General features: G+C 32.8%; 2 protein-coding genes and 2 long non-coding RNA genes across 5 annotated transcripts; 3 read left to right on the top strand and 1 right to left on the bottom strand.

Annotated features, from left to right (window-relative positions):
• The first annotated feature begins 5,774 nt into the window (after positions 1–5,774).
• LOC143083866 (cryptochrome-2-like) lies at positions 5,775–36,261 on the top strand. Of its 2 annotated transcripts, none has more exons than XM_076260243.1 (11): positions 5,775–5,902; positions 8,120–8,334; positions 15,649–15,843; positions 18,533–18,636; positions 20,707–20,861; positions 23,247–23,393; positions 24,175–24,339; positions 29,700–29,840; positions 30,265–30,416; positions 31,742–31,944; positions 35,729–36,261. In XM_076260243.1, the coding sequence occupies exons 2-11, from the start codon at positions 8,120–8,122 to the stop codon at positions 35,839–35,841; spliced, it is 1,590 nt and encodes a 529-aa protein (XP_076116358.1). In that variant the 5' UTR covers positions 5,775–5,902; the 3' UTR covers positions 35,842–36,261. The 2 variants fall into 2 exon arrangements, with proteins under 2 accessions (XP_076116358.1, XP_076116359.1); XM_076260244.1 differs by having other exon boundaries at positions 5,779–5,925.
• A 1,339-nt stretch (positions 36,262–37,600) lies between these two features.
• LOC143083864 (putative endochitinase) lies at positions 37,601–40,253 on the bottom strand. The gene is made up of 3 exons (XM_076260242.1): positions 40,140–40,253; positions 39,680–39,703; positions 37,601–37,815 (listed from the first exon to the last, which is right to left on the bottom strand). The coding sequence occupies exons 1-3, from the start codon at positions 40,195–40,197 to the stop codon at positions 37,637–37,639; spliced, it is 261 nt and encodes an 86-aa protein (XP_076116357.1). The 5' UTR covers positions 40,198–40,253; the 3' UTR covers positions 37,601–37,636.
• A 14,751-nt stretch (positions 40,254–55,004) lies between these two features.
• Positions 55,005–56,932, top strand: LOC143082015 (uncharacterized). Its single transcript, XR_012980221.1, has 2 exons — positions 55,005–55,281; positions 56,594–56,932. It is a non-coding gene; the product is annotated as an uncharacterized LOC143082015 (long non-coding RNA).
• A 1,705-nt stretch (positions 56,933–58,637) lies between these two features.
• LOC143083865 (uncharacterized) lies at positions 58,638–85,913 on the top strand. The gene is made up of 5 exons (XR_012980912.1): positions 58,638–58,809; positions 62,863–63,090; positions 69,083–69,303; positions 80,966–81,059; positions 82,771–85,913. It is a non-coding gene; the product is annotated as an uncharacterized LOC143083865 (long non-coding RNA).
• Positions 85,914–117,412: the final 31,499 nt, after the last annotated feature.

The following is a 117,412-nucleotide window of genomic DNA, read 5'->3' as shown; positions in this document are numbered from 1 at the left end:
GGCCAAAGAGTGAGCATTTCTCATCACTTGGTGTCTGTCGTCTATCGCCCTTTGTCATCTGTTAACTTTTACCAAAATCTACTCCTCTAAAAAATACTGGGCCTAAATTAAACAAAACTTGGCCTAGATCATCCTTACAGTATCTTGTCAAGTAGTTTTAAAAATGTATGCTATGACCCTGGTCATCAACCAAGAAGGCTACCATCACTAAAATAGAACATGTCAAATGCAGTTTTAGGCTTATATCTCTGAAACTAAAACATTAAGAGCAAAACTTGTTCATTATGTCAAGATCTATCTGCTCTGAAATTTTCAGATGCATTAAACAACCACAGCCACCTGTCTCAGATTTTTTTCCTTATATATACCTAATATAACACTATGTTACATTAAGGTATATAGGAAAATATTTTCTGAGACCAGTGCCTGTGTAAACAACCCCTTGCTTGGTTACTGCCACTGAATTTGTACATTTGAGGAAATTTTGCCGGTTTTGATTATCTTAAATATTGTAATTGATGGAGATAAAATGTAAACAGAAAAATTGTTCAGCAAAGTAAGCTCTATAAAGGAGTTGTACATGATCAACATGGTCAATTGACCCCTTTCGAGTTATTTCTCTTTAAAGTCAATATTTCATAATTTTATTATACGACCGCAAAAATTGAGAATACTTTTAGTTTTCGCACTCTAACTTTAGTAAAAGTGAATAGAAATCTATGAAATTTTAACACAAGGTTTATGACCACAAAAGGAAGGTTGGGATTGATTTTGGGAGTTTTGGTTCCAACAGTTTAGGAATTAGGGGCCAAAAAAGGGCCCAAATAAGCATTATTCTTGGTTTTCGCACAATAACTTTAGTTTAAGTTAATAGAAATCAATGAAATTTGAACACAAGGTTTATGACCACAAAAGGAAGGTTGGTATAGATTTTGGGAGTTTAGGTCCAAACAATTTAGGAATTAGGGGCCAAAAAGGGGCCCAAATAAGCATTTTTCTTGGTTTTCGCACCATAACTTTGGTATAAGGGTCCAAAATTAAACTTTGTTTGATTTCATCAAAAATTGAATAATAGGGGTTCTTTGATATGCCGAATCTAACTGTGTATGTAGATTCTTAATTTTTGGTCCTGTTTTCAAATTGGTCCACATTAAGGTCCAAAGGGTCCAAAATTAAAGTTTGATTTTAACAAAAATTGAATTCTTGGGCTTCTTTGATATTCTGAATCTAAACATGTACTTAGATTTTTGATTATGGGCCCAGTTTTCAAGTTGGTCCAAATCAGAATCCAAAATTATTATATTAAGTATTGTGCAATAGCAAAAAATTTTCAATTGCACAGTATTGCGTAATAGCAAGAAATCTTCAATTGCACAGTATTGTGCAATAGCAAGTATTTTCAATTGCACAGTATTGCGCAATAGCAAGAAATATCTAATTGCACAATATTGTGCAATAGCAAGAAATTTCAATTGGAGTTATCTTTCTTAGTCCAGAATAGTAGTTGAATCAACTTAAATCCTTGTTTTATACAATATACAATGTATATTCACTTTTACTACCAACTGAAAAATTAAAACAATCTTTACCATTCAGTGATAACAAGCACTTTTTTTACATTTTAATATTTTATGATGTATTTAAATGAGTAGTTATTGTTGCAAACTCCATTAGAAATTTGAATTGAGATTGGTTTTGGAATAAAGGAAAGGGGGATGTGAAAAAAAAATTGGGGGGGGGGGGGGGTTCAATTTTTCTCATTTCAGATTTCATAAATAAAAAGAAAATTTCTTCAAACATTTTTTTGAGAGGATTAATATTCAACAGCAAAGGCAAAACAAAAATTTTAAGTTCATTAGACTACATTCATTCTGTGTCAGAAACCTATACTGTGTCAACTATTTAATCACAATCCAAATTTAGAGCTGAATCCAGCTTGAATGTTGTGTCCATTCTTGCCCCAACCGTTCAGGGTTCAACCTCTGCGGTCGTATAAAGCTGTGCCCTGCGGAGCATCTGGTTAAAATTTTTGTAAATTTTACAAAAATATTTTCTTCTGAAACTTCTGGGCCAAGTTCATTAAAGATGGAGATAATTATGAACAGCAAGAATGTTCAGTTATGTAAGATCTACAAGCATGTCACCATCATCAAAACAGAATTTTGTCATAATTCTATTCATGTTTATATATAATAATAGTAATCTTTATTTGTCATATAAGTAACATTATACTTGTGACATAAACAAAAGTTATAACAACAATAAAATAACTGAGTTAAACACACACATATCTATATATACAAGTAAAACTAACTAAGAGTTTATAATGTGTGTACTTTGTTTAATATGCACATGGACCAAGGAGGGGCTCTAGTTAGAACTTGTTGGAGTTCTAAAAAGGACTATAGCCCATTAAAGAAAAGTTTTTTCACGTTTAAAATATGAAGTTTTACTGATATCAAATTAATTATAAGACAACTTTCCCCTTCAAATCGATTGATTGTTAGTTTGCTCAATGCACAGTGACAAATATTTTAGACATATATTCATGGCAAAAACAACAAAAAGTGCTTGTTGCATATGGCAACTTCAGTTAATCGTATTATTCAATTACATTTAAAGCAATGATGTACAATTTAGTTCAATTAAATATCAACAATAATGTGGTTAAGGGTACATCAGGCAAATGAGATGTTGCCTTGTTTAACCCCACAACTAAAAAGGAAACAAGAAAATGTCTTGAGATATCAACATATTCTTTAAAAATACTAAAACAAATCTACTTTACAAAAGATACAGAGATGTGGTAGGATTGCAAATGAACCAAATATCCACGAAAGTTCAAATGTTAGCTATTATATGCAACCATACGGTATTCAACAAAGAAAACTCATACTGTATAGTTTTCTGTAAAATGCCCCGATATGAAAGTTAAATTGAAAAAAAAAATAATGATTAGAGCTTAATTGATAACAAAGCAATTATAGCAGACGTAAACCAATGACAACCAACTACAAACTTATACGCCTGCTAATCAATATAGTTGCTTTTTTTTTGCCGCATTTGATGTAAAATATGCTTGTTAGGTGTACATGACTGTCTCGCTGGGTTTATATGGCATTGACTTCAATAGTGTTCATGGTTTATATAATGTTAAGTTTATGTGATATTCATAGCAAAACATTCATATTCAACCATGATGTGTACTGCAGGCACGACATTTCTGTGTGTGCACTATTGCTTCTTCTTTATCATTGAAATGTTTCCCGCGGTTGATGCTTAAAACTTCGGGGATATCAAGTCTTCATAAAATAAATGTTAATGAGAGTTTTTTGTAACTTTTCAAGGAACGGTGGTTCACAGAAATACACATATTATACTTAGTTTAGAAGTTCGCACAATCATTTTGTTACCGTGAAGGATTTTTATATTGTATAAAATCTGTATTGTGTCTTCTTCTGCAAATCTCCAGCATGTATTGCACACCTATGAATATGATGATCTAAAGTCATTGCACCCGAGACCTCCAACTCTAAGATTCCTTGGAACAGCAGACGCAAAAAAGTGTGGACTGGTTTTATATAACGTCTCCTGCACGCCTTCTAATCCTGTTGGTCATTCAAAATACAGCAAATATCATGTCACAATTTGTGACAATCAAGTCTTATTGTTGAATCCATCGAATCATTGCTCAACAATGTCATATGGTTTGATAGAAAATTACAGTTTAGTGTGTGGATGGGAAATGTGCCAGTTCGGCTCTTACAGTGACACCGAGAACTGCTTTGTTCAGGAAACGTTTTTATAGATGCAGCAATAGGTGTAATGCAATGAAGAAAATAACTTAAGTGATATCTTGTTCTCAGGCCTATTTATACATCTGAGGTGACCGTGTAATCAGAATCAAAATAAATGTACGTGTCTACAGTAATGGGCCGGGATATGTCCCAGATCTAGACCATGAATAGGAATAAATTTACAAAAATGTATAAACTATAGAAAAAAAAAAAAAAAAAAAAAAACTTGAGGTTATTTTAAACAGTTATACAAGCGAAACAATGAAATACTATATTTTGCCGTCAGTTTGGTTAATTTTGCCAGTCAAATTTAGATTTAAAAACATCACAAATGTATTATTGAATTTAACCTCAGTTGGTGATGATCGTCAAAAAGGGGGATCATGGATCTACCACGACCTTTTATCCTAGAATCATGAGCTCAAAAAAGGATTGTAGTTACGATATGAAGAACATATCTGCTATCATCTAGGAGACGATATTTCATATGGGATGGCGTTCGACTCGTAAACTATCATCGGATTTACGAAGGGATGATTTCAACAGTTACTTCACCATTTGGTTTGAAAGCTTTCTTTTGTTCAGTATCCCTCTAGATCATGACAAGGGGCAAAAGTCTGGGATTATCGTACCAATTGGATGATGCATACTCCATATACAAGGGCTGCTTGTATGTTGCTACAAAGAAATGCACAGTTCACATCATAGTGATCATCTCTTTTGTTCAATCGATCCTCATTGTCAATTTCTAGAAGCATAAGTCAAGATATGAGGTAGACTTTTTGTTGTATCCTGATCTTGATCAATCTTTAGTTCGATGGAAAATATGCGTTCACCATATATACTGCATAGTCATCAAATTTTGAATTATTTAGTGAGATGATCATCTCATAGCGAATTGTTGATAGAAGTGAAATGACCAGTACCAAAGTTGTAGTTTATAGTTTCAGGCTATACTAGTACAAGGTAGCAGTTCCAATACTCCACTGATTCACTAAGGATACTAGTTTTGACGACTTCAGCCTGCACAGATAACATTGTTTTTTTATTATTTTTTTTTAACTAAAAATGATGTTTGTGAGAAAGAAAATTATGTGTAGTCCCTAGCCTTAAGTGTATTGTATCGTGTATATATGTTCATGATAAGCCATTGATCAATATATGAGCAATGTCGGCAGGAGTGCTTTTTCAATCATGACTGAAGTACAAATCCTTGCATAAACTGTTATAAAGTTAAATGTTTCTTTTGAACCTTTTTGTAATTTGGACTTTTTGCACGTTTTAGTATGCTATGAATCAAATATGAAAATTAGACAGCTATACTGCCATTTTCAGTTTTCATACTGTACGTTGCTACCTTAACCAGGGGCGGATCCGGCCATTTTAAAAAGGGGATCCGCCACTGTTAACATTGACGGGAAAAAAGCAAAATCACAAAAATACTGAACTCAGAGGAAAATCTAATCGGAAAGTCCATAATCACATGCACAGGCACTCGTCTCAGAATTTGTTTCCCCTATATACCGTTGTTATATTAAGGTATATGGGATTTTTTTCTGAGACAAGTGCCAGCTAGTGTGATCACATGGCAAAATAAAATGACAAAACACATAAAAAACGAATGGACAAGAACTGTCATATTCCTGACTTGGTACAGGCATTTTCAAATGTAGAACAGTGGATTAAACCTGGTTTTATAGCGCTAAACCTCTCACTTTGACTGATGACAGTCTCATCAAATTTCGTTAGATAACCATCATGTAAAATGATGAGTGAACTAAACAGACATAATAAATAAAATAGCCTTCAAAATATGGGTACAGCAGTCATCATCGTGTAACAATTTAAAAGGGAAAAACAATTTAACAGAACACAAAAACATCTATCTACAAACACATTCATTGATTCGCGTGTCAGACGTCAGAAAATTTTATACGTGACGGAATTGGTACCTAGTCATTCCGATTTCGCTCTATATATATAATTTTTGCGCGCCATATTTTGTGTTACGCAACGTATTTCGTTTGTGGCTGAGTTTGCCTTTTGGTGTGTTTACAAGAAGATACATCAAGTCGTAGACTATTACATGTAGAAGAAACAAAAAGGTTTTAGTCAAAGCAAACTTATTGTACGGCAATCTCTAATGTATGATATCCAGAGCGATTTTCATATTTTAGACGCCCTCGAAATCACTGATGATTATCAAGCCCTGTTTGGTCTATATATAGGATTTTTTTGCAACTTACTTTGCCTCGAACCGTAGCCTTTTACTCCTTCAGCACGGGTCCACACTATCAAAGCAAGTAGACATATACCATATGCATGCAGCCTCTCAGTATCTGATAGAATTTTGTAAATACATCAAGTTATAAATAAATCTGTTTTAGGTAATAGGGTAAGGGGAAGCACTGTTACACCTTCCCCACCTCAGGAGTCATTGAACTATGATATTTTGATCACTTTACCTGGGAAGGTATTTCTGCTGTTATGTCAAACAGATGTTTTGACAAAAAAAGCTGGCAGTACAACATCGTCATCTGGTCAAATCAGCACCTTTTTAAGGTTCATCATAACAAGGATTTGTATAGTTATAACTATACAAATCCTTGATCATAACAAATGGACAAATATGGCCGTATTTTCACCTCAAAAACTGCTCTGTGTACAGACTTACCTGTGCTGTTTGGAAAGTTTTAATGCCTAGCATCCACTAGATATATAAAAGTTAAATGCATTTTGTGTTTAAAAAATATATAATCTTTCTTTGTTTTTGATGGGCATTTTTTTTCCTTTTTGCAAAAGGTGTAAAAATAAACAAACACCTGTATTACTTTGATACTGTCCACTCACTGACTCAGATAAACTCTTTAACTCACCTATAGTTGTGAAGATACCTCTTGTCCATGTCAATTAATGACAATCAAAACAATACAAACCGGTTTTTTTCCTGAGGGAGCATCTCATAGTTATACCACAACTTAGTTGATTTTCACACCTTTTGCATGAAGGAAAAAAATGCCAATCAAAATCCAAAAGAGATTTGATCTTTCTGAAACACAGAATGTATTTAACTTTTTTATATCTATATAGTGGATGCCAGGCATTAAAACTTTTCCAACTTCACAGGTAAGTCTGTACTCAGAGTAATTTTTGGCATGTAAATACAGCCATATTTGTTCGTTTGTTATGATGAACCTTAAGTCAATTTGGGATTAGATAATAAATGATATGATAAATGTATTTATTATGAATTGATGGGTCACTGTTAAAACTCCATTATATGGGGTCTTATATGACTAAATAAATTAAAGGGTTACGCCAGTGAGGATCCAGAAATTTTCATAAGTGGGGGCTACCTGGCTGCAAAGAGGGGCCTGTCATGCTACAGTGTTCCCTACATAACCAACCATAATTTTTTTCCAATTTCCGCAAAAGGGAGGTCCCTCCCGCCCCTAAATCTGATTCTAGAAGCAGGTAGAAGAAAATTACATAAATGAAGAAATAAATTAACAATTTAAGCCCACTTTGTATGGGTTCCTCAGTGGCCACCAGAAGCAATAATGCAGATCATCTATTTTGGCTAATATATGGGCGTAACTCAGGGATTTCTTATGATTATAGGGATTTTTGGTTCAGGGCACAAATTTTGTACTTGGAGAACATCATTTGCCATTCAAAATTAATAACTGTAGGTACCAGTGTTATATAATAGTATGGTCGGATTATGTTTCTGTGTGAAAGAGAGAGTTGTCCCCCTTTTGCCTGTAATTTGTATTTTTGTTTGTGACGTGATCTTTGTCTGATTAAAATGTAGAAAATGGAAGCAGATGTGTTTTTATCTGTCCGAATATAATCGCTTCCATCCATGCTACCAGAGCTATTCCCCTAGTCTGTAATACCAGCTTGTATTCAATGATGGTGATATTGTCATTTATTTAGTGACCAACCGCTTCAAGTACACATATAAAGGCAGAAAACATTTTCAACATTGTGATACATTTGTACATATACATGTGCAGGCTTTGCTCATTGTTGAAGGCCATACAGTGACCTTTAGTTGTTAATTTATGTGTTTTACTACTTGTTGCTATTGTCACTATATAATAAAAATGGTTAAATACATGTAGCAGTCAAATTGGCTAGTCAGGTTCAATTTTTGTAAAAATAAGCTCATCAACAACGCTAATGGTTTGAAAGCAAATTCACCTAATCCCATTTGAAGCCATATATACAATGATATATGCAATCCATAGTTTAACCTTCATCTTGAGAACATCCATATGTGTATAATTATGATAGGTATCCATTTTTTTCTATTACAGATGACAAAAAGATCTATTCACTGGTTTCGCAAAGGTCTCCGTCTCCATGACAACCCAGCTTTACTGGCTGCTTGCGAGAATGCTGTTGATGTTAAACCAATTTTCATCCTGGATCCATGGTTTGCCAGTAATGCAAGAGTTGGTGTAAACAGATGGCGATTCCTGTTACAGACTCTACAAAACTTGGACCAAAGTTTGAAAAAATATAATTCCAGGTACATGTGAAATTTGAATTATTAAAAAATATATGCTGTAAAATATACACCAAGAAATTTTAACAACACCTGCATAAAAAAGATTTTTAGCATTTTTTTTTTTGTACTTGATCCATTCTGTCATCTGTCTAGAATGAATCTTTGGGTTATATTACTTATTTCTGGCTATGTTAACTTATATATATATATATATTTATGCAACATCAAATTTATTATAAATTTTACTGTTACCATGGTTACTGAGACATATTTCTTTAGATCAAATTGTATACAGCTGAAGGCCGCCTCATTCTCAATCACCAAGATGAAACTATAAAATATGACACACCTTCATTTTGATTCTTAACTGAATGAGCTTTTTTGGGATACGATTGTTTTCAAGCAATCTGTAGACTTATACCAGTGGCTCAGAGCATTGTCCTCACGTCAATCGTTTTATTCTAAACGTAAAGGAACATCTCAGATTCTTATGATTGTCTTGCTTTAAAAGGTAAAAACAAACAGAGGGATTGACCGTAAACAACTTTCCTATAATGTTCTTTTCATAATCTTCATGTTTGATAATTCCCTTGACTTATATGCATGTTTTAAACAACACGGAAAATCAGAATTAAGCAGTATTTATATTTAGTATTTTTATAAATTTAGAAACATGTCAGAGGGAATTCCCAGTTTTGATAAAATGCGAGAGTTCTCTGAATTCCGATAAATCTATTTCTGTCATTTAAGAACTGAAGTGGAGTTTTTGGAAAATGACGCAGTCATTGTTCCATTACTGGCGACCTGAACTTCATATGATTTCTCTGCCTACCGCGCTTGGTTTCGTATTTACTATTTTCCATACAAACTGGAATCTGCTTGTGTTATCATTATGCATGATCATTGTGTAGTAATCAGCCAGGAACCAGTTTAAAATTTGTAAACTACAAAACGTAATCGGTTACTGTTCATTCCGTTTTGATGTTTCATACCGACTTATATGGTTTGAGTAAGCTTAAGACCCTTCAAACATTAATGTGATAGGTATATTAAAGACTGTTTTACAAAAGGATGGAACTGTTTTGCTTTCAAAGTCGTACTATAGTAATATCTGTCATGTACGGATTTCCTCTCTCACCGGTTAATTTCTTCTTTTACACGTGCTTTTGAAACTTCCTGTTTAAACATCGCAAGTTTTAAAATTGTGTTTTGAGTGAATTAAACCTATTTTAACAATCATGAAGCGTTCCAGAATCATTTTCAAGCAGTTTCATCTTCTCTTTGATGATGGAAAATAGGTTTTCTCAAGAAAATACCGCAAACGATCGCAGAGGAATTGAAACTTACAAGTCAAGTCGGCACCTGGTTAAATTGGCATCTAGTCAAATCGGCACCTATTTGACGTCAATTCGGCATCCAATAATATTTGTTATAATATTTTCTATTCAATTAATTACTGACTGTTACCAAGTACATGGTGAATATGTTGTTGTGTATTTAGGTAAACAACGAAACCAAAGTGAATATGTTGTTGTGTATAAAGGTAAACAACGAAGCCCTTACCAAAGCTGTTGTTTTAACAATTAGACAATTATTAAAATAAAATGGAAAACTATGAGTCCCTTTCAATAAATCAAACTTTCATGCCATCAGTGATTTTCCAACCCTCATTTTGGGGCCGAATTTCGGCCCCATTCCCAAAGAGAAATATGCTCTTTTTTTCCCAATTTTCAGCTCTAAAATTCCCAATCGTATATGGACATCGTCGCGAGATTTTGTTATTGTCGTATCTCCGTATCGTGTATTATTTTGTTGACAAATCTCTGAGCGTTCGGGGTATTTCGGGAGTTATCATTATCGTTCACTTAAGACGATGATTGGTTTGCAATCTTTTTTGGATTGCATTGCAATCTACGATATTCTGGTCACGTTTGCGCTTGAAACATCCGAATGAATAATTCAATGACAAAGCAAAAAAATGAGACATAATGTAAACAAAATGAACGTAGATCATGTCTCATAATTCCAAATATTACACAAAGAAGCTAAAGGCGGCGGACGGTAGTAAATGCCGGAAGCTGGAAGCTTTTGGATTCAAAAAGTCGTTTCTACTTCCTTCTGATGAAACAAGTGAAAGAAGGAAAAGACCGACTCTCAGATACAGAACTGGAACAACTAGTTGACATGTTTAAAAATAAACATGAAGGAAAACTTGGAATTTTAAATAAAACTAAAAAATAAATGCTTCAGATTTCAAATGTGTCTTTTTAGAATTTCTATAGATTCTCATCATTATAAATAGAATCAGAAGGGATAGGTTGAATTTTACCTTTCAAGAGTAAAGTTACAAAGCTTGAGTGCATGCAAATGTGTCCTCAGACACATTCAACTTTTATTTTTTAATCCTTTTCCTTAAAAAGATAGCTTATTTTGTAGGCAATTCATGCAGTTAATCCTTCTCAGAATGCAGGATTTTGCACCTAATTTTCAAAATTTTCTTGGGGGGCATGCCCCCTAGCACGGCGCACACGGCTTATGCCGTGTGCCCACCGTCGTAAAGACCAATCATATTTTTCCCAAACCATAATTTTTTCCCAATTGCATGGGCCCCAGGACCCTTCCCCTAAACACCAGGAAAATCACTGCATGCCAAATAATTAGCAAATTTAAGGTGTTTTTTCTTCAGTAAAGTTTAAACAGCATTAAACCAACAATCCTGTAAAATGCTCAACTGGTTAAAATAATGCATAAAAATATCCAATATCTCATGTATTAGTCCAAATAATTATGACGTCTGGCAAGGCTATTTTATTGTTTTTCTGGGACGCCTTCCTACGACGTTCGTAGGAAGGCGTCCCAGAAAAAAATTAACATAGCCTTGCGGTCATAGGAAGGTGTCCCAGAATAAGATTTAAAAAGCCTTGCCAGACGTAATAATTATTTGGACTACTCATATCTATATCATTAAAAATATACCAAAAAAGTCATTTAGTTGAGAAAAATAAATTTATACAAAATGTACATGAACACCCAAAAATGTGAAAGTTAGTATTTAACTCTTTTTGCTTAAATACTGAAAAAAATTTTGGCAACCCCTTTCTTATTTTTACTCTTTTTGCTTAAAATACTGTTAAAAATATATATTTAACATGGGTGACGAATTGACTATATCAGGTGTCGATTTAACCAGGTGCTGATTTGTCCAGGTGCCGGTTTGACTAGAATTCTTTGACAAATGTTTGATATTTTGTGGAAGAAGGGGGTTCAGTCTATGTGGTATCAGGTCTGTTCGCGTCCAATACACTTTCGCACCCTACACATTCGCACCTCGCACATTCACACCCAAGGTCTGTTCGCACTCTACTCATTCGCGCCCAATTTTAATTCAAATTCAAGTTGAATAATTGGAAAATCATGATTGTTTTGAATTGCTTTGGTGTAAATACTGAATGTATTTATAGCTTGGTTATGAGTAACCCGAATAATTCAGTCGTTATATTCCGCTGATCTACGAAGGCTACATTAACGCCTGAACGTCTTCCTCGATCAAGACCGTCAACCGGAAAATTCACACCGCTTTGCAATATGGGAATTTTGATTTAAATTGGCAGCTAAAGAAGGAGGAGTTCCGGATGTTAATTGACGATAAATGATGTAAACTGATGTTAATTGATGTTTATTAATTAATATCGGATTTGTGTTAATTGAACACACGTGTTTGGTAAGACAATTTCAAGAGAGTTGCGCAGACTCATATCCTGATCGCCGCTGATTGGCTCTCTCTCACAGAGAGCAGGCGACGCGGCCAATGATCACAAGGAGTTCAAGCCCTCGTGTGGGAGAAAATCGGACACGGAAAGGGCTTGAATTATTCGAGTTAGGTTATGAGTAAAACATTGAAGATTTTAAAGGAAAAACACAAAAGATAATTGTTTTTAACAGCTTGGGCCCTTTGATCTGAAACAACGAAACAATAAAATATAGGAACCAAAATATAGCAATCCACTATTATAACCAAAACATGATAAAATTTATTCAACACACAGAAAAAAAACATAGTCAGAATCTCACTTCATTTTGAAACAAGTCAATGAAACAAAGTTATAACAATCATAGCAATACACTAACCAAAACATGATTAAGAGTTATTCAACACAAAATAAAACGTTGACAAAATACCACTTTATTTAGAGAGGATTATTATTATTTTTAACAATACGCTATCCAAAACATGATTAAGATTTATTCAACACACAAAAAAAATGCTGTCTCACTTTATTTTGAGATAATGACAACACTGAACAATTATACTTATAAGAAAACACTTGCTTACAGAGTTATTAAACACAAAACCAATTAAGATTGGTTGCGAACATGTAGGGTGTGAAAGTGAGAGGGGGCGAACATGAGTGGGCGCAAACATGAATGGGTGCGAACGGACCAGGATTCAGACTATGTACCAGTGAGAAATATACAAGCCTTTCTACGGTATTTATTTGTACAATTCAGGTAGTCTTGGCCTATTCATTTGCCTTAGAAAAAACAGCCAGTTGTCACCTTCACTTCACACACACACATATACGAATATCAATTATATGCTTACAAGACATGTTGCATTGTTAAACTAATTACGGTATGTGAAAATCAAGACTTGCATAAAAACTATCCCAATATTAGAGACAGTGGCGTCATTTTTCTTCAGAGCTTTCAGCTCTTTGATTCTTATATGTTACCGTTATGTAACTGATATTTGAGATTGTACTTCCATAAAGAAATAGAGAACCATCTAGGTCGTTTAATGAACATTTAATATACGTTCTTGCTCCAGGGTTTGTTTTGGAAATTATGACCATGCGTATAGTTTTCTTGACTTCAAGGGGTTTTAGATTGAATGGTTGCTCTGGATTCTCCACTCAATTAATTAATTTATAACTCATTGGATCTTTTCTATGTATGTCTGCTATTGAAGGTTATATGTTGTTGCATAATTTTAAATCATATGCATCATTTAAATTAAAATAAATGTAGTCCTCATCGTAGAACACCCCTTCAGGCGAAATGGAGTCTTCCATATTATCCTTTCGAGTTGTCTCCCTTCCGGAAGTAACTTCCGTGAATTCTGAATGAAAACAATACGTTGAGTATTAGCTCGTTCTGTCAATAAACGTCGTATTATATTAAAAACGATCACATTTTAAACCGATAAATGTGTACGGAAAGGAGTCATGATCACTGACCCAAAGGATATTAAATATTTAAAGAGTTAGGAATGGGGTTCCTCCTAGAATTAACGTAGGAAAATAGGTGATAAGATACGAAGTGAAATGCCTTCTCTCAGTCTGAGTCTCAGTGACTGCTGTGGAAAGTAAACTTGGAATTGATAGTACAAAAATAAAACATAGGCCTGATTACATGGTTCACACACTTTTATCCGTGATTGGCTATTTTGTGACTATTTTAAATGTGCAGTTGAATTAGTTTTGAAAATAATATTATCCAGCTACATGTATACATGTGTCAATGAAACAACGGCAATCGTATCCCTCAGAGAAATCTGCTCTTTGATTACTGTAAATATGATGGTAATATTTGATAATCTCCCCTATTATATGCTCACATTTACATTAGTAAGTAGATAGACCTTGACAAAAATTCACTTTTAATATATGGTTTAAATCATAAATCAGTCGCATTTAATATTTAGGTAAAATATCCAATTGATCTTTCACAAAGAAAAAGAAAAAAGTAAATTATGTTGTTGTTTCTTATAAAATAAAATTATATAAATAAAGATTTGTCTGTTGAAAATGTTATTTATTGTTATGTTTAAATATATACAAATAAAAGGGGATAATGTTTTATGCACATTGTCCATTTGACTTCTTAGTTCTATATATTTGCAGAAATAATTCTTAAAAATTCATTTTTATAAATTATATTTTTTTCCTTCATGTATGTTAATATATGATATATACAAACTCTGACTATTAATTTCATAATTTTTGATCAATAATTAAAAAAAATTCCCATTAGGTTTCTATGTTAATTTTATTTTTTGAAGTGTTGATTTCCTGATGGAGTAAGTATAAGTAGTGAAACAGCCTTCCAACCAAAACAAAAACAAAATACATGTGGTTTTAATGTTTGTTTAATTGTACCATGTGACTGTACCAATTTGAATATTAAAGGACACCAATAAAAATGATCATCACTTTATAGTTTTGATTATTGATTTTATATCATTATACAAGTTAACTTACTATACATAAGCTTTTCATGTTTTTAGCATAGGGAGATGTACGTATAACAATACGAAGAGGCTCTGAAAAGTTCTTTAAAATAAAAAAACCAGACTAAAGTTAATATACATTCAGTTATTTATTAATGTGCATTTCTTGGAAGCAAACAATTTAGGAAAATAAAAAAAAGTTTTTATAGTTGGTAAATTCTGTTATAACTCATGTCCACTAACATAACAATATGAAAGTAACGTTTACATATAAAATAATATTCATTTTCATATCCGTTGCCTATAAAGTACTATTTTATAATAGTTCATACTATATCTCATATATTTTTTTAAACAGAAAATGTAAATTGCAGTTTCCTATCAATAACAATTATTACAATAACATGACATGAAATCTAAGTTTGTTTGATGGTTAGTAGAGGTCATCTTAATATGAAAATATACATAATCACATGGTACAAATAAACAAACATTAAAACCTCATGTATTTTGTTTTTGTTTTGGTTGGAAGGCTGTTTCACTCCATCAGGAAATCAACACTTCAAAAAATAAAATTAACATAGAGACCTAATGGGAAACTTTTTTAATTATTGACCAAAAATTATGAAATTGATAGTCAGAGTTCGTATATATCATATATTAACACACATCAAGGAAAAAATATTAATTTATAAAAATGAATTTTTAAGAATTATTTTCTGCAAATATATAGAAGTCAAATGGACAATACCTGTAATTGTTTGAAAAAAAATCATGCATTGCAGAGTTCTTGAAAAGAATTGGTGAAAAGGTCATGACCACCAAAACATGAAAAGAACCTGCACAATTTTGGTATTTTGAGAGAGAAATAAATCTGAGAACCTGTAGATTTTCTTCAAGGACCATGAGGGAAGAAAATATTTTGAGAACTCTGGCATTGTATTAATGTTACCTGAGAAATATTTTGATACATGTATTTTTAACGTGTCAGTTATACAAATGTACATGTATGTAACCAGAAGCAAAGGTTATGTGTGATTTTGCCTTTGAACAACATACTTAAGAAAATTTCACTGAAGTCCTTTAAGTTATGTATTTAATTACAGGTTACATGTTGTTAGAGGAACCCCAGGAGAGGTTTTCCCAGAGCTGTTCAAACAATGGGAGACCACTCACTTGACCTTTGAACTTGACATTGAACCTTATGCCAAGGTCAGAGATGCTTCAGTTAAGGCACTTGCAGAAAAGTCTGGTGTTGAAGTGATGACATTTGTATCCAATACTCTGTATGACACGGAGAAGTAAGATTTATATATATATATATATATATATAGCATTTATATGGAGTTTATACTCTAGTTATCAGATAGTCTGTTTATAGTGTTTTATCTTGTGTTTAATTTCATCATTTCTTACAAATGTCACTTAATAAAGTCAGAAATCTTGCAATGCTTGGATCAATACAACATTATCTGCATTTAAACATCACCTTATTGGCAATGCTTGAGGTTTTCAACAGACTAAGGTTGTCGAAAAGGAAAAGAGGGGCCTTAGTTGCCAAGTGGTTTAAGTAGTTCTTATTCTATTATCAGTAGACTGTCAACACTGAGGTTGTGAATTTTTACCTTGCGGGTGCACTAACCCTAATCTTAATTGACTAGGATTGTCAGTTTTCCTATCTGAGGTCAGTGGTTTTCTCCTGGCACTCCTGCTTCTTCCACCCATAAAAACTGGCTGCAACGAAATAGTCCCAACAGTCAATCAATCAATCAATCAAAAAGGAAAAGCGATCTTGATTCTCCTTTGTGTGAGGAACTAGGGATATATGCAAAGACAGCAGTGTCACATGATACTATTTCAACTGCCCAATTGCAAACATGCTTTTCTTGGAACTTTTGATTTATATTATTGCATATGGTTTTTCAATAGCATACATTTTGTACACTATAAAACTTCACAAGTGTCTGATTAGAAAGTTGATGAACCAGGGGTATGTCAAAGAATGTCTTGTCCTTTTCTAAAAATATTCATCAGAAGGTACCAAGACCTTGTGGATAAATATTTGGTTTCAACTTCCCAAATAATACACAATGGTTTTCAAATGTATATTCTGTGTACTGATGTTGTTTATCATCTTAATACATGTTTCTTTCATATTAACTTTGTCCTTGTGACTTTTATGTTTCTTTGCTACATATGACGTGGCTTTTGGGATGGTGTATAGGTGAGGAATCAACAAATGTAAAATATATGTTGATTTCTTTAGTGAAATTGAAAAGTACTTTGAATATGATATATGTTTGCTTTGCTGTGTTAATTCTAGGTATGTGTAATTTGTTTCAGTTATCTCCCTTTTGCTATATAGATCTACAGTCAGATAATTAGGTGCTTTTTATAAACTTTCTGAAAATATCTTTTCAGTTATTATATAGACAACTATCATGATTATTATCATTAATAATTTTCAGAATTTTTCAATAACAGTTATCATGATTAAAAGTTAGAAGAAACAAAATGTTGATAATAATGATAAAATTGCCCAAATTACAGTACATGTAATATGAAAGGATTCAATTTCATACATGCATAAATTTTTATGTCCTTTTTACAGAAATACATTATAAAAAAATCTTTATTGATTTACAATGAAATAAAATGCTACATATAGATACGTATATTATAACATATAAAACATCTGTCACCTGTCATGCAAACATTTTAAAGTAAATTCAGTATAACAAACATTTGTATTGATCATTTAAATATTGATCATCATTTTATTTCTTATTTTTGTAAATTAAAAATTTAAAACTATACAAGATATAATATATATTTTGTTAAATTTCCAGTTTACAAACTATGACCTAAAACAAATTTTGAAAAACTAAAAAGGCAAAACATTATTATTCATCACAGGCTTATATTTACCCTTATTTAAATATAATTTTTTTGTTGTCACTGTTGCCACCTCCTTTTTTCCAACCATATCCACACATAGAGTACATCCATGTCACACTTCCCAATTAAGGTTGATGCTATTTTACTACCTGATATTTTAATTTTTGATCTGAGTGATTTTTGGGGTTGCCCATATCACAGACTTGTCCATGTCAGATTATGTCAGTTTGTTTATCTATAACCCATTGCTAATATAATTTCGGATCCTTTGAAGACATTCTTTATTCACCTTCCAGTTTTAGTCTTGTGAGCAATCAACCAATTTTGATGGTTGGAATTTCAACCATACACACAAAGGGGGGGGGGGGGAATATAAAAATCTTCATTTGTCCAATGTCAAGTTTAATTTAAAAAAATCTACGTTCTCAGATTGTTTTTAACCTTTTAATATCCTACTTGTTGTGCTATTACAGATTGTGCTTGTCCCCTCCAAGTAGTTGGAACATTTTTGTATGGGAAATTTAAGGACAAGTCAGGTATAAGCTTTGCCCATCCCATCCCTGACATATACATTTTTGACAGCTGCACATCATGCACATATATTTATGAATATTTTTATGCTCATTAAAGTGCATATACATAATGATCTTGGAATAACATTATTTAGCTATAGGTATTCTTGAATTTAAAGTTTTTAGACCCAACAGAAAATGATGTTTTAAGAGCATCAAATTTGTTATGGTTCACTAGAAACTAGACAAGCTAATCAAAAGTCAACCTTGTGTTTTTGAAGGGTATTGCAGCTGAACTTTTACTACATTAACATTAGCATGATGAGGGCTGTACCATAAATTACAAAAAAAATAAAATAATTCCTGCAAAAGTTTTATTTTTATATCATGTATATTATTGTTAGGGAAAGCATTCACTTCTTCAAGTTTTCTTGAAAAATCACACTGTGTTGTATACATATACATGATATATTAATATTCAGAAAAGTTGCTTTCCTACAATTATTTTTTGCGTTGATACTGTGTTTGATAAATATTTCAATTTACATATTTTTGCCTAAAATATTAAAATTTATTGCAGAGTTATCAAAGCTAATGGTGGAAATCCTCCATTGACCTACCAGCGTCTTCAAACTGTTCTCTCCAAAATGGGTGCCCCTCCTAAGCCTGTTGAGGGACCTAAAGGTATTTTAATCTTTCCTGTTAGTTTAAACATATTTATTTATAGTGGATTGGGAAACAAGTTTTGCAACTTAAATTAATCCCTTTCCACTTTGCGGGTACGAGTATTGCCTTGTAGTGGCATTAGCCTACTCTTTTTTGAAATCTAACAGGGTGTCTTTAACGTGCAAGAGATATGGCTCTCTCTTAACACAGGTCAGCCATTTATAGTCCCCTTTCCACAGACTATCATCGTTACCTCAAGACCATACTCGTTAATGCTGTCAAGGGAGAGCTTAAAATTCCGTTCTTTCTTGTTTATTCCTTGTTGACAGTTTCCAAATAAGTTAGCGTTATTTCTGACTATAACCCTGTCATGACATTAAACATATCAGTCAAAGAAATAAATTCTTGGTTCCTTCATGTCCATATATAAGTGAATTCTTTTTTTGAAATTTTTAAAAGTATATTGTGAAAAATGTTCAACAATTGAAACTGCATATACGTTCTAGAGCACCACCCCCCTTTTTGGGAAATATTTTTCCTCCTTAAATTGTTGAATTTTCAAATTTAAATTTATTGATGTTTCCATAGCATTATAAATTTTAACTATCATAAGTGGATAAATTTTGTTATTTACTAGGTGAAGTGCTAGAATCCGTTTCTCTTATCATACAGAGGAAATAGATGAGTGCTTTGTACCGATGAGATATGACAGGAAATTTCATGTGATATGTTTTATATATTAGGGTCTGGATTTGGTTTACAGAATAGAGAAAAAATTTGAAAAAGTGCTGAATAAATTATTAATATTTTTATTTAAAAAACAGATAAAAATATGTGTAAAATTTTACTAAAAGAGAAAAAATAGGTAAACAATATCAAAAATAGAGAATGATGAGAAAATAAAGAAAATATAAAGAAAAATGTACCTAAAAATCCCTATCCAGACCCTCATCAATGTTGACTATTTAGAATTGATGAAACTCAACATCATCTTCAATGATTTTTATATTTCCAGGAAGAACTAGAAAACATTTATAACTTATAGTCATCATAAAATCATGGATTTTTAAACCAAACAATTTTGAGACTTCCCTTACATTAATTATAAAGAGGTTTCCTTCTATTTGCAAAATTCGTTCTTATGTCTTTGACTTGCTGGTCCAAAAAAAAAAGAAGTTGAAGGTTTCTATCCAGTTTGGATGTTACTTTCAATATATGTAACACATTATTGATATATAGTCAGTTATAAAGGATGGATATAGTATAAATTCATCCTAAATATGGCTCCCTACACACTCAAATCAATGAAAATATGTTTCTTTGCTTCTCCTAAGCAAGGAACCCTGTTAAGGGATATCCATTTTTGCCTTTTATTGAATTTGATGATGACTGAAGATCATTGGCTATGTTGACAGTCTGTTAAAATAGTTCAACTTGTAAATACATACTACCTGTGGAAATTTATTTTCCTTGATTGCAGAAAACTGTATTTTGTTGGAAATGTGATTATTACATAGTATTTGGTTTCTTGCATTGTTCGTTTGCTGTCTGATTGAAATTTACACAACACGACTGTACTTTTTATTCACACAACAGATATATGAAAAAGAATTCTTAAAACTTAACATAGAAAATGACAGGGGGGTCTTTGATGATATAGGAATTTTTGTTTTGATTTTTCATGTATTTAGCAGGACTTCTAGAAGTCTGCATTATTCATGACATTACAAGCAGACCTTAAAGTAAATGGAGTAGATCTTCCACTTCCTAAGGCTTTATGTCCCTCCAATAGAGTAAGAACAAAGCATCTTTGTCATGATTCTAAATCTTCAATTATTTATTTTCAATTCATTTAATGACCATAAAAGAGAGGCAAAGGATACCAAAAACAAACTGACAACACCATGGCTAAAAATAACACAATCAAACAGATAAACAACAGTACACAAAACACAACATAGAAAACCTAAGACTGAGCAACACGAACCTCGCCAAAAAACCAGGGGTGATATTAGGTGCTCAGGAAGGGAAAGCAGATCCTGCTCCACATGTTCATCAAAACTGTACAATTTTAATTTAATTATTTAGAGATAAAGACCAAAATATCAGCCAATCATGATACAGAGTATGGTGTACCAACCATGGCTGACCTTGGGAAGGATGATTCTGAATGTGGACCACTGCTGTTTCCTGGGGGTGAAACTGAGGGTCTGAAAAGACTGGATACTATGATGAAGAAAACAGTACTTCTACTTCTATTCATTATATTATTTATTTGTATCTTGCTATGAAACAATTTTTATACGACCCCACAAAAATTTTGGGTTCGTATAATGGTATGATGTCGTGGTCTGCGTCGTCGTCGTCCGAAGACACTTTGGTTTCCAGATAAAAACTTTAGTTTAAGTGAATAGATCTTAATGAAATTTTTTCAGAAGGTTCAATACCATAAAAGGAAGGTTGGGATTTATTTTTGGGATGATGGTTCAAACCGTTTAGGAATTAGGGGCCCAAAAGGGGCCAAAACAAGCAATTTTCTAGTTTCAGGATAATAACTTGTTTACCAGTATGTCAATTGCTCTGAAAGTATACTGCAATGTTTAAAATCACAAGTAGAAGGTTTGGATTCATTTAAGGGGTTAGGCTTAAATTAAAATATTGTTTGTTTGCCCTTTACCGACCGACCCTATCAATTCGTTCCTACCAAAAATCTTATATTTGTATTCACGCTCAAAACTTGTTTACCGGAATCCTCGGGTTTTATCTTTACGTATATGGTCCAGTCCGTTTGGTATCACCTGAGCGTTTGACATCAACACTTGCATTTGAAGTTTCAAAGCATTTGTTTTAAATCTATGTTGAACGCTGCCTGAAATCATGATATGAAGTACGTTACGCTGTACCTTTAAACTTAAAGAGCAGGTTTCATTTACAAAAAAGTTCGTTTGATACAAAAGTATTAACGTGTGTACAAACTAATTTGTAAACGGACGTTGTATTCTATGTAGGGATGGCCTTTTGTGATCCGCATATCAGAATGATTTATATGTTAACGATGCCGCTAAATTATTTATATCTGACATGAACCAAAAGTGACAAAACCCTGTAAAGTGGAGAATATCTGGCAGTAATATCGCCAAGTTTTCCATACAGATCATTTATAAATGTGATGCAAAATACGTGACAATTGAGTTTTAAGTCTTGTAGCATTTTTATTGGAAAAAAAGGCAAACACGAAATTTGTAACACTCTAGGGACTTTTTCTACTAGTAATATATGTCTGCCCGGACATTATCTTACCAGTGCAAAGTTATCTCTTATATTTTTTTTTCCAAAACTAATAGTCCCAGCGGAAAACTTATTTGCAAAAACAAAACGGACAAAAAAATGACATTATGCAGATTTTGTATCTATAAAATAAAATATTTTACCTACCTGCCTACCCATGACAAATAATACACCGAGCCAAGTTATTTTTTTGGGGAAAAAAATAAAATATTTTACCTACCTACCTACCCTGTTTCAATGCATAGGGTCGGAAAAGGGCAAACAAACAATATTTTAATTTAGGCCTTATGGGGCCAAAGTTTAGGAATTAAGGGCCAAAAAAGGGCCAAAACAAGCAGTTTCCAGACAATATCTTGTGTGTAATTGCAAGGATCTCTCTCAAATTGTACCACAATGTACCATATAACAAAGGGGAGGCTGGGATTAAGTTTTGGGTTAATTGCCCAAAATATGTAGGAATTAAGGGCCAAAAAGAAGCATGTTTCTAGTTTCCAAACAATCATGACTATAACTTGTGTTTAAGTGTATGGATCTCTCTGAAATCGTACTACAAGGTTCAATATTACAAAGGAAAGCATGGGATTGAGTTTAAGGGTTATTGCTCCAAGGAGGGGTTTCAATAAATTGGGGGGGGGGGGGTGATCTAAGTTTACCATTTTTTTAAGGGATTTTTTTTTTTTTTTTCAATATTTTTCAAATTTCAAATTTTGAAAAGTTTCAATAAGAAATATTCAATTGCACAGTATTGTGCAATAGATGTGTTAGATCTTGAACCACATTAATTTTGTGGCAAAAACCTACATTATGTCAAAAATTTGATCACAATCAAAATTCAGACAGTATCAAGCTTGAATATTGTGACCAAATTTCCCCCAACTGTTCAGGTTTCGACCATTGGGGTCGTATAAAGCTACGCCCTGCGGAGCACCTGTTTTTTTTTTTAATATACATGACATATTTACCGCTGAATAAGCTAAGCTAACAAAAACCACACAAACCTGTTGTGAAAGTGGGTTTTTTTTTTGGCAATTTTTATATTTAGTGTTATTTTTTTTAACTTTGGGGGTTTGAAATGAGTTGAAAAATCATTTTCCCACTTTATAGTATTATGACATCATAGCATATAAAAGATCTTGTCCAATTAAGTGGTAAATTTTGGTTGTATGCATTTGCCTACAGTTTATGCAAATTTGATGTAGTGATCAAAGTTTCATTTTCTTAGGCCAAAAATTGGCCATCAAACACTATCACTTTTAATATTCAAATATTAAAATGCAATTGGTATTTGTCTCATGAAAACAAAATGTAATCAAAATGTTAGTATTCTTACAATTTTTCAGAATTGGGTGTGCAAGTTTGAAAAGCCCAAAACAGAACCTAACACCTTGGCACCATCCACAACAGTGTTAAGTCCATACTTAAAATTTGGTTGTGTTTCTGCAAGAACCTTCTACCATGATGTACAGAATGTTTACCGTCAAAACAAGGTGAGCATGTGAAATTAAGGCTTGGTATCAATGGAAACTGATCAATAATGAACTTGATTTTGACTAGGTAAATTTGAAGATGAACAACAGGAAATGAAGTTTGGACCAGTTAATTGATTATACTTACTGGATTGAGACAAGGAGACAAGTACTAAATAACTGTTGGAATAAGATTGAGACACATACTAAATAAGCTTTGGAATAAAGAGACTAGGAAATGTCCAGGTATCTGTTAAACAATGAGCAGAGTTGAAATAAATGATCAGTCGAGTATCTTTTTTAATGATGTACCTAGTTTAGAATATTTATAAACAGTAAACTAGTTTGAACCTGATAACTGCTGACAGTGGACCAAGCTTCTTCCTCAAGTTTTGTTTCTTAACATTTATCAGAAACCAATGATTACATAATACCAATATTTCACAAATAATATCTTCTGTATGATTAGATAAACAATGTAAGGACTGATTCTGTTGTTTTATTGAGAATATTCTGAATTCAATTTATGGAGGTTCTGAATGATTTCATCAATTTTAATATACTGAAATCAAACTATGGAGGTGCTGAAATATTTTAGGTGGTCCTTAATGATTTATTGATATCCTGAAACCTAATTATGGAGGACCTGAACCTAAAAATACACTTATTTCGACTAAATTTATGCCTCAAATGATATTGGTCAATGTGAACGAATATCATCTTGAAACATCATGTTTTGAATTGTAGGATAGAGAATAAAAGAATTAAGAATTAAAGGATCATAAAAATATATTTCTTTCAGAATCACACTCAGCCACCAACATCATTACTAGGACAATTATTCTGGAGGGAATTTTATTATGTCATTGCCTCTGTGTCACCAAACTTTGACAAGATGGAAGGGAATCCAATTTGTACACAGGTCGACTGGGATGATAATAAAGAATACTTAAATGCTTGGAGAGAGGTGAGTATAACACATTTCATTAAGATAATGATAAGCAGACATTTGGTTTCCTGACAGTAACTTTAGTTTAAGTGTATGGATCCCTATGAAATTTAAACAAAATGTTGGTTGGGATTGTTTTTGGGGGTGAGGGTCCCAACCATTTTCCTTTTAAGATTTAAGAAATTATCATTTTTCCTTAAAAAAAATGGGGGGGTCTAATTTTTTGCTGGCCTAAAGGGCCAAGTGAGCTTTTCTCATCACTTTGCCTCTGTCGTCGTCGTCGTCCGTCGTCGTTAACTTTTACAAAAATCTTCTCCTCTGAAACTACTGGACCAAATTTTACCAAACTTGGCCACAATCATCATTGGGGTATCTAGTTTAAAAAATGTGTGGCGTGACCCTGCCAACCAACCAAGATGGCCGCCATGGCTAAAAATAGAAAATGTAGATTTTGGCTTATAACTCTGATACCAAAGCATTTAGAGCAAATCTGACAACGGGTAAAATTGTCTATTAGGTCAAGATCTATCTGCCCAGACATTTTCAGACAAATCAGACGACCTGTTGTTGGGTTGCTGCCACCAAATTAGTAATTTGTAATGTAAAATTCTCTCTTATTATTAGTAATAAGATAACTATACAGTAAAACCTGTATAAACCGGCCGGCGACGGGACTATGAAAAAGGGCCGGTTTGGACAGGGAGCCGGTTTATTCAGGTTTCCGTTTTGACCGGAAGTTAATGACTTGTGAAGTCCGATATTTTGCATGTAAAAGTTCTCTCTGTCAGATTGTAATTATATATGATAAATTAAAATACTTTCACTTCGTTTTTCATTGTTTGCATTTGCATCATAATACTCGCGTTGTTTGGATTGTGAGACGAGAATTTTGATTTTCTTCCATGATCGTTAATTTGAAACGTTGGAATGCCATAGCCGATTAAAAAGCCAGAATATTATCAAACGTTATTTCATCACTATCGAAACGTGTCGTACAATGTACAATATCCATTGATTGTTGCCATCCGGGTGTTTTTCATTATCAAGGTCATGTGTTTAGGGGTTCACAACAGGGAACCCAGGATTTCGAAATCACGATGTTAATTTCTTACTCCGCGATTTTAAAAATTTGTTCATCCAAGTTGCAACGTAAGTTCAATCCGAGATATATTCGATGTATCTTTTCGTTTAATTGACACGTTTATAATGTTTTAATAAATAATACAGCTCACTCCTGTACGATTGTCAGTTCACAGTTTAACACCTGACTGATTGATTATCCTGAAAAGCCATATTGTATAAATAAATATGTTTTGATTGCATATCGATTTTGAAATTAATTAGACAAACCGGTTTTGACAGGTCATAATTAATGTAATTAAGAGTATTGGGACTGCATAATTAGACCGGAATTCGGAATACACAGGGTCCGGTTTACAAAGAGTAATTTAACAAAGACTTTGAAGGGAAAAAAATGGGACTTTCATTTTCGGCCGGAATGGACAGGAAACCGGTTTATTCAGGGTCCGGTTTATTCAGGTTTGACTGTATTTGGTAGGTGCGTACCTTGCAAGGTCCTCATGCCTGTCAGACAGTTTTCACTTGACCTCAACCTCATTTTATGGATCAGTGAACAAGGTTAAGTTTTGGTGGTCAAGTCAATATCTCAGGTACTACAAGCAATAGGTCTAGTATATTGGGTGTATGGGAGGACTGTAAGGTGAACATGTCCAACTGGCAGGTGTCATCTGACCTTGACATCATTTTCATGGTTCAGTGGTTATAGTTAAGTTTTTGTGTTTTGGTCTGTTTTTCTAATACTGTATGCAATAGGTCTACAATATATTTGGTGTATGGAATGATTGTAAGGTGTATATGTCTAGCTGACAGGTGTCATCTGACCTTGACCTCATCTTCATGGTTCAGTGGTCAAAGTTGAGTTTTTGAGTTTTGGTCTTTTTTTCTAATACTATATGCAATAGGGCAACTATATTTTGGTATGGTTCATCTGACCTTGACCTCATTTTCATGATTCATTGGTCAATGTTTAGTTTTCTTGGTTAATGTTAAGTTTATGTGACAGTTTAATAAAGCTTTATAACTATAGGACTATCAACATAATATTAATGATTAGTAAAGAAGGCAAGACATTTCAGCATGTGCACTCTTGTTTTTCAAGTACATATATTTACATTGCATGTATGTTTCATTATAATCCTTTATTTTGATTGGCTAACAGTAATCTTGCATCCTTCTGAAATTAACATTCAAAGTGCACAGGTAAATTTAATAAAAACTTGATAGAAATCGTGTTGTCATGATCCTAGCTTAAAATGTAATAATACATGTAAGTATTGAATGCTATTTTTGTAATTTCAAAGGGTTGTAAAAGCTTCATACAAAAATGTACTTCGGTCAACCCTTTTACACCTCAATGAATTTACAAAATGAACAAATCAATTCTTAAGTATTAAACAAGATTAACTTATAAATGATCACCAGTTGGACTTGTGGTAGTAGTTATTAGTTATCACAATAAATTCAACACCACTCTTCCACTGCTATATTTCTTATGACAATTAATATGAACGCCTTTCAAGGATGTAATACAATGCTCCCAAAACTACAGGGTTTGTCTGCTATCTATTAACATTGAACAAACCACATTAGACATTGATGTCATAAAGTTAAATGGACTATTTGTTAAGTCTTAAAAATTATCAATTTATAAGGCAACGAACCACTAGTTACCTTTTGACAACAGAAGTGGCTATATAACATTAATTCATGTGTAAATTCGTAAGTCCTTATTTACAGAAAAATGAAACAAAGAACAAAAATGTGTCCTGGTAAGAAATATTTTGATCAATATCATTATTGTACTCGTGAATAGAATTTCAATGAGAAAAAAAACTTCCTGTTTAAGAAGAAGTTCTTTTAAAGATATCTCTTTCTCTCCTTTTGTTCATAATAAAACAAAAAGATAAAACGACAAGATAAAACAAACAGAACAAAGTCCTACATGAATTGCATCATTTACAACAGAATATTTAATCACACATGTTGTAAAACATCCACCTAAATCTGCATTTTTGAAGTATTTTAAATGTATTTAAATAATTGCAATGATAAAAACATTTACACATGTTTGTGTTAATTTATATCAGACAAGTATTGCATTAGGTAGATTTTGATGTCAAGGAAATAATAAAATAAAACAGAAATCAGTTTCAACACATATTTAAGATGTATTTTAATTACAAAACAAAATAAACCTAATATAGATTTGGCTTTACCTTAGTTCACACATTGTTGTCAATTTAATGGAATTCTATGCACATGTCATTTAAGTGAGAGGTTTAGCTAGCTATTTTCTACATAAACAAATACCTGTAACAAGTCAGGAATATATATGACCGTTGTGTTTCCTTCATTCAATGTGTTTTAACTTTTGATTTTGCCATTTGATAAAGGACTTGCCATTTTGTATTTCCCCTGGAGTTTGGTATTTTTGTTATTTTACTTTTCTCAATGTTACCCTCTTTTTCAGACATCAAATTTTTTAATTTCCAGCCACATCATCAACCCTTCCGCTAAAAGCTTTTCTATAAAGTGACTGTGAAACCTGAAGTCATACCTTTTAACAAAACTTCACAACTATATTGATTTGTCAAAGTGATTAAACATCAGGAAGATCTAAGGATGTTCGCTCCTCTTGTTTTTGTCTCGCTTGACGGAATCAAATATTGAGACAGGTATGCTGTTTCACACTAGGGCGGCAGCATCAACAATGTATTAGTTTGTGATTAGGTCTTGTTTATGGTGAACCACTAGTGGTAGGTCAAAGATATTTGGTATGCAGTTTTATTAGCATAGGCACATCTCATTTCAATGCAGATTATTCGGCCCCGCCCCCTCAGTTATGGTCTTGAAAACTGTGAAACTTTTGCTTAGTTTTCATATACAGTATTAGTTTGTGATAGGTCAGTTTATGGGGAACCACTAGTGGTAAGTTAAAGCTAATTATAATGCAGTTGTATAAGCATTTGTAATCGCATTTCCATGAAAATTATTTGGCCCCACCTCCTCGGTCATTTTCCATTGACTTGGAAATTTTTGCTTAGTTTTCATGTCATAGTTTGTGATTAGGTCGGTTTAAAGAGAACCACCAGTGGTAAGTTAATGATAATTGGTATGCAGTTGTATAAGCATTGGCATTTCTCATTTCCATGGAGATTATTTGGCCCTTCCCCCTCAATCATGGTTTTCTGACATTGAAACTTTTGCTTAGTTTTCATGTCATAGTATGTGATGATGTCAGTTTATGGCGAACCACTAGTGGTAGGTCAATGATATTTTGATTTGCAATTGTATTAGAATTTGAATATATCATAACCATGGAGATTATTTGACTCTGCCCCCTCAGTTATGGTTTATTGACTTTGAAATTTGCTACAAAGTATACATGTATTAGTTTGTGTTTAGGTTTGTTTAAAGGGAACTACTTATGATAAGTCAATGTTATTTGGTATGCATTTGTATTAGCATTGGCACATCTCATTTTCATGGAGATTGTTTAGCCATGTACCTTCAGTCATGGTTCATTGACTTTGAATATTTTCAAAACTTACATGTTAAAGTGTTGCTATTTTAATTTCAACATTTGCATTATCTAAATCAAATAAAAGTGAGACATATCTCTATGGTAACAGTTTATTGAATTTTTATCAAATATTTGGAATCCTGGTTTTATCATTGTAGTGCCAATAAAAAAAATTGCCCACTAACATCTACTTTTCTTTCCATAATTTGATTACATATAGTTTAAAAATGTCATCTTTGAAAATCTTATAAAATCCTTGTTAATTTTATATCGTTTTTGAAAGAAAAAAGGCACCAATGTTAAGTGGATGAAAAAAATCCAGAGGGAAATATTCCCGGCTCTTTTTAATGGCTTAATATACATTTGTATATATTATATACATGTATCTGGAAAACAAGCACACAGACCCTTCATTTTTTTCTGCCTTTTTAGTTTCTTTATTTATATAATATCAGTTTATAACAGTCTTTGAAGATTAGCTTGTTATTTTGAAACAGAGTAGCAAACATTCTTAGTTAAAGTGTAATCACTTATATATTTTTTTTTTTTAACTTTTTCTCTTACTGTGAGTTTATGGTTGTTGATTTCATTTGTCCCTAGAGTGTTAAAATGACAATTGACCTGTTGATGCAGGTGCATGTTTTGGTTAAATTAATGGAAAGTTTACAATTGCATTATATATAGGATATATTTCATTAGATCATTATGATAAAGTCTGATATACAACATCACTGATTCTTGTCACTAAAATAAAAATTCCCTTTATGACATACAGGGAAAAACTGGTTACCCATTTATTGATGCTATCATGATCCAGTTAAAGACAGAAGGTTGGATCCATCACTTAGCCAGACATGCTGTGGCTTGTTTCCTGACCAGAGGAGATCTGTGGTGTCACTGGGAGGAAGGAATGAATGTAAGTAACACTTATATCAGTTAAAGAAAAAGTATTGATTTTTGATTCATTTCTGCATATTGATATTGAATATTAGTGAGTCTCATTATGAATCAAGAGAGCATGGTAAAAGAATTCTAAAAAACTATATTATCTTGAGCAATTGATTTATAGTATATGAAAAATTCTTGAAAACTCGTTTCATGTTTCACTAAATGGACAATCCCGTCAAACCATAAGTGGGAGAAAGACTAACACACCATAGCCTAAAGAAAATAAACCATAGACGAGCAACAATCTACAATCTACAAACTGTACACAGAAAACTGACAATTAAGCGATATTAACCCTACAAAAATCAAGTGAAACAACAGCCCAGAAGAGTAAACAGTTCCTGCTCAACTAGTTGCACCCATAGATGATGTTATTTGGAATTTTTTTGAAGGTATTTGAGGAATGGTTGCTAGATGCTGATTGGTGTCTGAATGCTGGTAATTGGATGTGGTTGTCTGCCTCAGCATTCTTCCACCAGTACTTCAGAGTGTATAGTCCTATAGTTTTTGGCAAGAAAACTGACAAGGATGGAAATTATATCAGGTATTGCTAATTATAAAGTTGAAAATTGGTTGCTGTGATTTTGAGATAAATAACAGCAAAAATAGCATTAACTTTTGTCTTAGCCTTCGGCCCCATGTGAGCTTATGCCATCACTTGTCGTCCGTCGTCTGTCGTCATAAACTATTTGAAAAATCTTCTCTGAAACTACAGGGCCAAATACCTTCAAATTTTTACTAAATGTTCCTTAGGGTATCTAGTTTATAAATTGTATCCGAAATTTTGATCCATTGACAAACATGGCCGCTATGGCTTAAAATAGAACAAAGGGGTCAAATGCAGTTTTTGTTGAGCCTGCGACTTTTGTCGCAGAAAGCTTGACATAGGGATATTGATCTGTCGGCGGCGTTAGCTAACTTCTTAAAAGCTTTATATTTTAGAATGTGGAAGACCTGGATGCTTCATACTTTGTATATAGATGCCTCATGTTACGAAGTTTCCGTCAGTCACATGTCCAATGTCCTTGACCTCATTTTCATGGTTCAGTGACTACTTGAAAAAAAAGTTAAAATTTTTTGTAATGTTAATTTCTCTCTTATTATAAGTAATAGGATAACTATATTTGGTATGTGCGTACCTTGCAAGGTCCTCATGCCCGTCACAGTTTTCACTTGACCTCAACCTCATTTCATGGATCAGTGAACAAGGTTAAGTTTTGGTGGTCAAGTCCATATCTCAGATACTATAGGCAATAGGGCTAGTATATTCATTGTATGGAAGGACTGTAAGGTGTACATGTCCAACTGGCAGGTGTCATCTGACCTTGACTTCATTTTCATGGTTCAGTGGTTATATATTTGTAGTTAAGTTTTTGTGTTTTGGTCTGTTTTTCTTATACTGTATGCAATAGGTCTACTAGGTGTGCACTCTTGTTGGCTTATAAAGCTTTTAGAGCAAATCTGACATGTGGTAAAATTGTTCAATTGGTCAAGATCTATCAGCCCTGACATTTTTAGACGAATCTAACAACCCATTGTTGGGTTGCTGCCACTAAATTGGCAATTCTTTTTTCAGATCATTGAAAAGATAATAAAGTATGCTTACAGATTGTCTTAAAATCATTAAAAAAAACAGATTCCACCATTGAATCTCTTGTTGTATGATATTTCCCCATACTTGACAGGTATTTTTGAAATATGTAATACACTTAGCAAGCAAGAAAATTTAACAGTCTCAAGTGGAGAAATATCATATAACACTTGATGCAGTGGTAGACCGTATATTTATAAAATCTAAATACATAGCAAGAAGACCATTTAGACCAAAACTGAATGCGTGGACAAATCAGTTTCTCTTGTATTTTACAGAAAGTATTTACCACAATTGAAGAATTTTCCCACACAGTACATTTATGAGCCGTGGACAGCACCATTGAAAGTCCAAGAGAAGGCAGGGTGTATAATTGGGAAAGACTATCCTAAACGTGTAGTTGAACATGATAAAGTGAGGGAGAAAAATATAAAACGAATGGCTGAGGCGTACAAAAAGAGGAAAGAGAGCAGTAGTAAGGGTAATTAAGTTAAAACAAACATATCTTTTGTTTTCACACCTTTTGTTTGTATTGGGGGCTTTAATGATAGAGCTTTTCCAGAATATATTGAAAGGGGGGGGGGGGGAGTTGGAAGGCACTTTTGTTAAAATTTGATGGGTGGTTGTTATTTTAGACACATAGCCTTAACAATTATATGAATTAATCAATTAAAATTTATGCATGGCAGGGTTAAATAAAAAGTGTCTTCTGACCCCCAATCTTAATTAGGGCCCCGCCGACGGCGGGTCGTCCTATAGTGATCAGTCTGTCCGTCCGTCCGTCTGTCCGTCCGTCTGTCCGTCCGTAACACTTTCGTGTCCGCTCCATATCTAGAGAACCGTTATGATTTCATACTTAATACTTAACATGATTATTAACCAACACCAGAGGGTGTGTCATGTTGTATGTACAACTTCCTAGGTCAAAGGTCAAGGTCAAAAACTTTGGTTTCAGTTGACAACCCCGTGTTCTGTGGTGAAGATCGTGTCTGCTCCATATCTAGATAACCATTATGATTTCAAAGTTTATACTTGACATCCATTTTAACAACCACCAGAGGGTGTGTCATGATGTATGTACAACTTCCTAGGTCAAAGGTCAAGGTCAAAAACTTTGGTTTCGAGTTGACAATCCTGTGTCCTGTGGTGAAGATCGTGTCCGCTCCATATCTAGATAATCGTTATGATTTCAAAGTATATACTTGTCATACATTTTAACCACCACCAGAGGGCGTGTCATGATGTATGTACAACTTCCTAGGTCAAAGGTCAACGTCAAAAAAACTTTGGTTTCAGTTGACAACCCTGTGTCCTGTGGTGAAGATTGTGTCCGCTCTATATCTTGAAAACCGTTATGATTTCAAATATTATACTTGACATCTATTTTAACCAACACCAGAGGGTGTGTCATGATATATGTACCACTTCCTAGGTCAAAGGTCTGTCTGTCTGTTGGTCTGTCCATCGCTAACAAATTTGATCCACATTATATTTTGAGAGGACAGCTGTTATTATTTCATACTTTATACCTGACAAACATTTTCAACTTAACATATATATTAACCAACACAAGAGAATGTGTCATAATGTATGCATCCTAGGTCTAAGATCAGTCTGTCGGTCTGTCCATCTGTTCGTTGTTCTTAACAAATTGTGTCCGCTCTACCTCTCGAGAACCATTAATATTTCATACTTTATACTTGGTGGGTCATAATATGTTGAAGGCATAATTCTAAAAATATGTTACAAATATCAATTGGGCAGCACCTTTAAACATATTGTTCAAACATCAATCCATATATCCAGAAGTCACCTTAGAGTAGTAATCAATGAGTTCACATCATGCAGTCATATCACTATTATACTATGAAAGTAAGATGAGAATATTTATCAGTTTTAACTTAAAATCTTAGATCAAAATCACACATGAGACTATGTAATAACTTCAAATAATGCTTCATATCAGATTATCCATACAACTTATTTACCCCACGTTATTGACAGCGGGGCCCACAGAGATGGCTCCCATCTCAATGATATCTAGTTGACAAGGATTGTCAGTTTTCCTGAAGATGGTTGGTGGCAATCTGGCTTCCTCCACCAATAAAAACTGACTGCCACGAAACTGCCAATAGTGCTGAAAGTGGTGTTTAACATCAACCAATCAATTAATCAAAAGATGTGTACAAAATCAGGTCACTGTATGGCCTTCAACAATGAGCAAAACCAATACCATAACATGTACACTGAACTGAGTATACTGAAGAAGCAGGACTATATTAAATATTACTTGATTTATTTCACTTGACTGGGCAGGGTTTAACTAGTTTGCTTAGCATAGACCAGTCCATCTATAATCAGGTGTTTTGGGATAAACCCATCAATGAAGTGTTCAGTTTTAGTCATTGATCTGGGTAAAATATGTTGACACTATATGTGTTTTCGCAAAGTAGATAGGGAGACACAGCCTTTGATTTTCTTGTAAAATTGAGTTTAAAAACATGTAAAAGTTGTCAAATTTGATTAAAAGCTTTATATTTTAGAAGCTGGAAGACCTGGATGCTTCATACTTTGTATATAGATGCCTCATGTTACGAAGTTTCCAATGTCCTTGACCTCATTTTCATGGTTCAGTGACCACTTGAAAATTAAAGTTCAGATTTTTTGTAATGTTGAATTCTCTCTTATTATAAGTAATAGGATAACTATATTTGGTATGTGCATACTTTGCAAGGTCCTCATGCCCGTCAGACAGTTTTCACTTGACCTCGACCTCATTTCATGGATCAGTGAACAAGGTTAAGTTTTCAGATACTATAAGCAATAGGGCTAGTATATTCTGTAAGGTGTACATGTCCAACTGGCAGGTGTCATCTGACCTTGACCTCATTTTCATGGTTCAGTGGTTATAGTTAAGTTTTTGTTTTTTAGTCTGTTTTTCTTATACTTTATGCAATAGGTCTACTATATTTGTTGTATGGCATGATTGTAAGGTGTATATTTCTAGCGGGCAGATGTCATTTGACCTTGACCCCATTTTCATGGTTCAGTGGTTATAGTTAAGTTTTTGAGTTTTAGTCTGTTTTTCTTATACTTTATGCAATAGGTCTATTATATTTGTTGTATTGAGTGATTGTAATGTGTACATGTCTAGTGGGCAGATGTCATTTGACCTTGACCTCATTTTCATGGTTCAGTGGTTATAATTAAGTTTTTCAGTTTTGGTACTTTTTATCTAATATTATATGCCAAAGGTCAGCTATATTTGGTGTATGGAAATATTTTATGATCTATATGTCAGTCACGCACGTTTTATTTGACCATGACCTTAATTTCACGGTTCATTGCACAGTGTTAATTTTTATTTGTTTTGGTCTTTTTTTCTTAAACTATAAGTAATAGGTCAACTATATTTAATGTATGGAAGCATTGTTAGCTGTACATGTCTCCCTGGCATGGTTCATCTGACCTTGACCTCATTTTCATGGTTCATTGGTCTTTGTTTAGCTATCTTGGTTAATGTTAAGTTTATGTGACAGTTGTAATAAAGCTTTATACTGAGGACTATCAACATAATATCAATGATTAGTAAAGAAGGCGAGACATTTCAGTGTGTGCACTCTTGTTTTGCAGGGGGATTCTCCGTATAGTAGCCTCGCTAACCAGGGTAACTTCTGCAATTCTCTTTGTAATGTCAAATATTTAAAATCACAATCTAAATTCAGATTTGAGGGGGGGTCGGAGGGGTCCTGATCCCGAATTCACTTAAAACATGAAATCCCGAGGTCCCGAATTTAAAAAAATTGAAATCCCGACGTCCCGTAATTTGAAAAAAGAATTCTGGGATCCCGAAAGGATCAATCCCGAAATCCCAAGCTTAAAAACACCTGATGCCGATGTCCCGAAAAAGGTCCTGCCCCCCCTCAGAGTTGTATTTATTGCAGAAATTGTAATTAGAGTCATAGTTGGAAATAGATACAGCATCAAATCTAATTTTAGAGAAGAAATTAGTTTGAAATTTACTGACCATAATTGATAAAAAGTCCAATTTCAATTTTTCAGTTCTTTGACTACTCATTCTGTGTTGGAAACCTATGCTGTTTCAAATATTTAATCACAATCCTAATTCAGAGGTGTATCAACCTTGAATGTAGTGTTCATACTTGCCCCCAACTGTTCAGGGTTTGACTTCTTTGGCTGTATCAAGCAGCAAAGCTGTGCCCTGCAGAGCATTTTGTTTTTAAAAATTTTTATTCTCTTTCTAGGTATTACTGAAAAGAGAAAGACTGAAGGCAGTGAGGATGGGACTCCAAAGAAAAAAAGAAAAACGGGAGGAAATAACTCTAAAATAACAGACTTTGTCAAAAAGTCAAAGTAATGTTAAAAAGATGGAAGACTAATTAAGGCCATAATGACCTCGTTGTACTTTGAAAAGAACTTTATGAATGATATGGCAACAATAAATTGTGCAGTTCAGCCTAAAGCATTTGTTTGTAAGCTTACCTTGCCAAAAGGGCTGTACAAGAATTTGGTGTATCTAAGTTGTAGTCCACTGCATTTTCGGATTTGATGGAAAGAAATGTAACAACAGAATGTGTTTATTAATCAAGAAACAACAAGAAGTCCTTGGGGTAGTGGACTGGTCTTATACTCTTTTAAGGAAGCATTGTTTTGTTTGGTCCTTGATTTATTGTAAGATGCCACCTTGTCATCATAGGAACTTTAATAATGTATGGTTGATTAATGTGTCTATTAAAAGACTTATGTAAATGCAAATGATTTTAAAGATATTTTCTTATTAATATTTTCATTTATTAGCACGCATATGCCTTATTCTTAGTCCTCCATTATCTTATCAAAAAATTAAGGACTTCCATTGATGACCTTGTCTGCCCTTATAAAGCTTAATTAGCATTTGGAACTCATGAATATGATAAACCCTCTCATTAATAAAATTAGTTGCCATCAAAAGTTTCCATGCACACCAATTTATTTTTTATCTCTGGTAGATAGTCGTCTTATTGACTATCAGACCATGTCTTCTTATTTTAACCTTATATATCTATAGCTTTTTCTAGACACGAAAGCATGATTTCTTGATTATTTATCTCATTTGACTTTACAGAACATATTATCTTTCCTCTTGACTGTATTGTTGTATTTAATTCAATTTTCAAAAATCATCTCAGAAACCAATGCACTAAAGGTGATGCTATATCTCTAGGTTTTCATTTAAAGTTCTGAAATTTTGTTCTAGATGACAACTAAAATGGCCTCTTAAGCATTAATTGATCCGAACAAATAGTTTATTTTTATATTTATCCCATCACATTTGGTGCCAACAAACATGTATTCGAAAATTTTTGTTCCAATGGGAGTAAGGCTATAGAGATTTCCTAATACAAATAACTATCTTATGGTTCATGGACAAAGGTCAGAGTGACTTGATATATTTTTTTGTAGTTGCCACTCACTGATCCCATGATTTTTCTATGAGCCAGACACACTACAGACAATGTTTTGCTATCATTTAAGAGGGTCTAAGAGGCCTGACTTTGACAAGTTGCACACACCCAACTGATAATATAACTACATACCAAGTTTTGTTAACATAAGTTATGGACATGAATTAGACAAGGATTTACTTCAAAACACCATATCGCTATTTTAACATTGCTAGACATAACAAAAGTTCCTGTAAAATATTGACGCCGTAATAGAAAATATCGGACGCCACAATGGAAAAGTGATTGTTGTATGACGTCAAAAGTGCAAGGGGGACAGATTCTCAGGTCAAGAGGGACAGTTTTCGAAATAGTGATAAGGTGTATAGGAGTCAAATGTCAAAGTGAAGGTCAGAGTGATATGGGTATAATATGTGACACACTTTCAGTTCATGATGCATTTGCATAGTATCACCGGTACCAAGTTTGACCAACTTAAGTTCAATGATCTTCACTGTCTGATGGGAGTTTAATAAAAAAAAATTGGCAATTGTATCTTAGTTGGCCAAATACCACAAGGGATGTTTAACAACCTTGGTCTTTTATCCATCGTTATGCCAAATATCTGAGAAAATGCATGGCTCTACAAGTAAATATAAATTTATAGTCCAGTCTAATAAGTAACAAGAGACATTTTGAAATGCTTAGTAACTTTATCAAGTAGTCACTTTAAACAGTTTCACAGGTGGGTGTTTTTCTGTCACATCCTTTAGTATCATCGTTCCACTTGAGACCATCAGGACACTTCCGGTCATACTTCAGTCCCCATACACACGTGATGTACTCTTCACACGAGTCACATGACTGGTAGTAACCAACCCACTTTCTCTCACACTTTTGTATACAACCTACAATGAACACAAAAAAAATTGATTTTGCACAATTAATCTCAAAGATATATAAACTTATTTATGTGACTAGAGTGCCTTCAAAACAAGTTATCAATAGATAATGAAAAACTATCAGTCGAATTGTTTTAGAAAGACCGTATCTAGTGCAAGGTCATACATGGGAACAGTAATAAATTTATCTTAAGTATGTATTTGTATTAACTATGATGAAATTGGCTACAATTATGTAGTGTCAAGTCCCGCCGATAAATATATATATATGTTCCTTGTAATATGGAACAAATATGTCGTTTATAAGTTTAAGATTACAAATACGTACACTTAACATGCGAATTAACAGAACGAATATATGGTGGAGAAAAAAAATTAAACATGCTGGTACATATCTGGGACTATTATACTAATTATTATTAGTATAATAGTCTCAGTACATATTTTGTAAAGTCAAGAAAGGATGAATACATTATTGATCTTCATTAAATATATATATTTGGTATTTGTCTTTATGATATTCCCTGCTAAGATAGGCTATACCGAAAATTGCGAAAACAATAGTTATTCATCACGACCTAATTCTTTTCAGATATTACATGAATAGGACAACTATATTTGGTTAATAAACCTTGCAAATTTTTTTGTCGGTCAGACTGGGTTTATCTGATCTTGGTATTTATAACTATATTGTATTGTAAGGTGTACATATCTATCTACCAGGACATATCTAATCATGACTTTATGGCTTTATTAGTCAAGGATAAGTTTTAGTTAAAAAGGATACTATACGCCAAAAAATATATGAACTGTTTGGATTAATGAAAGATTTTAAACTGTACATTTCTATCTGACAAGGTTAACTGACATTGGTATCATTTCATTGATCAGGGATGAACGTTTGTGTTTTTGTGACCAGATGAACAGTAAGTTAAATTTATTCGTGTAGCTAACAAAGATGTGGTCTTGCAAGGGTAATCACATTGTCTCATTTTTATGAGCCATTTTTGTCGAGCCTGCGACTTCTGTTGCAGAAAGCTCGACATAGGGATAGTAATCAGGCGGCGGTGGCGTAAACCAACTTCTTAATAGACAGTAGTTTAATATTTCAGAAGGTAGAAGACCTGGGGTGGTGATCTCGAAGCTATCTTAGGATTAGGACGTGTCCTAACACCATCTTATGACAAGTGTTTGTCCTAAGTCGTGTTCTCGAAGCTCTCAACTTATGATCTATCACATTTTCGTCCTTACTTTAGGACACCTCAATAGGTGTCTTAAGTTCATCATACCTTTATCCCAACTTTGTGCATGCTTTTTTCTCATTTTTTCACGTGAAGACGAACGTGAAAAGAGACGCACCATCGGTTATTAACTCGTATAAAGAAATTGTGCTTGATATTAAACTTTGAACTTCGTGTTTTTACGATACCGATGACACTACGAATTCAATATTCTCATTTCAAAACAATTTGTTTTACGGTTTATATCAAAATCCTATTTTGATATTATTTTATAATTACATTTGAAATCATGCATTTAATTAAATACTTGTTATTACAACAAGTTTCGTCTCAAATAAGTGTTTACTTTAACTATTTAGGATTTCTCACGTAGGATATGTTTAGGACGTCCTTACAGAAGATACGTCTGAGATAGCTTCGAGACGCAACTTAAAAAGTGTCCTAAGTCGATCCTAAAATCGGTCTTATCTATGACTTACGACGAATCTTATGATACCACCCCTGGTATTATTCATACTTTGTATATGGGTGCCTTATCTTTTGAAGTTAACGTCTGTCATATAATCATTGTCTTTGACATCATTCGAGTTATATAAACTATTGAATTGATAAATTAACGTCTTACTTACCTTTTGTCTTCACTTTTGTTTTTGCTGAAAAATATAATATGAATACCTACAGATAGTCATTATGTTAAACCATTGAAAATAGTCAAAATGGTGTTTACAATCTTTATATTCAATATTTACGTGTCGAATTATTCCCAGACTGGAGAAATATTCAATTTGACTCTGGACTAAAAAGAGGGGCTGCAAATTTCTAAAAGACATTCAAACAACTAAGAAGCTGCGGAAGGGTTAGCAGATCCAGCTCCACATATGGCACCTGTCCTGTTGCTACTTTATGATAATATTGGGCCGAGATTTGACTAGATTTTCCATCTTATTGGACTCAAAAATGCTAATATTATATAATTATTGGTTCTCATTACACATGAAAGCAACATCTTTGAAATCATTCACTTTGTTACGATCAAAGTTCAATTTAATCGCAGAAAATCCAGTATCACACAATTACAGCTATACGTACCGTCATTCAAGGTCAAGATGGCAAAAATCACAGCAATAAGAAGAACTGTTTTCATCATTGCGTACGTTCAGTAACAGAAACAGAATAAAGATAATTGCGTGACACATCTGTCAAAGTTAGTTTTGAATGAAGATATTTGATATATGAATGTATTAGTTTTTTTTCAATATTTAAAATGTATCATGGAAAATTCTATTTACCGTTATAGCAGTTTGGATAACTTACGGCCATGTGAATATACGAAACGTTCACCATAAACGTGTTAGTCTTGTATATTAATACAACATATATAAATATTATATATATATATATAACATTACCAAGTAATGTCCGCTTTTTTTTTTTTTATCTTATAGCCTTCTGATCTGTGCTATATTCTGATTTAAAACTGGTAGCTTTTAACATATTAATGTTATGTTTTGAACATAATGTAAACAGATAAAATTTCAACTCTTTTACTTAAAAGTAATGAAAAGTGAAATAACAAAAACTTACTCAACTCACAGGAAAATTCAAAACGAAAAGTATCGAATCAAATACTAGTAGTAGCAATATCAAAATCTTAAACACATCAAACGAATGAATAACAACTTTCATATTCCTGACTTGGTACAAACATTTTCTTATGTAGAAAATGGTGGATTTAACATAGTTTTATAGCTAGTTAAATCCTTCACTTGACATGCATAAAATTATTTGACAATTCGATCAAACAGACATCATAGGTAAAATTGTCAATTATAGAAAGACAAAAATTCTTCTAAAGGTGCACAGAATTTTTAGTGATTCAAATGCTTTAATTGTAACTTGATATATTTAACATGTTGTTATGATGCTATGATAAGCACAAAAAGCACAATACGTCATTGAAATGCGTTTAATTTTGGACATCGCCACAAAATCGATATTTCGATCTGAAATTTCTTCAAAAACATTACAATTGCAGTATCAATAAATTTAAATGACATTCCTATTTATTCGATCTACATATGGCTCAGACTTAAAAAAAAAACCAACTAGGGTTAAAAACAGTAAATCAGACTTATTGGTCTAATAATTTGGTTCTCATATAAGTAACTTTCTAAAAAACAGCTGTCTAATTAGATGAAGAATGGAAATGAGGAATGTTTTAATGATAGATATGTCCTATTTTCGGTGCAAAATATAGTTAGCATGCATTTTGTGTCCAGGGGTACATGGACACGTATATATGGCTACATTAAAAATAGTGCAAAGTGTTCTAACTATATAAACAGATTAACAATCAAAGTCTATTATATTTGATACAGTAGCCCAGTGTTATATAAAACTTGCGATTTAGGCGGACACAGCTGGACACAACGTTACTTCTAAACTACTGACTACATAAGGACACAAGGGGACACAACGTATCTGTTATTTCTATATAAAACTTCTATAAATGGGAGGATACAGGCGGACACAAGAGGACACAACGTTATTTCTATATAAACTTCTATAATTGGGGGGATACAGGCGGACACAAGAGGACACAGCGTTATTTCTATATAAAACTTTATGAAATAGGGGGCTACAGGCGGACACAAGTGGACACAACGTCATTTCTATATAAAACTTTATGAAATAGCGGGCTACAGGCGGACACAAGTGGACACAACGTTATTTCTATATAAAACTTTATGAAATATAAAACTTTATGAAATAGGGGGCTACAGGCGGACACAAGTGGACACAACGTTAATTCTATATAAAACTTTATGAAATAGGGGGCTACAGGCGGACACAAATGGACACAACGTTATTTCTATATAAAACTTTATGAAATAGGGGGCTACAGGCGGACACAAATGGACACAACGCAATTTTTATATAAAACTTATAAAATCTGCTGGCTACAGGCGGACCGCTGGACACAGTGCTATTTCTATATAAAACTTCTAGAAATGAGGGGCTACAGGTGGACACAAGTGGACACAACGTAATTTCTATATAAAACTTATAAAATCTGCTGGCTACAGGCGGACCGCTGGACACAGTGCTATTTCTATATAAAACATCTAGAAATGAGGGGATACAGGCGGACACAAGTGGACACAACGTTATTTCTATGTAAAACTTTATGAAATAGGGGGCTACAGGCGGACACATGTGGACACAACGTAATTTTTATATAAAACTTATAAAATCTGCTGGCTACTGGCGGACACAGAACGTAATTTTTATATAAAACTTATAAAATCTGCTGGCTACTGGCGGACACAGCTGGACACAGTGCTATTACTATATAAAACTTCTAGAAATGAGGGGCTACAGGTGGACACAAGTGGACACAACGTAATTTCTATATAAAACTTATAAAATCTGCTGGCTAGAGGTGGACACAGCTGGACACAGTACTATTCCTATATAAAACTTCTAGAAATGGGGGGCTACAAGTGGACACAAGTGGACACAACGTAATTTCTATATAAAACCAATAAAATCTGCTGGCTACAGGTGGAAACAGCTGGACACAGTACTATTAATATATAAAACTTCTAGAAATGGGGGCTATAGGCGGACACAAGTGGACACAACGTTATTTCTATATAAAACTTATAAAATCTGCTGGCTACAGGCGGACACAGCTGGACACAGTGCTATTTCTATATAAATCTTCTAGAAATGAGGGGATACAGGCGGACACAAGTGGACACAACGTAATTTCTATATAAAACTTATAAAATCTGCTGGCTACAGGCGGACACAGCTAGACACAGTGCTATTTCTATATAAAACTTCTAGAAATGAGGGGATGCAGGCGGACACAAGTGGACACAACGTAATTTCTATATAAAACTTATAAAATCTGCTGGCTACAGGCGGACACAGCTGGACACAGTGCTATTTCTATATAAAACTTCTAGAAATGAGGGGCTACAGGTGGACACAAGTGGACACAACGTAATTTCTATATAAAACTTATAAAATCTGCTGGCTACAGGCGGACACAGCTGGACACAGTACTATTCCTATATAAAATTCTAGAAATGAGGGGATACAGACGGACATAAGTGGACACAACGTAATTTCTATATAAAACTTATAAAATCTGCTGGCTACAGGCGGACACAGCTGGGCACAGTGCTATTTCTATATAAAACTTCTAGGAATGAAGGGATACAGGCGGACACAAGTGGACACAACGTTATTTCTATATAAAACTTTATGAAATAGGGGGCTACAGGCGGACACAAGTGGACACAACGTAATTTTTATATAAAACTTATAAAATCTGCTGGCTACTGGCGGACACAGCTTGACACAGTGCTATTTCTATATACAACTTCTAGAAATGAGGGGCTACAGGTGGACACAAGTGGACACAACGTAATTTCTATATAAAACTTATAAAATCTGCTGGCTACAGGCGGACACAGCTGGACACAGTGCTATTTCTATAAAACTTCTAGAAATGAGGGGATACAGACGGACACAAGTGGATACAACGTTATTTCTATATAAAACTTATAAAATCTGCTGGCTACAGGCGGACACAGCTGGACAGAGTGCTATTTCTATATAAAACTTCTAGAAATAAGGGGATACAGGCGGACACAAGTGGACACAACGTAATTTCTAAATAAAACTTATAAAATCTGCTGGCTACAGGTGGACACAGCTGGACAAAATACTATTTCTATATAAAACTTCTAGAAATGGGGGGATACAGGCGGACACAAGTTGACACAACGTAATTTTTATATAAAACTTATAAAATATGCTGGCTACAGGTGGACACAGTACTATTCCTATATAAAACTTCTAGAAATGGGGGCTACAGCCGGACACAAGTGGACACAACGTAATTTCTATATAAAACTTATAAAATCTACAGGCTACAGATGGACACAGTACTATTCCTATATAAAACTTCTAGAAATGGGGATGAAAATCCTTCAATTTAGTGTTAAACAAACAACTCATCAATAATAGTTTAGTATTTACAACCGTTATTGAAAGGACTGTTGAAATTTATTAGTGGCTTTGTGGCACATTTCTCTTTTTGTAGACCTTTCACTTCCTCTTTTGTTAGGAAAGGCATGACAATGAAATACAACTTGGACTCATTAATAAATAAAAGGCAACAAAAAGCTTTCCCAGTTTGTTAAAACGGAAAATGAATTTACCACTGAAGATAATTGATAATATTCAAGTATATCAAGATTTTTTTCTATGCATACAAAAACTCCAGTTGAATATTATCCAAACAAATTATATTGTGACTTTTTCCTCACGGTGACTGTTTTTTCTTGTGACTTTTTTCCGTTTACCATCAGGACACACCAGCACAATGACACTAGGACCAACCTGCACAGAATCAGGACATTTCTAAATTGAGAAAATGCACAATTTTAATATATTGTGCGGGTTTTTTCACCAAACAATTTTGTCGTGTGGATTTGGGTATAGAAAGCGGTCTCCAGGGGCATTTTTATTTTATTTCTTAAGTTCAAGATTTTCTAAATATGAACACTTTTGTGTTACGCTTACTAAAACAGTTTACAAGGTCACATTTTTAATTTGGTGGCCTATAAACCCATAATAAACAAAATTAAAAAAATCTCAACTGTTTCCTTCCATTTCTTGTGCGAGAAAACGTCAAAAGTCCTCATTAATTTTTTTTTACATATTCACCAGAACCAGTCAGGACCTATGATCACCAGTACAGAAAGTTTTCTTGCAGGACAACCTTGCCCATCGTGATGTAGACATTTTTCGTACCGTACTGCACGCACGGAGTGTGTTACGAAAATGATAACAAAAACTTAATTTTGATAATTAGATAAATCAGTATACGATGAATGATAGAAACTGACTGGAAAACGAAGATAAATTCATTGAAGGCCTAGCTGTTATACTAGGTCCGAATGCATCCAGCTTCTGAAGTAAAAAAATGTCCCGAAAACGAACTGATTTTAATGTAAGTCGTCGTCCTACGATAAATTACGATACAAAACAAAATTTGCTGAGAAATTCTTTCTTCATTTTTTTTAATAGGGGAATAGATCTTACTTCGTAAAATTTGAAATTATATTGTATTTTTTTTTTCTCAAAATAGGCTTTCGCAATAAAGATAAGAGCTAAGTAATATTTCAGAATTTCAATATTTCAAGAAATGTATTTATTACTGGACAAGAATTTACAGTTTAATGGATTTTTAAAAAAATAATTAAATAAAATTTACAGGGTCAGTAGAAATACCGCAAAGGACCTCCTTAGTGCACTAAGAACAAAAATGTGCACTAAGGACCTGATGGAATGATACAACTGTCACAAAGGACATTACATATAGAAGTAGGCTTTGTAAAATTACATAATTTCAAATTTTATAATCATATCTTTTGAAATTAGAAAGTTATTTAATGTTTTATCGACACGCGCCTCAATCAGTTGATTGTCAACTGTGTAATTGATAGAAATTCACGTTCGCTCAACCTTAACCCGGTTATAATTGAATCCTTATAATTCACTTGTATGTTATACTGATTATGTACAGGTACATGTATATGGTATTTCAAAATGTTCTGTGTTTGTTGTTACTACCGTGTTTATTTTGTATTTCTGTCTGTTATATTCTTTACTTCTATGTAAAAGCGTATTATCTGCTCTTAATTCTTGATTTTTTTTATCCTTTTAATTTCGTTTGCTTGTTTGTTAAGTTAATTTTTTGCTAATCTCTGGTAAATTATGGAATCAGGGTCGTGCTCGGAATGAAGTTTCATGTCTTCCATCTGCATATGACTGAGGGGGAGGACAGGGGGTACCCTTCTCCCACCCCTCTTCTCCTTTCTCCTACCCCTCTTCTCCTTATTTTATTTTTTTTAATTTACCGGAAAAAAAGAGAGATATTTTATTTTTTCATATTTTATTTTTTTCTCCAACTTTTTCTCCTTTCTCCCATCCTTCCTCTCCTTTCTCTTACCCCCTTTCTCCTTTCTCCTACCCCCTTTCTCCCTTTCTCCCTGTCTCCCTTACCCCTGTCCTCCCCCTCATGACTGTTAGGTCCGAGACCACAATTATTTCCTAGTGCATTTCTTTTAGAAAATAAATGAAAATTAAAACAATCCCACCTGCGCTTTCTCAATGAAATTTGTACAGTGTGTTGTACTCCTTTTGGGACAAATTATATCAAAATTATAGAGAACTTCATCGCCTCTAACTCAAATTATGGACAATTTTATGTTTAGGGCGTCTTGAAATTTTTTGACAGCTTCCGAAGTGCTAATTTTAAACCTTTTTCAGATGGACCAAATCACTACTTTCCTTAAAATTTCGGGACCCAATTTTTTACAGTGTAATTTCACCCCCCTTCTTGCAATTTGAGGCATTAAACATGGAGAAATAAATTTGGAAGAGGTATAAAAATTAATGGCAAGTAACCCACTGTCAACACTAGGGACTATATTCGTATTTATAACATTAAATTTTATAATTATACAAAAAACACATAAGAATAACAATAAATTCATATGATAGGTTAGAAATACAACTTCAATATAACGGATTTTTCTATCTTGAACAAGAAGTTATCTTAACTATTAACTTCTATACCACATTTTGAATATATTGGTTTCTTAAATCACTAAAGTATATGCCTATTACATTATAAAAGAAAATGTTATTCATCGTCAATTGTTGAAGTTGAAATAAAGATGAATTGTGAAAAAAAAAAAAGCATTTACATCAGTTATAAAGGTATCTCTCATAGAAGACAGTTATGATTAGAACTTTGAACACAAAAAAAACAAAAAAAAAAAACTTTAGAAATTGGTAGATGGCAGATTAATCAGAGAGAAAATTTCATTTGTATTAAATGTAATTTCTATTGAGGACGAAATTCATTATGTTTTTGCACATTCGGCAATACTAGACACACGCTGTCAAAACATTAATTGATCCCTAAGGGGATGCCACGTTTTGTAAAGGATTCGATCAATAATTTAACGTTTGCAAATGAAATGAAATGAATAGAAATTTTTCCGACTTGTATGTGTTTATTTACTACCTTCACAGTGACACCTAATTATTAGAGATCAAGATTTCAAGAGATCAGACGACCTAATCAACACGGTTATCGGTATTGAATATGATCATCGGTCGTGCATGACTAATCCCAAATAACGGCTCGTGCCGATAAAATTGATTTAAAACAAAAAACTATAAGCATTCCTTAACGCTCACTCTGTCCTGAGTGGACTTTTTTATGTCATGACGTACCGCAAAATTGTTGCTTCATTTTGTTGATTTAGAAAAATGAACACAAAAATCCATATCGAAATTGGTAGATGGGGAAATATTCAGAGAAAAAAGTGTTGGTTAATTCTGTTATATTGGCGACGAGTTCCATTTTAGAATGTTCGGCAATAGACAAAAGTAGACGAATGCTACAAAAGCATCTTTTGTAAACAGACCACATATTAAATAAGAAAATATCAGTATCTAATGAATAGATAAGATAAGATATACAATACATAGAACAATCAATACCCGGCCATATAATTTGGCTTATGAGACACATTGCACAAAATATAAACATCTTCTTAAAAATCCAACAATAGTTTGAAATACTTTATATTTAAAACTAATAAATATGATTTAAGAGTATTTTCAACATGATGAATAAAACTAAAGTAAAAAAAAAATATATATAGAAATGTTTCGAAAAAAATAAAATAAAATATATCTAAAACTTCACCTTAACTAATGTGTGGAAATATTTACGTTAAGATGTCACGAAAAAATAATCTTATATGCATAATTCAAATGAACATAATTAATTAGATTAATTATTATATATCGTATATATCATTTTATTCTGGTATCACCTTAGTTGGACAAAGGTATACAGAAAAACACATTAGTTTACTTACATTGCATATATGTACATTTGTTGAGGAAGCATTAAATATGAGTTTTTTACAACGGTATGATCAGTAAAGCCGACAGGTGTCATCAGAGAGAATCCAGTTTGTCATTTAAAATTCTAATAAATATGCACAAATTTCGAAGTTTAGTTTTTTTGTTTGTTCATAATAGCATTAAATTTTAAAACATTACAGTTCGTTAGGTATTTTTTGTCAATAAGTAGTGTTCTATCTGTCAAGAGGCTGCTGCACTCCTTTGACATAGTGGTATTCGTCACCTATAGCAACTCTGCACAACGGACACTTTCTCTGTTATCGGGGAATGTTTTGCCATCTACCATTTTCAATCGGCAGTTTATGGTTCATTGTCCTAAACCGCGACATTGTTATTACATCGTTATCATCAAGTACGTTAAAAAATTCACGGAAAAAATAAGTTAACAATTTATGTCGCGTGAAAAAAACAGTTGAAAATTATGTTAACAATTCACGTCGCATAAAAAACTTTTACATAAAAATGGCTGAATCTCTGAGCAATTCATGATTTGTATAAATTTTAAATCATCATTCAAATTATCGAAACCATTTTATATGTTGTGAACATTATGAGTAAAGGTCAAATCTCAAGTCATTATATAGACAACTGTTCAATAAAAAAATGTCAGAGCAATGAGTACATAAACGATCTTCAACAGGCTTGGTGTATCTTCCAGTCTCGATAGCTAACGGGAGCAAGCCTGCACGAAAAAGGACTATATAGCACGCCGGTTCGACCGTGGAATAATTTTTGAAATTAACGGTTCAACGGAACAGTTGCGTTTGTATTGCCTGTATGTTATACGTGTCCATTGTCTTTTCCGCGATCGTTCAAGAGTTCTCTCTGCCATTCTGTGTTATTTATGATGTTAACTTGTTCAATGACTTTTTTCATTGCTACTTTTGTACTCATTGTCAAATCACTAGCAATGTTCCTAATTTCCAATAAGTTGACCGTCTTGTTCACCTTTTCCGTCGACGTGATAATCAGCTCCAATTACCAGTCAACAAAATAAATGATACACGACTTTTTTTTTAAAGTTAAAGATGAAGTTTTCCGTTTATAGGACTAATATTGAAGGTAGAAATATAAATCCGTTTAAAAAAAATGGTTTTTAGCTCTCATGGCGTCATTTGGCGAAATTTAAACCTTATTTAGGAGATACCATCGGATAAAACAAAACATCCAAAAAACAGTCCCAATGGTTTGGCTGGCTGATTTTGCTAGTTCCTTGGTATTTTTTCTAAATGTAAAGTGTTCGTCAAGCCAAATATAAGGATATTTATAAGAATACGTTATTGTTAAATCATTATTACTACTTGTAAAATTAAAGTCTCAAATATCAAACGATTGTGTTCTAAAGTGAACTACTTTCATCCTGAGCACAAGTCTGTCAGGACATTAAGCATGCGTTGTAAACTCTGTTCGTCCGGCGCGATTAGGGCAATATCATCAGCATAAAGCAAAATACCTAATGTTTTTTTCACTTAAAAACACTCCACACTAAAGAACATTTATACGGTCGGCTAAGTCATTAAAATATACAGAGAATAAAGTAGGCGAGAGAATTATATATTTATTTGCATCCCTGTTTCACTTCAGATGACATACCAAACCACGGTGTTAGCATATCATTTACTATAACTGTGCACTGAACATCTTCATATAATGATTTTATTGCATTAAAACATTGGCCAGGAATTCCCATAACTTGAAGCTTGTAAATCCCGTCTTACTGTATTAAAATGCTTATATGTTCTAATAATATAATAGTAATTAAAATTGTCAATTGAATTTATCCTTTAAAAAAAGTATTTAAACTTTGGATATCAAATAAAGAATATCACAGTAACCTTTATGTAAAATACAAATATGCACACACAAAAAGAAAAAAGAAAACTGAAAGTGAATACATATGGTTTGCAAATCATAATTTTATATATAAAAAAAAATCTTCCCACGCGACATATCAGAAAACGGGAGCGATGAGAGATTGTTTTTTAATTAGATTGCACTACAATATAATAGTTATTAAGGTGCGGTTGAATTTCCTGTCATTTATTCATCATTCAGGCACGAACTTGTCTCAGAAAAAAAATATATCTCTGTACATTAACCTCAGTTTCAGTTATAGAGATGTGAGCTTTTTCTGTGATATGTGCTTTTGACCATCCACAAGAACTTGCGGTCATCCGATGTTCAGTACTTCAGTACTTTGTCTATTAAGTTTTATAGATAAAAATGAATATTGTATTGAATTTTTATAGAAAAAAACATTGTTCATTTTTTTTTAAATAACTCAGATAACCTCCACATTGCACCATACAAAGGTGGGAAAATTGTTAAAGCAAATAATCGATTATTTACATAGGCCAAAGTGTAAAAACAATTTAAAGGAGATATTATTGGTAATCTGAATAGAAGAATTTGTCTTGAAGGTTATTTACGCGCTCGACCAAGTCGTTTCCACCTCCTTGTTGGTGAGCAGGAGACTTAGACTAACGGAAGGGTTGCTTTAACTTGTAAAAAATTGAACAAATTAATAAAAAGAGAAGTATTATTACCTGTATTTTACATGAGTTTACCTGTAAAAAATAATGCGCGCAAATGTAATCAAAAGCTGCGCGCAAACGTAATGCACCGGTTAAAAACTTCCATTTGTTGTTTTTAATTACTTCTGTCGGTATCTCATCAAATCCAGAAGCTTTTCGTAGTTTCGCACATTCGACTGCACTATAGTGATCTCGTCACGTTGGTTGTAATCGATGTCACTATTATTTAAGCTGGCATTTGGTTAAATTCCATGATTGGACTTCATTTCTCAGTAAATTATACAGGAAAACATCGTCAAAAGTTGTATGTTATCCTTAAACTTGCATATGAAGAACTTGGGAGAGGTGTTTGAGAAAACAGGCCACTGGAAACGTCTACTATTGCTTGCAGGAAACATATTATGGTTCGGTTCCTTCTGTGCAATATATTATTTGGTACTAAACAACTCTCAAAAAAGAAAAAGAAGATCGTTTTTCTCCGCTCGAAACCGCCACCCCGTGTCAAGCATAGCCGACATCCAGCATGTGGCGTTCTACACGGTGTAATTGTACTAAGGTAGAAAAAATAATGAAAAGTAATATTGTAATATGTATTTGAAATTCAATTTGTTTTAGATTCGTTTAGTCTATTTTACAAATTATATAAACGTAAATTCAAGGAGTAATTTTTGAAAGGTGACAAAAAAGGGGAAGTAACTCAAATTGTTGTAAACAACTTTCGTACATAAACTAGGCCGTTATATTATTTTTCTCGTTTGTATTGATTTGAATTGTCATTTCGGGGCCTTTTATAGCTGACCATGCAGTATGGGCTTTACTCATTGTTATAGACTGTACGGTAACCTAATTTATGTGTCATTTGGTCTCTTGCGGAGAATTGTCTCATTGGCAATCCGCATACCACATATTCTTTTTATATTTGAAATACACAAATTATCAACGACCTAAAGCTAAGGTAATTAGTGTCTTTGACACCAAAGCTGTCAAGTGAAGCCATACAATTAATGGGTCAGTTAATTTGACAGTACACACAGCTAGTTGAACTTCCCTTCTTGTTCATGGAAGCTAGAATTACAAATTTGCCGCCGTATTTCAAAGGAAAATCACTTATGAAATCAGTCTGATGGATTAGGTATCATAATGAAACGGATTATTTTCGGAATTCCTGGGTTATTTAACGACCTAGCGGGTATCCCGGGTGACCCCTCAGAATTGTGAAACTCTCGGATCACTCCCACAGGATACAGGTCAGTTGACAGATATGCAACAGCCGCCTGACAATTTCATAACTATAGGAAAAAAAGGGGAAAATAAAATATTTTTAGTAGTTTTAAATTGTATTATACTAAAATATTTTATATCATATAGTGTTATACTACATATACTGCTATAGATATTTTATTTTCCCCATTTTTTCGCTATAATTATGAACATTATATTATTCGCCAGGCGAGTGTGAAACATCTAATACGCCTAGATATCTGATAAGTATCTAGGAATATAATATATATTCTAACTTTGATATAGTTGCATTGCCATTCGATTTTATTATCAATAGTCATGAGGACAAATTTAAAAGTCGGCTCTACACCTTCAAGTAGTTTCCCTGTACCCATGATTAATAGATTGTACGTGCGCCTGCGCATTGCGTATTTTAAGTTCATTACAGTAAAAGTTGCAAGAATTTGGTAAACGCAAGTTTGTCCTTTTACATACTTCATATAAGGGTGTAATATTGTATTATATTGACGATTTATTCACTCTATATCTTGAATATTGCACACCTTTATCCAGGAATGATTTGAATATTAAATATTAGTATAGCCATTGGTGTTCTATATTCTTCCATATGGATGTGTCCGGAAATGTCCGGTGCCTATATATGGGTCGTTTTCAAAAAATGTCGAATTTTCAGTACACCCATGCTAACTTTTTTTATTTCTAATGGAAATTTCAGTTGTAATGGTTTAAATGAAAGCTTGTCGGATTTGTGATTCAGAACATTAATAATAAACACACCTTACATCTATTTTGATAAGATTAAACTGCATTTAAGACCCATTTTGGGGGTATTTGTCTGCGTACAGTGTCAGAAAAACACATTTCAAATGATTTTTTTGCGATTTTCCGATCGCCTTGATATCTGCAAAAGGGACTTTTTAAGAACGTTTAATATTACTCTAACGAAAAATCGTAGCTTCTATATCATTGTATGTAACATATTATCTACAAACTAAATTGAATCTGCGTACAGGAGGTTCATGTCTTTCCTGTTACCGCTACTTAAATCAGCCGTGAAATTATTCTCCCTATGAATATTGAATCAGTCAGTGTTGATCTCAAAAGTGCAAAGTAATCTTTACATTTAAAACGCCTCGTTTCTTGAACGACAGTGTAGAGAAAACAAATTTCAAGACATATAGTGAAAAAAAATATAGCGTACTTTTTTTCATGTCTATGCTGTTACCACCAATTTTGATTAAATACACCAACAGTATACGTGTAAAAAGTGCAATAACGTGTTGGAAACCAAATTCACAATAGAAAAACGTAATCACTCCACCAAAGGGAGTAGTTATTTCACAACAGCAATCAAAAACGAAGAAATTTGTCTATCCTGTTATGTCTATCCTGTTACTATTGTTGCTATGGTTACAGTAACAGGATAGACAATTGTAGACAAAAACGTCGTTATTTTTTTTATCTTAACATATAGGTGCAAAACGAATGAAATATTTCGTTGTTTGAAGTCACCTTAAGGTTATAACGTATTAATCTTCCCAATTAAGCATTCGCAGGTGCAATACTGATATCGGTAACAGGATAGACAAAAAGGTAACAGGATAGACTTTTATATAGTAATATATCAGAAACGTACGTTCCTGTTACCAATGAAATATAGAGAAAAGTAAACTAACTTATGAGGGATTTACTTGATGTTGGGTTTAATTGAAAGGGTGAAAAAATGCCGACAATATAAATTGCTATCTTAGACTTGCATTACTGGTGGTAATTTTTACAACCTTTGAAAACCAATTTTTAGAGGCATTTTTCAGTACAACCTGTTAAATTGGCAAATAATCTATTATATTACAGAATGAATATATATAGAAGTTTATTCTCTTTAAAACCATCTAATTGTCTACGTAAAACAAGCTTAACATTTTATCTAAACCTTTTCTTAATAACCCAAAATTTCTTTTGAAAATGGTAACAGGATAGACAAAATAATGTACCACCGATCAAAAAATGTTTCAACATATTTTTGTATGACATCATTAAGATTGCATCTTTTAATATGTTGTTCTTAAAGTACTGTTTGTTTTGATTATCTTATGTAGAGGGTTGTTTGAATAAGTAACTTTTAATATTTTTTTCAATTTCAAAATTCGACATTTTTTGAAAATGACCCATATATAAACACAATGCAAAAAGAAATTTGCAGTGTAATTTATATTTAAGAAAATTGAATGATTGAATTTTCATTTGTGTCATTTGTCAATTGGTCATTTATATTAAATCAAGCATTTAAACTGAATTACTGCATTCAATATTTGTAATTTATCGTTGTGTCCATGTGTCCGGACACAAAATGCATATCAACTATATTTTGCACCGAAACCTTGCCACTAATGTATCTAACTGTCGGGGTGCTTTGCCGAACTATTCGGACCCTTCCCGACCAGTAGGAATCTGTAACGAACTAAAACGACTGCGTTCAGACAATAAAAGGACATTCCAGATAATTGAGGATACTAATCCGACTTTTCACTTGTCTAATATATGTTTATTAATATATGAAATAATAAGATGTGGTATGATCGTTAATTTTTGTTCAAAACAATAATCGAAAAACAAATTACAGGTGAAAGAAACTACAGGTACATTTGCGCAAACGTTATACCATTTCTCCGCCCAAATGTATTGCAAGTCATTTCAAAATCCGCGCAATCCTTAACTAAACTAGATGAAAACATGACTGTAATACAATCCAAGAGGAATGAGTCAAAAGAGGTAATAGGTTTACAATTCACAGCGGTCGCTTATATTAAATATATACTGCTGTGGATAGTAAACTCAATTAGAATTCATACTAAATAACAAATTGTTTTTTTTAGATTTTATCTCGTAAATTCGTATATAAATTAAAGTTGTTAAAAATATGAAAAAAAAAAACAATAAAAAGGTAAAAAAAAAACCAACAATATTAACATGATTAACTCAACAGAAAGCAAATATACGAACAAAGGCCGATTTTATTAATGTTATTTCTATATAGTTAATTGTGGGTCGAGTTTATTAAAGGCCGAGTTTGTTTTATACCTTACTATTCAACAGTGACACTAGTCTCGATCATCCAGCCGCTTTATTTTTCAAAGTCGAGCGTCTGGATGACAAGTGATATAAAAATGGTAATTTATGACATTCGGAATAGTATCGGCTTTTTTAGCTTGTTTTTAAAGATAATGTCCAAGACGAATAACCAAGAAGTTGGTTATTGACTTCGGAAGAAATTATATTACGATAATACTATTGAAAAGCCCGAGTGTACCGATTGTTGTTTAAAGCTATTTATATTTTGTTTGTGACGACATACAAGTCGTGGAAAACACCAGACAGCATGGCTTCCATGACCGCGAAGGAAAATAACAGCACATCAAACCTTGGTAAGATGATATAACACCACAAACTGTTACATAAATTTTAATGCAAACTGAAACAACGAGTAGTTATATATTCTTTCATGCATGTCCGTGCTACGTAAGCAAGTTAATAATCATACAATAAATGGCAATTTTTGTATTGACTGGGACCACTCGAACAGTCGTGTGTACGCTATAAATACATTTTGGGGTTGTTAACTTTAAAAATACTTGACGGAAAAGTAATATGACGCCGAAATATGAACTTCATCCAAGATAAGTTTGTTGTATTTATATGTAGTGTATAAAGGAGTTTGCATTTTGATATGTGTAAAAAAAAAGGGGGGAGGAGAGATGCGCAATGTTGTACACATTTGAAGAAGGGAACGCAATTCAAAAACATAAGCAGACGAAAAACAAACAAAGTATATCTAGAAGATGCCACTGATTTTGTACATACACCAAACGGTCAAAATGATTTATGCTCGATTTTTTTTTTAAACAAATGCATTTAGCTTATACAAACATTTAAGAAGTGCGACACGTTGTTATGAAAAGTAATTTAAATATACTGTTAGTAAACAAAGTCTGGACTGGTCAACTTAAAAACGAAAAATACTTTTTTGCACTTTTAAGAGGCATTTTTTTCACACTAAAAAAAGTCCTTAAAAGAATACAAATGTTGTCAGTGAATATATACCAATTGGCTATCTAAACCTTGAAACAAAACCATGGCATGAGGAATACACTGTAAATTTGTTTTTGATGTAAAACAAGACAGTAAAACAATAGATGCAGCATCAATGAAAGGAGGTGTCAATGAGGCAGCAACCGGTGAACCCAATGACATACATTACCAAAAGTAGACATCAACATGATTAAGAGGACATCTTGTTGACTTAAACAAAAATTGAGAAAAAAGTACCAAAAGGTCAACATTATACAAGCAAGAACATGCGGTATGAATACCAATGAGACAACTATCCACCCCAAGTTCAAAGGAGGTGGATGAGAGCAAGTATAGGCAACTGCTTGTATGGCCTTTAACAATGATAAAAATTCATGCATAATTTTGATAGAGAATACAGACAGGGAATGTGTCAAAGAGACATTAACCCGACAAGAGAGCAGGAAACAACCCAATGCCACCAATGGGTCGTGTCATCACCACAGCGAGATAATCTCGCATCCCGTAGCGGAATTCAGCTTGCACCAAGACATTTCTAAATGTATATTTCTATATGATTTATGTTTTTTTCCAAACATTTTGTTTTTCATATATGCTATGCTGGTGACCAAAAATTAATATGATTTTAACATTTACTTTATTTTGTAGACAAACCAATGATGATTTCGGGACACAGTTGTTATGTGTAAAATGTGAAGAATTAAAACAACTATATAAATATTCGAATTTTCATTGTATCATAAACAGCTTCAATTTTATAAGAAAAAAGATTCAAAGATTTTTTTTTTAATTACTGCAGCAGCAATCATTATAAATAAATCACAGTATCAAAAATGTTGGGTTAACATTATTTTGACAGCAACCACAAATCGAAAAAAGGTACACAGACATATATTAAGTAAATGAAACAAACATCAAGAAACACATTGTTGTCAGATATGTCGGAGAATTTTAAAGATTTGTATTAACAAATTAAAAATCATATAAACAATTTAACAGTTTTCATGTTTGCGTTGTATCTCATTTACATGTCTGGCCCTTCTCAGTTAACTATATGGTATGGAGTTTTCTTAATATTGGAGGCCGAGCAGTGATTCTATTTGCGAATATCCATGTCATTTGAACTCTGCTGGGTTGTTGCCTCATTAGCAATCTCCTTAGTTTATATAAAGGTTCACATGTACAGGAGAATTCGAAGTTGTTGTTTTTGTGAAGCTGCCCTTTTATACAAAAGTCATGATGGATATTATAATAGTTTGTAGTAGGAGAATACACTTTTCAGTTATTTTTTGTATAAGTTATCATGCAGTATGGGATAAATCCCATTCCACCTTTTCAATGTGATTGATTCAAACATGCATTCAAAGAGTATTGGGTTTCATGAATGACTGGTTAACTTCTGTATTTCTTCATAGACACGGAGACTGGCAAAGTGGTATTGTGTGAAGGTTGGTCCCCAAATGTTTTCTTCCCAAAAGAATTAGGCGATATAGATTATTGGTGAAACATTCAGACTATTCTGTCGTTAGCAATTTTAAGATCAGTTAATTTTGTAAATAAAAATTGAGTTTACTCATTGTGTGATCTCACTGATCTGCCAGTGATAAGTTGTTAAACAGGGTTTTTAAATTTTACATTGTAATCTTAGAGTTGTTTTACTTTCTATAAACGTAACTTGATGTGTGCTTTTCGAGTAAGGTAAGTGCGTCAGATATTTGAAAGATTATTATAAAAAGGAAAGCATAAATTATAACAATAATTTACAGAAATAAGAATGAGACAAAACTAAGAAAAATGGATAAAAATTAAAATTAAGGAATACAGACTAACGTGGTTACAATATACCGACTGTTGGTTGCTTAACGTCAAGTGGCAAATATTTCATGCATGTTCAGGACGATGTGATACAATATAAAGAATAGAGAATATATATAGTGGTGTGCTATAATATGAAAATAGAGAAAAATGGTAGTTTATAGTATGAAGATAAGAGAATATTAAACGTGGTGTGTTAAAATATAAAAATAGATCTTCAAGTTGGGTTGCTTGGTTATCGTCTTGTGGTAAATAATGGTAATGTTCAGGACGAAAAAAAAATAACAATAATTATAAAGATGAGGTCCTAAATTATAGCCCGTTGGGGATACATGTTCGAGAAATTATAACTCGCCAGAAAATTAAGGTATATTGGATTATGTACAACGGTCCACCTACGGATCCCTCTCTTAGCGCACAGAGAGCGTGGTATCCTCTATACACGACCAGTGGCGGATCCAGAACTTGTTATAAGGAGGGCAGTATACAGTCATGCTACAGTGTTTCCTTATATGATATAATCAACCAAATTTTTCCCACGAAAAAAAATCATGTCTTTAATTTTTTTTTACATGTGACAAAAATTCAGAAAAAAAGATCGCCGCTAATTACAGTATTTTTTATCGTTCTTTTAAGATTGCCCATCTGCAAGTTGGGCAACAGGATCAGCTACAAGAATGTCAGTTTTAATAGATATACATGTAACGTTACACTGTTAACTGATCTTTACTGTTGTTATTATTGTTTTTTTTTTTAAATATAATGGGGATAACGGAAGTGCTATTTATAGATATGTTCTATATTTAATTATTTGTTACGCCCCCTATAAATATCTGACCAGTCCGGTTAATCACCCCAGACGCTATATTTAAATATGCGTTTGGGTTATCGAGACTACAGTGACACATTTCCGATCAAACAAGTCAAAATGGCTAACTTTTATCTGATAATAGTTAAAACAGAGTGTATTCCTAAAGACTTTAAGAACAGATCAAGTAAATGAAAAGATCGCAAAACTTATGACTTTCAATCACGAAATTATATAACCGGTAAGTAAATGTACTATAGGTAATTGAAAGATAACTGATTTTAGCGAAGGAAACCAGGAAGATGTTTACTAGGTTGACCCAACCCGATTCTTTCGTTCATATTTCGCCGTTTCACAATCTAATGCATTCTGGGTAATATTTCAAAAGCAAACACGAAAACGTTGTGATTGGTTTAAAACGTTCTAAACAATAGAAAATCAACCAATATAACGTTATGTTATTTTCATTTTGGTGTACGGAAAATGAGATTACCCAAAGTCCTTAATAATATTAGATTCAGAAAAACCGAAATTCGAACCAGTTATCAGAACAAGGGTCTGGGTACATCATTTGGGTTTTGTATTTTTTTTTTATTGAATATATTCAATTCACTTTTTTTCTACTACTTATTTTTTCAAATACTTCACATCGCTTTTCTTACCTATTTAGTATACCAAATTTGAAACCCTCACCCAGTTTGCTCTCCATACTAAAAATATACGTGAATTCCTCGTTTTCACTTTTATATCATATATTGATGGTATTGTTTTTTGGGTAACCTGTGGTTATAATTATTTGCATGTGGATACAAGTGTTTGTTGTGTTTAATCTATATTGTTTATAATTGTCATACAAACACAGAGAAAATTGATTGACAGTGAAAAAATTACTATGTCATTAGTTGTAAATCTTTATGCATTTTTCAATTAGGATAAATGACTAAATGAATATAACATTTCAACAGTTGCCGGAATTTATGTGTAATAATAAAAAAATCAGTCAAACTGACATTGAAACAAGTTAAAGATCTAGCAAAGAAAAGAATACAAGTCTCTACAACATTTACAACGTCAAGGAAAGCAGCATATGTTGCTGCCTACGTTTTATCATTACTAACAACCTAAAGTATGGTATATTGGGCAATACAAACAACTGTCACAGGAAGTCAAAAACAATCACTAGAAAAAAAAGTAAAAAAAAACTTGGAGCAGTCTTTGCATTACCAAACAGCAGTAAGAAGACTATACTATATAGTGCTAGAAAGATGAAATGAAAAAGGGCAATAGATTATGATCTTAGCAGACATTCACCATTCATCATTTTCTTTCGGTTCGCTCAAGAAAAGACAGCTGAATATAATGAAAACAAATCGTGTCACTTGGTTCACATTCCCAGACTCCAAATTTGCCTCAATTGGTCTAGAAGTGTTGTACGACCGTGGTTATGTTCTCATTTAGTTTGACGAGTGAATAAAAGTAATGTGCTATGCTGTCATAATAGTTAGTCAATAAATGTGTTGTCATACAGAAATAACAGGCCAATGTTTCCTCCCATTCCTAGAAAATGCCTTGTGAAAATATAAATAAATACTAAAAACTAAATACTTTTTAAGGTAATTTTCTAAATTAATTATTTGTTGGTCTATCTGAGTGTACTTATAGTAATTAAGATTGGAAGGAACCATATAAACCTTGATCCTGTTCCTTATACCAACCAGGTAACCATTTATAGGTAAATCTTACACCAGGAACTAACATCCATACATAATTAGGAACCAAATAGTTTTATAAAGCGTCGGGAGCGTCATGTCGTATGTATGAATAAATGCAACAGTAGTATACTGCTGTTCAAAAGTCATAAATCGATTAAGTGAGAGAAAAAAATGGGTTACAAACTAAAACTGAGGGAAACATAACGGAACAACAATAACACTCAACTGAAACAGAAACAAATGGACACAGATATAGAAACGGAGTAATTGATAACAACTGACATATTCCTGACTTTGTACAGGACAAAAATTGTGGGTTGAATCTGGTTGAATGGCTAGCCAAAAACTTCCGCTTAAATGGGAACAATGAAAAATATATCGATAAAATGACAACACTACATGACAGGAATACAATACAAACAAACACAAAACCACACAAGAAAGAAAATTGCATAAACATTTTAACCACAGAACAACGACCGACATCTACCATGATGAATCACACCTTAATTTTGGAACACAATATTCTTTTTTTCGGAGCAATATACTTTCATCCGTAATACTCAGGAGTCTCTCCGACACATTCAAACCCTTTATTTGTTTTTACGACTTGCTACTAGCTACACCCACTAATAGGTTGTTTAAGACTTTTCCTCTTTTATTTCTATTATTTTTCTTTTTTTATTAATCATAGATGTATTTTGCTTACTAAAACATCCAATCGAATTTGCTATAGTTTTTATTTAATTTATCTGCATAAACAAATCGTTTAAAATGACCTCCACCTTGAATCCGGTTACCTTAAATTGAAGTATATACAGTCCTAACGTATCTTGAATCTGAAGCATTGGATTGAATTTGCATCCTGAAAAAAGTATCAAAAGCCCATTGGAATGAGACCATTGCTGATAAATTTTCAGTGGATGTCATTGGGAGTCAAAAACCTCTGTCGGACTCGGTGCAGGAAAATAGAAGGCGACCCAGGTACTGGCATTTTTATCACAGTTATCTGTATTGACCACGAATACCGCAATACAGAAAAGCTTTATGACCTTTCCTGTAATCAAGTATACCATGACCCTCTTTTGATTGTATATTACGTACATAACTAATGAATACCATACCCTACAAAGTCACTCCCGTTTACCTCTTTAATATAAATAGCATCAACTATTTTACCCTCAGTAACTTTCATTTAATTGGTGTTCTAATTTGTTTCAAAAGAATCATTTAAAAAAGAGTTGATGCTATAGATATTATTTCAAAACGGGTAGTTATACTAATATTTCTCCCTTAATGGCACTTGATTGAACAACCAAACACTGTATTATTAACAATAATAATCAAATACAAAACATTAACTGTGTCAATATTTTGTAGAAATACATATAACTATCGTAAGCGTGTTGTCTGAAGCATAAACCAATGCCTGCGCACACAATTTCAAGCCTTGTATTTTGATGTGTTTTATCACTAGGTGAAACAAACGTTCGGTTTAAATAATATCTATTGATATATTACAGTCTATTGACATATCAACCAATTGAATGTACAAAATGATCCCTTACCATGCTTATAATGATATGTAAGTCCTCTCACATAAATGTGGCACTTTTCATCGATGATGTGTATAAATAACAAAATTAACAGGAGCTGCATTTCACAGATATATAAAATAAAGTAATGAATCCCTATTGTTTTTGAATAATATTTGCTAATAACTCTGAGTACTTAGTTTAATCTGTATTTCAGATATCAGGGGCTTCATAACGGTTGAGCCATTTCACATATTCTCATTTCCCCCGTTTTATTTTGAAAAGAATGGTCTTGAAATATAAATTTTTACGTGCGAGCCATAACCCTGTCACCAAACAAATGAGCTGTCTTGAAAACCTATTGGTAACCTTCTGCTGCTTATATGCCTTCTATGTCGGGCTGTTGTCCCTTTGACATATACCCCATTCCCCATGTTTCCATTCTCAATTTTGCATTTGAAACTGCAAGTATTGTCAGTTTTCCACATCTGTTATGTAACACCATTGCTTACAGACACAGAGAAATGAAAATAAAATTACAAATACCAAAAATCCAAATATATATGTCATTGTTTTACGCTTTTTTTTTTTACTTTTGTCATCGAGAATTATCTTTTCTGATCCGATATAAGACAAAATTTATATACATGTATATATGAGCACTGTGACATGAATATCAGTTATATGTTATTTTTTTTTATAAATTTACTATTTACAAACGTATGAATTTTTCAAAATACTAAGGATTTTCTTATCCAAGGCTTAGATTACCTTAGCCGTATTTGGCACGCATTTTTGAATTTTGGGCCCTTATTGCTCTTCAACTTTATACTTGTTTGGCTTTCTTACTATTCTGATCTGAGCGTCACTGATGAGTCTTTTATTGACGAAACGCGCGTCTGACGTATTAAATTATAAGCCTGGTACCTATGATAACTATTTCAACATTAACTTTTGCATGTCCTGAGAGTTCATGCACGATTTGGCAAGAAAAAATAATCAATAATATTCTTTTAACTGATAAAGTTCTATCAATTTATGTTTTAGGTAAGATGGCGACATATTCAAATGAACCACGTCCAACATGTTTAAAGGAAAATCAGAATTATGTCACATTGGACAGACTTTTGAAGGACGTGGCTGAAACAGTTGTTAGGAATAGATTTGACAAAGAGTTTGAACCTGCAGTGTTACAGAAAACTCTAAACAGAGAATCATTGATATTAAAGAAACTTGCTAATAGAAAACAATGGAATATATTATTCCCACCACGAGGTTAAGTTTTTTTACTATAATAAATATTATTGATTATTAGTACTGTTAACATTGTTTCATGGGTGTTTTGATTTTAAAAGCATTTAAAGGAAAACCTACAATGGGTTTCTTTAAAGAGTAGACTTACTGGTGGAGTTCGGCGGTTTATGCTCTTAAGTTGGGTTGTTTTCTCTTTGACACATCCCCAATTTTCATTCCCAATCTTTAATCTTTTACGGTGCAGGAAATGCTTACCCTGCCTGATTTCACTCCCGGTTTTTAGTAGAGTTCGTGTTGTTTCTTATTTATTATTTATATCTGTTGATGTAAATGTCCTTTGGTTTTGTGAGTCTTTGTTTACTCCTTGGTTTTGATTGTTGTTGTCTTTAAAAGAAAGGGTTTTAGAAATATTAATCTATGATGTCTTCAAAGTAATCACTTAAAGGGGATTTTGTTTTAGATTATATTCAAATTTCAAGGAACATTTTGGCTTAATGAACCATAGTAACATTACAAATGACTTTAGATCCCATTTATTACATGTATTAGATAAACACAAACAAATTTTGCTGTTATAAAACCTTTTTTGTCCACGGTTAGGCTCATTGAGTAGATAGTATTTAGAAGCATGTGAAATATAAATTATGTGTCATTTGGCAATTTTAAAATGACCTGATTCAACGCATGACCATGATGACAGGAGTGCATTTTATTAAAAAAAAAGTTTTGTTTAATTGCATATTTTCAACATTTCATCTGCGAAAACACATCAAATATATTTGAGAAGCGTTTGTATTTCATTGGTTTCTGTCCCAAAATTAAAATTGAGAATGGAAATGGGGAATGTGTCAAAGAGACAACAACCCGACCAAAAAAAAAAAAAAAAAAACAACAGCAGAAGGTCACCAACAGGTCTTCAATGTAGCGAGAAATTCCCGCACCCGGAGGCGTCCTTCAGCTGGCCCCTAAACACATATATACTAGTTCAGTGACAATGAACGCCATACTAATTTCCAAATTGTACACAAGAAACTAAAATTAAAATAATACAAGACTAACAAAGGCCAGAGGCTCCTGACTTGGGACAGGCGCAAAAATGCGGCGGGGTTAAACATGTTTTTGAGATCTCACCCCCCCCCTATACCTCTAACCAATGTAGAAAATTAAACGCATAACAATACGCACATTAAAATTCAGTTCAAGAGAAGTCCGAGTCTGATGTCAGAAGATGTAACCAAAGAAAATAAACAAAATAACAATAATACATAAATAACAACAGACTACTAGCAGTTAACTGACATGCCAGCTCCAGACTTCAATTAAACGGACTGAAAGATTATGATTTCATCATATGAACATCAGGCACAATCCTTCCCGTTAGGGGTTTAGTATCATACCATCATAACATATATGAGAAGAACATAACCCGTGTCATGCCAACAACTGTTTTTAGAATAAATGTGTTTAGTTCCGACGCAAAGACCTTATCAGTGACTCAATATTAACGCCAACATATGCAATCTTTAATGACTTGACAACAGTATCGTAATTATATCCCTTCTTAATAAGTCTATTTAAAGGTTTTGTTAGTTTCTGAGGTGAATACTGACACCTTTGTGCTTTATAAAGAATATTTCCATAAAAAATTGGATGTGAAATACCTGAACGTATAAGAAGTCTGCATGTTGAGCTATATTTACGAATGATGTCTTTATACCGATGATAAAATTTAGTAAATGTTTTGACTAGTTTGTGATATCGAAAACCCTGGTGTAATAATTTTTCAGTAATACATAAATTTCTCTCGTTAAAATCTAAAACATTGTTACATACACGAGCGAATCGTACAAGTTGAGATATATAAACACCGTAAGATGGTGACAAGGGAACGTCACCATCTAAAAACGGATAATTAACGATAGGAAATGAAAAATCATCCTTTTTATCATAAATTTTAGTATTCAGCTTTCCGTTAGTGATATAGATATCAAGATCGAGGAAAGGGCAGTGGTCATTGTTAGTATTAGCTTTATTTAAAGTAATTTCAGCAGGATAAATTTCATTAATATACATACTGAAGTCGTCATTATTGAGAGCCAAAATATCATCCAAATATCTAAAAGTATTATTAAATTTGTTTATCAGATGTTGTTTTGATGGGTCTTTGCTTATTTTTGTCATAAATTGTAACTCATAACAATACAAAAAACAGGTCCGCAATAAGTGGTGCACAGTTAGTCCCCATTGGAATTCCGATAATCTGACGATATACGGAATCCCCAAAGCGAACAAAAATGTTATCTAGTAAAAATTCAAGGGCATATATAGTATCAAAGTATGTCCAATTAACATAGTTTTTTTGTTTATTGCTACTAAAAAATGACCTAAAAGAGTTTGAACATATATATTCACATTCTGATTTTTTGAATGCCCATTTGATTAGGTGTGTGAATTTTTTCTTAATGAGAATGTGAGGCAATGTGCTATACAGGGTAGAAAAATCAAAACTTTGAACAGATTCAAAATCACCAATATAAGCATGCAATTTATCAAGTACTTCCAACGAGTTCTTGACACTTCAAAAGTAATTTATTCCACTATTTTCGAAGGCCTTATTTGAACAATTTATTATGAGGTTTTTAATTGTACCAAGTGTGCTGATAAGAAGAATAGACAATTTAGTATTTGAACAATGGCTTGACGACGAAATAAATCTATATTTGTAAGGGGTTTTGTGTAGCTTCGGAAGCCAATACATAGTTGGGACTTTCATTGTATTTGGCTCTGCTTGTAAAGCGGTGGCTAAAAGTTTATGTTTGTTACAGATTTCGTTTTCTGAAAATGGAGTCAGTTGGAATGTTGGTGAACTGGTGATTTCCTTTTTCAGAACCTCAATGTAAAATTTACGTCAAACAATAATAATATTATTAGCAGCTTTATCGGCCGGGACAAAAAACAAATTCCTTGGCTAGTTCTTTTAGTTTATGTTTGATACGAGAAATAGGTTTATTGTGGTTATTGTTAATAGTAAAATGTTCTTTAAAATGTTGAATACGTATATCAACTATCTTCATTACTGAATTAAAAAAAGAGTCAAAAGATTTTTTGTCAGCTTTTTCCCGTTTTATCCATTTCATACAGTAAGTATGGAGTGAGTCGTGGATGATATTACGACACTCATTTCAATTAATAATTGACGGGGGACGATATTTAGGTCCTTTACTGAGGAATGATTTTAACTCTAGGTCTTGAACGATGTTAAGTTTTCTGTTATAACATGGGAAATGGGTCCATAAATATATTCGGAATTACTGCAATTACATGAAGTAGGTGTATTTTCACTGATATTAACATCTTTACACAATTGACTATAATTAAACACAAATTTCCGGGTAGATTTCTTGTAAATATAACAAATAAGAGGTAGCTCAGTATTGTCAAAATATCCAGGAATTTGTTCTTTAACAGAATGGTCGTTAAATATACAGGCAATATTTACAAAATCAAAGCCTGTATTGACATACTTAATTTTAATAAAATGTTTTTTATGATCTTCAGGGCGATCAATTTTGGGAAATAATTTAGAATAACAATATGCCATAATAATTTGAACAATTTCATACTTAGGACTGCTATATGAAATTGTGTTGCAATCCTCCAAAATTTTATTTAACTTATTAACCGGTAACGAACAGAGTTTTGTTAACAGATAATGTCTGCCGTTGTTTTTTGAAATAGAAATTAGGTCCGAAATATTGGTATGATTGGCCCGAAATTTTCTTTGATTGTGATTTGTTCTACGACCGTGAGAACGGTTTTTACGAACAGTTTTAGAAACTATATCCAAAATGTTAACGGAATTAGTTCTAGATATATTACCAATTCCCATGTTATTATCATTTAGACCGAGAGGGTAAACTGTCTGTATTTTTTTAATCCAATTTAATTCAATTATTTTCCGTGATCGTACAAACTTTGAATGCGATTCACCAGGCTGCTTATTTACCACTTCTAAAGGTTGAACTGCTAAATATTTAAAAGGATGGTTGTGCTTCTTAAGGTGTTGGTTAATGATACTTTTGAATTTATTTGGTCTTTTAAAACGATACAGATGTTCTTGAGTGCGTTTAGATAAATATCGTCCAGTTTCTCCTACGTACTGAATACCACACCCCGGTTTGTTTAATGTGAGTAAATAAATAATACTGTTTGTTTTTCAAGTTATATCAGTTTCAAAATTTAAAGAAAACGTGCGACCATTAAACGTGGACCTTACCGTATTGTTGGTGGAAAGACAGGGACATGTAATTCATTTTTTGGCATGACACTTATCGATAGAAGGGTAACCACGATTTTTATTGTTAAAAATGTTAGTGATGGTAGTATTGTTAGATAACCGATTTTGAAGATTGAGACGTGTGGTAGTATTTTTAGATAACCGATTTTGAAGATTGAGACGTGTAGATACCCTTTGAACAAGTTTAGTATTTAGTATTTTTCCATTTCTAAGCTTCATAATTGTTTTGTTAGTGAATTACATAATAAAGGAGCAAAGATTGGCGTCCAGAATATGAACCAGCATACAATAATTTAAGTTATGTAAAATTGATAAATTTGTTCGGCTGAAAATGTCAATCGCTATCAGTATAAATTACCCGGAAAAGATAGTGTATATCAGGGTAGGACTGATGGCTGACTTAATAGTAGAATGGGGCTGAATATTGAAATACTACTTTTTGATAAATATTCCTAAAGTAATGAACTAGAGCAGTTCTCGCTCGGACCTCGCACTCTACTGTCTCCACACGGCACTAAAGACAAACTCTTTTAAAAAATAAAATTGAGAATGGAAATGGGGAATGTGTCAAAGAGACAACAACCCGACCAAATAAAAAAAAACAACAGCAGAAGGTCACCAACAGGTCTTCAATGTAGCGAGAAGTTCCCAGAGGCGTCCTTCAGCTGGCCCCTAAACAAATATATACTAGTTCAGTGATAATGAACGCCATACTAATTTCCAAATTGTACACAAGAAACTAAAATTAAAATAATACAAGACTAACAAAGGCCAGAGGCTCCTGACTTGGGACAGGCGCAAACATGCGGCGGGGTTAAACATGTTTGTGAGATCTCAACCCTCCCCCTATACCTCTAACCAATGTAGAAAAGTAAACGCATAACAATACGCACATTAGAATATTCTCCCTTTACCATGTTCACATGATTTAACAAAATTTAAAGTCATATGAAACGAGTTGCTTGATATCGAACCAATACAAACAAATATGTTGAATGAAATCTTGCATGCACTTTTTTATTATATTAAATTTAGGACACATCTATAACGTATTATCAAACATAATATTTCGTTCAGTGGTTGTTGATAGCAAGCTAATTAACTTTTGAGTTTGTTACCGAAGTTTACCAGATCGTGACATTAACAAACAATAAAAATTGAGCATGTGGAAAATGTGGCATATAATTGGACTAAAAGAGCAAAGCTATTTGTTTTCATGTGTTCCAATTGGTTAGTTAAACTATTCCTTTAAGAATCTGTTATTTATATCTGACTCCAGAGCATGTGTTTTTACATTGACTTTCTTATGTTACGGGTTTCCCCTCGCACTTGTGCTGTGTGGGGCCAAAATTATAACGAACGAGAGGTCTTGAGTTAAGGTAACTGCATCTGGCAAAATATCGTCTAATTAGTGCCTGGGAAGTTAATTATTCAATAGCGATACAATTATGAAGATTTTGATAATATAAAGGATTTTCTTTTAAACAAAGGTTCTCCTTCACTTCGTTTAGAGTAAAACTTAACCATCCAACCAAATGTACATAATGAATATAAAAATGTTAACTTTTTTTTAAATTTGAAGTTTTATATGACTTTTAAAACGATTTATTTCGAAAAAAGGAAGGGGAGGCAAAACACAGTTCTTCACTTTTCAAAGGGTTCCATGGGGATATATATGCCGCTCCTTTCCGTTCAACTGCTGTTTTGTAATTATAGATCGAAAACCAGTTTGTTCCAGTGACTTTGATTTGACATTGATGATACTGCTGATTAGAAATCTAACTTCGGTTCAGATATCAGACATACTTCCTGTTCCCAATGATACAAGTCAAGGGGCAGATCTCTCTAGGATAAAATACTACAGAAATGAGTTGGCACATGGTAATGGGATCATATCTGACATTGAATTCGAGCAGCAATGGGTGGAAATTTGTCAGGTATAATATTGAAAGGACTGTAATGTTTTTCAAACAAACAAACTGTCGCAAAATGAATATACAATTTGTCAATGTCTCTCAAGTATTTTTATGCACACTTTTGATTTATAAACCTAGTCCTATGTTAATATTGAAATACCGGTCCAAAATCAGATACTGTCTCCTTGGCCTCATTGTAGGCTGATTCCCTAGAGTGCATGAGATCGTGGGTTTGAATGCCAAATGACTGATGATGATTTATTTGATTCTTTTATATTGCCCTTAAATTTATTTATAACAGTTAGCAGTACTGTGTTAGAAGTTCATCTTGAAAACTAAATGGATAGATGGAAAGTGGTTATAAACCAATTCTTATATGACGTTCTTCTTTCGCTTTGTGAACAGAGCCATGTTCTAATTTAAATAAAACATGGGCTGCGTTTGATTGACGTCACAATTGAAATTGCAACGTCAGCTGTGTTTTGAACAACACCGAAAATCAAAATGAGCATTTGTTTTGGTGTTGCTTGCTAGGAAATTAAATAAAATCGTTTTAAAACATTCTAAAAGTAAGTTGACAGGAATTTGTTCATTTGTTTATCGTGAAACAGTTTATTTTCTATAATGTTTTGGCTTCATTAAATCAAAATGGATGCCCTTTGAACGCGTATTACAGGTCCTCTTTGAAGTACAAAAGTTATAAATTTTCCTATTACAGTTTAAATAATTCTATCATGCCATGCTCTATCCTAATTTTAACATGGGTAGGCATTATATTTGTCAACATTTTACACCTAGCTATCGCTCGGTATAAAGATATTCACAAATATAATGCCTACCCATGTTAAAAAGAGCATAGAGCATGGCATAAAAGAATTATTTCTTAAATATATCAGCCATACTAAATTGGTAAAAAGATCATTGTAAATGTAAATCAAATGACTTTTAATCAGAGTTATTGTATTAAAAATAGGATTTCGATAAATGAACTCATTACATATATAGATACCAGGATTAAAATTTTATATTTGCGACAGATGTGCGTTTCGTTTACATAAGATTCATCAGTGACGCTCGAATGAAAAAGTTTAAAAAAAAGCCAAATAAAGTACGAAGTTGAAGAGCATTGAGGACCAAAAACCCCTGAAAGTTTTGCCAAATACAGCTAAGGTAATCTATTCCTGAGGTAGAAAAGCCTTAGTATTTCAAAAATTCAAAGTTTTGTAAACAGTTAATTTATAATTATGACCATATCAATGATAGTTCATGTCAACATTATTATTAATATACTTCATATTATGCGTTTTTGACTATTATCTTAACAGTAGGCCATATAAAATTGAATGTTGGTTACATTTTAAAGGGGCGACATATTGAAAAAAAAAACGGTTTTATTTTATTTCATACATACAATAAATACAGCGATAAAAAATGTACAAAATAATAATAGAACTCAAAACAATCTGTGGACTCCCAACAACAAATAATTGCCCTTAAATGTAACATGTGTAAGTTATCATTTTTGTCTCGCTTGACGGAGTCAAAAAGCGAGACATAGGAATGCTGTTTCTGGTGGCGACGGCGGCGTCAACAATGTATTAGTTTGTGATTAGGTCTAGTTTGTGGTGAACAGTTTGAAGGTCAATCATATTTGGTATACATTTGTATTAGCATTGGCACATCTCATTTCCACGGAGATTATTTGGCCCTGCCCTTTCAGTCATGATCTATTGACTTTGAAACTTTTGCTTATTTTACATGTTTTACATGTATTAGTTTGTGATTAGGTCAGTTTATGGGGAACCATGAGTGGTAGGTCAATGATATTTGGTCAACCGTTGTATTATCATTGGCAAATCTCATTTCCAATGAGATTACTTGGCCCCTGCCCCCTCAGTCATGATCTATTGACTTTGAAACTTTTGCTTAGTTTACATGTATCAGTTTGTGATAATATCAGTTTAAGATGAAATGCTAATGTTAAGTCAATGATATTTGGTATGCAAATTTATTGGCATTTGTAAGTATCGTTTCCATGGAGATTAATGTTGGAAATCACGCACAGAAGAGAACGTTAACGTAACGCGGCATTATTGTATACCCAACGTTGTGTTCTTATGACGTTATCTTGTACTTTAGTCATCAATACAAATTCATACAGTTTAGACGTCTTTATTATTACATATTCAGTTTTAATAAAACCACTTTACGATATTGGTACCGTGACCAGAAGAAGATGACTTCAAAGCTGAAATCTATACGAGCGGGACACAGAAGCGCAGTTTCTAGGATTTTAAGAAGATTTGAGGAGAGAAGTGAAACAGAAGAAAAACCGGAAGAGGACGAGTTGGAAACAATTTTGGATACATTAAAGGAAAAGCAAGATATTCTGAAGGATTTAGATAAGACCATTTTAAATAGTGTACAAGAGGAGGATATAGAGCACGAGATACTTGACACAGATGAGTATAAATTTAATTTAGAGACGAAAATATGCAAAATTCGTAAATTTATTCAAGCTGAAACATCAAATTTAAATGCAGCCGCTAGAAGTTTTTTGCCGCACAATGAGACACTGCAACCCATTCAAAATGTTGGCCCGTATATAACATAAGAGATGACTCACACAATACTGGCCTCAATTTCACGTCTTTACGTTCAAATTCAAGCGTCAATAGCAGCAATTTTCATACACTACCGAAATTGAATTTACCTACATTTGATGGAAACGTACTCGAATGGCAATCCTTTTGGGATTCTTTTGATTCCGCAATTCACAACAACAACACACTAACCGAAGTCCAAAAGTTCAACTACCTAAAATCTTTACTAGAAGGAGAAGCGTCATATACCATTGCCGGATTTGCTCTTACGCACACAAACTACAACAAAGCTATTGAACTCATACATGAAAGATTCGGACAAAAGCATAAGATAATTCAATCGTACATGCAAGCATTACTAGACATACCCGCACTAAAGAATACGCTTTCACAACTTAGAAGTTACTATGACAGAACAGATACATACATAAGAGGACTAGAATCTCTTGGACAAGCGCAAGATTCGTATGGCTCGTTATTAGTACCAGTCATACTCAACAAAATGCCCAGTGAAATACGCAAACACTTAACACGTGAGCACGGTTCAACAGATTGGTATGTTGGTGATCTTAGGAGATCTATTTTTAAGTAACTTGCAGTTTTAGAGTCTGGTAGAAGTAGAGAAACATTTAAAAGTCCTAGTACTACAGCGACCTTCTACACAAACACAAAATCTCGCGAAAACTGGCCAAAAACCAATTCACCACAGAAATCTTATCAAATTAGCTGCGCATACTGCAAGGAACCCCACTTTTCGTCAGAATGTACTAAATATACAGACCAGAATGACCGCACGAAAATTGTCAAAGAAGATAGATTGTGCTTTAATTGCTTAGTGCGACACCGCGTAGTAGATTGCAAATCAAAATTAAACTGCAAGAAATGTGATAGACGTCACCACACAAGCCTATGCAACAACGACTATGATAAAGAAACTACAAGTACAAGTAGTACAAGTACAGTACAAAACACAACGCGGAGGAATCTGAGACTTCTGTTTTATATTCATCTTTAAACTGTGATCGCCCAAATGTCTTGTTAAAGACCGCAATTGCACCACTAAGCTACAGAGAACAAACGATTGATGCAAAGATCCTTTTTGACGAAGGCGCCACAAGGTCATTTATTACAAGACATTTAGCAGAGAAATTGGAGTCAAAACCCATAGGAAGTGAAGCAATTACGCTATCTAGATTTGGCGACACCGCGTAGTAGATTGCAAATCAAAATCAAACTGCAAGAAATGTGATAGACGTCACCACACAAGCCTATGCAACAACGACCATGATAAAGAAACTACAAGTACAAGTAGTACAAGTACAGTACAAAACACAACGCGGAGGAATCTGAGACTTCTGTTTTATATTCATCTTTAAACTGTGATCGCCCAAATGTCTTGTTAAAGACCGCAATTGCACCGCTAAGCTACAGAGAACAAACGATTGATGCAAAGATCCTTTTTGACGAAGGCGCCACAAGGTCATTTATTACAAGACATTTAGCAGAGAAATTGGAGTTAAAACCCATAGGAAGTGAAGCAATTACGCTCTCTAGATTTGGAGACGATAATGAGAACAACTCTATTGAACAGCTAAACACAGCAACAGTAAAGTTACAAACTATTTATGGCGACCATATTTCAGTAGATGTTTTAATTGTACCTAAAATCGCCGCACCATTTAAGGCTAACATTGAAACTGCAAGAAAGTTACCGTATTTGCAAAACTTAACATTAGCACACGCCGTAACTGAGGATACATCATTTGAAATTGGACTGCTTGTTGGTGCTGACCCAATACTGGGATATTGTCGAGGATGATATCATTAGGGGCGAGGGACCAATAGCAGTAAAGTCCAAACTAGGATACCTACTCTCAGGACCACTCAAAAGAACCAGTTCAATCAACGAAACAGAAGAGATGCACACTACCGAGGATAAAACAGAGAGAAATACTATTAACATTGAACTTATTTCTACAATTGTGGACACTTCAAGGACAAAACAAAGAACCAATGGTCCGTTGACAGAAAATGAAACAGACAAATCAGCTTTAATATGGACAAGAGACACAAACCAACACAAACACTTTTACGATGATTTACAAGGAATGGAAAAAAAATCTAAATCTCAGTTCAAAAAGCTTAAATTATACCAGGAATTGGATTACAGGGAGAAACTTACCAGAAAAAAAGAACGTGAAATAAATGTGACACCGTACTATAACGAACTGTGGTAAAAGTTTTAATTTTAATGATGGACTTTAAAGTTAATTTCATATTATTATTTTAACAAAGAGACTTTAATTATTTTACAAGTTTTATATTTCACTTTTCGTGGGCCGGAGAATGTTGGAAATCACGCACAGAAGAGAACGTTAACGTAACGCGGCATTATTGTATATCCAACGTTGTGTTCTTATGACGTTATCTTGTACTTTAGTCATCAATACAAATTCGTACAGTTTAGACGTCTTTATTATTACATATTGAGTTTTAGTAAAACCACTTTACGATATTGATAATTATATAGCGCCACCCCCTCTTCATGGTTCATTGACTTTGAAACTTTTACATAGTTTACAAGTTAATATTTGTGTTTAGGTTTGTTTTGAGGGAACAACTTATAATAAGTCAATGATATTTGGTATGCAGTTGTATTAGCGTTGGCGCATCTCATTTACATTGAGATGGTTTAGCCATGTTCCTCAGTCATGGTTCATTGACTTTGAATATTAGCCAAACTTATTAAGAATTGCCATTTTAATTTCAACATTTGCATAATCAAAATTACAAAACAGTTTATTATCTGTCTTGCCACAATCAGATGTACATTTTTTGTTTCACATGAAGTCAAAAATAAAGATCACATCGGGAAAATCGCCCCTTTTGATATTTTGGTACAGAAATGGTTTAAATTATGAAAAATAGCAGTCATAAGGCTAACACGAAAAGCATTTATATAATTACATGCAGTTTTTGGAAGAAATATTTAATATTTTTATTAAATAAATGGTGTTTAAAAACTGTCTAATGTTCTTAAATGGTTGCCTTCAAGACATGGTTATCAGTTTCAGAATTTTGGCCAATGACAAAGACAACAAAATATGTTTAGAATTATTGAATATCAAACACTTTTAATCGAAAAAATTTAACAAGAACATGTTTAACTCACAATTATTTCAAACAACAGTAGCTTTCTTTGATCACAACTCTGATCTGAACAAACTATATCTAAACTAATCTATAAATAACAAAACTTAAAAAAGACCCTTTCTTTTGGTGTATAGAACATTAAAATAACTTGATGCATATTCTTTCAATAAACAATCAAACTTAGCAATACAATTTATATGTTTTGTCTACGGACAAGACATTTTATGGATATTTATATTAAATGCATTATTAAAACTTAATTTTGATATAGTTGGATGTGTTCTCTTGAAAAAATAACATACATTTATCAGGTTTATCTATCAAATGATGCCGAACCTCGAGGAAATTGGAAACAAATACATTGTGAAAATGTCTACGGACAAGACATTTTATTGATATGTAATTAAATGCATTAACAAATAATTGATAAAGTTAAGATTAAAAGTTACCCATTACATTTTAGGCTATGTTTTTTAATTTTTGGAAAATATGAAAATGTACCCATGATTCTTTTACTTATCTCAAAATTTTATTGATTAAGCAAAAATGAAGACACATTCTTTCAACTGAAAACCATAAAAAGTAAAATAAGGTATGCTTTTTATGACTGACAATTTGCCACTTTTAAAAATCCTCTCCACTAAAGTAATTTTATAAAAAAAAATAGAACAGTTAAATTACCATTAATTAAAAATAATATATTTCTAAGTTTAAACAACATATATATAGGAACACTTTGGATCAATAAATCCAAGCAATATTGATATGAAGCCATGTCTACGAACAAGACATGTGTCTACGGACAAGACATTCTGACATTTTTTTCAATTTCTTCCTGTATTAATAGATGGTAGAAAAAATATTTGTAGTGTTTTCATATCTACAAAAAAGCAGGAACTTAGCAATGCAACATTAATGTTATTACACTTCCAGTTTACCAGGAAATGCATGTCTACGGACAAGACATTTTTTTTACTTTTTTTTGTATATCCACCTTTGATGGCATATATCTCCAGCTAGGAAACTGCAATATTGATATATGAGGTAGTTGTTGATAATTTATATACAAGAAGAAAAAACAAAACACATAATAGCATAAATTTCATTTATTTTTCTCCTTTATCACTACACTGTACAAGGTAAAAACAAAAATACAAAATACCATAACGAACGCATAGTATTCCACTTTTTATCATAACTTTGTAACCACTGAAGATTTTTCGTTGCAACAACCAGCAAAAGAAAGATGAATAAATTGTCTATAACAGTGAACCAATAGTGTAGTTCCAATCATGTTCACTTGTTAACCATCAATTGTTAAAACAGTATAATTTTAAATGAAACAACATTACGTGATAGAATATGACAGACAAAATTTTAAATCCATCGGAAAATCACACGTGTTGTAGAGTTTATAAATAAATCACTGTAAACAACAAACCGTAAACGGAGAAAACAGATATCCGCAAAATAAATGTAAAAAGCAAATGTAAATTATTCTAACAATGAAGAATATACAATTTCGTCAAGTCAATCCCTGGTTCATTTGACTATTAACACACAGGGATATACCTATATATAAAAGTTGTACTATATATATGTCTTTATAAATAGTGCTTTTGGTGTCATTGTTTACATAAACTAACCAACAAATTTGTAGAAATGTAACTTTTGGTGAAAGAGAAATATATTTAGACCATTTTGAGCCAAAATTCACTTGTCTTTGAGTTTGCATTAAAAATTCAGGATTAATGCGCTCCATAGTATACTAATTTAAGATTTCCAGAAAACCAGGGGTTATTTTTGAAGTACCTCTGTTTCGAAGGTCAGATTTTTCTTATAAGTCTTTTAAGGTAGGTTGAAAATTGGCATGTAGAAAGGTGATACATGTACGAATCAGGATAAACTTAGTTTCTATAAAGTTAAACTTCAGGTAAAATATTTAGAAAGCTGTGAAAATTGCAAAATTTGGTTAAACAGATAGGGATTTTTAATTGGTGGTCTGACACCTTTAAAGCGAAAAGCGGTGATCCTCAAAAATCAGAAAACAATTGATTTGGTTGTCTTAACTGATCGTTTGATATTATAGTAGCCACATTTCAACCCTTTTTTGGGGTAAAAAGTCACATATTGCAAATTTAGAACCTTAAACCTGAGTTTGTGCTATTTTAAGCTGTTCCCACCCTCACAATATGCTTTTATATAAAAGAAAATGTCCTAAATTGTTATAAATGCGCAGTAAGTTGTTTCTGTGGTATTAAACATTAAAACATAGGTTGTTTACTACCCCAAAAAAATTGTCGTCATGAAGATTAAATGAAATTATTTGATTTTTACCCCTTATATCATTGCGTCATTCCATGTATTTATCATATAGGCAGCTAACATAGCCTAATGTAAACACTGCATTTAACTCACCACAATCCCATGTATTGTCTCAAATGAAAGTTTTCTACTTTAAATTTTATTGACTGATAGTAAATAAGAATAGTTTAATGACCATAACTGCACTATTGATCAATTAATAGTCCCATTACTGACACCTGGTGAAAAAAAGGGGGGGTGGTCAATATTTCCTTGCTCTTCAATACCTTTGATTTTTTACTAAACTCATTGTACAAATTATGGAAAGTCTTCAAAGGAGTAGGACAAACAAGGAAAAATCAACCAAAACTGATCTTCATATTAAAAGTTTGTGTTCCTGTAGTGCAAAATGAAATTTTCAAGTATTTTCTATTAAAGTCATACATTACAGTCAGTTTAAATTGAGCTGTGAATTTTGTAATATAAGTCACATTATCCTCAGATAGGATTGTTTTTATTACAAATTGACCAAGTATTAAGAATAAAGCGAAACAAAAGACTTCTGATCAAGTTTTTTTGCTCTTTAGGTGTCAGACCACCAACTACTCCCTCAAATTTAGAACGTATGTAAAAGTAGCCCTACTCTGACACAAAATAGTGCTTTTGATGTCATTGTTTACTTAAACTTACCAACAAATTTGCAGAAATGAAAATTTTGGTGAAAGAAAAATATATTTAGACCATTTTGAGCCAAAATTCACTTTTCTATGAGTTTGCATTAAAAATTCAGGATTAATGCGCTCCATAGTATACTAATTTAAGATTTCCAGAAAACCAGGGGTTATTTTTGGAGTACCTCTGTTTTGAAGGTCAGATTTTTCTTATAAGTCTTTTAACGTAGGTTGAAAATTGGCATGTACTGGAAAGGTGATACATGTACAAATCAGGATATACCTGGTTTCTTTGAAGTTAAACTTCAGGTAAAATATTTAGAAAGCTGTGAAAATTGCAAAATTTGGTTGAACAGATAGGGATTTTTAATTGGTGGTCTGACACCTAAAGGGCAGTTGTTAACAACTAGATACAATTGCAATAAAGAATTTGTTAATGTTAGATAAAAAGAAAATAAAAAAGTCCCTCCTGACGAAGTCGAAGGAGACATTAGGTTTGCACTCCGTCTGTGTGTCCATCTGTCAGCCCGGCAAATCAGTTTTTCTCACTATTTTACTTCGTGCTTGAAGACATCTATTAGATATTTAGTGTATTGTTTAATCATGACAAGTTACAGTACAGATCAAGTTCGAATTTTGTTCCACTCTGATGATTTTGTGTAGAGTTATGGTCCTTGAACTTAGAAAATTCACTCAAATCATCAATTTTCCACATTTTCTCACGTCATGCTTAAAGATATTGACTTTTTATTTGTTATATAGTTTACACCATAACAAGTTATAGATCAAGTTAACATTTTGTTCCAGTACAGTGATTTTTTAACCGCTAGGTGACTATGTATTGCTAGGCAATACTCAGGGAATGCTTGTTACCTCTGTATCTTGCAAATTATTTTGCATATACATGTATTTACTACAAACTTCTCAGAGTCTGGCATTCTGTAAGATCAATATAAAATTGAGATAGCTGTAGAGTTATATGAAAATCCAAGTTGAATTGAAAAAGTTATAGAAATTTTTACAGGTGACTATCTGAATTAAGTCCGAAATGATAATTCAAGCTTTTAACCGGATTTACGAAGTAAAAAATCGGTTATTGATTTAGGGATGTTCGGCATGCACGCGGGCGGCTGCCAAACAGTGTCCATGCATTTACTCATGAACCATTCAACCACAGCTTTTCAAATTTTGATATGTTGTTACTGATGACAGAATGGAGATAAAAATCTAATATTGACTGTTTTCACTTTCACGGTTCAGGAGTTGTGGTTCTTGAGAGATTGAAAAATGGTGTTTACATTCGTGTCCGCGTGGTAACTCATGTACTCATTTCCATGGAGATTATTAAGTTTTTTACCTCATTCATTGTCCATGTTTTGTAGATAGTTTAATTGATTACTTTCAACATAGCAGTTCAATAGCAAAATAAAATACAGGCAAGAAATATCTCTTTACTCAATAGTATTTACAGTTTAAGTGTGTTCTTCATTTTAGGCTCAAGGCCTTTTTGTACCAGTCCAGTACTTTTAAATTTTTACACTTAACAAAGTTAAATTTCCTAACAAATTATAGTATAAAAGAAGTACTAATTGTTATTGTACCTTCATAGTACTAAACTGGATCCTCAGATGTGTAGTACAAATCAAATATTGTAAAATTATACAATAGTTTGGCAGTATATTACTAATGTAATATTAAGTTTAAAAATAAGAAATATGATATGATTGCTATTGAGACAACTATCTACCAGAAACAATATTGTGCATATGTAAATAGCTATTAGTCACCGTAAAGTCTTCAACAATGAGCAAAATCCATAATGTATTTAAAGCAATAAGAGGGCTCGACATGACAAAATGGAAAATAATTTAAACAGAAAAACCTACAATGTGATTTATATGTAAAACAATAAATGAATAACTTGTATGATAGACAGCAATCAACAACAACCATAGAATTTTATGTTCTTGACTTGGGACATGCACATACAGATTTGGCATGTTTACAAGTGCCCAACCCCCCGCTAACCTGGGATAGTGGTGTAATAGAATGGCAAAATAACTGGAAAAATCATTTGAAAGGCCTTGAATCTCAAGCTTTACACAAGGCAAAAACAAACAAAAAGTTGAAATACACAAAGTACGGATTTAAGATTATTGCAGTTACCTTAACATGCTAACAGCTAGTTACAGCCAATGAAAACTTTGATATATAAAATCATGTTAACTTCAATATCAATTAGTGCACTGCCAATGGATTTAGTATTAGGATGTCATAAACAGTCTGAAAAAAACATGATCCTGTACATTGAATGTCAAATTTTAGTATCGAAAGGATGTAGGACTTTAAGTTTGAATAACTATATAGCAACACACATTTTGTTATGTTTTAATATATTAATAAGAAAATCAATGTTATCACCAATAAAAACAATATTCAAAGATCTTATAATTATAGTGTTGAAATAATAACCTTATAGAATAACTTTATTCAAAGGATCAATTAGTTTACATGAATTTTATCTAAATTGGTGAGCTCTATAGACAATATCACCATAAAAATTAGGAAATGATCACATTTCTGAACATCTAAACGTATAAACCTTTGTATCCATGAAGAAGTTAGTACATTTTCAGTTCTTCAAACTTCTAGTTCTGAAAATGTACACGTCGAAGTAGTTGTATGTGTACTCCATATAAATAATCGAATCGAGGGTATAATTTATAGGTTTGCATTTTAAAAAAAGATGTCCTTAATCATAGGTTATGATTTGTTAGCAAAAAATCAAATTCACACTGTATACTGTATGGTTATATTCATAATTCATTAATTCCTGTATTAATCTCTTCCTTTAAGGTTTTACTTTGGAATAAGTGTATAGACCAAAAGAAATATGCAGCAATGAACTTTCAAAATGGAACATTTCTAATGGTATTAATATCTTTTTCACAGGCTCTTGTAAGACTTGGTGGTGAAAGTTACAAAGAAATATGTGCACAACTCAAAGTTACTTCTCAATCAAGTGGAAAAAGATATGGAATGAAAAGTAAGAATAACAAATGACATTTTCATTTAAGTGTGGCAGAATGGAGTTTGTTGCCTCCCTTGAACAAGCTCATTATTTCACATTTGTTTAAAGTTGTTTGTGTTTGTGTTAGATCATTACAAAATTCATTTCAAAAAGAATTTCATTTGCTTACAGTTTAAAAAAATCTTTATGGACCAACATTAAGAAACTTCCATATTTGTTTGTAAATATAGTATTTAGCTTACTTTATTAAATTGTATAAGGACTGCCTATAACATGTATAAATACAATTTGTAGTATTACTCAGCTTTTTCATCTTAAGCATGTTAAGGATAGTGTATCTTCGACATACTTGGTGGTTGTTTTTATGCACCGCCGTCGTATTTCCGTCTGTATGTCCCAAAGTTGGTTTCCGTTCTCTAACTTTAGTTTGCTTCAACCAAATGTTATTAAACTTATACAAAAAGCTTATTACCACATTATATGCCCTGAACTTCACAGATATTAAACTAACACTAATTTTCTTAACTACCCCTACCTCGAGTGAAGGGTTACCACAGATGTCAATATAAACAATATGCACATGTATATTTACTGGTAACTTTCCCAAGTTATGTCTCTATGAGATGCAACATACAGATCAGAACTGGGAACCAGTATGTAAACAAAATTAATTTATTATGAATATTCTACTAGATCTCCCCAAAAGAGGCGTGGTTTGAGAAACAGCTGTATTTTCAAAGTGCAACCTACAGAAACAATCACATTATTATCATTTTACTTACACTTGATCAGCATTTCGGCATTGACATGTTACGTATATATGTTTAACCCAGTGTAGCTCTGTACTTTTTCAACCATTAGACGATGTATCGCAAAGTGTAAAAGAAGAATCTGCTCTTGATAATAGGGGTTGAAATTTCTGCTCACTCAATCCATGCAAATAAGAATTGTTGATTTGATTAATCAGGAGTTCAAAAATCTTACTGACGAATTTTTTTTTATGCCCCCGCTGTAGCGGAGGGGGCATTACGTTTTACCCTTGTCCGCCTGTAGGTCCGTCCATCCGTTCTCTAACTTTAGTTTGCCTCAACCAATTGTTACTAAACTTATGCACAATGCGTATTACCACAAAACACAGATCAAGTTTGAATTTTGATGGTGACACTTATACAGTTTTAAAGTTATGCCCCCTTTCATGTGGAAAAATTGCTGAATTGTTTGTTTGCTTCAACCAAATGTTATTAAACTTATACACAATGCTTATTATCACAAAGCACAGATAAAGTGTGAATGTTGGTGGCGTCACTTTTACCATTCTAGAGTTATGCCCCTTTACAAATTGAAAAATTGCTAAATTTTTCGTTTCCGTTCTCTAACTTTAGTTTGCCTGAATTAAATGTTATGAATCTTATACACAATGATTATAACCACAATACACAGTCAAGTGTGTATTTAAGTGGCGTCACTTTTACATTTCTAGAGTTATGCCCCTTTACAAATGGAAAAATTGCTGAATTGTTTGTTACCTTTCTCTTCAGTTTGCATCAACAAAATGTTATGAAACTTATACACAATGCTTATTACCACAAAAACACAGATCAAGTACAAATTTGGGTAGCGTCACTTGTACCGTTCTTGAGTTTATTGCTCATTAATATTGTTTTAAGGTATACCTCCATGTCCATAGAGCATCCTTGATTTGACCATTATCGACATTATATTTCAGATATTCATAATGAAATTATTCAAGATTGGGAAAAAATACAAATGAAAATAGTGGAGACAAATGCTATACACGAATTGATGAAGATGGTCAAAAAGAGTAATTTCATAGCTGTAATCGGACCATCAGGTTGTGGAAAATCTACTGCTGCTCATCATGTCGCTCTCTCACTGCAAAGAAATGAAGGTTACCAAATCATACCTTCACATTTTCCAACAGACATCATACATTATTTTAATGAATCAGAAAAACAAGTGTTTGTCTATGATGATGTTTGTGGTAAATATTCGCTAGATTATGATCTTCTTAAAAAGTGGAAAAAATTAGGTACAGAATTAAACAAAATCAAACAGTGTGAACATGTTATAATATTGGTGTCAAGCAGGTCAGATATTTTCTATCAGTTCAAAGATGTGCAATTTCTGTTCACGACACACTTCGATATGTTGTCCAATGACTATAGCTTATGTAATAATGAACGTTTTCTAATGGCGAAAGCTCATATAGGAGATAAAAATGCTGAAATCCTCAGAAAATCAAATTTTTTTGTCAGATACGATTTCTTTCCCCTTCTTTGTCAAATATTTGCTACTGAAAAAGATAGAAACATTGAGGACTTTTTCTCACAGCCTGTGAAAGTTATCAAGAAAGAATTGACTTTAATGAAAGAGGAAAAAGATCAAACGTCTTTTGCTGTCTTGGCACTATTTGTAATTTATAACAACTGTATAACCGATGAAAATTTATCCTCAACATCTGGCATTAAAACCATACTTAGTGACATTGCCGAAGAGTGTGTACTGTCTTCCGTGCTAAATATCAAAGTTGTAAGGATACAATTAGAATTTTTTCTTCATTCATATGTGAAGAAAATCGGATCTAGTTATATGATAATGCATGACAAACTATTTGATATTTTCGTGTCATTTTATGGTGAACATATTCTAGACATTATTCTAGATCACTGTAATTACCCTTTTATATCTACACGGTTCCAGTTACAATCTGTGAAAAATAAAGATGAATATATGATCAAAGTACCTGTGCAAAAAGAGGCAAAGTATTTTCAACGTTTATTTCATTTTTCTAATGCAAGGGATTTTGCCAATATATTTTTGCACCACAATTTTGAAAACAAAACATTTCATCAGCAGTTCCTTAAACTTTTATCTGAAGACCAAGATTGTCGTGATTTGTGTCTATCATTATCTGATACAGAATCTTCGCCATTGTTTATCACTGTTGCAAAAGGTTATATTGATATTACAAAAGTTTTGTTAGATATGGGTATGAATGTTACCGTATATAATGAAATTCAATTAACTCCTCTAGCTTATGCAGCAGGAGGAGGTTGTGTTGAAACATTAAAGTTATTGCTTAAAAACAGTGGTGGTTTTAATAAACATAGCAAGCAAAGACATTCTTTCGATTCGTGTTCAGCAGTATCACATTTTTATTCTGTTTATTCTTACGTTTCAAAAACTTCTAACATATCCATCATGAATCACCAAAAGCTATGTATTGAAAGTTTTAAATATAGGCAGAAGAATTTTGTAGATTTAGGCAGCGGAACTCATATGGGTACCCCCTTATTACTAGCCACAACTTTTGGCCATACAGATATTGTTAAATTATTAATAAATCATAACTGTGATATTGATCCGCATGACTGGTTCCCAATTACTACCCTGTATATGGCAGTACTTTGTCATCACGTAGAAATTGTTGGAATATTGTTAGAACATGGATGTGATATAAACATGTGTAATGAAGACAATGAATCCCCCTTGTATGAAGCCTCAAAATGGGGATATGTTGATATTGTAAAATTATTGTTAGACAACAACTGTGATATAAACATTTGTAATAAAGAGATGGAATCTCCCTTGCATGCTGCTTCAATATGTAAAGGCTGTGTTAAATTTAAATATGACAATCCTGCTAATCTTTGGAAAAAATTTGAAAGGTTTTTACGTTTATATAATCCGAAAAAGAGGAAAGCGTCAAATGAGGATTATTTAGAAATTGTCAAATTGTTATTAATGAAAAATGCTGATGTTAATATTTGTAACAAAGATGGTAAAACTCCAATGGAGTTAGCCTTAGAAAATGAACACGCAGATATTGTGAAGTTATTATCCGAGCACTCGACTGTACAAATGCACAAGGAATAGAATTTGATGATAGGAGCAGAGGCTTGCAGACATACATTTTGCCCTACAAATCATATTTTGTAACCAATATTTACAATCTAAAAATGTTAGCAAATGAAGATCAATGTTCTTTGTCAGCTTTTAAAGTATCATATTTTTGTAATATTTTACAGTATGTTTTTTACGACCGCAAAAATAATAAATAAATTTGTTTGTATATTGGTATCACGTTGATGTCGTCGTAGTCCGGCGTTAGCGTCTTCGTCGTCAGCGTCGTCTGAAGATGGATGGTTTCCGGATAATAACTTTAGTATAAGTGAATGGAAATCAATAGCATTTTAAAACAAGGTTTAAAGGTTGTGACTGATTTTGGGATTATGGTCACAACTGTTTAAGAATTAGGGGCCCAAAAAATGGCCCAAATAAGCATTTGTGTAGTTCCCAGACAATAACTTGTGTTAAATCTCTTTGGGGGGTTATGGCTCAAACCATTTAGTAATTATGGGCAAAAAAAGGGGAAACCAATGTATTTTCTGGTTAAAGGACAATTGAGACAATTTAAAAGCAGTGTAAGGGAGGTAATTCAAATTAATTTAAAGAACACTGTTTGATTACCTTCCTTACACTGCTTGTAAATTATGTATTAAGAAATGATGATTGTCTTGAAGTGATAAGCTGTCAATTTATTTTAGCAGTTACTATTACTTATAATTACACCTTATGTAAGAATCCTGGATTTTGATTGGTTGATAGCCATCGTATTTTTCACCAACTTACTGTTATCAAATGAATATCGTTAATATTAATTTTTTGCCATGACTATGTATGTCATTTTATAGTTTAAAACTGTTATGATGTATTTAAATGGGTAATTATGGTTGCAAACTCCATTAGAAATTTGAATTGAGATACTGACCATATCTTAAGGGAAAGATTTTTTTGGGTCAAAAGAAAAGGAATAAAGGAAAGGGGGAGGCGATAAAAATTGGAGGGAAGGAGACAATTTTTCTTTTTTTTTGGGGGGGGGGGGGGGCGGGAGGTAATATTCATAGCATAGTGTATTGCACAAAGGCAAAAACATGAATACAAATTCAAAACATATAATAACCAGTTTTGATGTTCTTTGACTACAATTATTCTGTGTCAGAAACCTATTACCGGTATCTGTCAAAAATGTAAGTAACAAATTCAGACCTGTATCAAGCTTGAATATAGATGTTTTTTAAAAAACGAATATGTTATGATATTTTAATGTGATAGGCCCTTATCAATCTGTTTAGAATGGCTCTATGTTTTATAATTATGTAAATAAATATGTTTAAACTAAACTAATTATTTGTTCCCCAAAAAATGAGTTTTAGATAACGATAAAAATTATTCAATTGAATTTGAAGTATTTTTTTTTTCTTCTGAAAAAGATTGGGAAGCCTCTAGAACATTTGTATCAGATTTAAATGGGTAGAATACGCATACAAGTACTGTAAATGTAGAAATAATTGCAACCTTTGTACAAATGTGAGTATCACCGTGACAAGAACTCGCATTTTTATATTTAATTTAAGGATGTACTTAGGTGAGGTTAGGTAAAAATTAATAGATTAAGAAGTTAAAATTGATACCATTAGCTGGTAGAGCATCAATTAAGGATAAAAATAAGCAAAAAATATTGATAGGTCATGGACCTCCTTTTCGAGATATTTGAGATTTAAAATATGGCGGGAAAAGGCGGACTCAGACTTTTACCTTATATTTGCATTGGTATTATAAGGTCTCAAAACAAAAGAACGAAAATTAAGAATCTTCTAAAATTTTGGTAATTGACCTTTCATGAGCTATTAAGTCTTATATAAAAAAATAAATGGGTGTTATGGGACAAAATATTTTACATTGTATTGTATGGAAAAACACCAAAGAGTCCGAACATTTGACACAATTTCCAAAACCTCACCTAAGTACATCCTTAATACGTATATTCGTATGCAGCTTTCTCGAAATTGCAGTAAATAATCTTGCATTTTGTTCATTCTAAATAAGTCGCATTAGATTGCAGGCATTAGTTTCTGAATATACAGTATCATATTATGGTGTTCTATGTGGTCTATGTCATCTGCAGCAGAAACTTAAAAAAACAAGCTAATATGAGTGCACTCTGATTTTTTCAACATAGTGCAGGCAAAAAAAATGAAATATTTCTGTAGAATGCGTTAGAGCTTGTAAATTTTGTATTTGTTTGTACTTTATTTTGTAAATAATAGAGAGTTTTACAAATTGTGTCATTAAATGTGTATTAAAATTACTGATTAAAATCTATTTGCCAAAACGTTTTTTGTTAAGTTTCTTACAAGCATCTTCGGGACCAAGAGACAGGATCTGGAGCAACATTTTAGATACTTGTTCTTCTTTTCAGTACTAACCTGAAAAATGAACTGTTGTTCTGCATTTTACATTAGATTACAGACTAGGTTCAAGTTTGATGTCATGAATAACTTTCCCAAACCTTCATGGCATTTAGGAAAACTGCATGATCTAGATATAAATTGTGAGAAAAAAACATTTGATGTTTTATTTCACTTCTCTTATTTTAATGAAAATCGCATTTTTTTTGTTTAGATTTAACATTTAGAAAAGTTTATGACTAAGTTCTAAGGGATCAATTATCGTAAAACGTTTATAGAAGATGAAAATCTTCATTGTCGAGGGGCATCATTTAGACTAAAGATTGATTTTCTCCCATTGATCCGTATTAAGAAATGAACAGTTTCTTTTCAGCCAATATTGATTTAGACACAATCTTAGGTTAACGATTTAAAAGTTCTGCTTACTTTGTCAAAATATTTAAAAACAAACATGTAGGAGACTGTAACTTAAGGATCTTCCACAAATGATCCTTATTTCATGTTAATCTGTTGTCTACACGGCTGTACATAATTCAAATTGATACTCTGTGTACAATCACATTTTCGTCTACGAAATCATTAAGATTGTGGAAATACACTTGATGAGAATATTCATCGTTAAAGTTTGGATTTGATGCTTGACATTGGTGTTAGAGACAATCTTTGATTTTGAGTGGCCTATCAAAATTCTGTCGTGAAATGACAAGACAAAAAACTATTACATTATGTGTTTACCTTCACCAGGAACCATATAAAACATTGAAAGTCTGGGATATGTAATCACCTGAATTGAGTATCTTGAATAGGGGAAAGGGGTCTGCATTTCTGTAATTGATTCATATGGTCCTCAGTGGTTGAGTGGTCTAAGTAGTCCAACTTCTATATCACTAGCCATCCAAAACCGGCTTATATCGACAATTAAAATTTCAACCGCCAAGATATAGAACACCAAATAATCAATCAATCTATTCTTCATTATTTTAATCCTTTATTACTTTTCTGTACCACATCTCGAGGAGCTATGCGAGCAAACGGAACCTAAAAAGTACGATTCGCCTAAATTCTCAATATAATCAAAGGTAAGAGAACTGGAATTATAATAAATTATAGTTATCCCCGTTGTCCATATGTTATTAGACAAATGTAACTTAAACTGTGATGTTGACAGGTATATGTTTTAGAATTAATATTTAGTGTTTAAAAGAACTGATGCTTATACCATCGTTTGTTGTGTTACACAACTTTGCCTCAGTAAGTTGGAACCTTGGAAACTTTAAAAGGGCATTAGCTACAAGCTTTAAAAAAAATAATGATATTTTGTGTTGGTTCAATCATTTATAAAAATGGTATATATATATGGAAATATTGAAACAATATTATGTTTTTAGTCAGTTTGGTTCAGCTAATCACTATGAATTATTAAATTGCAAGTGAATAATTCGACATCATTATATCCGTATCCATGTGAACTTCAATTGAACCCCTTAGCTAGAGATGGTTTGCTGAATGTGAATTCTCATTACTATAAGACGTGTTACGGTACTTGTCTATCCCAAATTCATGTATTTAGTTTATATGTTTAATTTTTTATTTGTAATTCTCATCGGATTTTGTCAAATGTGTTGACGTCTTTCTATTATATTTATGTGTTATGGAAAGAAAATTTAATCACCTCTTCATTTATTAAATTTAATTTTGTTCAACGTAATCTGTACGATAATTTACGTTTGAAGTTGAATTCATAACAAACTGGACATATATATATATCATAGTTAATTGCTATTAATAAGTATTGCAATATGCATTTTGTTTAAATGTAATATCAGTATTTAGTTCTAATATAATCTTAAATCTATCCTAATTCCATCTTACTTTTGAATTATAGTTTTCCATATGTGACGTCATTTTTGTGCTTTTTCAGATATTTCATAAATTCAAATGTGACGTATTTTTTGTGCCTTTTCGCCATCGTATGTGACGTCATTTTTATGATTTATTGCGTTGAGGCCTGGACTAAATCGGGTGTGTCTATTCTGTGTTGGTCTGAGCATTATGTATTCGGGTTTAGTTTTCTGTAATTAGTTAATACTTCAGTTTCATTATGTATATATCTGTTTTATATTCATTTGATAAAATTTACTGTTTGCAATAGCTTTAATTGTTCTAAATAATAAGGATGTTCTTACCCCAAGCATAAAAACATAGCCGTATTTGACACAACCTTTTTCAACTTTTGATCTTCAGTGCTGTACAACTTTGTACTTTTTTTCACTTTCGATCTTTTATATCTGGGCGTCACTGGTGAGTCTTGTGTGGACGAGGCGCGTTTTTGGCGTATTGAATTTTAAACCTGATGCTTTTTGTTATCTATTTATCATGTGTTTCTTTGTCTAATATGTTCTCCTATTTATTTGTATTGTAGTCCTGTTATATTATGTTGCCATTTCAATGTTATATTTAACATTGCCATTAAAGTGCGAGGTTTGGCATGCCACAAAACCAGGTTCAACCCACCATTTTTTCCTTCAAAAATGTCCTGTACCAAGTCAGGAAGATGGCCATTGTTATATTATTGTTCGTTTCTGTGTGTGTTACATTTTAACGTTGCATCGTTTGTTTTCTCTTATTTTTGTGTGTAAATTCACATTGCGATAATACGTGTCACAGTACTTGTCTATCCCAAATTCATGTATTTGGTTTTGATGTTATATTTGTTATTCTCGTGGGATTTTGTCTGATGTTTGGTCCGTTTCTATGTGTGTTACATTTCAGTGTTGTGTCGTTGTTCTCCTCTTATATTTAATGCGTTTCCCTCGGTTTTAGTTTGTTACCCCGATTTTGTTTTTTGTCCATGGATTTATGAATTTTGAACAGCGGTATACTACTGTTGCCTTTATTTACTATGCGTATTCAGCTATTAAAATAAGGAAGGTCAACAATGGAAGTGAAACGAGGGTAAATCATTTGTTTGAATGCTTTGATCTACAAAAAAAACTCATTTCTATACAGTTAAAAACGATAACTTACTTATTGTTTTAACCTTTAGTATTAATATTAATATAGTATTATTAACTTGATGTTTCTGTATTGGCCCTGTTATAAATTCAAAGTTAGATGTATTGGACCCGAGACTCGAAGAGTCGATGCCCAATACAACTGATCGAGAATCTGTAAACAGGGTCAATACAGATACAACAAGTTCATAATACTTTTATTAAATGATTTTAAAAGAACTCACCGTGAAGAAAATACAGAATTTCATACCTGAACTTGTCTGTTCGCCTATTTCACGTCCAAGTACTCAACATTTTGCTATCACATTCACTTTATCTAACAAATATACAGTGGCAAAGAAGAATAAATCAAACAGTTTAACAATTCGTACTTGTGGATCGTCTACGTTCTGATGAGTGATCAACGGAAATGAAACAATATCAATAATCGTAAGTCGCACTCGAAAAGGCTGTGAAAAAATATCCGTTGCAAGATTTCAAAACTTTTTATTCTATGATTTTGAAGATATGAAATATATAACAAAATGTGTTCCGATAACGATACGTCTAAAGTTAAGACTCGAATACACACGAAGGGTTGATACATAATATCGAGTTCTAGCATCGAAAATTGTATATATTACACCTTTTTATACTTTAGATATTCGTTTTAGTCGAAATTGAGTATTTGAGTCAATTCAGTGAACGTGAAAAACAGTATTGATGATTGGGAATCCTATACCGATATACAATTGATCGTTTTTTAATATGCATATTGTTCGGCAAATATGGTGGCTTTGTTTGCATATAGTTCTTGTTAAAACTCTGTAGAAAGTCACATTTTTTTAACATTTTCATGTTATACTCCAAGGCCAAATCATACCATTATTGTAAGGAATGACATACAAAATGTTTTTGCAAAACTACTTCATGTGGTTTCAATGAGACACATTTCTGAATAGTAATCAGATCCCGTTCCACTAGAGACAATTGTCATACAAGTTGCAATAGCATACTTTTAATTCGGTTTGTTGAAAATAGGATTGTTCGTGTCTACATGTGTCTAAATAACGATGTATATAGCATGTAGTTATGTTCATCAATTTATTCAGCAGGAATAGACTTTGAAACATACGAGTATCATATAACTAAATATTTGACACTTGCATCACATTCAGAACATAAAAGTACAAATATTTGACGAAAAGATCATAATAATGATTGAGTATATTTTCTGTTCCTGTCTCTCTGAAAAGAAACAATCAAATTGTATGCACCAAGTTAGATATCTGCACAAAACTAATTCTCAAAAAATGATTCGTTTAACATTCACGCAACGGCCATTATCGGAGACAATAAAAAAAAAATGACAATGTAATTAGTACAATTATGATACAGGACTTAAAAGACGTTCACAGTAACGATTTGAAATTAATGATTGGTAAATAATTATAATTTTTCATAAATTTAGATTTGTAGAAATTTCTGTAACGGATGGAAAAAATACATGTCATAAATTAAGAAATAACATTTTACAAATCAAGAAATTGCAGTTTACGAATCAAGAAATGTAGAAATTAATTTAAATGATGGAAAACATACAAGTAATAAATTAAAATTTTGCATTTTACGAATTAAGAAATGTATTTTCTCAAATGTTAGTGCTATACTCACATTTCAATGATCGGTGTAAGAACAAAAAAGAGAAATATCTTTTTTTCGGCAAATCATTGGTCGATGCCTACTGACATCACATATACATAACACAACTTTCTACAAATCTTCCAAAAGGTAGGATAACAATCAAAGAGATTCAGATTTCATCGCTATAACTTGTGTATTTTTTGCCTTCCCACCACATGGGTGACGCAATTATTATTAAAAACATAGTATCATTGTCTCTAAATGGAGATTGCTTTGTCTACCTGTATATTCTCTAAAGAATCGACGATTTGATTATATGTAAGTTTTTAATCAATTGAACCATAAAAAGACGTTCTAAATTAAATGGATTAAAAAAAAAGTTTTCGACAATGAACATATATTGTTTTTATCCTGCAAACTATAGTTGTTAAAATCCAAACCATTGTCTCCAATTTTTAGAGAGATAACAAGGGACTGTTACCAGTATAAAAAAAAACTATTGCGGTAAAAAATTGATTCTGAAGAGGTAAAAAGTAGTGGTAGGGGTAGTACATAATTTTAGTATAAGTTTAAACAAGTTCAAGGAATATAAATGGTGAAAACATGTCGCACAGCCCTATTTTGTTTAATCTCTGATTTAGATAGTTTTGCATATCAAATTTCCATTCAAGGATATAATTTTTTACGGAACTTCATAGTGAAAGTGTTACAATTTTAACCGCAAAGGGAGTTCCTATAGGAAATTTCATTGTCTATATAAACAAAAATGCAACCTTAATGAAGGAAACAAATATGATAAATATTATGGTAATTTTGTTGCTGCATCTTCTGTATATTTTTAAAAGGTCAGTTTATTTATTATGTTTTGTGATTAGAAATATTATAAGAAGTGTTTTGTGTCATTGGTTTGCTGTCTCAAAGATATATTTTCAATATCTTATTTTATTTTATTCAAAATGAAATAACAGCAGAGCATGCTATACAGTCCTGTAAAGTGTCGTCCTTTGATTGTAAATTAGTTGTTAGTTTTGTTTCAATATAACAAATTTTCTCCCGTAGGGTGGCGTCTGGCGTATAAACAAAATTCAGTCCTGGTATCTATGATGAGTTTATTGCCATGCAATACTCTCAGAATGCTTGTTTGTCTTTCTTTTTTTTTTTTACTAATGAAGGATTTCGTTATTAATTTTTGTATTGGATCCGACCCTCCTTACACAATTGGTGTTGAATATTACACATAATCAGCATAACCCAGATCAAACTTTCTTATACCTATCATCATCACCAGTACCAAATCCAAAAGTTTTGAAAAAGGGAGACTGTCATTAGGTGAAAGCGATATTTTTGTCGACTTTTGAAACAAGATTTTGTACCACCATAAGTTGTCAGTGCATTTCCATAGATACAAAAATAAATTATCATTATACTTATACTTTTTATTTACGCATAAGCCGATTACTCCATGTACTTTATAAATTTATTAGCCTAAATGAGAGGAGATATCATGTATACCGTTAATGGGATAGACATGCAACAAAGTTGTATTACAGTTTATCCATTAAAATGCTTAATTATTAACAAAAACTGATTCATTTGTTTAAAATGTCAAAATGTGTAACAGGTAAATAGTTATTTTGTAGAATGGCTTGACAACGAATTCAAAAGAATAATTCACTTTGGTCCCATTGTACATGTTGTATATACAAACCATGTAAACATTTCTCTTCTCATCTATACTCATTTCAGTTTTAAAGTGTAAAATTAGCAAAGTATACAAATATTCCAATAGTTATCAAAGGTACCAGGATTATATTTTAGTACGCCAGACTGTTTTGTAAACAGGAAATTTATAAAAATGACCACATTATTGATATTCATGTCAACACCGAAATGTTGACTACTGGGCTTGTGATACCCTCGGGGACTAAACGTCCACCAGCAGTGGCATCGACCCAGTGGTGTAAATAGTTATCAAAGGTACCAGGATTATAATTTAGTACGCCAGACGCGCGTTTCGTCTACATAAGACTCATCAGTGACGCTCATATCAAAATATTCATAAAGCCAAACAAGTACAAAGTTGAAGAGCAATGAGGATCCAAAATTCCAAAAAGTTGTGCCAAATACGGCTAAGGTAATCTATGCCTGGGATAAGTAAATTTTTTTTTGTTGAAAAATTCAAAAGTTTTGTAAACAGGAAATTTATAAAAATGACCACATTATTGATATTCATGTAAACACCGAAATGTTGACTACTGAGCTAGTGATACCCTCGGGGACTAAGCGTCCACCAGCAGTGGCATCGATCCAGTGGTGTAAATAGTTATCAAATGTACCAAGATTATAATTTAGTACGTCAGACGCGCATTTCGTCTACATAAGACTCATCAGTGACGCTTATATCAAAATATTCATAAAGCCAAACAACTACAAAGTTGAAGAGCAATGAGGATCAAAAATTCTAAAAAGTTGTGCCAAATACGGCTAAGGTAATCTATGCCTAGGGTAAGACAATCCTTAGTTTTTCGAAAAATTCAAAGTTTTGTAAACAGGAAATTTATAAAAATGACCACATTATTGATATTCATGTAAACACCGAAATGTTGACTACTGAGCTAGTGATACCCTCGGGGACTAAGCGTCCACCAGCAGTGGCATCGACCCAGTGGTGTTAATAGTTATCAAAGGTACCAGGATTATAAGACTCATTAGTGACGCTCATATCAAAATATTCATATAGCCAAATGTGAACTTACACCTTGTTTGAACCATTCCTGGGTTTTGTCGTAACACATACTACACGTCAACAAAGAATATTATGTTCAAAACTGAATAACCGCCTTCCCTAAAAAAACATTGATATGTACGTGAGTTTTAAGACTTTTTCTAAACAATCAAAACTGGTTCACTCCATTTTTTACACGTATACACAGATTGTCAGAAACATAATTGTTCGTTGCCCAACTTGCTAAACAATACATTTTAGACTTTGAAACCAGGAGGCAAATATTTGTCAAAAATTCTGATAATATAAATAGAAGACCAAAAACAATCAGTATTAAATACATCATAGTAGATATGTCATGTGATACACCACTTGATAGCATAAAGTAGGATTTTTGTTGTTCTCCATGCTCTTCCACTTCGTACCTCCTTTGGCTTTTTTGACATTTTTGGACTGGACTTTCACTTTATAGAAGTAACACCATTGTTTGTTTGATTGTCTTTTTCGTTTTTAGCCTTGGCATTGTCAGTTTTATTTTCTATCTATGAATTTGACTGTCACTTTGGTATCTTTCGTTCCTCTTTTGATACGCTAACATAGTTCACACTTGTGTTGTCATGAATTATCTTTGATATGATCATAAAAATAAATTAACTATTTACAAATATTTGAACTGGTTAAAAACGAAGGCTTGCTACCTCAGATATAGAAATTCTTAGCTGAATTTGGAATAACGTTTAGGATTTTTGAGGTCCTCAATGCTCTTCCACATTGTTCCTCCTTTGTTTTTGTTCATTTTTAGACTCGAACTTCACTGATGAGTCCTTTATAGAAGACACACGCGTTTGGCTGAAATGCAATATTTCAATCCTGTTATCTATGATAAGTTTCTTTAAACATAAACTGTAACCTTTACGTTTGAGTCAAAGTCGTAAATATCTTGATAGTTTCTACAGACATTGTACACTCCAATAGTTTACATTAAGGTTATCTAGCACATTTTGTTTTATAAAGTTGAATCCATTGTGTTCTCAATGGCGTTCTGGTTTCTGTGTTCTTTTACAGCTGAACAATGATGCGTTTTAAAAAAAGCTCAGTATAATTGCTTACATCTGTCTAATTTCTCTAGTGAGAATAGGAAAATATTAATTGAGTGATTCTCCTTAATGTCAAATAACTAGATTAATTTTTCCCCCATGGTATAAATTCCCCGTAAAGATATATGTATGTCCCTATGTACAGGAATATTACTTAAAGTTTTATGTCAATTATCTTTGTAAAAGATTCTGCTGTGCATATTGTCTATTAAATATTATGAAAAGCATAGTTATTTTCTCTCTTTTAGTTTAAATCCGTCTTGCAAATGTATTGATTTTCTAAACACATCAACTAGTGAAAAATCTTAAATCAGAAGTACGTTAATAATTAACGAACAAACTTGATAGATATAACAGCATGCACGATTATAACCTTATCGATTGAACCATTACAGTTGTCTTCTTATATAAGGCTTATTAGTTTACCACTTATTGACAAATTTGTGTCATAAAAGAAGCTGTCAGCACTATTACTGTCGCATAGGTTAGAACAAATTTAATTATTGCAAATTTTGCCTTTAGGTATTGTATCATAGATGAAAGGAGATATCTATGTTAGAACAAATTCATAATTACAAATTTTGCGCTTACGCTTCGTATCATGAAGGAGAGAAGACATTTTGTTAGAACAATTTTAATTTTTATTGCAAATTTTGAGTTTAAGCGTCGTATCATGAATGATAGGAGATATCATGTATACATGGCGATGGATAGAACAACGACAAAGTTGGGTTTTTTTTTTGAGTTTATTGGAAAAAATGCATAATTATTTACAGCGAGAACACTTCGCAAATACTAAATCATGTGGTTACTAATTTACAAATGTTAACATGCATAACAGGCAAATTGATATTGTATAAAATCGTTTGGAATAATATTTCGAGAGAAAAAAATCACTTTCTTACATTGTATATTCATCTTACCATCTAAACTATTTCTCCACATTTATATTTTTTTCATTATTAGAGTGTAAATTAGGAAAATATCAAACATTTTTAGAAGTCAATACAGCACCTGCTACAATCAACGTTGACCGTTCATTGGTGTTCTAATCAAGTAAGACACTTATACACAGATTGTACAAAACATAATATTTCGTGAAAGCCCCCTTCCCCCGGTCCTTCCCTTTAAAAACGCTTTACTATGCGTGAGTATAAAGACTTTTCCAATATTATAAAAGGTAGTTTACATACACTTCAACACGTAAACATAGATTATCCTAAGCTAAGTGTTGCTTTTAACCAAAAGAAAACCAATAGCTATACATGTACATTTAACACTTTGAATCCCGGAGTCTGATGTTTGTTAAAAATTTCATAGCAAATACACTGCAACTTGATATAATGATAATACCCAAAAACATTAGTATCAAATACATACTAGTTGATGCGTATTCGTCTTGTGACATGTCACGTGATATATTTAAAAAGTTCACACTTGTATTTCGCACAAGAACTGTAGCCTTCACGTTTGTGTCGAAATGGTAAATATCATAGTTACTACTAACATTATAAACTCCAGTTTTATATATTGAGGTTATGTTCCGCATATTTTTTTTGAAAGTTCAATCCACTGTGTTCTCACTTGCATTCTGGTTTCTGTGTTCTCAATTATATTCAGCTGAACGATGTTTTTTTTTCTTTCTTTTTAATCAAATTGTCTTCAATTGTATCCGCTAGGTACTTTATGGTTAAACGGTGGGTTCTTCAGACTCAAGTAATTGTCATCTTTTTTTACCACAGTGATGTCTCCTGCAACAGTAATCTTTATAACATCATACAGTCAATAAAAATTTGAGCTTGAAGTTAAATATTTTCTCTATCAGAATCACCTAAGTATATTATAATTTCTTACATCTATATTTTCTCCGATGATTACGGAAATACGAAAGTGGTTCTCCTGAATGTCAAATAAATGCAGACAATCTTCTCTTCCCACGATAGCAATAAATACTTTCAATCAATCCTTGTATATATATTTCCCTGTGTACAAGAATATACTATTTGACAATTCAATTATGCTTCTAGAATGTTCCTCTGTGTTTTTTTTTGAATATATAGTATCTTTCTCTCATTATGTTTCAGTCAGTCCTTCTTATATGGTAAATGCATGAAACATCAAATTAATAATTATATCTTCACTACACAACGAGAATTTAATTGGAAAATCTTAAAACAGCAGTTCGTGAATGTTTAACGAGAAACTTCATTGATTCAGCAACACGCTTATAACCTTATCGATCTAATCATTAACATCGCCTTCTAAGAAACGCCTAATTTTAATACTGTCAACACTATACCTGTCGTTTGAATCACGTGTTAGAGCACATTTAATTACTGCTATTTTTGTATTAAGCATTTGAGCTTGAAAAATTAATTATTTTCGTGTTTTGTTAAACACATTCCTGTAATCACGTTTCTGTCGTATTAGCAGGTTTGAAATTTGATACTTGTGATATTTCCTGGATATTAAAGGATTGTAGAATGTAATATTTAGAGATTATAAAGCATTGCAAGCCAAGACAAGTGTTTAAAATCTTTTGAAGAGGAAGATTTTTTTTATTTTTTTTTTGTATTAATATTATGTGATATTCGTTAAAAGTTATACCGATTTCTATGTTTTCTAGTAATTCAAATGATATTTTATTTACCTACAACTAATCAACTCACTTTACTTACTGTTTATCAAAGGATCGAATGAAAAACATTTGTCATAACATTGACTAGGTAGAGGCATTTCACGAAGAAACTATAATAGTTTCATCCAAATATGATGCATTGAAAATGTTATCATAACAACTGAAAAGTGTTACAATTCTACTTTCTATGTTCCTGAATCCGGTAGTGATTTTTTTGTTGAAGAAGGAATGTTACAACGTGAAGATTGTGTCGATGACGCAATCTGACACAGAAAAATTTATAAGCAGACTACTACAGATTAAAATGTTGTTCTCCTTACATTTCCAGAACACCTGAGAGCACCCCAGATTTAGGTTGGGTTCGTGTTGCTTAATCGTCAGTTTTCTATGTTATGTCTTGTGTGCTATTATTTGACTTTTTGTCTTTTTCTTTATAGCCATGGCGTTGTCCATTCATTTTCAATCAATGAATGTCCCTCTTTTGTTAACGATTCTATTTACTTTATTTGCATTAACCTATGGTTACACCTTACATGATAGCTCGAACGTACACCAAACGGAAGAACAAAAATTATCCGTTGTCCAAAGTTTATCAGTCAGAAGTCTGTTGGTGTATTCAACTAATAAAATGGACGCGTAACGAATGCATAACCGACACCCAGAGAACATACAACGTACGATTAACGGAAACGTACCAGACATAAGGTATGTCAAACGTACATTTAACAGACGAGTACCGCATAAAACGGACACATAACGGAAGCACACTGGAGAAAATAAACTCATCATAGATACCAGGATTTAAATTTTGTATTGACGCCAGACGCGCGTTTCGTCTTCAAGGTAAGCGGTGATTGCTTGGCACACCCGAAACAATATACATGCAATAAACTGATTGAACTCATAAGTCAGATGACCCTGATGTACTGGTACGAGACATTAGTTTAATTTTTACTATTGTGAAAGTTGGGTAAGTTGAAAAAAGTTCACGGTCAGACTTACAAAACCAAAAGAACAATATGTCGATTCTTTTTAAAGTCCATGTACACCTTAGTGCAATTTAATTGTTTAAAGTAGTGTTGTCAACGGTTGACCGGTTAACCGGTTAATCGGTCGAACGATCGAATACCGAATACCAAAAACGCTTACCGGTTAACCGAACTTTTTTTAATTTCGATAAAGTTGATAAAAATTTGTGTTGAAAATCAAATCATTAAATAGTTATGTTTTATTTAAAAATTGTCGTCGTGGTAATTAGTTTGACAGATCACTTGTCCAGTATATTGATTGCTTTTGTTAATCATAAAACTTAAAATTAATAAGAGTTCGGGGCAGGATCTTTAAGAAACATAATTAGTTAACACTTTTTTTTAACAGTAACTTTAAATCAGTAATGAGATTATTAATTTTACTAATTACTTCGCTATTTCGTTTTCGATCTAATATTGGTGTAAACCTACATTTAAATGTGCAACCTCCGTAGTGCAAGGGTTAGTCTTACTTTAAATTCAAAAATTGTGAAATGCAAACCAATGTGAATGTACTCAATGTATACGTGAAAGTACGAGTAACATGCTTAAAGAAAAAAGCAAACACAGTGAAGAAACAGGTCGTACAGCATGTACAATGACCTATAGTTGTTAATTTCTGTGTCATTTTGGTCTCTTGTGAAGAATTGTCTCATTGGGAATCATACCACATCTTCTTTTTTATAATTAATCATTTCAAATTGAAACACACCCCATTATTTTCGGAGACAACAAGAGAAAAGGAAAGAATAATATGTTTCAACCATATGACATATTCAATTTTCTGAGATTAAGATTTTTTTTGATTTTTTAATCTGAAATTGGTACAAACGCTATAGGTGATACGGTGTATTTGATTATTAAAAGTCAAACTTCGCCAGGAATCCTCACAGACAAGCCTTATAATGCTAAAAGAAAAACTTCAATTCTAAAAGCGTATTTATGACTTGGATGAAAGGTTGTCAAATTGACACTCATACCACATCTTATATCTATGTGTAGGGTTCTATTGATAAGGCTTTCAAACACCAACTTAAATTACCGGTTAACCGGTTAATCGGTCGAACGATTATCCGAGTAACCGGTTAGGCAAAAGTGTACGATTTGACAACACTAGTTTAAAGCAATGTATATATTCATTCTTTTTAAAATTGAAGTTAATATTCTAAATCTGTGAATATTATGTACCATTGGTGTAAAAACGGATATGGTGTTATGCGGAACTCTCCGTGCTGCATGCTACGATATTTTGCACCCGAAGCAGGTTGTCTGTGTGTAATTGCTAACTTAAGTCCTATTCTAGCGGATTTCTATGTAATATATAATTGATTGATTGATTGTTGACTACCTTATGTCCAGTGGCAAATATTTCATGTTATTCCGGAAGAGAACAAAATTTATAATAAATACGATAGGTAGGTTCTGTATTAGAGTCCGCAATTAAGGTCAAATAAATTTTGACTGCCACGACAAAAAAGTTTATATTGGATAACGACAAACATTTTACCTTGCAACAGGTCTACCGAAGACCTTTCAAAGAGTTCTTGCAAGGGTTCTCAAAATGTAAAAAAGCTTTACACTCTCTTTACACGAGGCGTCGGATATCAGTACAAACGATTCGATCCCATGATGAATTTGAAAAGCTATTGTTCACCTTAGCAATTCAAATATGTAATAAAAAAATAAACTGTAATCACAGAGATATGTCTCGTTTTTTATGTAATTTGGATAATGCAAATGTAGAATTTAAAATAGTAACACTTTAACATGTAAGTTTTGCAAATATTCAAAAGTCAGTGAACCATAACTTTAGGTACAAGGCTAAAAAATCTCCATGTGTATACTTAATACCATTGACTTATCATTAGTGATTCCCTTTAAACAAACCTTAACACACACTTATACATGCTCTTTTACACATTCCCCATTTCCATTCTCAATTTTAAACTAAGCAAATGTTAAAGTCATAAACCATAACTGAGAGGGCAGGGTCAAATAATCTCCATGTAAATGAAATGTGCTAAAACAACTGCATTCCAAATATCAATGACCTACCACTAGTGGTTCCCCATATACCAACCTTATCACGAACTAATAATGAAAACTGAGCAAAAGTTTCAAAGGCAATATACCATGACTGAGGGGGCGGTGTTAAAAAAATATCCATGGAAATAAGATATGCGTTACAATTATCATTAACTTACCACAAGTTGTTCCCCATAAACTGACATAATCACAAACTAATACTTGAAAAGTAGGTAAAAAAATTAAAAGTCAAAAGACCATGACTGAGCGGACGGATATCCGAGTAACCGGTTAGGCAAAAGTGTACGATTTGACAACACTAGTTTAAAGCAATGTATATATTCATTCTTTTTAAAATTGAAGTTAATATTCTAAATCTGTGAATATTATGTACCATTGGTGTAAAAACGGATATGGTGTTATGCGGAACTCTCCGTGCTGCATGCTACGATATTTTGCACCCGAAGCAGGTTGTCTGTGTGTAATTGCTAACTTAAGTCCTATTCTAGCGGATTTCTATGTAATATATAATTGATTGATTGATTGTTGACTACCTTATGTCCAGTGGCAAATATTTCATGTTATTCCGGGAGAGAACAAAATTTATAATAAATACGATAGGTAGGTTCTGTATTAGAGTCCGCAATTAAGGTCAAATAAATTTTGACTGCCACGACAAAAAAGTTTATATTGGATAGGGACAAACATTTTACCTTGCAACAGGTCTACCGAAGACCTTTCAAAGAGTTCTTGCAAGGGTTCTCAAAATGTAAAAAAGCTTTACACTCTCTTTACACGAGGCGTCGGATATCAGTACAAACGATTCGATCCCATGATGAATTTGAAAAGCTATTGTTCACCTTAGCAATTCAGTTACAAATATGTAATAAAAAAATAAACTGTAATCACAGAGATATGTCTCGTTTTTTATGTAATTTGGATAATGCAAATGTAGAATTTAAATAGTAACACTTTAACATGTAAGTTTTGCAAATATTCAAAAGTCAGTGAACCATAACTTTAGGTACAAGGCTAAAAATCTCCATGTGTATACTTCATACCATTGACTTATCATTAGTGATTCCCTTTAAACAAACCTTAACACACACTTATACATGCTCTTTTACACATTCCCCATTTCCATTCTCAATTTTAAACTAAGCAAATGTTAAAGTCATAAACCATAACTGAGAGGGCAGGGTCAAATAATCTCCATGTAAATGAAATGTGCTAAAACAACTGCATTCCAAATATCAATGACCTACCACTAGTGGTTCCCCATATACCAACCTTATCACGAACTAATAATGAAAACTGAGCAAAAGTTTCAAAGGCAATATACCATGACTGAGGGGGCGGTGTTAAAAAAATATCCATGGAAATAAGATATGCGTTACAATTATCATTAACTTACCACAAGTTGTTCCCCATAAACTGACATAATCACAAACTAATACTTGAAAAGTAGGTAAAAAAATTAAAAGTCAATAGACCATGACTGAGCGGACGGATATCCGAGTAACCGGTTAGGCAAAAGTGTACGATTTGACAACACTAGTTTAAAGCAATGTATATATTCATTCTTTTTAAAATTGAAGTTAATATTCTAAATCTGTGAATATTATGTACCATTGGTGTAAAAACGGATATGGTGTTATGCGGAACTCTCCGTGCTGCATGCTACGATATTTTGCACCCGAAGCAGGTTGTCTGTGTGTAATTGCTAACTTAAGTCCTATTCTAGCGGATTTCTATGTAATATATAATTGATTGATTGATTGTTGACTACCTTATGTCCAGTGGCAAATATTTCATGTTATTCCGGGAGAGAACAAAATTTATAATAAATACGATAGGTAGGTTCTGTATTAGAGTCCGCAATTAAGGTCAAATAAATTTTAACTGCCACGACAAAAAAGTTTATATTGGATAACGACAAACATTTTACCTTGCAACAGGTCTACCGAAGACCTTTCAAAGAGTTCTTGCAAGGGTTCTCAAAATGTAAAAAAGCTTTACACTCTCTTTACACGAGGCGTCGGATATCAGTACAAACGATTCGATCCCATGATGAATTTGAAAAGCTATTGTTCACCTTAGCAATTCAAATATGTAATAAAAAAATAAACTGTAATCACAGAGATATGTCTCGTTTTTTATGTAATTTGGATAATGCAAATGTAGAATTTAAAATAGTAACACTTTAACATGTAAGTTTTGCAAATATTCAAAAGTCAGTGAACCATAACTATAGGTACAAGGCTAAAAAATCTCCATGTGTATACTTAATACCATTGACTTATCATTAGTGATTTCCTTTAAACAAACCTTAACACACACTTATACATGTTCTTTTACACATTCCCCATTTCCATTTTCAATTTTAAACTAAGCAAATGTTAAAGTCATAAACCATAACTGAGAGGGCAGGGTCAAATAATCTCCATGTAAATGAGATGTGCTAAAACAACTGCATTCCAAATATCAATGACCTACCACTAGTGGTTCCCCATATACCAACCTTATCACGAACTAATAATGAAAACTGAGCAAAAGTTTCAAAGGCAATATACCATGACTGAGGGGGCGGTGTTAAAAAAATATCCATGGAAATAAGATATGCGTTACAATTATCATTAACTTACCACAAGTTGTTCCCCATAAACTGACATAATCACAAACTAATACTTGAAAAGTAGGTAAAAAAATTAAAAGTCAATAGACCATGACTGAGCGGACGGAGCCAAATAATATCCATGAAAATGAGATATGCCAATGCTTACCAATTACCATTAACGTACCACAATTGGTTCCTCATAAATTGACCTTATCACAAACTAATACATGAAAAATAAGCAAAATTTCGAAATCAATACACTATAACTGAGGAGGCGGGGCAAAATAATCTCCATGGTAATAGATGTGCAATACCAATACAACTGCATACCAAATACCTTATGACCTACCACTAGTGGTTCACAATAAACTAGACGTAATCACAAATTGATACATTGTTGACGCAGCAGTCACCGCCTTCGCCGACGCCGGAATCTGCATACCTATGTCTCGCTTTTTGACTCTGTCAAGCGAGAGAATATACCTTCATGAGCTTCTTTAAGAGATGAAAGGGGTCGAAATTTTATATGTTTACTCTACCTTTCGTTGTTTTTTTTTTTACCTTTTTTCCGTTTGAAGACATACCTGACCTTTGTGAGGGTATTACTGCCGGTCGGAAGAAGACCACTGTTGACCATTCTTCTGTTCTTCAGTCATTCTTTAGGGCTGTGAACGTTTTTTGCTTTGCTGTGCAAGGAGCAACCCGCAACAATATCTATTTGATCATCTCTGGGGACAAGTGTAAAAAGGACTACCGAAGTGCGGTCATGAAAGTATCATATAGACCAAAACTGTGTTGTCTTTCACGACTACGCCATAAGCTTGTGCACCTTTTCCTTTGTCTTTTTATTTTGACTGCAAGTAGGTTAAGTCTGGCCTGAATACAAACTGCATGATAGTGATAATTTTCTCTTTCTACAAGACCCATCTTGAATAATAAACATTCATGACACTCAAGAAATCTGATCAGTAATTGGCATTTTTGACGCAAAATTTTAAATTGGCATTTATCCGTTTGTAATTCTATGATGCAGTTTTTATGTACAGTTGTAATTTAGTTTTATTTGTTTGATATTATTCAGTAATAGTAATGTCGAAATGTACTCTTCAATTATTTGTTGATGTCTCTGTCTTGCATGATCTAGCATTTATTTACTGTTTTCCCCTCATGTAATGTTGTTATTTAGCAGTATTTCTGACAATGCCATAAATGTTTGTCTAGCTACATACGGTAACCGAAGTTCAACGCTCCATTTTTTCGTAAAATGTCCTGTACTAAATCAGAAATATGGCAGTTGTTATCCATTAGTCCGCTTCACATCCGTTCAGCATACGTTTAATCCGTTAAAACAACACGATGTATTACATGAGTAGGAAAATGGTGTCACTTCTGGATAAAAAAACCGAACACATTGGTGCATCTTCATGTACTCTCGTTCAGAATGTGCTATAGTTTTCAATCTCCAGTTTTTATTCCCCTGCAACAGAAAAATGGGAGCATATTGTTTGACACGTCCGTCTGAACGTCCGTCCGTCTGTCCTTCTGTCCGTCTCATTATGGGTTTATAGTTATTGCGCATATATCCTCCTACAGTTTGTATGCAAGGAAGTTTTCACTTTGATAAATTTATGCGTCTAATCCCTTTTCTTTTGATGTTTAAATCTCGAGTTTTTAGATAGAATTTAATAGCTGTTTTCGTTCCACTTTGTGAGATATAGTTTTGGTCTTCGTATAATGCCTCTTTCTACTGATATGTTGTATATTTATTTAGTTCATTTTTATTACAGTATTATCTTAATATAATATATATTATGCAGTTTATGTAATTAGTTGATGAAGGAAAATGAATTTTAAATAGACTTATTAAAAGGGGATATAGTTACGATACTGTTGTCAGGTCATTAAAGATTGCATATTTTGGCTTTAACATTGATTCACTGATAGGGTCTTTGCATCGGAACTAAACACATTTATTTCTAAAAAAACAGTTGTTGGCATGACACGGGTTATGTTCTTCTCATATATTTTATGATAGTATGATACTAAACCCCTAACGGGAGGGATTGTACCTGATATTCATATGATGAAGACATAATCTTTCAATCAGTTTAATTGAGGTCTGGAGCTGGCATGTCAGTTAACTGCTAGTAGTCTGTTGTTATTTATGTATTATTGTCATTTTATTTATTTTCTTTTGTTACATCTTTTGACATCAGACTCGGACTTCTCTTGAACTGAATTTTAATGTGCGTATTGTTATTCTTTTACTTTTCTACATTGGCTAGAGGTATAGGGGGAGGGTTGAGATCTCATAAACATGTTTAACCCCGCCGCAATTTTGCGCCTGTCCCAAGTCAGGAGCCTCTGGCCTTTGTTAGTCTTGTATGATTTTAAATTTTGGTTTCTTGTGTATAATTCGGAGTTTAGTATGGCGTCCATTGTCACTGTACTATTATGCATATTTTAGGGGCCGGCTGAGGGACACCTACGGGTGCGGGAATTCTCGCTGCATTGAAGACCCATTGGTTGCCTTCGGCTGTTGTTTGCTCTATGGTCGGGTGGTTGTCGCTTTGACATATTCACCATTTCCTTTCTCAATTTTATGAACCTCGCTTTGTTCAGAGTATCGACTTGGGATGATTAGCATTTATATTTATATATATATATATATATATAGGTCGTTATCAAAGTATATAGTAAATCTAATTATTGCAGATAGTTTTACACAACAAATAAACCTACAGCTAAAATACAGCATCTCGCAGGATCGAATGAAATTAATGGTCGACCTAGGCCAAGAACGACAAGTATTTCTCTGTCAACCTTAGGTATGTCGTCAATGTTTATTCCTTTCATTCGAAAGTCGTAATGACCTGATGATAAATTTATTCTAAATCTGCTTTTTTCAGAATGATCATCCAAATATACATTTCTAGATCTGCATTTCAAAATTCCTGCAGATGGTGACTTGGTATTTTTAAACAAATACTCTTTCTCCTGGATATCTAAAAAAATATCTTGGATATCAGGCTTTGCTACATTAACAAGAATTTGGACATTAAATGGTTCTTTTTTTTCTTCCTTAACAATAGAAGTAACTACCAGATCTTCATTGCGATGTGGATGCGGAGTTGCGAACTTGACTTTCTTTTCTTGCGGATTTAAGGTAACTTGAAAACGATAACAATTTTTCCAGCAAAAGTTACTCATTATAGGCCAAGCACAGACACGTGTGTTCATGATTGGTCTGAAAATTGTCCCATTTTCCTCATCGAATCCTAAGTAACAATAACCCTTTTTAAAATTTGTTTTTGCAATGATTCTCAAAACAATTTCGGATACTTGTGAATTCGATTGGATATCTTTGGAATGATGATCGGCATCGTTGGTACCTTTGGATCGTTTGGTACCTTTGATTGTCCTTCTGGTATATTTCCCCCTTCTGGTATCTTTCGCACCTTTAGTATCGTTCACCACTTTTTTTTACTTGTAGCTATCTAAAACAACAGAAATAGTCAATTACTTCAACGGTCATCTCGAAAACTTATGGCTCAGTATCGCTTACCCAGATAAATGAGCATTTTCAATAAGTTTCACAACAGCAATAAATATATTTGTGGCGGTATAATTTTCATTTGATTGCAGCCGAGTTCTACATAGCAAAATAATGATTGTTAGGTCTGATGAAAAAATATACAGTGATGTGACCGGTTGTGGCTTGTTTTTGTTTGGTTTTAAAATGAAGAACAGCAATATAAAATCGGATGGATATCTAGAGTAGATGGAATTCACATGGTTATATATAACACCTGTTATGATTGGATATAGATTCCCGACATTTGAGCTCGAAAAGCCCTGTGTTGTTGCAGGGTTCCTTGAGCTCGACTCGATATCCCGGATGTTATGACTTCAACATAATCAAATTTAAATGTAAACATATTCAGAGTAGGGCCTTGTACTTCCGGTAATCTAGGGACCGTACTCTTCAGATTATTCATGGTTCATATATATGGAACTCTAGTCTTAACTTGAGTTCCATTCAAATTTGGCCAGGTATAATGTAACAGAATCGCGACACAAAGTATCACTGTTGACAAGCGGATGATAGTAACTGAAGGTACCAACATTTCAATATGGCGGAGGGGAATACCCTAAGATCTTTACCTCTTTATTTCTTTGTTATTTTTTTACATAAATGTTGATTACAATACTCGAATGTCAGTTCATTATTAATATTTGCAATTAGTCTGTGAAATATTAACATTAAACAGTTGACCGTCCCTTAGAAAATAGAAGGTAAAAAAAGTACGTTGATGATGGTAACTGTTCGTGTTATTTTTGAAAGATGGTGGTACCTGATTTTTGCGATGGTGGTACCTTGCCAAAAGGTTGCATAAAACGACAAACTAAGTTCAAGTACAAAATGGAAAACAAACACGTTTTAAAATTCAAATGCGTCCGAAGCGCTTTTCTGGATTTGCGTTCATCAGGAATGCTCAAAGCTAAACCTTTTAAAATTCGAGGATGTGTAAGTACCGAAACCGTTGAAGAGATATAAGACAAAAAAACATAAAATTGATAGTCAAGTTTGTCTAAAGACATTTTTGCCTGATGCAGTTGAACCCTTAATAATTTCAAAATTTATAAATGGATAATTTTTGAAATGTTTGTTCAATCATGTCAGTACCAAAGTACTGACTTTTGAGCTGATGATACCCTCGGGGACTGGTAGTTCACAAGCAGTTGTCAGATGCAAATTTGCATACATTACACATAAAAACACCACCTGATAAACAAATCTATTATCTTACACTCGATATTCGCGTATGGTATGAAGAGAAATCGAAAGTATTTTGTAATAAATTTGAGAAATGATTACAGCAGATGACCGTGAGGGCATTCCGGTGTTTTGCTATCGCCTAGATCCAATACATAATATTCGTTTTGGGTTTTAAGCGATGTATAAACATGATAACTTCGAGGATATTCACGAGTTCAAAATAGCAATTATTATCGTTTGTTATAAATACATCTCTTCAATGAATACTAATAGAAATAGATTTGCTTAAATCATAAATATAAAATTTATGTACATTATCGGGAAATATGAAATGTATTTGTATGAGCTTTAGAACAGGACGAAAAGTGAGGCTATGCCAAGCTTTTCTACTGTTTTGTAGTGATTACAAATAAATATTATATTTTCCGACAATGTGCATATATTGTTTTTATCCGGAAATTCACACCAAACACTTTCGTTCTCAAATGTAAATCAGTGTCTCTAATTTTTCAAAGAAATTGACATGGTTAAAAAGGGAACTACGAGGAGGACCCCAAAATAAACTGGCTCGCGAAATAATTACCCCACATTACCCCGTGCTCAACATGGAAGGGAAATAACAAGAGACGTTATGTGTACGTGTACAAACTAAGCAAAACATTATATGTATACTAACTCGAATTGTTCAACGCCCTCTATCTACTACTTTTTCTTTAGTTTCATGTATAAAGGTGTGATTACTTTTTTTTGACAACTGCATTTGGCCATTCACAATCTTGCAAGAACTTGCAATCATCCGATGTTTAGTACTTCAGTACTTTAATTTTGGTTTAAGATTTGAATAGCAGATTACGTGATACTGGCATATTATATCAACTAAAATAAATAAGCAGGTTAAGGCGATTTAGTTGTCTTTGATTGCTCTGCATGAGAAAAGGATTTAGCTGGAACAAATCATACTTTTAAACAAATAACGGACAATGCAGTAACATATATAGTTTTTTAGTTAGTATTGCAACACTATATGTGAAATTGTTGTATTAAAGAATTTTTCACTTTGATAAACATTTTAATTTGTTTTCCCCGACACATTTTTATATTTTGTTCTAGTATTGGTCTATACTCCAATATTGTGGTTTCAGTAAACATGGGTTGTTGTGTTTCATTTCATGTATAGTGATGTTAAACACTGTATGATTGGGGAAAAAAACTCATGTAATATAAAAGTTACCATCATCTCCAAAGTATTTTGATCGATAGTTACCACCATCCCATCTTATAGTTGTCATCATCAACGCATTTTTATTGTGTTCAATTTTCTCAGTAGCTGACAACTGTTTACGGTTAATATTTGACAGACTGATTACAAATGTTTATTACCAACCGATGGCTGAGTAATGTTAGCCACATTTATGTTAAAACAAAGAAATTAAGAGAGAAATATCTTAGGGGGTTTCCCCTCCGCCATGTTTTGATGGTGGTATCTTCGGTTACCATCATCCGCTTGTCAATAGTGAAGTATTTAAAGACATGAAAACAACGGTAATACTTACATTATCTGTTCTGACAATTACTGCTTGTCTGATCTGGTCTAAAAAAATCAATTAAAGTATCTAAAATATTACATATTTATATAAATAAGATTTCATATTATTTGTACATGATGATACTATTGCTGATAGATGTGTTCAGGTACTTAAATAAAATCTATGTAACATGGTAATGAAATCGTGTAGTAAACGTCTTTATGTTTTAGAGCTTGTTGTTTTACTATAACGCAAATTGAACAACTACAGCTATAAAGACATTGGTTAATATGTAATTTGCTGTATACTCTTCGTTACGAGAACGCAACAGAGAAACCGAAAGACTTTTTAACATCGTATAGGTACTGTCTGTTTTTATCATGCATGTGTTACAGTTTGTATGTTACCATCATTGTATGCGCATGTGTTGCATGCTACTACTATTTACTATTTACATACATGTATTGTATACATTGTATAGTAGGCAAAACTCTTATAACATGTCTAAAATTAGAATAAATCATAAAATTTATATTTAAAGTAAGAACAAACATGGCAAAATACCACACACGGCTACCGGGAACCTCAACTAAACTATACACATTTTATAAAATGTGTGAAAATAAAACAACGCTAATTTGTATCTTTACTTTTTAAATAGTAAACGTGTGCTTAGGAAAGAAAGAATACCTAAACCACCTAAGATAAAAATTAAAATTATAAACAACTTAAAAATTTTAAATAATGGCATTATAAGTTACCCGACAGCTTTAAACAACTTTATTCTCCGGTTGTCACGTATTATTACTTGATTTATTTCATTTGACTGGGGGGAGTTTAACCAGTCCATCTATAGACAGGTGTTTTGGGATAAACTCATCAAAGACGTGTCCTGTTATGGTCATTGATCCGGTTTAAATATGTTAACACTATACGTGTATTCGCAAAATAAACAATGAGACACAGCCGTTGATTTTCTTGTAAAGCAAAAAAGCATGTAAAATTTGTAACATTTTGCAATTTGAGGATATAAAGCAAAACTATTACGACATCAGTTGCATAATATGCATATGTTGCTATTCAATAATTTTTTGAAATACTTTTTTTCTTCCTTATTATATTCCAAATGCGTTTATTTTTGTGTGTATGTAAAAGGGGGTGCTGGAGTGCATGTGGATATGCTGCAAATAGAATAGAAAAAAAAGTCTAAATATGAAATACGTTTAAAATAAGTCTCATAATCAGAACAGTTTCAAAAAGAACAATACATTAGCCGATACTTTAAATTACCCTACTTTTGCACATATAAATGCTCTAAATCTTAAAACTATTTTATTCGTCCCATATCGTACACTTAGCTCTTTTGTATATCTATTTGGTGACAGTGATAGGAGACTAGAAATCAGTACTTATAATTCTAACGGTAAGCATCCTTATCACACACATCTTCGAATAGACTGTCCTTATGCAAATTGAAACGCAAGCTCCGCCCGATCAGTTGAAATACCATTGGTAATACACCTTTCGAATTTATCAACAAAGAATAATTATAAGCCAGTCAAACGTACTTTTGATAAAGTAAATATAAAATTTAAGAACAATTAAAGTAATACCCAATATGATAAAAGACATCCATATATGTACGCTTAATGTTAAAGGACTCAGAGATAAAGAGAACAGAACAAGATTATATCAGTGGATAAAAATAATTAAAAAAAACCCTTTTAAACAAGAAAGTCATTTTTATGTATGAAATCTAGAACAAAAAAAAAATATTAAAACTACTAACTATTTCTATTAAAGTAAAGATGAAGCCATTATGATTGATAATAGACAAGAGTGCAAAGTAATCAATGGAAAAAAGACAAAGACGGCAGACTACTAATGTTAAACATAGAGATCGAAAATATAATTTATTCGCTCATAAACATATATACACCAAACATAGAAATTGATCGAAACATTTTCGTTCCTTTATTATTGTGAGGCTGACTTCTCACACTAAATGTTCTCTCACTAAATAATTCAAAATTTGGTGACTATATTGGACGCATCTATCCCGTCGAGCTACAGATAAAGAATACAACAGATACAGTTAATTCGGCCTAATATCTTGACTTACATGTACAAATTGACAATGAGGGTCGATTGAAAACAAAATTTTACGACAAAAAGAGATGATTTCAGCTTTCCAATTGTGAACTTTCCATTTCTAAGTACCAACATTCCAGGAGCACCTGCATACGGGGTATATATCTCCCAGTTGATACGATATTCCTGTGTTTGTATTCCCTATCATGATTTTTTGATAGAGGGTTGCTGCTCACAAGGAAGCTATTAAACCAAATGTTCCCAATGGTGAAGTTGAAATCATCCCTTCGTAAATTTTACGGACGCCATCACGAATTGGTTGACCGTTATGGAATAACCTTTTCACAGATGATATCAAACATGTTCCTTACGTCGTAACTACAATCCCCTTCCCTTTCATGAATTTGACCTACCAAATTAGACTATTTACCGGATGTGTTATAATATGAGCAACACGACGGGTGCCACATGTCAAGCAGGATCTGCTTACCCTTCCGGAGAACATGAGATCATCCCTAGTTTTTGATGGTGTTCGTGTTGCTTATTCTTTAGTTTTGTATGTTTTGTCATGTGTACTTTAATTGTTTGTCTGTTTGTCTTTTTTCATTTTTAGCCATGGCGTTGTCAGTTTATTCTCGATTTATGAGTTTGACTGTCCCTCTGGTATCTTAAGTCCCTCTTTCAACATCTTCCAATAATGGTAAGGAGTCGTAGACGACCGTAAATATTGACCAGGCGTAGGTCTGAGGAAGCTACTCTTCACACAGGTTTATTATGTACAAAAAAAAGCTGTTATTTACAGTTAAAATTATCTAATCAAATGGTGGTTTATGTGGTTGTCCTCAGGGGCGCAGCTACTTGAAGGCTGGCCTCGAAGTCGTCCATAGTCGTTGAGTTGGTCACCGTTGTTGGCAGCTGGTGTTAGTTTGTCTTTTTCTTTTTTAGCCATGGCATTGTCAAGTTTGTTTTTTTGATTAATGAGTTTAGATGTCCCTATGGAATCTTTCGCTTCTCCTCTTCTACTTACTTTTTGTTCTTCAACTAGTTAAGTCCTATATCAATGTATAGGGGGAATGTAAGTGCTTAAATAACTACAGGTTTTGAATCCAGATATCTTGATAAGGGGGTTCCATCCCTGGAAAACCATCAAACTTTCACATTTAAAAAAAAAATGAAGAAAAAGGGGAAGGGGTCCACATCCTTGATAAAAAAATGAACTAGTTGAACCAAACCATTTGTTGAAGTGCCTTTACTATATCAGGGAACTTTCTAGGGAATTGTTTACTACATGTACCTGTGTAATCAAATTAAGTGTCATTGATAGATGAAGAATAGATTCGTCTAAATCAATTTACCACTTTCTCAAGCATGTCTACACTCACTTAGTCTCTCAAAGTGATTCAGTTCTACACACCCGTATGGATGCTTTGGTATTGCTGAAGAACAATGTTTATATAGCCGTTGGTTATTTGTTCTTTTGTGTTTGCTCTTTCATTGACAAATACATTAAGCAACCTTTAAATAACAGAATAATCCCTATTTTAAAATCAAAGGACTATGGCTAAATTTTTCATTGTATTTTTTACTTAAATGAAAATAATGACTAATCTTTGGTCAACTAAACTTACAAAGCATTGCTCATTGTAAGGACGATTTTAAAATCAATTTCATTGCTCTGAATTACCATTTTAAAAGTGTGTTTTACATTTTTGAATGGTGTTTATATTTAAATACCTGGCTTTTTTGGTTGAATTTTCTTAATTTTTCCATACATTCTCTCAGGTGGATTGGAAGATACTGGTTTTTCATTCTTTGGTGGTCCACACACCAGCACCTTTTCACGTACATCTTCAGAACTACTTCTTTTAGCACGTTTTGATTTCTTCCTATGCTCCTGGGAAATTGTTTCTTTTACTGTATGTTCCCGTTTTATTTTCTTTGCTGGATTTGAGTCTGAATTGTGTTGAGAATATGTTGCTGACTGTAGTTTGAACTGTTTTGTAAAAGGTTTTGAGGGAATTGAAGAAGATGACATTGATTTACCTGACTTGCTACTTGGTGACGGTTTAGATGAATTAAGCATAGGCGACGAAGATTTAGTCACTATTTTTTCTGAATAAGGATTTTTCCTTACAGTAGTTTGTGAAGAACTTGCTGATTTTGTCACTAAATTTGAAGTCGATTTACTTTTTAATGAATTAGAGATTTGCCTTTCTCTTTCAACATCCACAGTATGTCTCTCTTCTTATCTTCTTACTTTTTAAATATTCTTGATATTCTCTTGGAGATGCCTCCTCTCTTTTATTAAATAATAGTTCCTCTTGTTTTTTGGGTTTTTTAATTACTTCAATTTTGACAGGATCTTGGGTTTTTTGTTCAGCAATTTTCAACAAATCATTTACATGATTCAAATTCATTGATGTAGGTGGTGGAGGTTTTTTCTTCTTAACAGGTTTCTCCTTCCTTGAAAATCTGTCTGAACTTTTATCATCTCTATATTTATCATTGTATTTAGTATCATTGGAATGACTCGAAGATTTATTAAAATCAGAATATTTCCTTTGTTCATCATCTTCATTTTTAGAAGTTTCAGATTGTTTTCCCTTTGTCTCAGTTTCAGATGCTCTGTACTTATCCTTTTTTCTTTCTCTATGTTTAGGCTCTTTATGCATGTAAACATTTTGATAACATTATTTCTATGCAGCATATTTTGGGAATAATAATTATCAATCCCTCATTTGTGTAAAATGTCCATTGTTTAACAATCCCAACAATAAATGCACAATATTTATGAGCGTGTCCTTCATTGTACCAGTATTATTTAACTCTAAGGAAATTTTTCTGAACTGATTATTAGATATTCTACTCTTCTACACCAGAAATTGGTTGACCTTCCGGTGCAACTGAGGTCACTCCCAATTTTGGGTGGGTTCGTGTTGCTAAGTCTTTAGTTTTCTATGTTGTGTCTTCTGTACTTCTATTTGACTGTTTGTCTTTTTATTTTTTATCCATGACGTTGTCAGTACATTTTCGATTTATGAGTTTGACTGTCCCTCAGGTATCTTTCGTCCCTCTTTTATGGAATATCTGTTTCACAGATGACAACAGATATGTTCCAATTGTCGTCACTGCAACCCCGTCTCATTTACTTGAATATGCTCTACCCAATTAGACTTATCACGGGTTTTGTACATAGTTACATGAGCCACACGACCAGTGTCAGAAGTGCAACTGGATCTGCTAACAATTTATGAGCACCTGAGATCACCCCCAATTCTGGTGGGGTTCGTGTTCCTTAGTCTTAAATTTTATATGTAATGTTTTGTGAACTAGTGTTACTTTGTCTTTTTATTTTTAGCCATGGCATTGGAAAGTTGTTGTTTTTTTACTGATGAGTTTGAATGTCCCTTTCGCCTCTCCTTTACTACTTACTTTTTGTTCTTCAACTAGTCAAGTCCTATATTAATGTATACGGGGAATGTAAGTGCTTAAGGTGGCTCGGCCCTTTACCAATGCGCATATTTTAACGCATGTTTCTTACGACGAGTGCCTTGGAAACGGTCGCTTTAAGGGGTCTTCTCAAAAATAGCTTTGACGACCTTGGAACGCGGGCGTGTATGAAAGCACCCTTGACGATGTAAACAAGTGAGGCTAAACGTTCTTCAAAACAGGAAATACGAACGGTCAGAAATTCACAGTGCTTTCTTCATTTTTCGCATAAAAGTTTAAAAGGAGAAAAATATACATGATTTAAGCATAACATTAAAAAAAAGAATATATAAATACTGACAAAGTCACATGTATGACGTCGACGGTATTTGGTGCCGCTTCGCTCCCAAAACGCATTTTCATCTTACACGGTCGCCTCTTGGGTCCGTTCGTACCATATTTTGAATTAACTTAAATACCAGTTGAATTAAATGATGTTGTGGGTATTTATTTTTGAAAATGTTTTGCCAATGACGCAATGATTAACTGTTACAGTAAACAAATGATAGCGATGTAAACAACTTCATGTCATTGTACAGCTTTCAAAAACAGGTAAACTTGTGACCCGTATCAGAGACATATATGTGTATATATGTCTCTGCCCGTATAGTATGGTTTAAAACATCGGGGCGGGTTTGTTATCATGATATAATCCGTTTGGTGTTTTATAACAGTTTGTTTTAGGAGTTTATTCCCGAGTATGCGATATATTTTTCCACTGCAAAATTTTGTTAATTATAGTTATACCAAAACAAATTTGAACATGCCAATTTTCTAACAGACTTAATACTTAACATTTTCATTTAAAGATATGTTTACCTGCACGAAAATCATCTGATAATTTTTCTCGTATCACAATTCCATGATTTCCGGAACACTAGACAGTCCTATAATCTAAGACATCGGGACCAATGTTTTCTATTTTTATGATACTTTTCTATTACTTATTTTATGAATTGTTATTTTGTTGATTTGCAATTTTCTGTTGTATCTATCAATATGTCAACCGAGTTCATATTAAAAAAAAAAATATCAGCATTAAAACTAAAATAATTGAATCAGAGCACTGAATGTTATTAAAATAGACTAATGGATCCAGCAACGATCAATCGGGCGGATCCAGCCATTTTAAAAGGGGGTTCCCAACCCAGGACAAAAAGGGGGTGTTCCAACTATATTTCCCCATTCAAAGGCATTGATCGTCCAAAAAAGGGGGGAACCCGGAACCCTCCCCCTGGATCCATCACTGTCAAAAGTAACCGGGACTGGCCTAGTATTCCGACCTTATATATCGGTCTATGATATAATTCCTAAATACTGCATGCTTTGCGGAGAACCGCAAAATTTTTGGTTTCACCATGTCGGGATTTTGCTAGGACATACACCCGCGGCGTGCCGGGCAGTCTCAAACACTACTAAAGACTTTATATATAAAAAAAATCT

Source organism: Mytilus galloprovincialis, chromosome 7, assembly GCF_965363235.1.
Source record: "Mytilus galloprovincialis chromosome 7, xbMytGall1.hap1.1, whole genome shotgun sequence".
NCBI classification, from domain to species: Eukaryota; Metazoa; Mollusca; class Bivalvia; order Mytilida; family Mytilidae; genus Mytilus; species Mytilus galloprovincialis.
The sequence above is the reverse complement of the archived record's forward strand: the minus strand, read 5'-3'. Positions and strand labels throughout refer to the sequence as shown.

Bases quoted from the DNA above. Each gene is read 5' to 3' on its own strand.
- LOC143083864 (XM_076260242.1), bottom strand. From the start codon at position 40,197: ATGATGAAAACAGTTCTTCTTATTGCTGTGATTTTTGCCATCTTGACC. The intron at 39,704-40,139 runs GTACGTATAGCT...TATATTTTTCAG, and splicing joins CATCTTGACCTTGAATGACG to CAAAAACAAAAGTGAAGACA. The intron at 37,816-39,679 runs GTAAGTAAGACG...TGTTCATTGTAG, and splicing joins AACAAAAGTGAAGACAAAAG to GTTGTATACAAAAGTGTGAG.
- LOC143083866 (XM_076260243.1), top strand. From the start codon at position 8,120: ATGACAAAAAGATCTATTCACTGGTTTCGCAAAGGTCTCCGTCTCCAT. The intron at 15,844-18,532 runs GTAAGATTTATA...AATTTATTGCAG, and splicing joins ACTCTGTATGACACGGAGAA to AGTTATCAAAGCTAATGGTG. The intron at 23,394-24,174 runs GTGAGCATGTGA...TATTTCTTTCAG, and splicing joins ATGTTTACCGTCAAAACAAG to AATCACACTCAGCCACCAAC.